At 40.6% G+C, this 129,939-nt stretch overlaps 2 protein-coding genes and 1 long non-coding RNA gene across 9 annotated transcripts; 1 reads left to right on the forward strand and 2 right to left on the reverse strand.

Moving 5' to 3' along the window:
- Nucleotides 1-12,145: 12,145 nt before the first annotated feature.
- On the reverse strand, nt 12,146-14,620 carry LOC101113476 (calcium homeostasis modulator protein 6-like). 2 transcript variants are annotated; one of them, XM_042253290.2, is made up of 2 exons: nt 14,469-14,620; nt 12,146-12,710 (listed from the first exon to the last, which is right to left on the reverse strand). In XM_042253290.2, the coding sequence occupies exons 1-2, from the start codon at nt 14,532-14,534 to the stop codon at nt 12,288-12,290; spliced, it is 489 nt and encodes a 162-aa protein (XP_042109224.1). In that variant the 5' UTR covers nt 14,535-14,620; the 3' UTR covers nt 12,146-12,287. The 2 variants fall into 2 exon arrangements, with proteins under 2 accessions (XP_042109224.1, XP_027828506.1); XM_027972705.3 differs by having other exon boundaries at nt 14,019-14,620.
- On the forward strand, nt 13,377-32,761 carry LOC121820158 (uncharacterized). Of its 2 annotated transcripts, none has more exons than XR_009601518.1 (4): nt 13,377-13,487; nt 15,463-15,543; nt 17,384-17,437; nt 20,964-21,618. It is a non-coding gene; the product is annotated as an uncharacterized LOC121820158 (long non-coding RNA). The 2 variants fall into 2 exon arrangements; XR_006060591.2 differs by lacking the exon at nt 20,964-21,618 and adding an exon at nt 31,771-32,761 and having other exon boundaries at nt 13,380-13,487.
- A 7,473-nt stretch (nt 32,762-40,234) lies between these two features.
- DSE (dermatan sulfate epimerase) lies at nt 40,235-114,656 on the reverse strand. 5 transcript variants are annotated; one of them, XM_027972351.3, is made up of 6 exons: nt 114,449-114,656; nt 86,221-86,689; nt 52,787-53,040; nt 48,475-48,714; nt 45,717-45,924; nt 40,235-42,915 (listed from the first exon to the last, which is right to left on the reverse strand). In XM_027972351.3, the coding sequence occupies exons 2-6, from the start codon at nt 86,634-86,636 to the stop codon at nt 41,154-41,156; spliced, it is 2,880 nt and encodes a 959-aa protein (XP_027828152.1). In that variant the 5' UTR covers nt 86,637-86,689; nt 114,449-114,656; the 3' UTR covers nt 40,235-41,153. The 5 variants fall into 5 exon arrangements, with proteins under 5 accessions (XP_027828152.1, XP_012037932.1, XP_027828153.1 ...); XM_012182542.5 differs by lacking the exon at nt 114,449-114,656 and adding an exon at nt 114,059-114,187; XM_027972352.3 differs by lacking the exon at nt 86,221-86,689.
- Between the last annotated feature and the right edge of the window lie 15,283 nt (nt 114,657-129,939).

Consider the following 129,939-nt stretch of genomic DNA (forward strand, 5'->3'; position numbering starts at 1 on the left):
CTGAGGACCTAGGTGTAGCCAGTCTTTGTTGTCACCATCATCACCATCATCTGATACCATAAAAAGCTATTAAAGTCCTGGTTTTCCTTCCAAGGTTCTTAAGACCTTCAACTATTAGGAATCCTGGTAAACATACATTCAACTGTGTTTCCTCATAGACTCAGATAGCTATTTTAGAGGTGATTTTAACCTGGGATAAAGTTCACTGGCAATGATCATTGATACTTTGCTTTACCACAAGCTCAGTTCCCCTAACTCAAATTTGGCTTGCTAGTTTATGAAATATGACCAAAGATTTGGATTTTCAAAGATAATAATAATAATGAGTAACAAGATTAAAGGATTAGGATAAAGAAAATGAAAGTAACTTAATAGGGGGAAATTTGTGCTTCTTCAAAGTAGAAATGTCATATTGCAAAATCTCAAAAATCTCAAAAAATTATTTAACAACTCATTGGAGAACTTAAACTGTTGTGAAAGATCTTCCCTAAAAGGATAAACCATGTGAAATACGCTGCATATTTAAAACATTCACAGTCAAGGTGAGCTTCAGTTGTAGACTATTTATGTAAATTACGGGCATCTATATAATAGAATACGGAGAAGATTCATATGCTTGAGACGGATCTGTATGTGCTGATATGGTTGAAAAGACAGAGTAGGCATGGTAATTGAAAAAGGCAAGCAAAAACACTGCTTGTCATACAATCAATCCATTTGTGTAAAAATACAGAAAAAAGTGAAAGATATATATAGTATCGCATTTCTTAACATGCATATGTTATTTCAACAATTAAAAAATACTAATATAAAATGTCTTAATGAAATGAGAAGGTCTAAGGAACAAGTCTGGGAAGAGGCTTTTTCACTCTTTCTCTCTTTGCACACAAGGCTCATATTAAGGGCTGATCCCTGAACCTGGAATCCTAATAACTCACCTCTTATTGCCCAAAGTAATAAATCCTAGTGAGAAACTGACTGTGATGCAAGAATATGGAAGATGAAGAACTGAGTATTTGAGAATTGAAAAATGTCAGAAATCAGTAGGAGGATAAAAGGAAAAGACCTGGTGAAGACGGGATTGGGTGGCGTCTGTCCCGCCCTGGGGGATACAGAAGGGAAAGAGCCATCTGCCTCATTCAGACAAGGCTCCAACTGTGCTCTGTAGAGTATTCTTCCCACTGTTGGGACAGAGACAAGGCAGGCGGGAAAGGTGGGTGGAGAGGAAAGGAGGTGGGTGGGTGGCTGAAACTCACTAACCTTCTTCCCCATCCCCACCCCCAAAAATCTGAAAGTCCAAACCAGTCATGACATGGAGCTCACAATCCAGAATCTCTGGGTAGTGTGTGACAATCTCTACATCAGGTCTTCATGTGACCCCTTTGGTCCTCAGACTGTGAACTAAATAGATTAACCTGTTTCCCATAGTCAATGCCTAGTGAAGGAACAAGATCAGGACAACAGCAGGAAACGCGCCATTCTGAAAGGGCAAAATGGAAGTGAGCAGCAGCCACCAACTTACCTATTTTTTTAATTCTTAATTACCTCTGGGCAAAAACTAGGGCTTCCCGGGTAGCCCAGTCGGTGAAGAATCCACCTGGAATGCAGGAGACTCGGCTTCGATCCCTGGGTCAGGAAGATCCCCTGGAGAAGGAAATGGCAACCCACCCCAGTGTTCTTGCCTGGAGAATCCCATAGACAAAGGAGCCTGGCAGGCTACAGTCCATGAGGAAGCGAGAGTCGGACACCATCTGGAGACTTGATGACTAAACCATCACCGAACCCCATAAAGGTCCCTACCCTGGGAACTGCAAAATGCTATTTCATTCTCAAGACTTGACTCTCTGAAAGGTGGTCTGTTACCGTCTTCAGCTAAATACTTAGTGGGCATTTGCCCATGATGGCTGAGAAGTTTTCTTAGTTCATGTGCTGCTTGTACAATGTTGGAAGACCACAGGTCCAGTTGGGATTGTGTTCCTCTGGCTCAAAGGTCTCTCAAATTTTCATAAGCTTCTTCTTTTTTTTTTTTTTAAATTCAGTAAACTATATTTGTCAATACCTATACTCATAGTTGTTTTCAAAACATGTTTTTCACATCTACTATAGTTTTTTGCTTTCTTGTTCCGTTCTCTCTCTAGATATAGACAAAGGTATAGACTATAGATATAGAGACAAGCTGTCTCTTTCTTGCCATTATAGGTACCCTGAATAAACATGGTTTTTAGAGAAAAATTGTACTTTGATGTTTGTCCCGGCTCTTTATCCTGTTGAATATCTTAGTTTTATCTTTGCCTTGGAGTTGCTTAATTTACTGAGAGGTGTTATCAATAGACGTGGAGACCATTCAGTTTGGCCTTTCCCCAGATCTATTTTAATGGACTTTGTCTTTTGAGGTTTCCTCATTTTTTCTCTTAGTACATGGAGACTGTTACCAATCAGGTTTTCCAATTTTTCAAAGTTCAATTTTGTGAAATATCTCTATTCCTATTAATTTCTGCTTACAAATCAGCCAGGTTCTTTTGTGAGGTTATAAAGCCTTGCCAAAACATATCCAGTAGCAACCAACACACCTGAAAGATTGTTTTCCAGTCTTTCCCCCCAGAGTCACATTTTATAAGCTACATAATCTTCTTTCCAAGTTAATACAGGAGTCAGTTTTATCAACAGCCGTATAAGACGCATCGCCATCTCTCGAGCCTTCATTATCAGTTTCCATTCTGTCTGTCCACTACTAGACTGCTGTTATTGCCACGTATTTTAGGAAAGGAACTGAAACTTCTTTCAGTTCAGTTCAGTCGCTTAGTCGTGTCCGACTCTTTGCGACGCCATGAACCACAGCACACCAGGCCTCCCTGTCCACCACCAACTCCCAGAGTTTATCCAGACTCATGTCCATTGAGTCAGTGATGCCATCCAACCATCTCATCCTGTCGTCCCCTTCTCCTCCTGCTCTCAATCTTTCCCAGCATCAGGGTCTTTTCAAATGAGTCAGCTCTTCGCATCAAGTGGCCAAAGTATTGGAGTTTCAGCTTCAACATCAGTCCTTCCAATGAACACCCAGGGCTGATCTCCTTTAGGATGGATCTCCTTGCAGTCCAAGGGACTCTCAAGAGTCTTCTCCAACACCACAGTGCAAAAGCAGCAATTCCTTGGCACTTGGCTTTCTTTATAGTCCAACTCTCGCATCCATACATGTCTACTGAAACTTCTTTAAAGAATCTAATTATAAAATAAAGAAAAATAGTTCTTTCCCTTTAGATGCTGCCCCCAGCTAAGCTACAAAGAGAATCCCTCCCTTAAGTAATTCACTTATGTGTGAATATGAGAGGAAGGTGGAGAAATGGGACAAATAGTGAGGATGAGAAAAGATGATTTTTATTATGGAAATGCCCTGTTCTGGTAGCAACATCTGATCAGAACCAGACACAAAGCTTTACCTAACTGCAAGGGAAAGAATATGTATCGTCTTCCCCCAGGCCTTAGAGGCAAAGAGAACTGAACATGGGACACGTCTACCAGATCTTCCATGACTAGACTCTCAGTTCCCTCACCCATCCCTTGACTATTTTTAGCCTCATATTCGTTTCCTTGTTACACATGACAGTTTTGTAACCTCCTATTTGTTATGTCTTTGGCTATGGACAGGGAGGCCTGGTGTGCTGCAATTCATGGGGTTGCAAAGAGTCAAACACGACTGAGCGACTGAACTGAACTGAACTGAACTGATGTCTTTCAAATCCCCCATTAGAGTATCCATTTCATGAGGGCAAGGACCATGCTTGATTTAATCCCTATCTGTTTACAAGGGTCTTAGCGTAGTACCCAGAACATTATCAGTGTTCACTAAATATTTGTGGTACTAATGGGTGAATCAGTGAGTGACTGAATGAGAAGCAGACTTTGATGTCTCTGCTCTCACTGCAAAGTCAGCACCATGCCTGCTTTATTCAGTTCAGAACTTGATTCCTTCTGTGCATGTCATTCAGCTCAGAATAACATAAAGATTCATGAATTGCCAACGTTCTGACAGACAGTACATAGTCTATGACACAGTAACAGGTTAACTATTAACTTGTAAGTGGGATAGAATCAAATCCCAGTCAAGACATCGGGACAATGACTGAAAAGAGAACCAGCTGAGTGAAGGGGAAAGGCTGAGTCTTTCACTTTCGCACTGTTTAATGTGTGTGGTACGATGTCAGAAGACTGATGAAATCTGAGACTATATATTGGAGAATATAGTAGCAGTAGGCAGGTGGGATGGAGTGGAGGGCAGGTAGATTTTAAATGCTTTGAATGATGATGCTACGGACTGCTATCTGCGACCCTTCAAAATTCAGGTGATAAATTGGTGTGTCTTGACCCACAATGAATGTCAAAATAAAACATTTGTGACACATCAGTAAAGAATCCACCTGCCAATGCAGGAGACACAAGAGACGCAGGTTTGATCCCTAGGTTGGGAAGATCCCCTAGAGAAGGAAATGGCAACCCACTCTAGTATTCTTGCCTAGACAATTCCATGGACAGAGGAGCCTGGTGGGTTATGTCCGTGGGGTCGCAGAGTCAGACACGACAGCATGCATGAGTATTGGGTTCTTTGTGACAGTCCTGTTTAATACATGAGAAAAGGTGACCGGACACTGTGAACATGCTGGGGAGAATTCTGAGCTAGTCTCCCTAACAGCATTGGTTTAAATTAGATAGATTCTTTTTTTTCTTTTTCAGGTTTAGTTTTTTATTTTTTAAATTTTAAAATCTTTAATTCTTACATGCATTCCCAAACATGAACCCCCTCCCACCTCCCTCCCACAACATCTCTCTGGGTCATCCCCATGCACCAGCCCCAAGCATGTTGCACCCTGCGTCAGACATGGACTGGCGATTCAATTCTTCCATGATAGTATACATGTTAGAATTCCCATTCTCCCAAATCATCCCACCCTCTCCCTCTCCCTCTGAGTCCAAAAAGTCCATTATACACATCTGTGTCTTTTTTCCTGTCTTGCATACAGGGTCGTCATTGCCATCTTCCTAAATTCCATATATATGTGTTAGTATACTGTATTGGTGTTTTTCTTTCTGGCTTACTTCACTCTGTATAATTGGCTCCAGTTTCATCCATCTCATCAGAACTGATTCAAATGAATTCTTTTTAAAGGCTGGGTAATACTCCATTGTGTATATGTACCACAGCTTTCTTATCCATTCATCTGCTGATGGACATCTGGGTTGTTTCCACGTCCTGGCTATTATAAACAGTGCTGCGATGAACATTGGGGTACATGTGTCTCTTTCAATTCTGGTTTCCTCGGTGTGTATGCCCAGCAGTGGGATTGCTGGTCATAAGGTAGTTCTATTTGCAATTTTTTAAGGAATCTCCACACTGTTCTCCATAGTGGCTGTACTAGTTTGCATTCCCACCAACAGTGTAGGAGGGTTCCCTTTTCTCCACACCCTCTCCAGCATTTATTGCTTGCAGATTTTTGGATCGCAGCCATTCTGACTGGTGTGAAGTGGTACCTCAGTGTGGTTTTGATTTGCATTTCTCTAATAATGAGTGATGTTGAGCATCTTTTCATGTGTTTGTTAGCCATCTGTATGTCTTCTTTGGAGAAATGTCTATTTAGTTCTTTGGCCCATTTTTTGATTGGGTCGTTTATTTTTCTGGAATTGAGCTGCATAAGTTGCTTATATATTTTTGAGATTAGTTGTTTGTCAGTTGCTTCATTTGCTATTATTTTCTCCCATTCAGAAGGCTGTCTTTTCACCTTGCTTTTATTTTCCTTTGTTGTGCAGAAGCTTTTAATTTTAATTAGATCCCATTTGTTTATTTTTGCTTTTATTTCCAGAATTCTGGGAGGTGGATCATAGAGGATCCTGCTGTGATTTATGTCTGAGAGTGTTTTGCCTATGTTCTCCTCTAGGAGTTTTATAGTTTCTGATCTTACATTTAGATCTTTAATCCATTTTGAGTTTATTTTTGTGTATGGTGTTAGAAAGTGATCTAGTTTCATTCTTTTACAAGTGGTTGACCAGTTTTCCCAGCACCACTTGTTAAAGAGATTGTCTTTACTCCATTGTATATTCTTGCCTTCTTTGTCAAAGATAAGGTGTCCATATGTGTGTGGATTTATCTCTGGGATTTCCATTTTGTTCCATTGATCTATATGTCTGTCTTTGTGCCAGTACCATACTGTCTTGATGACTGTGGCTTTGTAGTAGAGCCTGAAGTCAGGCAAGTTGATTCCTCCAGTTCCATTCTTCTTTCTCAAGATTGCTTTGGCTATTCGAGGTTTTTTGTATTTCCATACAAATCTTGAAATTATTTGTTCTAGTTCTGTGAAAAATGTGGCTGGTAGCTTGATAGGGATTGCATTGAATTTGTAAATTGCTTTGGGTAGTATACTCATTTTCACTATATTGATTCTTCCGATCCATGAACATGGCATATTTCTTAAGCGGCCACTGTTTAAAAAATAAATAAAATTCTACACACACAGAATGAAACATTACATTGAAAAACACAATCACCACCCCTCAAAAGAGGTTGAGTTCAAGAAAAGAATGCTGCAGACGAGCAAGCTGTGATGGAGAAACCGTGAACTATCACTTCGAGGGGTAGGGGTAGGGTAGGGTGAGAATGCCTTAGGACTCAATGCTGATTGCCATGTTCTTAAGCGGCACTCCTCAGTAGGAATGTAATGCACGGAAGCTTCACTGGGAGGCTCCGGGTGACCTGGGAGATTATTACACTTTTGGTAGGCTTGACTTTTCAGTCCCTTCCCGATGAATGGAATCCAACTCACTATGAAACCTTAAACTATCGTTTTTCACGACAATTTCTTTAAATATTTCTAGGCAGAATTCATTTTCTTTTTTCTCAAAACACTTTGCTTATGTTTCTATTATCATATATCTTATTCCTACTCCTGTTATGGGTAGGATGGAGGAGGATGTTAGTTGCTCAGTTGTCTCCAACTCTTTGCAAACCCATGAACTGTAACCCACCAGGCTGTTTTGTCCATGGGATTCTCCAGGCAAGAATGCTGGAGTGGGTTGCCATTTCCTTTTCCAGGGGATCATCCTCGTCCAGGGATCCAAACTGGGTCTCCTGCATTGCAGGCAGATTCTTTACTGTCTAAGCCACTAGGGAAGCTTATTATGGTTAACTGTTTACTTATTTGCTTACCAATTCCTTGAGACTAAATGTTGTCTTATTTCTCTCCTTTTCTCCAAGCCAGTTAGCCAATTGCCTTATAATAATAAAAATAAGTTATGTTTATCGAACATCGTCTAGGCATGATCTCAGTTAACCCTCACAAAAACCATTTAGGTAAATACTTATGATTATTCTGCATTTTTTAAAAATGCTGAAACTGAGATTTGGAGAGATGTTTAAGGTCATTTCCTTAGCGGAGGCTGAGCTAGAACATCAACACAGTATCATAGACTGAATGTTTGTGTCCCTCTAAAATTCATATGTTGAAACCTAACCCCCAATGTGATGGTGTTTGGAGGCTGAGGCTTTGGGAGGTGACAGCAGAGCCCTCGTGAATGGGATTAAGTGCCCTTATGAAAGAGACCCCAGCTCTCTTGCCTCTTCTACCGTGAAGGACACAGCAAGGAAATAAGCCATCTGTGAACCTGGAAGTGAGCTCTCTCCAGACACTGAATTGATGGTATCTTAATCCTGGACTCCCCAGACTCCAGAGCTGTGACAAATAAGGTTTATTATTTATACACCACCCAGTCTGCTGTATTTCGCCTCCAGTGACTGAGCTCTTAATCATGGCATCATAAAGACTCCCACATACAGTAGTCATTCTCAGTATATGTTTTGATATTTCTTGAATGAAAACCAACCTATTAAAATGTTGATGATGAACATGAAGGCACTGGTTGTGTGGAGCCCAAAACTTGACAAGGAGAATCACTGAAATGTGAGCTGCAGAGTTTTAGAAGCAATCTGTGACTTCTGAATATACAGCTCCATTTCTCACCAGTATCAGTTATTTTACCAAACCAAGTTTTCTCAAGTTAATATCCTCCTAGCTAAACAAACTATCAAAAATGTGCTTGATAAGAGAATACATACTCACATACACACATACTCACATACACACACACACATACACTCACATCCTTCCTATCTGACTTTAATTCCATAGTATCATTAGGTCTTATTCATCATTTCCTTAGTTCCAGGGTTATGGTCACCTATAGTCAAAAAGAAAGCATCGCTTCTTTTTTAGAGTCAGCATGCTCTTGCCTTCTGTTGATTATCCCCAAGGATTCAATGGTCTGAAAGAGTCATCAGATGATTTATTTGTTGTAGGGAATGTGTAAGGTAGTTACTCAGTTCTCTCAGAGTAAACACCTAAGTCCTTACACGGGCCCCAAAGTCTTCCATGATCTGCCCCTGCTTCCTACCACTCTGACCTCATGGTCTAATTTTATAGGGCTTTGTGCAAGATCTGAGTTCCCTGACCAGGATCAAACCTGTGCCCCCTGCAGTGTTAGCACAGAGTCCCAACCACCGGACCACCAGGGACGTCCCCGTATCCCTTTTGCAATATATGTATCTTTCCTTAGATAAGCGTCTATACTCAACTCCACAGTACTTACACTGAAATTCATAAGAGTTCATAATTAGGTAATGAAAAGGATGAAACAAGACAACTGAAGCTTAAATTTCAGGGCAGGCCAGCACTGGACACACATAGGCACTCAGCGGGAGTTAATTGGCGGTGGTGACTGCTGCTGGGCTGACTCAGATGGGAGCATTTCTCCATCTTCTATCCTGGTGGCGTTATTCATAACAGGTCACCTGGTAGATAAGAGGCTTCAAAATTAGATCTTCCCAGATGGTTTTCAACCAGAGACTAATTCCGAGGCTAATCCTACTCTCAGAAGCTTTCCTGGAGACTTGCCTCTTTAAACAGTTCACTGAGTATTGATGTTACTGTCCATGGCTTTGGCTGGAACAGAAAGAACATGCCTCATCTTATGCTCTGTAAGCTGTATCGTCTTACCAGTACTCAATATATTGTGGAATCATTTCTCAGAACAACATGGTTGTTTTTCAGCAAATATTAATAGCAGCCGTGTCTGCATCTCTTCTGAGGTTAAGGCTTTAGAGCAGCATAAAGCCATCATGATTATGAAGGACCATCTGGTGAGCCAGCAAAAAAATATACATTGAGTATAGAAATGCTTCTTGAGTCCATGACACAGCCTGTTTGGGGTCAGGGTCAGAGGAGTGATGTATCCATTGCAAATAAGGGTGACTGTATTCCCACCATGAAATAACTGCTGTGTCCTGATCACATGATGTTTGTTCAAAGTGGCCTTAGGTATCAAGAGTCGCCAACTTTCTGGATGAGATGAAAACTCCCGGGGGTCACTAAGGACATCTGTATCTTTTCTGCCCACCAGGACTCATGGGTTTAAAATGAGGGTGAGGGTGAGAATCTAACCTAGTTATAAACACAGCCAAGCAGCCACTTTGAAACACATGATCCAGAGAGGATCAGGCCCCTAGCTTCAGTTCTACCATGGGACCTTGGACTAGTAATGTGACCTCTCTAACTTTCAATTTCTTACTTGTAAGTGTGAGTGAGGGGCTTCCCTGGTGGCTCACTGATAAAGAATGCACCAGCTAACGCAGGAGATGCAGGTTTGACCCCTGGTCAGGAAGATCCTCTAGAGAAGGAAAATGCAACCCATTCCATTCTTGCCTGGAGAATCCCACGGACAGATGAGCCTGGTGGGCTATGGTCCATGGGGTCACAAAAGATTCAGGCACAACCTAGCGACTGAACAACCAAGGGTGAGTGATGTGTTTCATGGGTATTCCACAAACTCTTGAAAATCAAATGAAGTGAAAGATGCAAAACTTCTTTATTGACTATAAAGCCCTGCACCAGTAATAAGGGTTCTTTTTAATCTTTTCTAATCATACTGTTAATATTTAATAATTAAAAATCCAAAGATCAAAAGTGCATGAGGTTTAAAAGAATCCTCTGACCCATTATTAGTCCTCAGAATTTACTAATTTTGACAATTTGGTGCTTCTCTTTAAGTATATACATAGGTATTTGTTTTTGGCTGTGCTGGGTCTTTGCCGCTGCACTGACGTTTCTCTCGTTGCAGTGAGTGGGGACTGTTGTCTAATTGTGGTGTGTGGGCTTCTCGTTGTGGTGGCTTTTCCTGTCGTGGAGCTTGGGCTTCAGGGTGCGCGGGCTTCAGGGGTTACGGCTCCCAGGCTCTAGAGCACAGGCTTGGTAGTTGTAGTGCACAAGATTAGTTGCTCTCAGCACACAGCGTCGTCCTGGATCAGGGATCAAACCCGTGTCTCCTGCATTGGCAGTCAGAGTCTCTACCACCCAGCCACCAAGGAAGCCCTGTGCTCAGCTCTGTGTACTGTGTGAACGTGTGCATGAGCGTGCACATTCTTTTTTAACAAAAAAGAAATCATTTCCTACTACTCAGTAGAATGCTACGGAGTAATTTTTCAGGAGGTAAATTGCTATGTATATATACACATGGAACAATGATATTTTATGTGAAAAAGCTGCAGAATCACATTTATAGCAAGAGATAATGCTCATGTACACACAAAATGCACAGCTTTTTCTGGGAAGAACATATGACAGAGGAATGAGGTAATGTCACTTTTTCTTTCACACAGTTCTCTATTATTATCAATTTTATCTTAAGCATATATACTTTCTCAGTAATATTAAAGACCATGCAAGAGAACGTGGAGCATAAGTCAATAAAATGGAAATCATATGATACAACTGAATATAGTATTATACATGTGTATAAATGATAGGCCAGAAAAAATATTGAAGAGAAGAACATGCTAAAGAAATTTTTAAATGAGGCAGAAATGAAAGTAGACATATGATTTTCAAAATTATTCAGTAGGGAATAGAAAAAAAATGGATCATGCAGTTTCTGCTGCCAACTTTCTTGCAATATGTAACTCGCAACAACAGAATATCCCGTTATGCTGACCAGTACTAAATAATGGCCTCTATGCTACAAGAGGCAAATAGAAGCCAAAGCAAGGCTCTGCCAAAAGAGGAAGAAGGGCTAAATATGAGCCATGCTCAATTACTTTTGCTTTTTAAATGCCAGTATTTTAAAGACCCAAACAATGTGTTGTCTGCACGAAAGTGAACTTGAAATTAACATCAGATACCTTAAAGAAAGGTATGATGTTCAATTGTTACTTTGCTGTTTTTGCTACTAAATTGTTTTATTTGAAAGCAGCATTATAGCATATGGGCTAGGGATATAAATATTCTGATTTAGTTCCAGGGCTCTTGATGAAAGTAAAAGAGGAGAGTGAAAAAGTTGGCTTAAAGCTCAACATTCAGAAAACGAAGATCATGGCCTCCAGTCCCATCACTTCATGGCAAATAGATGGGGAAACAGTGGAAACAGTGGCTGACTTTATTTTGGGGGGCTCCAAAATCACTGCAGATGGTGATTGCAGCCATGAAATTAAAAGACGTTTACTCTTTGGAGGAAAAGTTATGACCAACCTAGACAGCATATTCAAAAGCAGAGACATTACTTTGTCAACAAAGGTCCATCTAGTCAAGGCTATGGTTTTTCCAGTGGTCAGATATGGATGTGAGCTGGACTATAAAGAAAGCTGAGCACCAAAGAATTGATGCTTTTGAACTGTTGTGTTGGAGAAGACTCTTAAGAGTCCCTCGGACTGCAAGAAGATCCAACCAGTCCTTTCTAAAGGAGATCAGTCCTGGGTGTTCATTGGAAGGACTGATGTTGAAGCTGAAACTCCAATACTTTGAGTTTGCATCATCCAATACTTTGCATCCAGCTGATGCAAAGAGCTGACTCATTTGAAAAGACCCTGATGCTGGGAAAGACTGAGGGCAAGAGGAGAATGGACGACAGAGGATGTGATGGTTGGATGGCATCACCAACTCAATAGACATGAGTTTAGGTAAACTCCAGGAGTTGGTGATGGACAGGGAGGCCTGGTGTGCTGTGGTTCATGGGGTCGCAAAGAGTTGGACACGACTGAGAGACTGATCTGAACTGAACTGTCACACTAAGTGAACCATTTAACCTTGCTTACTTTTTAAATAAAATAATAAAAAGATAAAGTTCTAAATTTCTATTTTATTTAATATTCTATGTTTCCATAATTGGAAGACCAGAGGAATCATAAACAATACCCATATTTATTTTTTTAAAGGCATCAATAATCCAGAAGAGTTTTCTTTTCCCATTCATTAACAAGGTCATAAGTCTGTAGTGCTGTTCATATCAGATGAATCTACAAAGCCAAGAACAGGAACCGTTGCACCTTCTTCAGAAGATGTGCTACTTTGACTCTTCTGTTTTTTGTTCACATATTTGTGCAAAGTGCTGTAGTACTGCTCCTTTGGATTGAAAGCATATAGTGATGAAATCTTCTGCCAGTCTTTAATGCTTGGAGTGTTGTATTCCTGTGGATGTGAGCACTCAAAGAAACATTTGACATTTTCCTTTGCCAGTTGCGTTGCATGTTCTGTGGCTTGACTTTTAAAAATCTGCTGCTCCTGTTGCAAATAGATTTCCCAAAATTTCAGCTGCATATAACTAACTGGAGATCGGCATCGATTGATTGACGTAAAAATCAGAGGGACGATGATAACAATTGCTATCAGGATCCAGCCTAACACCTTATGTAAACACAACAAAACAGCGATTTAGTCACTTAATTTACATTTTTTTTAATTCAACAGGTAAAATTTGGACTACTCAGAGTTAAGATGATGAACAAGCAACAGTTAGGTCTTTTTCCCTTAAGAGAAAGAAGTGGCAGTAACCCCTCTCCCCACCTCAGTAGAACTGCTTGCTTGACAAGCCAGTCATTTTCCAAGTCATGTCAGGGATCCACGGAGGAGCTTACATGTGGAATCCCTGGAACTCAAAATGTGGAATTTCAGAAAATCCACTGAAACAGGTATTCATTTCCAAGAACTTCTGAGCTTTACAAGCCCAGAAGCAGTGTGGGGTGATGGCTTTAAAGTCAGCCAGACCTGGACTCAGTGTACCCACTGTTAAGACAAAAGAGAATAACAATAGAGATAAAGGACCCAGCAAGGTGTCCGGTGTGGGGCACAGAGCAGATGCCTGACACAACAGAGTGCCCCAGTGCCTTCCTCCTTTCATTAGTTATACTCAGTTTTTTTATAAAAACCTATAATGGGCTTCCCAGGGGTCTCAGATGGTAAAGTGTCTGCCCACAATGCAGGAGACACGGGTTCAACCCCTGGGTTGGGAAGATTTTCCTTGGAGAAGGAAATGGCTACCCACTCCAGTACCCTTGCCTGGAAAATTCCATGGACAGAGGAGCCTGGTAGGCTACAGTCCATTAGGTCCCTAAGAGTCGGACACGACTGAGCTACTTCACTTCCACTTTCATAAGGGAAGAGACTCTGAACACACACACATAGGTAAGACTGAAACTAATACAATATTGTAAGTCAACTATACTCCAATTAAGGGGAAAAAAAAAGAGAAATAGCACCGAGATGAAAGAAACAGAGGGGAAGACAGGGAAGGAAGGAGGGAAGGGGTAGGGAGAGAGAGATAGAAAAAGAAAAAAGAAAGATGATGTGCTCTGGTCAGTCATTTCAGTCGTGTCTGACTCTTTGCGACCTATGGACTGTAACCCGCCAGGTTCCTCTGCCCATGGGACTCTCCAGGTAGGAAGACAAGAGAGGGTTGCCATTTCCTTCTCCAGGAATGGAACCCTCATCTCTTGGGTCTCCTGCATGGGCACTTTACCACCGGCGCCACCTGGGAAGCCCTGGGAAGATAGATGATAGATAGGTTTGCCTGTCGGCTCATTTGAAGCCAACAGCCATTCTAGTTAGCTTGCCTTCGGTGTCAGGAGCAAGGGCACGCGTTTCTACCTCCCCGTCCGCCCCGCAGAAGCCAGTCCCTTCCCGACCCCCAGACCGCATCCTGCGCGGGCGCCCGACCTGCGACTGCGCCGTGAGCTCCTTCTGCAGCTGCTTCACGTCGGGCGCCTGGGCCTGCTGGCAGGGCACCAGCGGCAGCTGGGCGACGCAGCGCGGGTCGCGGCCCACGCACAGGTACCGCGCCAGGACCTCGCTCCCGCTGGCAGCGCACTCGTAGAAGGCGCCCCCGAGCAGCGCCACGGCCATCCAGGTGAGCGGCGCCACCGCGGCCGTGGCGCTGATCTGCGCGCACACCAGGGCCCCGCGCAGCCCCGCGCCGCAGCCCCGCGCGCAGCAGCCGGTCAGCAGGCGCCAGGTGCGCGCGCTCAGCACGTAGCCCAGGAGGAAGAGCGCCAGCGCCGGCACCAGCAGGAAGACCAGGCCGTAGGGCAGGTTCCAGGCGGCGCTGCACGGGCACTGGAAGACCGCGCTGGAGAAGATGCGCTCCCCGCCCGCCGTCAGCAGGCTCACCAGGCAGTAGCCCAGAGCGTTGCGGTGTTTGAGGTGCAAGTTCAACACCTCCCGAAACTTCTCCATGGGTCTCCTACCCCAGGGCGCCGTGGACAAGGCTCGGCTGCTTCTGCCTCTTCGCCTCCCAGCTCCTCAAATGATTTGGGGCATCTGGGGTTTTCCCGAGCCCCGCTAAGTAGCACCTTCCAAAAAAGGGAAGTGGATTTCTCAGGGTGTCCTGAGCTTTCAATTTCTTATTTCAACGCAACTAATTTTGGCAGATCCAAGCACACAGCCGCCGACTTCCCCAGTGCCCACCCCTTTCCAGAAGCAGGCGCATTGGTGACCTTTATCCCTCAACTGAGGAACTCTGAGTGAGGGAAGATAGGGCCTGTTCCACTGTAGCTTTAGTTTCCTCCAAACTGACAAGGAACCAGGGACTTTCCTTTCCCTTAATGATCCCTTAATGATCGGGATCCCCCGATGGAAAGAGTACTTTTTACTTGAGTAAACTGGGAAAAACACTGGCTCTTACTCTATTGCAGCCAACCTGTCTACTAAACCAGCTCCCAATCAGACCCAGCAATTACCAGCAACAACAACAAACCCCCACAAACCTCCATGATTTACAGGAAACATTATTCAAGGGCAAATGTCCAGTTTCTCTTACATAAACTGAATTGCAACAATGCCCTGCTCAAATTCCAGTATATCCATGATATTCTGCCTCCTTCCTGTCCCCCTTCTGAACAGAACTGCCACTTTTCTCTCCTCCCCCTGATCTCCTACAGGACATTACCCTGAATATACTGTATTGACTTCTGCCTCTTTTTCTCCCCACTCAGGTACGTCCTCACACTGGCAGTACATAGAAGTGTATCAAATCCTTACCCAGGGGCCACCAAATTGATCAGCAGAGGAGCGGGGTACTGGCTGTTCAGAAAACACTAGCTGAACCAAAAACACTTCAAACGGCAACTACCTCTATCTAACGTGTCGCTTCCTCCACTTTCAGTTTTCCCGGAGCAGCATTCCTCTGACAAGCTAAAACCACTTCCGTGAAACTGAGCCTTACTCTGCGTGGCTCTAGAGTGAGGTGAGGTGTACTCGATAGTACATGGGTTTTGAAGTCAGGTGCACTTTGTGTGTGTGCTGGTATCTAATACGTTATCTTCTCTAAGATTCGCCATGCTCATTTGTAAAAACAGAATATAGTGCTGACAGTGTGAGATTGTTGAGACAAGTGAGTAGCATCCATAAAGTGCTTTCATACGCAGGGTGTGCCTATTAATGGATGTCCAGTGTGAGAGATTACCTTTCTCATTGCAACTTTAGGAAGAGACGACAAATAGCTGTGTAGTATTTAAGAATCCAAATGAATGCTCCATTTTAGACCAAGGATTGTATTCAGTGACTACCTTCAGAAAATCGCTGTGCCCTCGGTTGTCCATTTCGCCTCAAGGAGGGTGCATGGATATAGAGTCTGGGTGGGCAGGTCAGAGTGAACCTGTTGCTGCTCAAGCCCATCCACTAGGCTTGCCTTATTTTTTCTGGGAAGAATAAGTAGCCTACAGAGCCGAGTGAATTGTTGCAGAGAAGGCAGGAAACACCCTATTCTTAGTCCAACTTGCCTTTTTAGCTATCTCCCACCACCAGTGCCTGGCACAAAACCACTATTCCCCAGCATTGTGATGAAAAATGATTCTCTCTGTGTGAGTGTTAAGAAGCTGTCCCCAGATCAAGGTCCTTTGTGTGATGCTGGGCAGATGGGGCCTCTTCTCTGAGGTTTGACCAGGTACTGTCAGGTTCTGTGTGAACTTGCATTTAAGTTGCGTGTTTGCAGCAAATCACTTCTGCTATGACAGTCATCTCTGTAATCCCGCATCTGCAGAAAAGCTTCCTTTCCCTTATCCTTTGGGCTACTCAACACTCCTCTTACTGGTGGAGTCTTCACCGCTAGCACACTCCTCTGAGATGTTGTCTCCCCTTCCACGATTTTTCACGTACTGTCATGAACAAATACCACTCTGTCAACACTTTTGTGTAGATGGCTTTATCCATATCCCGTTTAATAGTAACCAAACTAAAACACACCCTCCCATTCACTTGAATGAAATATATTTATTCCCCACATTTCTCAAAATAAGAGGAAGGGCTGGCATTCTCCTATTACTGCATCGAACCTGGGTTTTTCCACCATGTCTAATATTTTTATTAGAAGTCTTATTCTCCATCAAGACTTAAGCTATTTAGCATGACCTCTTCCATCACCTCAGTCCTGCTGTCTGTTTTCATTCCCTTCATTTACTAAGACTTCTGCATCTGGAGACAGCCTTCCTCTTCTTACCAGTTCCTGTCAAGGATTTGGTTTCAAATATTTTTAGTTACAGAAACTTTTATCTTGTTAGTCCCCTATTTCAAGTTGAGTAATTCGTTAACCAATGTATTAATTAGTTCATTTGCTGATGCAACCACTCATTTAAATATTTAATAAGCATCCAGTATATGCTAGTACCTGTAAAAGTAGCGGGTATTATTGTTCACAACAAGGAACAAGACGAACACATACCCTGCTTTCGCTGAGCTTGTGTTCTAGTGGAGAGGATATAGATAATTAGGGGGAAAGTCCTCAAGTGATGCAGGTAGTTAAAATGGAATTATGTGCTGCACAGTGTGCTAAGAAAGCTTCTATGTGGGGAGGACATTTAAGCAGAAATGGGAATGCCAAAGGCTCTGTGTGTAAAGGAGCTTAGTATTCTGTGGTTAGAAAGACAGTCAGAGTGATGAGGGCACAGAGGGTGAGAAGGAAGGCAGAGCTTCAGGTGGAAGGCCATTTAGGGGCTTTGTAGACCAGAGTATGCAGTTTACAATCCCGCCCTGAAATGTACAGACTGACCTGCATCCTCACCTGTTATCCTGTCATCTTGTATCTCCAGACACCACCTGCTGGGGTTGCCACCACTGCACGCCCTCAATCACAGATCTCCCAAGTAAGATGATCATTCTGTACTTATTACAAGTTTCCATAACTATTAGCTCAGTTGGTAAAGAATCTGCCTGCCATGTAAGAGACCCGGGTTCGATTCCTAGGGCGGGAAGATCTGCTGGAGAAAGGATAGGCTACCCACTCCAGTATTCTTGGGCTTCCCTTATGGCTCAGCTGGTAAAGAATCTGCCTACAATGCAGGAGACCTGGGTTCGATCCCTGGGTTGGGAAGATCCCCTGGAGGGGGGAAAGGCTACCCACTCCAGTATTCTGGCCTAGAGAATTCCATTGACTGTACAGTCCATAGGGTCGCAACAGTCAGACACGACTGAGCAACTTGCGCTTCCATAACTATTAGAGTCCAGCTACTGCCTGCCAGCCTGACTTTCCTCCCAGCCCCTGCATTTGAGTCTAGTACCCAGACATGCACCCCACCACCCCTGCAACAGTGGGCAGTTCTAGTTCTGGGTCTATTGAAGATTGTCCAGCCCTTCATACCCAGCTCTATTCTGAGAGGACATTGCTTAGTTCAGCCCTTAGAGCACGTAGAGTAAATAGTAATTCAAGAAGATGCAAGAATTTTCTCTAAGACTACCCTGAATAATATCTGAAAGACCTTTGTTGTGGTGGTGTGTGCTCAGTTGTGTCCGACTCTTTGTGACCCTGTAGACTGTAGCCTGACAGGCTCCTCTGTCCATGGGATTTCCCAGGCAAGAATATTGGAGTGAGTTGTCATTTCCTCCTCCAGGGGATCTTCCCAATCCAGGGATCAAACCCACATCTCCTGAGTCTCCTTCATTGGCATGTGGCTTCTTTACCACTGAGCCACTTGGGAAGCCATGAACGACCTTTATAATTTTGAAAATCTATAATTTAGCACCAATTTATTTAACTTTTAAGAATGTGAGTGAGAGATTCTCATGTTAAACACAGTGAAGAGCCAGAGTTTTGCTCTGTTTTGTTAACTGTAGTGCTTTGTTTCTCAGCACTATCATTACGAGTGTCAGACAAGGGTTTCAGAGACCACAGAACATTTCTCAGAAAAGAAAGCAAGAGAAACTCTAGAAAGAAAAGGCACATTCACACTGCGCATGTGAAAGTTCTTTTCAGTCATCCTCAAGTAAACTGGATCTTAAGCATTATTCTCTGGAGCACTCATGAGAACTTAAGCTGATTGTATGGTCCTGCTTGGAATACAACTGCTAGATTCTAGCCAAGTGTCAGTCCTGGCCACAAGACCCGCAGGAGTAAGACCAAATTAAGGTCTGCAATGTGCAAGATACAACTTTAGATGCCAAAATGACAAGTAGGGGCTTCCCTGGTGGCTCAGTGGTAAAGAATCCGCCTGCCAATGCAGGAGACGTGGGTTTGATCCATGTTCCAGGAAGATCCCACTTGCCACAGAGCAACTAAGTCCGTGCACCACAACTGTTGAGCCTGCACCCTAGAGCCTGGGAACCACAGCTACTGAAGCCTGCATACCCTAGAGCCTGTGCTCAGCAACAAGAGAAACCACTGCAGTGAGAACCACAACTAGAGAAAAGCCCACCCACACAGCAAAAGAGACCCAACACAGCCGAAAATACATACATAAATGAAATTACGTTTACAAACCAAATTAACAAGTAAATTTAGAAAGTCTGACATTCTTAGACTATACTTTTCTGCATGTGCAATATATTTTTTATGTTAAGAAATGTATTTGAAACTTTGGGATGTGTTATTATATGATTTTTGAGTGTCTATTAAAGTTCTTCCTCTGGAAGTTATGAAGCAGAAAGAAGGAAAGACCAGACCTCCTCCTTAGTACAGGACTGTCATTTGTTAAGTAGCAATCCCATGACATTTCAAATACCTTTTAATGGATAGTTTCCCCTTTTTTAACATGAATTTCCTAAACCTGTCACAAAAGTTTAAGTATTCTGTGATCCCTGCAATTTTTTTTCTTATGGTAGCTGATTATGTTAATTCTGAGGACCTAGGTGTAGCCAGTCTTTGTTGTCACCATCATCATCATCTGATACCATAAAAAGCTATTAAAGTCCTGGTTTTCCTTCCAAGGTTCTTAAGACCTTCAACTATTAGGAATCCTGGTAAACATACATTCAACTGTGTTTCCTCATAGACTCAGATAGCTATTTTAGAGGTGATTTTAACCTGGGATAAAGTTCACTGGCAATGATCATTGATACTTTGCTTTACCACAAGCTCAGTTCCCCTAACTCAAATTTGGCTTGCTAGTTTATGAAATATGACCAAAGATTTGGATTTTCAAAGATAATAATAACGAGTAACAAATAAGATTAAAGGATTAGGATAAAGAAAATGAAAGTAACAGGGGGAAATTTGTGCTTCTTCAAAGTAGAAATGTCATATTGCAAAATCTCAAAAATCTCAAAAAATTATTTAACAACTCATTGGAGAACTTAAACTGTTGTGAAAGATCTTCCCTAAAAGGATAAACCATGTGAAATACGCTGCATATTTAAAACATTCACAGTCAAGGTGAGCTTCAGTTGTAGACTATTTATGTAAATTACGGGCATCTATATAATAGAATACGGAGAAGATTCATATGCTTGAGACGGATCTGTATGTGCTGATATGGTTGAAAAGACAGAGTAGGCATGGTAATTGAAAAAGGCAAGCAAAAACACTGCTTGTCATACAATCAATCCATTTGTGTAAAAATACAGAAAAAAGTGAAAGATATATATAGTATCGCATTTCTTAACATGCATATGTTATTTCAACAATTAAAAAATACTAATATAAAATGTCTTAATGAAATGAGAAGGTCTAAGGAACAAGTCTGGGAAGAGGCTTTTTCACTCTTTCTCTCTTTGCACACAAGGCTCATATTAAGGGTTGATCCCTGAACCGGGAATCCTAATAACTCACCTCTTATTGCCCAAAGTAATAAATCCTAGTGAGAAACTGACTGTGATGCAAGAATATGGAAGATGAAGAACTGAGTATTTGAGAACTGAAAAATGTCAGAAATCAGTAGGAGGATAAAAGGAAAAGGCCTGATGAAGACAGGATTGGGTGGGGTCTGTCCCGCCCTGGGGGACACAGAAAGGAAAGAGCCATCTGCCTCATTCAGACAAGGCTCCAACTGTGCTCTGTAGAGTCTTCTTTGTGCCCACTGTTGGGACAGAGACAAGGCAGGCAGGAAAGGTGGGTGGAGAGGAAAGGAGGTGGGTGGGTGGCTGAAACTCACTAAACTTCTTCCCCACCCCCACCCCCACACCCCAAAAAACTGAAAGTCCAAACCAGTCATGACATGGAGCTCACAATCCAGAATCTCTGGGTAGTGTGTGACAATCTCTACATCAGGTCTTCATGTGACCCCTTTGGTCCTCAGACTGTGAACTAAATAGATTAATCTGTTTCCCATAGTCAATGCCTAGTGAAGGAACAAGGTCAGGACAACAGCAGGAAACATTCCATTCTGAAAGGGCAAAATGGAAGTGAGCAGCAGCCACCAACTGACCTGTTTTTTTAATTCTTAATTACCTCTGGGCAAGAACTAGGACTTCCCGGGTAGCCCAGTCGGTGAAGAATCCATCTGCAATGCAGGAGACTCGGCTTCGATCCCTGGGTCAGGAAGATCCCCTGGAGAAGGAAATGGTAACCCACCCCAGTGTTCTTGCCTGGAAAATCCCATGGACAAAGGAGCCTGGCAGGCTACAGTCCATGAGGAAGCGAGAGTCAGACAGGACCTGGCGACTTGATGACTAAACCACCACCAAACACCATAAAGGTCCCTACCCTGGGAACTGCAAAATGCTATTTCATTCTCAAGACTTGACTCTCTGAGAGGCTGTCGGTCATCGTCTTCAGCTAAATACTTAGTGGGCATTTGCCCTTGATGGCTGAGTAGTTTTCTCAGTTCATGTGCTGCTTATACAATGTTGGAAGACCACAGGTCCAGTTGGGATTGTGTTCCTCTGGCTCAAATGTCTTTCAAGTTTTCATAAGCTTCTTTTTTTTAATTCAGTAAACTATATATATTTGTCAATACCTATGCTCATAGTTGTTTTCAAAACATGTTTTTCACATCTACTATATATATATTTTTTTGCTTTCTTGTTCCATTCTCTCTCTAGATATAGACAAAGGTATAAACTATAGATATAGAGACAAGCTGTCTCTTTCTTGCCATTATAGGTACCTTGAATAAACATGAGACTATGTTTTTTAGAGAAAAATTGTACTTTGATGTGTGTCCCGGCTCTTTATCCTGTTGAATATCTTAGTTTTATCTTTGCCTTGCAGTTGGCTAATTTACTGAGAGGTGTTATCAATAGATGTGGAGACCATTCAGTTTGGCCTTTCCTCAGATCTGTTTTAATGGACTTTGTCTTTTGAGGTTTCCTCATTTTTTCTCTTAGTACATGGAGACTGTTGCCAATCAGGTTTTCCGATTTTTCAAAGTTCAGTTTTGTGAAATATCTTTATACCTATTAATTTCTGCTTACAAATCAGCCAGGTTCTTTTGTGAGGTTATAAAGCCTTGCCAAAACATATCCAGTAGCAACCAACACACTAGAAACACTGTTTTCCAGTCATTTCCCCCAGAGTCACATTTTATAAGCTACATAATCTTCTTTCCAAGTTAATACAGGAGTCACTTTTATCAACAGCCATATAAGAAGCATTGCCATCTCTCTAGCCTTCATTATCTATCAGCTTCCATTCTGTCTGTCCACCACTAGACTGCTATGTTATTGCCACATATTTTAGGAAAGGAACTGAAACTTCTTTCAGTTCAGTTCAGTCGCTCAGTCGTGTCTGACTCTTTGCAACCCCATGAACCACAGCACACCAGGCCTCCCTGTCCACCACCAACTCCCAGAGTTTATCCAGACTCATGTCCATTGAGTCAGTGATGCCATCCAACCATCTCATCCTGTCGTCCCCTTCTCCTCCTGCCCTCAATCTTTCCCAGCATCAGGGTCTTTTCAAATGAGTCAGCTCTTCGCATCAAGTGGCCAAAGTATTGGAATTTCAGCTTCAACATCAGTCCTTCTAATGAACACCCAGGGCTGATCTCCTTTAGGATGGATCTCCTTGCAGTCCAAGGGACTCTCAAGAGTCTTCTCCAACACCACAGTTCAAAAGCATCAATTCCTTGGCGCTCAGCTTTCTTTATAGTCCAACTCTCACATCCATACATGTCTACTGAAACTTCTTTAAAGAATCTAATTATAGAATAAAGAAAAATAGTTCTTTTCCTTTAGATGCTGCCTCCAGCTAAGCTACAAAGAGAATCCCTCCCTTAAGTAATTCACTTATGTGTGAATATGAGAGGAAGGTGGAGAAATGGGACAAATAGTGAGGATGAAAAAAGATGATTTTTATTATGGAAATGCCCTGTTCTGGTAGCAACATCTGATCAGAATCAGACACAAAGCTTTACCTAACTGCAAGGGAAAGAATATGTATCGTCTTCCCCCAGGCCTTAGAGGCAAAGAGAACTGAACATGGGACACGTCTACCAGATCTTCCATGACTAGACTCTCAATTCCCTCACCCATCCCTTGACTATTTTTAGCCTCATATTCGTTTCCTTGTTACACATGACAGTTTTGTAACCTCCTATTTGCTGCTTGCTATGTCTTTGGCAATGGACAGGGAGGCCTGGCGTGCTGCAATTCATGGGGTCACAAAGAGTCAGACATGACTGAGCAACTGAATTGAACTGAACTGAACTGATGTTTTCCAAATCCCCAACTAGATTATCCATTTCATGAGGGCAAGGACCATGCTTGATTTAATCCCTATCTGTTTACAAGGGTCTTGGTGTAGTACCCAGAACATTATCAGTGTTCACTAAATATTTGTGGTACTAATGGGTGAATCAGTGAGTGACTGGATGAGAAGCAGACTTTGATGTCTCTGCTCTCACTGCAAAGTCAGCACCACGCCTGCTTTATTCAGTTCAGAACTTGATTCCTTCTGTGCATGTCATTCAGCTCAGAATAACATAAAGATCCATGAATTGCCAACCTTCTGACAGACAGTACATAAGTCTATCCAGATAGGAGCAAGGCAACACCAGGAAGAAGACAAGGCCATTCCGGGGCAGGTCCCGATACAGCTGTAGGGCTGCCTGAACTCCCACTCCCACCCTCTTTCCTCAGAGTCTCCAAACCACAGTGAGGGCTGGCAGGGCTGCAGGTCTTGGCGGAGCAGGGACTTTCCCATGACTTCCTGCTGCCCTCCTTCCTGCCCAGCTCAGTTTGTTTACTCAGCAGAGTTCTCTAGGATGTAGTGGTTAACTTTCCCATTATCTGCCCCATTTCTGCACCATTGTCTCATACCTGTGGTCATGCTTATGTTCAGTAGCTGTCGTGTCTGACTCTTTGCAAGCCTGTGGACTGTAGCCTGCCAGTCTCCCTTGTCCATGGAATTCTCCAGGCAAGAATACTGGCGTGGGTTGCCATTTCCTCCTCCAGGGGAACTTCCTGACCCAGGGATCGAACCCGAGTCCTCTGCATCTCCTGCTTTGGTAAGCGGGTTCTTTACCACTGTGCCACCTGGGAGGCCCCTCCCATACACATGCATCAGTGAATTACTTAGAGGAGGGATTTTTCTTTGTAATTTAGCTGTAGACAGCAACCAAAGGCAAATAACTTTTTTTTCCCCCCTATTCTATTGTTAGATTCCTTAAAGGAATCCTTTCTTAGAAGCAATGAACCAAACCTGAGTAGGTTTCCTTGACACCTGGACTCAGAGCTTTACTGTTTCTGACTCTGCTTTGGCACACTACCTTGACCTCTCCCAGCAGTGACAGGCACCTGCAGTACTTCCCTAATTAAGTTAAGTCTGACTATTATACTCTTCTGGCTCTCCTCCTAACTCGATGACTTCATCTGAGTCTCCTTCCCAGGCTCCTCCACCTCCCAACCAGGATATTAGTCCTCACTGAAGTTCACTCCTTTCTACACAAAGTGCCTGTGTAATCCCTTCTTGGTGCCACCACTAACTACATATCTCTCATCTGTAAAATGAAAATAATAACATTACCTGCCTGAGTGGGTTATTGGGTAGATAAAGTGGGTCGTTACAACTAACATTCTTAGAACAGTGCCTAAAGTGAAAGTGAAGTCGCTCAGTCGTGTCCGACTCTTTGAGACCCCATGGACTGTAGCCTGCCAGGCTCCTCCGTCCAAGGGATTCTCTAGGCAAGAGTACTGGAGTGGGTTGCCATTTCCTTCTCCAGGGGATCTTCCAAACCCAGGGATCAAACCCAGGTCTCCCGCATTGCAGGCAGACACTTTACCCTCTGAGCCACCAGGGAAGCCCAGAACAGTGCCTGGCACCTAGCAAATGCTCAAAAAGTGTTGTCCATTATCCTTACTCTCCTTTCACTTGACCGTGACAATCCCAACTGTGTTTTACCCTTTCCAAAATCTTCATCCCTTGCCCCTTCTTTTCCTAAGTTCTGGATAGGCATTTCTGATTGCCTAGTGGATATTTTCACTTAGAGGTCCAGCAGTCGACTCCAATCCAAAACAGAACTCACTTTTCCCTAAGACTTATTTCTCCTCCAGAGTTTTGAGGCTATCAGTCTTTCAAGCTAGAAAACTCAGGGTCAGCTGTGGGTGCCACTCCATCTCCTGTGCAGCTCCATTCTTCCTGAGGACCATTTCTCAAACTGGACCTCTTCATCATCCTTGAAAGTGGACAGGGATACCTCATCCCGTTCTAGTTTCTGCCACACAGTCCTGGTTGAGTTAACTTCCTGAAAAAGGAATCTGAATATTATCTGGAAACTGTTATGCACTTGTGAATAGAGTTTAAGAAAGAATCATAGTACTACTGTTCATATTATGCAAAAACTGGTTAAAAAATCAAAGAACGAATATCAAACAACAGCAGACGAGATAAACTGTGAAATATTCAAACAAGAATACTGTACGGCAATGTAGAAGTTCAGTTCAGTTCAGTCGCTCAGTCGCGTCCGACTCTTTGCATCCCCATGAATTGCAGCACGCCAGGCCTCCCTGTCCATCACTATCTCCTGGAGTTCACTCGAGTCCGTGATGCCATCCAACCATCTCATCCTCGGTTGTCCCCTTCCCCTCCTGCCCCCAATCCCTCCCAGCATCAGAGTCTTTTCCAATGAGTCTACTCTTCGCATGAGGTGGCCAAAGTACTGGAGCTTCAGCTTTAGCATCAGTCCTTCCAAAGAACACCCAGGACTGATCTCCTTCAGAATGGACTGGTTGGATCTCCTTGCAGTCCAAGGGACTCTCAAGAGTCTTCTCCAACACCGCAGTTCAAAAGCATCAATTCTTCAGTGCTCAGCCTTCTTCACAGTCCAACTCTCACATCCATACATGACTACTGGAAAAACCCTAGCCTTGACTAGACGGACCTTAGTCGGCAAAGTAATGTCTCTGCTTTTGAATATGCTATCTAGGTTGGTCATAACTTTTCTTCCAAGGAGTAAGTGTCTTTTAATTTCATGGCTGCAATCACCATCTGCAGTGATTTTGGAGCCCAAAAAAATAAAGTCTGACACTGTTTCTACTGTTTCCCCATCTATTTCCCATGAAGTGATGGGACCAGATGCCATGATCTTCATTTTCTGAATGTTGAGCTTTAAGCCAACTTTTTCGCTCTCCTCTTTCACTTTCATCAAGAGGCTTTGTAGAAAGATACTCCTATAGCAACAATCAACAAGGATGAATCTTAAAAACATAATGTTGAACAACAGAAATCAAACACAAAGAATATATTCAGTATGATTCCATTCATAAAAAGTTCAGAAACAGAAGCTTCACTTTCTGAAGATGTATATACAAGTGACTAAAGAGAAAAAGAGGTGATTAAGAATCACAAGGACAGCTTCCCTGCTGGCATAGTGGTAAAGAATCTGCCTGCCAGTGCAGAAGACAAGGGGGTCGATCCCTGGTCCTGAAAGATCCCACATGCCTTGAAGCAACTAAGGCCTTGTGCCGTAGTGTGTGAACCTATGCTCTAGAGCCTGGTAACCACAACTATGGAGCCCACAGACTGCAACTACTGAAGTCTGAACACTCTAGAGCAAGCTCCACAGTAAGAGAAGCTACTGCAGTGAGAAGACTGCTCATCGCAGCTAGAGAGTAGCCCCTGCTCACAGCAACCAGAGAAAAGCCCCATGCAGCAATGAAGACCCAGCATAGCCAAAAATAAAGTAATAAATAAAATTTAAGATACTGCATTTAAAAGAAAACAAAACAGAAACCCTTCCCTGAAAGCCATCAGGGAAGTAAGGTCTTAAAAAAAAAAAAGAATCACAAGAAAGGTGGTTGTTGTCTTGAGGGCTTGAGAGGGATTATGGCTAGGGTTGGGAGATGGGGTAGGGTGTTTCCAAGGTTATATTTCTGTACCAGGATACAGGTTACAAAAATTTCTGCTTTATGATTATGTTTACAAGGTATGTTTGATTTAGTAGTCTTCTGACCATAGATTATATTTCTCAACTTGTAAGTCAGGGAAAGAAAGAAATCTAATTACGTTATTTTCCAGTTGAAAATGCACAGTGCTCCCAGTTGTCAGGATAAGTTGCATACTCCCCATGTTAGCACAGAGGCTCTTCCAAGTCTTGCTCCAGTCATCTCTGCCCCACTTCACCCCATGTACCTCAGTTTCCGACAGCACTGGCCCCCCAACATTCCTATACTTACATGACATGGTCTTCTTTAATTCTCTGCCTTCTCAGTTGCTGCCTTAAATGGCATTTGCCAGTTCTTCACCTGACAAACTCCTCTTCTTTAATACTCAGCCCGATGTCATCTCTTCATTGAAACTACCTTCAGAACCTCAAGAGTTTAGTGGTAATGTTTCTTTGCTCCCGCTCTATATAAGATAGTTCTGCGATCATTCTTAACTAACGTGGTTATTACAACAGTCCCTTCCAGAGTTCTGTCTCCGCTACTAACCTGAGAGCTCCTAGAATTCCTCCCCTAATCATCACTGCATCCTTCAATAAATCATTCCCTGTCTACAACTCTCCCCTCACACCTGAGCTAGCCCTCACCGCGTTGCATATGTGCTTTATCTCCTTACAGAGCTGTCTCAACCTTTGTCACACAATGCTTGTATTAAAAAATAAAATGGGATAGTGTAAAGAACCCAGCACAGCATTTAGAACATTTTAGTTTCACAAATTACGCTTTGTCAAAGACTTTTTAACAGTGGTGACTCAGACTCGGGCTAGAGGGCGCTAATTCACCACATAATAGGTTTATTGTGCTCTACGGGTATTTACACTTGACTTAACTCATCTAAGTGGAGAAGGAAATGGCAATCCCCTCCAGCACTGTTGCCTGGAACATCCCACGGACAGAGGAGCCTGGTAGGCTACAGTCCATGGGGTCGCAAAGAGTTGGACACGACTGAGCGACTTCATTTTTAACTTATCTAAGGGCTTCCCTTGTGACTCAGCTGGTAAAGAATGCAGGAGACCTGGTTTCGATCCCTGGCTTGGGAAGATCCCCTGGACAAGGGAAAGGCTACCCGCCCCAGTATTCTGGCCTGGAGAATTCCATGGATGTCTATGGGGTCACAAAGTGTCGGACACGACTGAGCAACTTTCACTAACTCTTCTAAACAAGAACCGAAGGAAGAATCAGATATTTAGTAAGCAAGCTATCAGCCGTCTTTATTCAAAGAGATAATATAATTAAAAAATGTAAGTCTATAACTCACTTGAGACTATTTAGGGGAAGAACAATCCAACAGTCATATTGATGGCATCATAAACCTATATCCCTAACCTGGGGATGGTCCAACTAGCAGTAGAAAAATCAAAATAAGCAATGATGACTTAGTGCCTTCACCTGCGCTGGAGTGCAGACATGCCAAGCAAGGTGTTTCCTCAACAACAAAATGGGAGGGCTGGACTAGACCATCTTTGGGGCCCCTTTTAGCTCTAACATGCTATAACACACAATTCTAGCCTTTTAAAGAAACAGTCATGGTCTCCAAAAATACAAGCATTCAATCAAGAAGTGACAAAATTCAATCAACAGTGAAAAACAGAGAATTCTGAGAATCTGTCAAAACAGAAGACAAAAGTTCCATTTTTCTTCTTCTATATAAGGCTGGGGTTTAAAAAAAAATCAGTGTGACAAAGGATTGGAAGTCTAAGAGATGTATTGTTTGTGAAAGAGAGGTTTTTTAGCTTCTTCTATATCTCCACTATTGACAATAGCTATTGTCAATAGTTATTTCAGCCAAATCTTTGTCATCTTTAGGAAAAGGTGGTTTATATTGTAGAGGCCAGCCAACCAAAAGCACTAGTTTTACAATGACTTTATTGATTTCAACCACCTGAAAAACCGCAAGCATCTATGACTAAGGTAAAAATCCAGCAAACAATACTGAATTAAAGATGGAAGTGAAGAAATTGGTAAATAATTTGTTTTATGTTTATGAAACTCTTCTACTTTGGAAGAATCAAAATAACTCACAATTCGAGTGCAGGATGAGACTAGAAATAAAAAATAAAAGTCTGATTTTGAGCTGATTGTATAGCTTATACTCTCTGTAAACCATCCTGAACTATGACAGAGTTGTAGTGATTTCTAAATTATGGGGATGTTCTTCATTATTATTTGAAGATTTGAGTCCCGGTTTTCTCTTTTCTAAAATGAGAGAAGAGTGATGAAGTCATAATGACATTGGATGTGGAAATATTACCAACTTATTTTTTTAAATAAATTATAGGGATGTCCTTTAGTCTGTCTTATTTTTAAAAAATCTACTTTGACAAAAGAAAATTTGCTTACTCTTTTCAGTTTCATAAGATTAAAGGTAAAAAATCTATATCAAAATATGTTTGATATAACTATACTGATAATTAATAGTTTAAACAATTATAATATGGCACTTTGAACATTCCAAATAATTAAAGGCAAATAGTAAAGCATTGTTTTATATTGAACTTCATGCACTAGCCCATGAAAATTGCAAGCTGTATGGCTCTGGTCACATTCCTTAAGCTCTCTGGGCCTAGCTTCCTACTTTATAAGACAGGGCTGTAGCTAGCATCTTCCTTCCGTCCTTACAGAATCAGCGTGCAGATGTGTGCAGAGTTCTTGCCTATTATCATCATTGCCATCCATATGCTTTAATATAATAGCGGTTTAAACATGGACTAGGCAATGTTTTCAAGAATCTTAGCACATTTTATAAAATAAGCCTAGCGTGTGGGCTCTTTGCTGCTAAGTCGCTTCAGTCCTGTCCGACTATGTGTGACCCCATAGACGGCAGCCCACCAGGCTCCCCCGTCCCTGGGATTCTCCAGGCAAGAACACTGGAGTGGGCTGCCAATTTCCTTCTCCAATGCGTGAAAGTGAAAAGTGAAAGTGAAGTCGCTCAGTTGTGTCTGACTCTTAGCAACCCCATGGACTGCAGCCCGCCAGGCTTCTCTGTCCATGAGATGTTCCAGGCAAGAGTACTGGAGTGGGGTGCCATATCCTATTAAAAAAAAACCCACAAGATTTGTTTTACAGAACTATCAAATACTCTTTCATTCCCTATTTCTTCTTCTGGCATCTAAATTATTTTTTTAAATAAGAAATTACCTCTCCTCAGCAGTGAATTCACAAAGGTCCTCTCATCATCTATAAGGTTCTTAAAACATCCACTAGGCAACACAGAAACTCTATTTAGAAATAGAGGAAAACATGTAAAAACTTATACAAGATCCTCCCCTTGCCAGAGTCCTTTTCAGGAAGTCGGGTGTACCCCGAGGTGCCAAGGTGCGACTCTCCATGGTGTAGGTGTGGCTGTAAAACCAGATGAATAACCCACGCTCGCAGCCACACTGCCTGCCCACATACCTGGTGCCCACGCCACATTGTCCTATGTTCTCTAGGAAGTCAGCTGTGTTGGCATAGCCTCGCTCCCTAGATTGCACAATGACATGAACTCAAAAGGCATTCTCATAGATAATAGCTGAAGCTTAGCAAGAGGCTGCTGATTACTGGTGGTTTACAACATCCCACACTAATGGTGTGTTATTTCAAGTTGTGCTTTGACATCTGGGCTTCCAATCCCATGTGGGACCACCATATATGTAATGGCCATACAGCAGCTGCAAGTATATCTTGTTCACATCTGTCTTTCTCATGTACCCTGTCCTGAAGATTGCTTTTTAGGGCCACCACGTAACCCAGAGATGACCGTGTTGAAACAGCTCCAGGATCTAATGTGTGGGAGGTTAATGATATCAGCTCACGGTAACAGCTGGAGCTTTATATGTTAAGGAATGATATCAGCTCACGGTAACAGCTGGAGCTTTATATGTTAAAGTCTTGGGAGGCTGCAGTCTTCTGTGCTCCATTCATGTATTCAGTCAATCAATTCATCAAGTATCTTCTAGGTACCATGTATGTGCCAGGTACTGTGTTAGAACCATGTATATACAATAAGCAAGAGAGTGTAGTCCAGCGAGGAAGACAGATGGAGTAGCAATTTTAATGATCTCTTTATGCCTCTTAAGTGTGACTCAAGGGCAGTATTCAGTAACAGCAATGTTTTAAATTATTATTGGAATTTGTTTTCAACTTTGACAAAAAGTTCTGTGAATTCATCTTTCGAAATAATCATATTTTCCTCCCTTCACATTTTTTTTTTTGTATTAAGAACCGAGCTTTAAATATACACAGGGCTCTAAGACTTCTCCTCAGAACCCTAACAAATATCATGGATCCGTTCTTCTGTCAGTAACATAAATTCCTCAAAGAGTGGGGTGAGGGAGCTGAGAAATCAAGAATATCTCACAGGAAGGCAATACATGGGGATTTCTTTTCTTTCACCTGTTGTCTCTTATCCTGGACAAAATTGTAAAAGTGGTAAATAATAAATGCTGAAAAATGGGGAAAAAATGGAAAGTAGGGGAAATTTACAAGATGTTCCCCTCAGACAGAAAGGTATTTCCAGTATCCTGCTATTACCACTTCTTTGAAAAGAAAAGAAGGTACCTAAACTACTGCCAACTCTTGCTCAGAAACTAATTCATAAATATATACTAAAATCACTTTTCATTGTTTGATGTGGAAAGTGATGGGCTGATTGAAGTGTTTTTGGAAGCTCGTGCCTTGAAGTCTGCCTTCAACCAAAACCTCAAAAGCCCATCCCTGATCATCGATGTTTCCTTTGAGATTCACCGTTGAAATCGTATGATTCTCCTGTAGCAGAGGCTTCCCAGTTAGACACGTAGAAGAAGCAGTACTTCAGCTTTTCTCATTTAGAAGGTACTGCAACTGCCTAGATTATTCAAAATGTTCGTACAATTGGTGTTAATTTTTTTAATTTAAAAAATATTTTTAGGCCATGCAGTGGGCACGTGGGATCCAGCCGAAGATCAAATCCTCACCCCCTGCGTTGAAAGTGTGGAGTCAACCACTGGACCACCACAGAAGTCCAACTGGTGTTATTTTTAAAAATTAAATGGAAAGAGAAGAAAGGAGCATCTCCTCCATAACCCTGCTTTTACCTTCTCAGTCTTGTTTCCCATCACCTTCTATTATTACTCACCCTGCACTCCAGGCACATCAGTCTGGGTGAAGTTCCTTAGACAAGCAGGCTGAAAATAGAAATGGCAGGAAAATTTGGACAATTTTCTGTTTATTAAGGGACAGTCAGGTGATTGGGGCAGAGCCAAGGCAGGCAGCCTGCTCTTCTATAGTAAATGAGACTCAGAGACAAATATCCTCAGTTCAGTTCAGTTCAGTTCAGTCGCTCAGTCGTGTCCGACAAATATCCTCAGGGCCCCTTGATTCATCATGTTTTATCAACATGCTCCCACAGAACAGACACTTCTTTGGTCAGATGTTTTGCCTATGAGCTGGGCCTTAAATATTCCCTCTCTAGACTTAGTCAAGGGAGTTGATTATCTCCTATCTAGACTGTTCGCCACAATACTCAGCACTACTTGACAGCATGTATTTTTGTCGTGATTGTTGCTCTTTGCTCCTCCCACCCACCCACTCATTCAAATCATCAGCTACACGAGGACCATGTTTTATTTTGTTGTTGTTCTCTACCAAACCTCCACTTCCTCAAACAGTACCTGGCATGGCGCAGGTACCCAATAAACACACGTCACTGTCATTCTTGTCAACTCCCCTGAAAGGGGATGTGGGGCTTCTAATTACACATACTGGATATGAACGAATTTATAATCCTTACTGAAACTCTATGCAATCCACTTAAGGGATTTTAAAAATGAAAACAAGACTAGGAATGAGGACGTCAATAAAGACAATTCTGACAACCCATTACACCCTTCCCTTCTCCCATTTCCTTATCCTGTCTTTCCCTTCCCCTCACAGCACCTATTAGCTTTTAATAGATTATAAAATTTACTTATGAATTATGCAAACTTGTCAGACCCATTCCTAGAAAGTAAGCACCAAGAAGACAGGGATGTTTCTTTATTTTACTCACAGATGGAGTATTCTAAGCACTAGAACAGTGCCTCATAATTAGTGGGTACTCAAAAATATTTTCAGAATGAATGAGTGAAGAATAGAACAAGACAGTGGGAGCTGAGGGTAGATGGGTGAATGGTAACTAAACAGGAGGCTGAAAAGGTACCAAGCAAGAAAATGGGATTTGAGTCGACAGAAACAAGCCAATTCACTCAGTAAAACAGCAAGTATGCTCAGGAATTGGTACCTGTGGGTGTGGGAATGCAAGGGAGTGGAAAATGGAACCACAGCAGGCAGAGTTCACCTGGACGCCAGCAGAAGATGAGGCTTCGATTGCTAGAGGGACTGAGAAGAGGATTGTGGTTTAAAGACACAGCACAACTGAGGGGAGGCACGTGCTTATAGAATACTTGTCTACTTACTGAACACTGAGACTCTAGCTCCTTTCTCTGCTTGACTTTGAGAAAACAATAGTTAGGCCTATTAAGTGACTCCCTCCTCCAACACCTCTCCACTGAACTAACCAGAAAGGAGGTGACAGACTTTGTCTCTAGTTAAAACTTATGTCCAAAAGGAAACTCAGTAACCGACTTTGCAATGGCAACAGCAGAAACTGGAAAGTCATGGACCCATGCCTTCACAACTCTAAGTTATTTCCAGAATAAATTGCTGGCAAAGTGATTAATCAAGTGAAGGAGAGAATAAATAATTGTTCAGAAATGGAAGGAGACAAAACTTAATTCCTCACACCTCCTTTCTCAGGAATCTCAAGTAAGATATGATATCTATCCTACCTGAGATAATATTTTGAGATATTACTACCTCAGCAAGATATTAATAGAGAAAAAGGAAACACTGGGCCCAGGAAACAAAAGATATACACAGAAAAGAGGTGCAGAGAATCCTCAGAATCATGGAGAAATGTTTGACGACAACCATCATTCAAGGATGGTCCCAGGAACAAAAAGAACTACCAGATGACTTAGATGTGATTGAACAGAATAAGATGCATGTTTACACTGGAAAGTCTGGAGATAAAATGACATTGCTTGATGACTAAGCAAATGTAAGAAAAAAAAATGAAATAATCATTAACTCTGGGAAAACCAAAGTTGTATATCAAAGGAAGTAAGAACATGGCCAGCCCTTAAGTCATATTTACATAGTTTTGCCTATGCCCCAACCAGCAACACTGAAGAAGCTGAAGTTGAATGGTTCTATGAAGACCTACAAGACCTTTTAGAACTAACACCCAAAAAATATGTCCTTTTCATTATAGGGGACTGGAATGCAAAAGTAGGAAGTCAAGAAACACCTGGAGTAACAGGCAAATTTGGCCTTTGACTACAGAATGAAGCAGGGCAAAGGCTAATAGAGTTTTGCCAAGAGAACACACTGGTCATAGCAAACACCCTCTTCCAACAACATAAGAGATGACTCTACACATGGACATCACCAGATGGTCAACACCGAAATCAGATTGATTATATTTGCAGTCAAAGATGGAGAAGCTCTATACAGTCAGCAAAAACAAGACCGGGAGCTGACTGTGGCTCAGATTATGAACTCCTTATTGCCAAATTCAGACTTAAATTGAAGAAAGTAGGGAAAATCACTAGACCATTCAGGTATGACCTAAATCAAATCCCTTATGATTATACAGTGGAAGTGAGAAATAGATTTAAGGGACTAGATCTGATAGACACAGTGCCTGATGGACTATGGACGGAGGTTCGTGACATTGTACAGAAGACAGGGACCAAGACCATCCCCATGGAAAAGAAATGCAAAAAAGCAAAAGGGCTGTCTGAGGAGGCCTTACAAATAGCTGCGAAAAGAAGAGAAGTGAAAAGCAGAGGAGAAAAGGAAAGATATAAGCATCTGAATGCAGAGTTCCTAAGAATAGCAAGGAGAGATAAGAAAGCCTTCCTCAGCGATCAATGCAAAGAAATAGAGGAAAACAACAGAATGGGGAAGACCAGAGATCTCTTCAAGAAAATTAGAGATACCAAGGGAACATTTCATGCAAAGATGGGCTCAATAAAGGACAGATATGGATCTAACAAAAGCAGTAGATATTAAGAAGAGATGGCAAGAATACACAGGAGAACCGTACAAAAAATATCTTCACGACCCAGATAATCATGTGGTGTGATCACTAATCTAGAGCCAGACATCCTGGAATGTGAAGTCAAGTGGGCCTTAGAAAGCATCACTACGAACAAAGCTGGAGGAGGTGATGGAATTCCAGTGGAGCTATTTCAAATCCTGAAAGATGATGCTGTGAAAGTGCTGCACTCAATATGCCAACAAATTTGGAAAACTCAGCAGTGGTCACAGGACTGGAAAAGGTCAGTTTTCATTCCAATCCCAAAGAAAGGCAATGCCAAAGAATGCTCAAACTACCGCACAATTGCACTCATCTCACATGCTAGTAAAGTAATGCTCAAAATTCTCCAAGCCAGGCTTCGGCAATACGTGAACCATGAACTTCCTGATGTTCAAGCTGGTTTTAGAAAAGGCAGAGGAACCAGAGATCAAATTGCCAACATCCACTGGATCATGGAAAAAGCAGGAGAGTTTCAGAAAAACATCTATTTCTGCTTTATTGACTATGCCAAAGCCTTTGACTGTGTGGATCACAATAAACTGTAGAAAATTCTGAAAGAGATGGGAATACCAGATCACCTGACCTGTCTCTTGAGAAACCTGTATGCAGGTCAGGAAGCAACAGTTAGAACTGGACATGGAACAACAGACTGGTTCCAAATAGGAAAAGGAGTATGTCAAGGCTGTATATTGTCACCCTGCTTATTTAACTTATATGCAGAGTACATCATGAGAAACGCTGGGCTGGAAGAAGCACAAGCTGGAATCAAGATTGCCGGGAGAAATATCAATAACCTCAGATATGCAGATGACACCACCCTTATGGCAGAAAGTGAAGAGGAACTAAAAAGCCTCTTGATGAAAGTGAACAAGTGAAAAATTTGGTTTAAAGCTCAACATTCAGAAAACTAAGATCATGGCATCTGATCCCATCACTTCTTGGGAAATAGATGGGAAACAGTGGAAACAGTGTCAGACTTTATTTCTGGGGGCTCCCAAATCACTGCAGATGGTGATTCCAGCCATGAAATTAAGACACTTACTCTTTGGAAGGAAAGTTATGAGCAACCTAGACAGCATATTCAAAAGCAGAGACATTACTTTGCTATCTACTCATGCTATGGTTTTTCCAGTAGTCATGTATGGATGTGAGAGTTGGACTGTGAGGAAAGCTGAGCGCCGAAGAATTGATGCTTTTGAGCTGTGGTGTTGGAGAATACTCTTGAGAGTCTCTTAGACTGCAAGGAGGTCCAACCAGTTCATCCTAAAGGAAATCAGTCCTGGGTGTTCATTGGAAGGACTGATGCTAAAGCTGAAACTCCAGTACTTTGGCCATCTCATGCGAAGAGTTGACTCATTGGAAAAGACTCTGATGCTGGGAGGGATTGGGGGCAGGAGGAGAAGGGGACGACCGAGGAAGAAATGGCTGGATGGCATCACCAACTCGATGGACATGAGTCTGAGTGAACTCCAGGAGTTGGTGATGGACAGGGAGGCCTGGCGTGCTGCAATTCATGGGGTCACAAAGAGTTAGACACAACTGAGCGACTGAACTGAGCTGAATATGCAAATACTGTCAGTAAAATAAATTCCTGACACAGTGGGCCAAAAGTTATGATAGCTCTGTGAGAAGAAATGTGGTGCATGAAACAAGTGTGAAGAAAGGGGAGATGAGTGAAAAAGCTAAATCCTCTTTTCATTGGTAGGAAATTTTACACTTTAACACAAACAAGGATGTAATGAACCCAACAGCTAAATGGTCTGAAATTGGTTACTTCCAGGAAGCAGGAATCTAGAGTGAAAAGAGAGAGGGCAGGAGGCTTTTAAAAATACAAGCCTTCTAGTGCTATTTTACTTTTCCAATCATGTGTGCTTATAACTTACAGAAAACACAAACAGAAAGGAACCCCCCCCCCCCCGGAAGAAACTGCACTGCCAAGAACAGGAAAGTCATAATGTAACTTCATCAACTTTTATCTTGCATGGCAATTACATCTTGCTTAATAGGGTTTTAACCTGTAAAATAATTGATGACTGAAATTTAAATATTTAGACCATGTATTGGAATGCATGATTTCTCTGTCATTTACTGAAAACTCTTCAGTACTTCACCAATGTCATATAGTGTAAAGCACATATCTAGCTGAAACACTGCTGGAAAAACAAGTTATCTACGCCAATAAGCTAAATAAGCTGCAGAAACTGAATTCTTCTCAACGCGAACATAAAGAGGAAAAATCAAGTGATTTGCCAACCGAAGTGATGTTAAGTACAGGAATAAGTAGATAAAACCTCCTTTTGCTTGAGTTTGTTTCTGCAGCTGGAGGCTCAATCCGATTGGTGACTTTAAGAAAATGTCAAACGTGAGAGTTGTGAGTTAAGTTTTATTGGGGGCAACGTGAGGACCACAGTCAGGGAGACGGCACCTCAGAGAACTCTGAGAAACTGCTCCCAAGAGGCAGGGGGGGAAGATCAGTATATATGTGATTTTTATGAAGGGGGATACTTGCCATCAAGCACATATTTTTCCAGATTTCTGCTACTCTCATGAAGCTTAGCTAGTCATGAGGAACAGTCATCACCACGAAGGATTTTAGTGCTTTTCTAGATGTGGGGAGATGTAGGAATTGGGTTCCTAAAATCAGCTCCTGAAAATATCTAACTATCTGAAGACTTGTCTTGCCAATTTTTCCCAAGTATGGAGTGCCTCTTTTCTCTCTCCATCCTGAACTCCTTTCAGGGGCTGTTGAAAACCAGCAGCTGCAGTAGCACATGATTTAATCCTTGTAGAGGCAGATAAGTAGGTAAGGCAGTGGCAAGTGCCAATTTGTAGTTAACATCTCAAGCTTCTTTTTAAAGCACTGAACTCAGGTCTTCATATACATTCCTTGCCCCTTTTATTTCCTGAATTACTCTAAGACACAGATGACCATATGTCCTAATTTTCCTAGAATAGTCTTGGAATCTTGTCTGCTTCTCTTTTAACTCTCAGAAGTGCCAAGTTGATCTTGATTTATATCTCTAATGAAAAACATGCATTTACTTTTTATTGAGTAACAAAAATACAAGCATTTCATAACTTGTTTGCTCTCAAAAATTTGGAGAAATTTCCAATTCTTTTGTGGTGGTTTGTGAACTGTCAAATTTTTTTTTAAAAGCAGGTTAAGTTGTAATATAATTTTTTCTTCTTAAAAAATTAAACTGTGTATGTTAAAACTATTTTCTAGTAACCTGGGAACAGTTGGTACTTCTTAAAAACTATGACTAAAATCTTTGCGGCAGAATTAAATCAATATTCTAGGTAACATAATAGATTCTATTAAAACAGTTTAAGAATGTCTTCCAGTTGACTTTATTAACAGTTATAACAAGGATCTCAAAAGACTTCTCAGCAAATAGGTCTCATCCATCATTATGGCTATTAAGAACCTAATCAGTTACCACCCAGGAATCATGCTTCTTCCACTACACAGACAAGCTCTGCAGGCTCAAGATGCCCAAATTTTCTTTAGGGTGAGGACACCAAGTCCTGCCAATCCTCTGAAGAAAGTTCCCATGTGATCCAGTAAACCTGAAATACCCCTTTCACAGTGAGCAGTGCTGAAACAGATTTCATAATGAATTACTCAGTTTCAAGAGAGATTTAACATCGCTTGTTTTTCTGGAAGATACACAGAGTTCCTTAGTTTTATTCAAATATGCAGTATCCCTGATATAAAGCATGTCTCGTTATGAAGAGCTGTGATCTGTCTTGGCATTTTTTTTTCTTGCTTTGCCACTTAAGTCACTGACTGTGGAAATTTCTTTTCAATTAAAACAAATACAAGATCCACTAGAAGGAAAACAAATCCTGTAATTTTGTTTTCCAGATATGGAATTACTGCATTTTTAAAAGTTACTTTACATGTGAGCTAATGTATTACACTGGATCATGCTATGGGGACAAATTCACTGCCTGCCCTAAACTAGTGAAAACAAAAGGAAAGCACTTTTCATCTCTATGAGAAAGTATGCCTGAGTTTTCGGGTCTGAGATCAGGTTTGCTTGGTAGCCTCAAAGAGCAATTTACCCTCTTTTTCAAAATTTGCTTTTGATCATTTCAGACAATTCATCCTTTCTGAATGAGAAAGAGGAGAAGAGAGGAATGTCGAGTGAGGTTAAGTAAACGGAGAATCTGTCACATAAAGCAAGTTTAAAACCCTGTAACAGCATCCATGCAGGACGAACGGAAGCATTATTCTTTTGAAAACATTATTCTTTCAAACAGTGTGTAATGACATCCTCCCCAGAGATTTCTTCCATGAAAGAAAAAAAAAATACTTCCTCAGAAGTCATTTTCTAGATTTCCAGTATGAGTGAAGCACAGTGAAAAGTCAGACTTGTGGGTTTTTTTAGTGTAAGAAGATTCAAAATTAAAACTGAGAAAAGGGGCTCATAAGTTTCTCCACGTTCTTGTTTTCTGTTACTTATTAGTATTTCCACGAACCAAAAGGACATGTACAAGGAAAAGGTGGTCATTATTACCTTAGATTTGTATCAGCAAATGTATTCTTATAAACTTGAGCCAAACATACTCTCTGTTTTCGAGGGAGAAATATAGAAGACTCAAATATGCTAAATGTAAGACAATCCACTCAAGTTCCTTTTAAGTATATCATTTTCTTATGCTGAAATAACAATCTGTGGTATACATATCCGGTAGTCAGTACTGCTATTACCTCCTGAGGACTTAATCACAATTCGAAAATTTTATGTTTTAAAAGTTTGGTACTGGGATTCCCTGGTGGTCCACTGGTTAAGAATACATCTTGGAGTGCAGGGGACATTGGTTCGATCCCAGGTCTGGGAAGATTCCATATGTTTCGGGGCAACTAAGCCCGTGCACCACAACGACAGAAGCCTGAGGGCCCCAAAGCCTCTGCTCTGCAACAGGAGAAGCCACCACGATGAGAAGCCCGCACACTGCAACAAGAGAGCAGCCCTTGCTCTTATTTAATCAAACAAAATTTTTAAAATAGTTTTTTAAAGTTTGATATTACCTAAATATCAGAATTTGGCTTTTGTTTAGCCGTTTAAAATATGTTTAAACAACAAAAAAGAAAATAAGCAACTTATTTTGCTTATTCCAACTTATGCTTAATTAACGCAAGTTCAAATAAACAGTTTTCTTCAAAGATTTCAAAACTCTTGAATACATGTTGAATGGAATGGAAATGGAATGGAATGGAAAAAAGAAAGACACTGCAGAAAAGTCACAATTATGATGTTTATTTAGCAAAATAAACTTAGAGAAAGTTTTCTATTAAAAAAACATGAGAATTATATTCAAATTTTAGCTTCCCCATCTTCTTTGGTATTGAAATCAACAGTCAAATATAAAATATTTTATTTTGTAGTTAGTCATTGGGTCTGTAACAGTTTTCCATAGAAGGAAAATAGGAAACTAAGTTACCTGTAATTGTTTTACTTATTGAACAAACAATGGATGTGTAAAAGCAGTCAATTATGTGTATGCATAAATCAACATCATCAAGGAAATGTTCATTCACTAATACATGTTTTCTCCTAGAGATATATCTCAAGTTTTTAACAACCTTTTGCCATCATTTTACCATGTTATCTAAACAGTAACCCAATATGCAGACACTGTTATTCACATGAATTTTTCTCCAAGGAAGTTGACACCATCATAACCAGGACTTACCAACATTTATTTTTAACATGATTACAACATTAAAAAACTTTCTGTATTTTTCAGAATTCTGTGCCTCAGTCTTTCCATAAAATAGTATCTGGAGAGTGCTAATAGCATTAAATTAATATTAATAAAATCCAATTCTATCTAAGTCTCTTTCTCTTAAGAAGAAACAGTACTTAAAACCAGACTTTTTGTTCTTTTAAGAGTAGTATTATACGGATTCCTAATTCAGCCAAGCCAAACATTTCCAGAAACACCATGTGGCAATCAAGCTACCCTTATTTCTAATTCTTTGCCTCTATGCATACTGAGTTCTCCATGTCCCTGATTCCTTGTGTGGAAGTACTTTCCCCTTAATTTGTTAAAAGAATCTGAAAAAAAAAATCCAGTAATAAACTAGGGCAATGAATTTTTCTTTTCTTTTTGCATAGACTTTTGACCACAAAACAATCAAGCCACTTATAGTTTCAATACTAGCACTGTGATTGGGAACAAGAAGAATACAACCATAATAAAATACAGCTATCTATTAGAAGGACTGCATAGAGACATCTTTGGCCATGAAGACTCTGAGCCCTCTGGAAATAAGTCAGTTGCATTGCCAACATGACAAAGAAAATAGCAATGTTGAGAATCAGAAACAGTCTGGTGTATGAGGCGGACAGCGCTGGGGCTCTGCTGTGAGTCGTTGTCACCATCCGAGCCTGGCCAAACCGGCCATTCATCACATCACCGTTTTTGTGTTTCTCGTATGTTATGTCTGCGAAATCTAAAAGGTCTTTCATTTCTTCATCTTCATCTATGGGCAGTTCTTTCTGTGCTAAGATCTGAGCTTTCTGACGAACCTTTCTTTCATTGACTTCAATCTGTGCAAAAATATCAGGGACAGCATCCACGAATTTATAGCGCTTGCCTCCCCTTCGGTTCTTCTTGGACTTGCTCTGCTGCTGCTGCTGCTGCTGTGATATGGCAAAAATCCTGTCAATGGCCTCCTCGGTCTGTCTCTTATCTGAAAATCTCAGCAGGCGCTCAGCAGTCTTCCTAAAGCTGGCTGTGTTCCGGACTCGGGACAGGATCTGCTTCTCCAGCAGCTGGAACACGGGCTTAAAATGCTGCAGGTTCTGTTCCACCAGAGCCGCGTAGTCCTTCACCTCTGGGACAATGCTGCTCCTGATGGCTGAACTCCGGTCAAACAGAATTTTCTGCCGGTCAGCAATGACCTGCGCAAAGGCCGACTGCCCTGCGGTCTCTCCTGTCCACAGGTAAGTGGCGTAGGCATGCTCGCTGGTGGCCACGAACACATCCAGTTGCTGAGCGTCTCCGTGGATGCTGAAGCTCTGAACATCGACGGATGGCCCTATGAAGAGGTAAGCTGCCCTGGTGACGGGACTTCGGAGGTGCGTGGTGACATTCACGTAGTTTGTCCCGTTGTAGGGATAGCCGCGAGGGTATGTCACTGAGGCAAAGGTTCCTTTCTCACTGTAGCCAGTATCATCCATCCAGTACATTTTATAGAGGCCATCTCGCTGCCTAATGAGAGCTCCGTGGACCCCATCTACCACCGTCTCCTCGAAAGGAAAATCCACATTGTGAAAGAAGCTTGCTGCCCTCTCCAAGGGGCTGTCCTCTCCCAGGTGTATCTGATCCACAAGGAGGAGAAGCTGCGGATGCAGGAGGATCAGATTTCTCTGAACGTTCCTCAGGTGAAGCTGGGGGTTATAAGCACCCACACCCTCTCCTCGGATGAAAACCACTCCATTTTTCTCCACTGCGGCAACCACTCTCCCCTGACAGCTAGCTGCTGGGTCGTGCTTATATTTAGACCATTTTGATGAACAGTCTTCTGTGACCTGGCCCTCCCAGGGAGAAAAGCAACTCTTGGAGGCAGCTGGGGAAAACATCAAAACATTGTTGAAGAAGGTGTACTTCGGTCCGTAGAGAGCCTCAGTAATGAAAGGCACACCGTTGGGAGCGAAGGTAAACGAGTTTTGATCAGGATGTTCATGCCCCGCGTTAAAATTCCTCCAGCCTTTGATCCAGTCTTTGTATTTGTTTCTGTGGACAATGTCATATATTGCACGTCCCCCTAGTTTTCCTGACTTGAAGGAAAGGAAAGATCTATTGATTTCTGCAGGCAGCGCACTTCCGTAAGTCACAACGCCCCAATCTTCAAAATAATGCAATGTTGGGGTGCCGAAATCGGGAGGGGGGACAGATTTCAAGCTGGCATCGTACCTGAAAGAATTAATTTTTAAAAAATTACATGATTTTCTGATAGAAGTGAAAGGACATATCAGAACAGTGATGCCACATGGCAACGTGGCTAGAGGAAACAACACACAGATGCTACCCAGAGCGCTGGCGTGTAGATTGCATTATGGACTTTTCTGAAAACACCCATGCGCAATCAGCGTGTAGAGGAATGTCCTTGGCGAATGGGAGACAAGTGTACCTTTACATCTGTGAAGGGTGTGAGCCTGAAATGACCGCTGCTGATCATCTCTACATGGACCTTCCTCACTTAATGATTTCAGAACTGCCACCCAAATGAGACTGGGGCTCATAGAATTAAGCAGCTCACCCAAACCTCTAGTTGAGGGGCTCCTATTCTAGGAAACCACACACTAAGATTTAGACTCTAGGGACCTCCCTGGTGGTCCAGTGGTTAAGACCTCACCTTCCTATACAGGGAGTTCAGGTTCAGTCCCTGGTTGGAGAGCAAAGGTCCCATATGCCTCGTGGACAAGAAAGCAAAACATAAAACAGAAGCCACACTGTAACACATTCAATAAAATTTGTTAAATTTTTAAAACAAACTTTTAATTTTAAACAAACTTTAAAAATGGGCCACATCAAAAAAAAAATCTTTAAAAAAATATTTAGACTCTAGCAATCCTTGAGTGGCCTACTCTGGTAGCTCAGCTGGTAAAAGAGTTCGCCTGCAATGCAGGAGACCCTGGTTCGATTCCTGGGTTGGGACGATCCCCCAGAGAAGGAACAGTCTACCCACTCCGGTGTTCTTGGGCTTCCGTGGTGGCTCAGTTGGTAAAGAATCTGCCTGCAATGTGGGAGACCTGGGTTCAATCCCTGTGTCGGGAAGACCTGCTGGAGGAGGGCATGGCAACCCACTCCAGCACTGCTGCCTGGAGAATCCCCATGGACAGAGGAGCCTGGAGTCCAGGGAGTCACAGCGTCGAACACAGCTGAGTGACTAAGCACAGCACAGCACAATCACTTAGTGATAAGCAAGTACTATTCTGCAAAAAACTGAAATTCAAATTTGGTACTTTCCTCCCCTCTAAAAAAACAAATTTAAATACAGTCAAATTCCATATATTAGATAAAATTTACTGCCAATGCAATATCTAAGAATATAAATGCATGAAATTCAGGAAACAATCTCATAGTGGGGGGGGTGGATTTATGATTGTTCCTCCCATTGTTCAGTCCAGACAAAAATCCAAAGGTTTTGTTTTGTTTTAATCTGCACGCTTTTTCAATAATACATTTCTTAATTTATGACACAGGTTTATTATCAAAGTAAGACAATAATTAACATCACTTAATTAACACAGGTTAAAAACACAGGTCTTGATTCAGAAAGGCTGTAAAAATAATAATGAAGATGACTTTTTGCTTTTGGTGACTTCAGACAACAGCCTTGGCAGGTTCATGTGATCTGCTGCTCAAGGGAGGGAAGGCAGACATGTGCTGGCTCTTAGAGAGGTCTCTAAAGTGAACCGCTCAGCTGTGGTAGGGTTCGGCTTATTGGTACTCGATTTGGGCTGTTTTGGAGTTTGTTTCAGGACATCAAAAATCTCTACTTTGAGTTAGAGGGTTGGCTTAATTATCTCGATTTAACAAATCCAGATATAAACAAACTGGCCATCCTTCTCTCAGGTTTTGGTCATTTTTTCAGGTATTTACCATTTATTTCTCTCCCTCTCTCTCTCTCTTTTTTTTTTTTTTTTTTTTTTGGCCACACGGCATGCGGGATCTTACTTCCTCAACCACTAACACCACCAGGGAAATCCCTGAGTCAGTTTTCATATTCCCATAAAGGCACATTCTGAACCAAGTTAGACTTACCATTAATCTGACTCCTAGAAGCAGCTTTATAGAATTCTCTTGGTTGTTTATTTATGAGTAAGTGAAGATACTATTAAGTAATTACTTCATACCCCTAAATGGAGCCAGGAATGGCTACTTATTAATATATGTAGTTCATCTGTGAAGATTGTTTTTAAAAATGATGGTTAAACTATGACAGTTATCACTCTACTAACATTTTTCTTCCTCTTGGTTTTTTTTTTTTTTTTAATGAAAAGAAGCAATCAAACCTTGCAAGCTTACTTACTTACTTTTGACTTACTTTGTAGTTGAATGCAAATTCCAATAGCTTGAAAAGACATCAGGGATTAACGATTAACCAATTCTCTGTAACTTTTATTTTAACTTTAATTTATTGGATGCCAACAATGTATTTGGCAGTACTTTAAAAAAGGAGACCCTGGCTGCTCTTTCTAGGCTTAAAAGATTAAGGCAAAAAAAATTACATGGTTCTTTTATTATCAAAGTAAAACTGTCAAATACTGTCAAATACTTTTAAATAGTTTTGAAAATTTAGTAACAGCTTTGCTATTAGAAGATTATAATGCTCCATTTACCAAAACAAAACATTTTACTACCTTTTTTTTTCCTTCGGTGTGATTATCAGAAAAACTAGGTCTAAATTTTGCGGTTTTTCTCTTTAGATGATTTCAAAAATGATGTAAATCAAAACATGGATATCTATGAAACAGTGTGAGCCAAGGATATCTCTAATACAAGAAAAGCAAAAATAGCAAAGAGTAATTAGATCTTAAATGGAAGGAAATATTTCTAACAGAGTCTCCAAACTGCAATATGAACTGAACAGAAGCTGTGAGTGCGTCAGTGGCATGAAGAGATGAGTTATTCTTTTTTAATGCAAAAAAATTTAACACACAGTGCCCCTGGGTACAATTTCTCTTTCAAGCCAGTACAATGTAGCATACCAGAGAAATTCCGTGTGAAGAGTACACCAGCGTTGCCCTTTGGACGGCGTCCCTGGACCTTCCACCACACGGTTCCTTCTGATCTGGTCAGCCAACCAGTTGCCACTGCCGTTACGCATGACAAATTTATCCAGGAACACTAATTGGCTTTCCGGACCATAAAACCAGTTGTAATTTGAGTCTGCAATAGCCACAGTTCTTTGAAACCCTGAGGAAAGACGTTTGACAGAATTAAGATAAATTTAAAACTACATACTTCCATAATGCCCCCAAAAATGATTCTGAATCCTTGTTGCAAATTGGAATCAACTGTCTTCTAGTATAAAAATAAGAAACAGAACCATGATCCCTTTCCTCTACCCCAATTAATCAGAATCCTTCCAAAGGTCTTCCACAAACCTTGTGTATCAGCTTGTTATGTGGCAACTTGTCATTGGTAATGGAATGCTTACGTATGTTGCTCAGCTTCCTCATTTTCCAGTGTCCATGCCATATGCAATTATACTTGCATGGATACATGGGCTATCTATCCTCTTGTGCATGGTGAGTCCCTGCACCTGGAATGAGCACTAGCTTTTCCACCAACACATCCCACATCCCAGGCCAAGATAATAACATAAAGTGTTTCAATTTGGCATTCAATACAGCAGAAGTGGAGAAGACTCTTGGGAGTCTCTTGGACTGCAAGTTGATCAAACCAGCTGATAATCCTAAAGGAAATCAACCCTGAATATTCACTGGAAGGACTGCTGTTGAAGTTGAAGCTCCAATACTTTGGCCACCTGATGCCATGAGCCAACTCATTGGAAAAGACCACGATGCTCGGAAAGATTGAGGGCAAAAGGAGAAGACAGTGGCAGAGGATGACATGGTTGGATGGCATCACCGACTCAACGGACATGAACCTGAGCAAACTCCAGGAGATAATGAAGGACAGGGAATCCTGGCTTGCTGCAGTCCATGGAGTTACAAAGAGTCCATGACTTAATGAATGAACAGCAACAACAGTGGAAATTAGAAGGTTTAGGGGAGAAACTGAGTATCTGGAGGAAGAAAACAAAACCATTCCCAGAGAAGATCCTGCCCACATGTACTGTCAGAAGTTGAAGAAAAGAGAAAAAAATGTAAAGATCATACTGGAATAGGTCAGAAAAACAGAAGCAAGTAAGAACAGATAGACTCCAGGCATCCTTGTAAAAGAATAATGGGAGAAAACTCTGGTTCAGACAGGGATAATTGTTACTAGAACAGATAGTGTAGAGGAAAAAAAATGTTGAGAACAGATTGACTTAACACAGAATCCCTTCTAAAAATGCCTGCATGATCGTAGTTACATAATTTATAGCTAATGTTTTTGCTCCTGCCAGTTTAGTAAATGCTTGTCCAAGTAAATCTTATTATAAATTGTGACTTTCTGAATCTTTTGCTAATCTGTGAGTATTTTAAAAGCAGATTGTATGTCTTATTACTCTTTGAATCCCTTGCCTATGACAGTGCCTGGCACATCAATGTTCAATAAAGGTTGTTTCACTAACTGAAACAAACACATGAGTTCTCCACTTAAAGGTGATTATATTGTATTTTCCACCTTAGGAAGTAGCCATATATACAGTTCACAGCAAGTCAAAGCCCCAGTGTGGCAGATTATTAGATCTCAGATCAAATTACAAAGCTTTGAGGCTCCTTAAAGGCCCCCCTTGCTTTAGATGGCCTGTGTTTACCAAGATAAAGAAACAAGAGGCCGCTCCTGAATGTGCAAGGATAAGCAATAAAACAATAGGGTTCTGAATGTGAGTCTAAACCAAATCATAACATGGTTCTTCTGGGGGCTCTGTAGTATTTTTTTGATAACAATGCAATAATGGAGGTTCTATCCAATCCATGAGTATATAGCCAGAGCAAAAAGATTTAAAACCTGGATTGTTTGCTGTAGGTCTAGAATCACTCAACTAAAAACTGCATTTCACTGGGGAAGAATCCAGCCTGATGAAAATTTACTCGTGTTCAGAAGTAAGCAGAGTTATAGTCTGTCCTAGAAATGAATTTAGTGAGAATAAAAGGCTTCTCTCTTAAAATGCTTACTTAAAAGCTTACCACATAACAACAAGAAATTAGAGGTTTCATAGATATTCATTTTTTGGTTAGCTTTCTATATTTTATACCATTTATTTCAATATGGACTATTGCCCACCAGGCTCCTCTGTCCATGGAATTCCCCAGGCAAGAATACTGGCGTGGATAGCCATTCTCTTCTCTAGGGGATCTTCCCGACCCAGGGATCAAACCCAAAAATATTTAAAGAGAATACTAAACCTGCAAGTGTAATCTCTATTTTGAATTATGTCTGTATAGTTTAGAAGAAAAAATTTAAAACTAAAAAAAAAAAAAGGATTAATTAGGGTTTATACATAAAGGAAAAGAACATAAAATCATAAATATTTATATTTTTAGATTCATGAAAAAGAGTTTGTATATGTACCCAAGTTTGTATACACACAAAAATAAAAGCACCATGGGACTACAAATTATATTTGATCTGTTATATTCCACATTTTATAATATTTAAATCAGAAATCCTCACATTAACATCCAGAATATTCTTGGCTATATATAACTCTTAAATTCTTTGATTAAAAAAAAAAATCCCTTTAACCTCAATATGGCTCAAATCCCACATTTCTTCATCTAGCCCATCTTCATAATCAGAAAAAACTATAATAGTTTAAAAGGTTTTTTCACTTCTAAGTTTTTACTGTACCTGGCAGAATGGTTCTATACATAAACGCAAAGTGTTGTTTAAGCCATGGGTGGCCAAAGTGGTTGATGTCAAAGTGCCTTTGAACAAGAAACATATACTGGAACAGTGATCTGGTGGTGTAGCTGCCATATGCAACCCCTTCATAGAGGGAACCATCTGTCACCTCTCGGAGCAAGACCAGAGACTTCTCCATGATGGTCAGAACTTGTTTGGTCCATAAGTAAGCTTCCTGAAGGTACCCTAAAGGATGAAAACACATGGAAACAATGACTAAGGATGTGACAAAGCAGAAACACAAATGTGGCCAAATTAAACCCTCTTGGTTATCTGACTACTTTATGCAAATTGTGCTTTGTAAAACTCTCACTTTTCAATGTTATAAACAGCATCTTGCTAATCCAGGTTTATGATGAGTCCATGATTTAAGTTAAGAAGTTCTTGATACAGGTCATTTATTAATTAAAGGCAAACCTTTCAATAAGTATCAGTAATTTAATAATCGTTAATAAATTGAAATCACACCACATCTGAGGTTACAGATTGACATACTTCATGCCTGCAAGAAAAGATCTTGTATATTGAGACTTTTATTCAATTTCTCTAAAAATCACCAACCGAAAATATTTTTGAAGTTTTCCACTTCACAACTGTTGCCATTATTTTCCAGAATCTGTAATAAGCTGCAAATTCTAGAAATGCTAAATGAACAGTCTCCAACTTATCCTGTTCTTAGCAGACAGTATCTCGTCCTTTATGTGCTTTTAGATGTCACAGCATCCGACAAGGCTGCACAGTGGGGTGGAGAGACCCTTGGAGTAGTCTAAAGGTGACAAACATCCACTGGGAGTCCCGAGGCTGCCAAAAATGAGCTACATGATTTTGTTCAAGTACTTCACCTGCCACCGTTTTCATTTTCCCCAACTGAGAATTAAAGGTCTAAAGTATTTTATAAAATCCTTTTCACTCAGAAATGCTATTTTTCTATCATTTTTGTGAAACCAGCATTTAGGCAACAATAACAATTCCTCACATTCTGTAGCATTTACAAGTTACATAGTACCAAACATAACCTTACTTAATCCTTTTAACAACTCAATTATGCACTATTTCTCTGAAATTACAGAGAGGTTGACTTGTTCTCTGGCATACGACTAAAAGTGAACAGAGCTTTGATCTGAACCTAGGTCTTTAGATTTAAAGTTTGTTTTGTTTGCTTGTATTTAAAATACACAACCCCAAAGGATCAAATTAAGCGCCCAGCCTCCTAATGTGAGTAGACTTGTTATTTCTTTCCCATAGACATGTGCATAGTTTCCATGCTGAACCTTCTACCTTGGCCTACTAGATGTGCCAAGGGGATGCAGGCTTCCAGAGGCCCAGGTACCACCAGATGTGTCCAAGCCTAAAGCCAAAGTCCCAGCCTAAGTGAGTCCCAGAATTCATCTCATGGGGGGAACACCATTCTCAGGCTCTGCTGTGCACTGGCCCCTTCTCCCATCCAGCTCCACACCTGACATACCAGCTTTCTGGATAGGTTTTAATTTCCATTTTCCAATTATTAGGGTTTAAATCCCAATCATCTTCATCTTTTCCTCATCTGTATCCTCCATCTCCAGCCAGACACCAATGTGAGTGATGTTTAAAATCAGGACTGCTATTTCACTGCTCCTCATTACCTGATTTTCTTTATTCTTCCCTTCTAAAACACTTTGTCCAGGAGAGATGAGGTAATGTCTACCTTTGTAAATTTCAAATCTATCCATACAAGGTACAGATATTGTTACTAATGTTCTGCCCTGTATTTTTTCCATCACCCATATATCTTGCCTGGATTTCTCCTTATTTTCACTTATCCATATCCTATGTATCCTTCAAAGTTCTATGAACCATCATCTAAACTTGTTCTGCTGAATGCAAACTTAATACACTCATTTGATATTTAATCATAACTTTGTGATACTTTGTCTCATTCCCTGGTCTTATTACAAGTATGGTGTAAGCATTTAAACATTTCATTTCTGTCTTCTTTCCAGTTGATCTGTAAACTGAATACATGTGATCCTGTGGGCCCTCTGTGCCAAGCCTCAGACTGGGTTAGCAGAACAGAAAGGGAAAGTGTTAGTTCATTTAAGTCGTGTCCGACTCTTTGTCACCAAATGGACTGTAGCCCGCCAGACTCTTCTATCTGTGGAATTCCCCAGACAAGAATACTGGAGTGGGTAGCACTCCCTTCTCCAGGAGATCTCCACCCAGGGATTGGATCCAGGTCTCCTGCACTGTAGGTGGATTCCTTACCAACTGAGCCACGAAATCCTAATTCTCCCACTGCTGAGATGTCATGTGAATTCAGTGGGAGCCACACCTGTCGAAGCTACCACAGTCAGGATCTACAAGGCTGCTCTGAGCACATGGAATCATCAGTGCAGTGTGGCCAATGTAGCTCCTAGAGGAGAGCGAGGCAGCTGAGAAAGCGAGGGCTGTAAGCCTGATGACTAACAGAGATGCGAAGGACCAGGGGTTTCCCTCCTTTCTCTGTTCCCTCTTCTCGTCAGTGTAGGCGCTGCTTGTGGAGAAGCCCTGGAAGACTGCGTCCCAGAGCAAACCATGACTTTATTCAGAAAACAAATGCATGCGAAACCTCCTGCCAAGGCCAAATACAAATTGTGATCCAATGTGAGCCAGTATTTTAGGTGCCTGTTTATCATCTGGAACAATCTTATCTACTGTGGAGAATGAAGAAATAAGCTCTATTCCTGCTGGTAAAGAACTAAAACTTTATCTAAGGGAATTAAACTGTACTAGACTAAAATCCAAGGCCCTGGGCTACCATCCAGCTCACTCTAGGGTTCTTTCCACCAATTCATGATGCTGTCTTTCCACAGGCCTGAGGATTTATAAATGGTCTGATGGTAGGTTCACGTGGCTGGCTTTCTGACTTTTAAAATTTGGTTTGTATTCGTGAGAGTGGGGGGCAAAAATTTACACTCTTAGTTAAGCTTTCCTTAAGTTACTATGAATTGAATTTTTATTTTCAGAAAGGCAACAAAATGTAGTGGAAAGACAATGAAGTTTGAATTTGGCTAGAATTGGGTCCAAAGCCCAGCTACCTTATACAGTTGACGTGAGAATTCAATAAAATATGGGCAAGGATTAGCACATGCCATATGCTCCATTAATTTTAGTTTCCTTTCCTCTAAGACCTAATTTAAAATGATGGTTGATATGACAAGGGAGAAACTTAGGCTTGGGTAAAATCTGATGCTGGATAATCTATAAAATGCTTAGGTCTTATGGGGAAAATAATCAAGAATTAAACTCTTAATTTTTTTAATTAAAAAAATTTTTTTGAGTTAAACTCTTTTAGATTTTCCAGTTATTAGTATGTATTTAATATTCTAATAATTCACTGTGAACCAAGGGTCATTTTTCTTAAACATTACCTTAGTTATTTACAGATGTCTCTCAACAGGAGTTGTGATTAAGTCAGAATTACAAGAACAAAGAAAATGTGATGGCAGAAACCAACACAATTATTATAAAGCAATTATTCTTCAATTAAAAATAAATTTAATTATAAAAAGAAAATGTGATATTAGCAATTATATAATACAATAAGGCAAAGCAGCTATATGGTCCATAAAAGGCAACTGTAAATTTGACCTGAATGATCTAGATTAACTGATTTTATTTATTTTTAAAGATTTTTTTTGATGTGGACCATTTTTAAAGTCTTTATTGAATCTGTTACAATACTGCTTCTGTTTTATATTTGGTTTTGTGGCCCCGAGGTGTGTGGGATCTTACCTCCTCAACTAGGGATCGAACAAGGATGCCCTGCATTGGAAGGAAGGCAAAGTCTGAACCACTGGACCACCAGGGAAGTCCTTAGATAGATTCTTTTAAAGTCTTTAGAGGGGGAAAAAAGAAGCAATATATTGACACACAATCTGTGTGTGAGGAATATTCAGTTCAAATAATAAACCACCTGTTTAGCTTTTATAAACTCTATCCAGGCTGGTTGCCTTCACTGTCAAAAATTGGAAAAAGGAGTATTCACCACTGATCCTGTGTGTACGGATATGACTTGGGACAATAAGACAGCATACTAAAATAATAAGCAGGCTAACGTAACAAGCAGAAATGAGGAAAGAGAGGTCTCTCAACTCTCCAAGCAGTGCCTGAGGTATTATCATCGTCTGGGCTTAGTTAGGAGCCAAGTGTGAACACGTACTTAGACTAGTTATAGAAATGTTTGGTTCACAGTGTGGTAACTGACCGACGTCAGCTCAAGGCATTTCTCGGCTATACACACCTTGATTCATCAGAACCAGGCTTCCTGTGAGCAAGGCCATGCAGTTGGTGGGTTGATGATTGTGCAGGTATTGAAATCCCCATCCTCTCCTGTATGAAGTCTCATACATATACCCCGAGGCATTGGCAATCACTTCAAGAAACTTCTCCTGTTGTGTCTTGCTCAGGTAGTTGTACAAGAAGTCATAGGCAGTGGCAAAACCAACCAGGGAGTGAGCGAGTGGGACTTCATCCCAAGGAGCATCTTTCACCAACCTATAAAGGAAAAGAGACCATGCAAATGAGTGCTACACGGCTCAGAGGTCTCATCACACTTTTCAAGTATCTACTTCCCAGAACAACAAAGGACACAAGTGAAGGTACAGTCCAGAAGGTTGAATGACGTAAAAACCAGATTTCCCTCCACATAAGACACAAGCATAAAAGACTGTCTAATGTGAAAATTACAGACTTAACATTTTCTCTTTCCAGTTTCTGGCAACATTAAAATGTTAATTTTTAGGTTTTTAGCTCTTGATGAGAGATAGAAGAGTATATTTATATTCTTAAGGGATTGAAAGTACATAATATGTAGTAACAGAGCAAAATTCTCTGGACTAACCCATTAACTAGTGCTCACCCTCCCCTTCTACCTGCAGTAGAGTTCTTTCTTGGCTCTGTTCTACGACGGTCATGCTAAAACAGTTAAAAGCGTTTATATATCCCATCTTATTTCCCATAGGCTGATCCAGGTGAAGGTACCATGGTATATCGTCTAGGTCCTCTCAATCTAGGCAGATGCACTTGGTCAACGTCATGATGAGGAGAGTAGCTAAAAAGCTGGTGTAAGTGAGTAAAGTGAGCCGATTCCAACTTACATTTCTGCATCTCATTTTTTCTCAGAGTGAACTGCACTGATTTCAAGAATCTTCAAGTACTTTTTTAGGGAATTCTAAAAGCTAATCCGTGAAGTATTAACACTGTCCTTTTCTAGGAAGCTACATGTCTGCTTGACTTGCTATGTAATTCTGCGATACTGGGTTGGCAAAAAAACACCTGAATAAACTTTTGTGGCCAACCCAATACGTTAATAGTATGTGGCTACAGGAAACAGGAAGCTAAAAAGGATCTTTCACAATCACAGTTCTATGGAATGATCCAGGAAACCTCCCTATCTGTTCAGGATGTATTTGAGTAATCTCTCAAAGAGGGAAACAAATGAAGGGTGTACTGTACTTGTGGGAGGTGGAAGACAGCTCTCAATTAGGGATTAAATGAAAGCTTAACATTTCTATGCCAGAGCCTCTTTTTGGCAAACTAGTAAAGCCTCAGCCTCTTTCTCAATATGTTTTAAAACTCCTAACATATAATACATAGGGGGTACCAGGAAATGTGTTATTTTGAAATATAACGATCAGTACAGATATTTTTTTTAAAACTGTGATATATGTGCTTCTTCATTAAGATATTAAAATTCAAGATTTAATGGCTAGGATAGTAACTATGGTAATTTGTAAGTAGTGATGAATATACGTAATATCTTGAGATGTAGACAGTAACTGCATGATAGGAAAATATCTGTGACAGAGATACAGGTTCTCAGATTGCTATAGTTGGTTATCCAGATACACGACTTAGAAGAGATGATAAAATTTCAGGCACAGTGAAAATTCAGATGTAATACTTCTCTCATACAAACCCCACAGACACAGATGAAGAAAACTCAAGTTCTGAGAGACTACTTCTTCCAGACTGTGCTTCTCCTCTAGGAGTTTATATCAGGTTGGCCAATAGGATCATTTCCATTTCCATAATGGAAAACCCCAAACGAGCCTTTTGGCGAACCCAATACTAAAGACCTGATCATCTTAGTGAGGCCTTCTCTGCCCATTCTGTCAGAATTTCAGTGTTACTCCTCAACCCACGGCATTTCATTCATCTTCTTCGTTTCTTTGTCCTCCTGGCATTTAAGTACATCTGTCTATGTGTGGGCGTCTCAGGTGGCGCAGTGGTAAAGAACGCACCTGTCAATGCAGGAGAAGCCAGAGACGTAGGTTTGATCCCTGGGTTTGGAAGATCCCTTGCAGAAGGAGATGGCAACCCACTCCAGTACTCTTGCCTGGACAATTCTATAGACAGAGGAGCCTGGTGGGTAAGTCCATAGGATCACAAAGAGCTGGACGTGACTGAGCAGGTAACACACAATAGACACGTGTGTGCTCAGTCATGTCCAGCTCTTTGTGACCTTCATGGACTGTAGCCCGCCAGGCTCCTCTGTCCATGGAATTCTTCAGGAAGAATACTGGAGTGGGTTACCACTTTCTTCTTCAGGGGATCTTCCCAACCCAGGGATTGAACCCAGGTCTCCTACGTTGCAAGCAGATTCTTTATTGTCTGAGCCAGCAAGGAAGCCCAGGTTTCTGTGTACATATCCTCTCCCACAACTGAAGTTCTAAAAGGCAAGGTTATCTTTTCTCCTCTGCTGTTTTCACTGCTGGATTCCTAATCCCATAACAGTGACTGGCACACAGCAGACTTTCAATAAATCTTTTGGGGAAGAAAGAAAAAAAAAGAAGGAACAAGCCTGTAGGCCACACTGTTGACAGTGAATATGTGATGATTAAGAAATCAGCAGTTTGGAAGAATCGCTTGGTATTTAACAATAATCTCAGTGTTTGGTTAGCTGTGCTAATGATACAGCCTGATGCTAAAATGACTAAAGTTGATGAGCTTCTTAACCAGTTGGCCACGGACAAAGCCAGCCTGCCAGTCAGCTTGCCAGTGTGTGTACTGGTTGTAAACAGACTGTGAAGAGGGTGAATTAATTCCCTATTTCTAGGAAAGAAAACAACTCACACTGCAAGCTCACTGCCAGGGAGTTAGAAACACAGTCTTCACTGATTCATGGTGACCGTGGAGCCAGAGAGAGAATTCCCCCAGCCCTGTGTCTCTGCAACCATGTCATCTATAAATGACAGCACATGGGCACAGCTGTGATAAAGCTGACATCAATGAGCTGCGACCACCTCCTGCAGGCTGACATGGATGATACACCAATGAACTTACCAGTGAACTTACTTTTATAGATAAAAAACAATTTCCAAGCTTCCACATACAGTTGCTTATTCTAAGCAGTTTCCAATTTAACAAAACACTAGTACACTGACTTTTTAAAGTTCCTCATTGTAAGTCAATGCTTCATAAAAAAAAAAATCTTTAAACTATGTAATTTAAAAATCTTTAAAAAAGTTCCTGGTACCATCAGATGCATCGCTATATCATTATAAAATCTGACCTGTGATAGCTACATTTCTAAGAGATTACTTAAATTCTTTACTAATTCTTATGCAGATACAGAGAGTAATTATGGATGAGAGTATATTTTACTATCATGGAAACCAAAGGAAATTTGCTTCCAGCTCATGAATGGCAGTAAAGGATCTATCTTCCTCAATGTCATTCTGACCATCAGTTAGTAGGTTTATACTAAAGAATCACGTTAAGAGGTGAATCATAAAAAAAGATAGATATTAATTTATGAATTTTATCTCACTTTAAAATATCTATATATACATATCCTCCAATCTTTTGAAGGGGAGCCAAAAACCTTCTCTTTGAATGTGGGTCTATGGATCAGTGTCATTATTTTTCCCTGCAAAGAACACATAACAACACAATTTTCAGCCTTGGTTTCTCTAATATAGGAAGAAATTAAAGATATTTGTGAAGGAATATAGAATCCTTCCAGAATTTTGAGTTTTTCCCTAAACTTTTTCTAATCTCATCCATATTAAATTATGATGGAAGTTTTTTATAGTAAGTCATTCCAAAGCATTTAAGCATTTAGAAACATTCTTTTTTTAAACTTACACTTATTCTATTTGTAGATTATTAAAACTGTGCAATTAAATGTATTAGTGATTATATGTATTAGGAAAGATATACCCATCTGAATGCAGATTTCCAAAGAATAGCAAAGAGAGAAAAGGAAGCCTTCCTCAGTGATCAGTGCAAAGAAGTAGAGGAAAACAATAGAATGGGAAAGTCTAGAGATCTTTTCAAGAATATTAGTGATACCAATGGAACATTTCATGCAACATTTCATGGGCAGAATAAAGGACAGAGCGGTATGGACCTAACTGAAGCAGAAGATATTAATAAGAGGTGGCAAGAATACACGGAAGAACTATGCAAAAAGATCTTCATGACCCAGATAACCACGATGGTGTGATCACTCACCTAGAGCCAGACATCCTAGAATTTGAAGTCAAGTGGGCCTTAGGAAGCATCACTACAAACAAAACTAGTGAAGGGGACAGAATTCCACTTGAGGTATTTCAAATCCTAGAAGATGATGCTGTTAGAAGTGCTGCACTCTATGCCAGCAAATTTGGAAAACTTAGCTGTGGCCACAGGACTGGAAGGGTCAGTTTTCATTCCATTCCCAAAGAAAGGTAAAGCTGAAGAATGTTTACACTACCACACAATTCGCTCATTTCACATACTTGCAAAGTAATGCTCAAAATTCTTCAAGCTAGGCTTCAACAGTATGTGAACCAAGAACTTCCAGATGTTCAAGCTGAGTTTAGAAAAGGCAAAGGAACCAGAGATCAAATTGCCAACATCCCACTGGATCATAGAAAAAGCAAGAGAATTCCAGAAAAACATCTACTTCTGCTTCACTGACTACACTAAAGCCTTTGACTGTGTGGATCACAACAAACGGTGGAAAATTCTTATACCAGACCACCTTAACTGCCTCCTGCGAAACCTGAATGCAGGTCAAGAAGCAACAGTTAGAACCGGACATGAACAACGGACTGGTTCCAAATTCGGAAAGGAGTACATCAATGCTGTATATTGTCACCCTGCTTATTTAAGTTATATGCAGAGTACATCATGTGAAATGTCAGGCTGGAGGAAGCACAAGCCGAAATCAAGATTGCTGTGAGAAATATCAATAAGCCATATGCAGATGACACCACCCTTATGGCAGAGAAAGGAAAAAGGAAAGCGAAGTTGCTCAGTCGTGTCTCTTTGTGACCCCATGGACTGTAGCCTACCAAGATCCTCCGTCCATGGGATTTTCTAGGCAAGAGTACTGGAGTGGGTTGCAATTTCCTTCTCCAGGGGATCTTCCCAACCCAGGGATCAAACTAGGTCTCCTTCACTGTAGGCAGATGCTTTACTGTCTGAGCCACCGGACAGCCAAGTATGGCAAAGAGTGAAGAGGAATTAAAGAGCTTCTTGGTGAAGGTGAAAGAGGAGAGTGAAAAAGTTGGCTTAAAATTCAACATTCAAAAAACTAAGATCTTGGCATCTGGTCCCATAACTTCATGACAAATAGATGGGGAAACAATGGAAACAGTGAGAGGCTTTATTTTCTCGGGCTCCAAAATCACTGCAGATGGTAACTACAGCCATGAAATTAAAAGACACTTGCTCCTTGGAAGAAAAGCTATGACCAACCTAGACAGCATATTGAAAAGCAGAGACATTACGTTGCCAACAAAGGTCTGTCTAGTCAAAGCTATGGTTTTTCCAGTAGTCATGTATGGACATGAGAGTTGGACCATAAAGAAAGCTGAGTGTCAAAGAACTGATGCTTTAGACTGTGATGCTGAAGAAGACTCTTGAAAGTCCCCTGGACTACAAGATCAAGCCAGTCCATTCTAAAGGAAATCAGTCCTGAATATTCATTGGAAGCATTGATGCTGAAGCTGAAGTTCTAATACTTTGGCCACCTGATGGGAAGAACTGACTCATTAGAAAATAACCTGATGCTGGGAAAGACTGAAGGCAGGAGGAGAAGGGGGCAACAGAGGATGAGATGGTTGGATGGCATCACCAATGGACATGAGTTTGAGCAAGCTCTGGGAGATGGTGAAGGACAGGGTAGCCTGGCGTGCTGCAGTCCTGGGGTCGCAAAGAGTCAGACATGACTGAATGACTGAACAACAACGATGTATTAGTGAAAGTGGCATAAACGGATTTGAGAACAAATACAACTGATACTTGCTAAGCACATAATCCTACTGGTGGCAACAGAAATTAACAGACACAATAGAAGGTGGCCCGGCAGCCTTGACATTCAGCAATCTCTGAGGGCTGCTGCCTGTTACACAAGGGATGGAGGTTAATTTCATTGGCAATTCAGTTAAGAGGTGGTTAGTTAAGAAAATTAAAGAAGTTAAGAGGTTAGTTAGGAAAATTTTTACTCTATTCCTCTTTTTGTAAGCTGTACTTTGACCTGTTTAGAGAGCTGTTCTTGAAGTAACAGTAGCCCATGAACCCCTGGGGTCCCTGGAGACTCTTTCAGGAGATTCATGAATAAAAATTACTCACATAATAGTATAAAGATGTTATATATTGATATTCACACTGATGGTGCGGAAGCACTAGTGGGTTAAAAATGTTGGCATCTCAGCAAGAATCCAGGTAGGTGCACTGAACTGCTCTAGTAATCCTTGTAAGATTCTGCACACTGCCATGCACTCTAAGTTCTGAAGAAAAACAATTACACTTAATAATATCGTTAATAAACCCAGTTTCATTTAAGAATATCCTTAATAAAGCAGTAAAAATGATTGACTTTATAAAATATCAATCTTTTTAGTACATATCTTTCTAATATCCTGAGTGATGAAATGGAAAGTTATGTATAAAGCACTGTGGGTAGCAAAGTAAATAACTGTCATGAGGAGAAGAAATTGTGTATTGAGTTGAGAGAGGAACCAGCTCTTTGTTTTTTTATGAAATACCATTTTTACATGAGAGAATGACTAACTGACAAATTTCAGTTTTTTAGACTTGGGTATTTAAGTGGAAGTTCTCTTGAAACAAGGAAGCCTTCCTGTTCAAGGAAAAGGTTTTTGTTGACAGTGACAAAATTTGAGATTTCAATCAAAAAAAAAAAAAAAAAGAATTTTGGAAAACTTGTTACCATGAACTTAAAAGTTTAACAATATTTTAATAAGACTTTTCTTGATGAGGTCAGTGATAACAAATGTGCAGGAGATATAAAAGATGCAGGTTCAATCCCTGGGTTGGGAAGATCTGCTGGAGAAAGAAATGGCAATCCACTCCAGTATTCTTGCCTGGAGAACCCCATGGACAGAGGAGCCTGGCAGGATATGGTCCACAGGTTTGCAGAGTCGGACACGACTGAAGCGGCTTAGCATGCATATACAAATGTGTCAGCATTTCAGAGATGGGAATAACTCAGAGAATAAACATTCAAATAAACAAGCATGAGATTACAAAACCATGCAAAGATAAAAGATTCATTTTAAGTGCAAAACATAGCAATGGACTTTTTACCAGTTAAAATATATAAGGAGCTTATTAACTAACATAATTTCAGAATCCACATTGAAACTAACTTTTAAAATCCAGATTCCACATAAAACTAACTTATACAAAACTATCATATGTCAAGTTCTAGTATGGTATCAAAGCAGCTATCCATAATTATCTGAAAAGACTCCTCAAATACCCCTCCGTTTTTAGTCACATGTCTGTATGAAGCTGGATTTTCTTCATGTATTTCAACTTAAATACTACATTGCAACCAACTGAATACATAAGCAGATATGATTTGCAACAGTGTAAAACAATGACTTCTTTCACACTGAATATTTTGTTTCCAAAAATCTAGCTATTTTTTCCTAAAAATATGTTACCTATGTTTTATGAAATGGACATCTTTTTTTCAAATGAATGAATAAATATTTTTTAAAATTTCCTAGATTCAGTTTCTAGTACAGTAACTTTTAATAGGCATAGCCCATATAAACAAAGCTCTTTGATGTTCAGTGTCATTAATTTTTAACAGTGTAAAAGAATTCTGAGTCCAACATTTTTAAAATCTGCTGCCTAGAATATTTCCAAAGGTGAATTTAAGTGAATTTATGTGAAAAAGAATGATGTGAACATAGAAACTATGAACTGCCCAGGTTGGAACGCACAGTACTGATAGGGAAAGGCATAGGATTTATCACGATGTGCTGTTGCCATAAATCAAGTTATGACTGTAAAAGGAAGAGTCATAGTAACCTTTCCAAAATTAGTAGCTTCATTAATCAGAATTTTTATGATAATTTTATGAAGACAGATTGCTTCTATTATCAAAAATGCTTTTGAACTACTATGTAAAGAGTACAAAAATAGGCACTCTAAGGAGCCTATTACTTAAAAGCTTGACAGCCTACTTGATGAAATAATAAAATAGTCAACATAGTAACAATCTTGGCATCTACTTTCATTTGCATAGATTTGAGTTTTAAGTGATCAAATAATTATATTAAAAACTTTTTCATATAGTCTTAGTAGAAACATAGTCTGTAGAAAATTATTATCTGTGAAAAGATTAATACTTACATATCTAAGATTAACCTTAGGCACTATAATGTTTGCAGAATACTCTGTATAATATCATTTAAAATTTTATACTATTTCATTGACAAATACTGTTAAAGTGAATATTTGGAGTAATAGAGGTTCTATATTTAAAAATCTAAGAGCTGTCAAGAAATCACTGATATTTATTTAAATGCATCAATAATTTATTTTTAAAAATACTAGGAACAATGAGATAATGTAACTCCCTTTATAATATTTTGATTATTAGTTCTATTTTCGGGCACTTTTTACAGCTTGACAATTTTATACCAGGTTTTTCATATATAACTACATTTTGAAGGTCATGATTTGATTGATTCATGATATAGTAAGTTTATGTGTTTTCACAGGTACGTCTGAATGAGGTTCCACTGTTTATTAAACCTTTCCAAAAAGCGGAACTCAATCCTTCTTTTTTTTTCATTTTGAGATAACACATAGTTTTATAATCTATAAAATATTTATACAGTAAATTCACAAAGTAGAAGACTCATATTTGAAAATCTGGTTTATTTTAGACAGTAGATGTTTATGTGAATACAAATTTAAGACAAAATGAAGTAAGCTTTAAAGGAATTAAGAATTTGAATGTAGAACATAGCAATGAACTCTTCAGAAATTCCCAAATAGAACTTTACAGAGCAGAGCAGCACCAACTTCACATTTGCCAGCTTCACTAAAGCTATGTCTATTGCATATAAGCCACATCTTTGCCTACAGCATGTACTTGGTCACACCAACAAAACACGCTAATATAAGGCCAGTTCTATTTTTAAATGTAAATCAATTCATTCATTCCAAAAGTGTCCTAAAGACAGTCACCAGATAGACAGTCATTCCATTTTTCAACCAAATGCCTCTGTATGCTTGGAAACAAACTCCTGTAAGTTAGGAGAGTTCCGTGTTACCAACGCTTTTAAAAATATGACTAATGGCAGTTGTGATTCATCTTTTTTTCCGCTAAGTTAAACATAAAAACTAGCCATAAATGTTAAATGTCAGTAATATGTTACATTTTGTAAGTAATTCCTACAACATTTAGCCAAAGGAAGTGGATTTCTAACCTGGCCGTGTCTGTGAAGCACAGTGAGACCCTAAGAATTGTGAATTGTGAACTGCCAACAAGAGCCAAGTAAGCCTGGAATACAGAGAAACTTGATCTGGGTGCCTCTGAGCAGGCAGCGAGCTACCTAAGGGGCATGTTCAACTCAACTCTGGCCTGGCGTGTAGTCCATATTCCAAGTGTTTGATCAGGAGGCTAAGAAGTGGTATTTGCATCTTGAAGCAAAATTAAGTATAGTTGGGAGGAAAGAGAAATTTATGCTTCATGTTAATTAAGCACATAGTGTGTGCCACACCCCTTACACTTATTTCACTTAATCTTCAAAACTCACATTAAATGTAATATCCCCATTTCATGGACTGTAAAATTGGTATTTGGACAGGAAAAGTATTCATTGAAGATCACATAGTTAAGTTAAATGATGAGTCATGAACGGAATCCAGGACTATCTGAATCTAGAATTTTTACTTCTTCTTGGAGGGAAGTACTGTGCTTTTAAAGAAAGTCACCAATTTTGTATAAGAACCCAGCCAGAAGAAAGAGCTAGTCAGCAAACCTATCAAGAGCTAACTAGGCAGAAGGGCACTTACACTGAAATACAACACAGGGTTCCAAAGTCCCACCATGTTCAGGAGAGAAGTAAGGTACAAGATGTGGGGAAAGGGGCAGACATGAGAAATGACAGTGTGATCACGCGGTTCTTCAGGGTCCACCCAAGGAACATTTGATTCCAACCACAAAACATTCCTGAAACAATTCTTCTCCCTGCAGACCTCTGGTGAGTCTGAGGCTCCTAATGTACTGTTCCAGGGACGGCTGGTCCAGGAACAGTTTTAAGTTGGGCTTAAACCTGCATGCTGAGAATCTTCAACTCCTTAAGCTAGCCAAGACTAGAGACACAGAAATAGACAATGAGTTTTCCTTTTTGAACTTCTACTTTGCACCCTGTGTGCGTACTTAGTCTTTCAGTCATGTCCAACTCTGTAACTCTATGTACTGCCACCTGCCAGGCTCCTCTGTCCATGGGATTTCCCAGGCAAGAATACTGGCGAAGGTTTCCATTTCCTTCTCCAGGGGATCTTCCTGACCCAGGGACTGAAACTGCGTCTCCTGTGTCTCCTGCATTGGCAGGCGGATTCTTTATCTGCTGACCCACCTGGGAAGCCCACTTGAAAACAGCCGCTAGGATAGCAGAAGGACAGAACTAGAATTGACTGTATATAAAGACATCTTTATGGACTTCCCTTGTGGCTTAGACGGTAAAGCGTCTGCCTACAATGTGGGAGACCTGGGTTCGATCCTTGGGTCGGGAAGATCCTCTGGAGAAGGAAATGGCAACGCACTCCAGTACTCTTGCCTGGAAAATCCCATGGATGGAGGAGCCTGGTAGGCTACAGTCCATGGGGTCGAAAGAGCTGGACACGACTGAGCGACTCCACTTCACTTCAAAGACATCTTTGGGGAAAATGATGTATCAACTCAGAACTAAAAAAGACCATTTTCTTCCACAGTCTTCATTTCTATATTCATGAAATCACTAGATTCAATATAGAGCACTACCTCTTAACTTCATTTTAAAGCTCCACATTTAATATTGCAAATATTACATTCTAAAATACAATAGTTTAGGTCAGTCTGGCCCTACTCAAGAATATTGAGGAGTCAATTATGCAAAAGCAGAAACTAAAAAGAATATACTTTTTTACTTAAAAAGTATTCTATATGGTTTACAGAGAAAATGAATTAGTTTGAATGTCAAAACATACCAAGTTAATATAAATAAAACATAGAAGAGTGTTGTTAAAGGGAAATGGCACTGCCATGTCATTATTCCAATGTTTAATTTACTGACACAAAGTCTTTTTACCCAAATACTCAATTTATGCTATCCAAGTATAATCTACATAAATGGAACCAAACAGCACTCATAATTGTAATCCATTTTTGCTGGCCAAGTGTGCTTTGGGCTATTGCCTAGCCTAAAAAGGTAAGTAGGAGAAACACTGTAAGATGATTCAAATTTGATAACAAGACCTCTGTTCTGTAAGAATGGCAGAGCTCAAAGGACTACAGTTTAAAACAGGCTTACCTATCAAATTCTAATAATGAATTATGAAAGAATCAGTTATAACAGAGAAATTTCTGAAACTTGAAAAGGTGTAGGAGAGAATAACACAGATTTTCCTGTACTGTTCAGAAAAGCTTAATAAAATGACTTTTGGCCATTTAAAAAGTAGCTTGGTATTTTATATCTTTAGCATGCTTTATATTTATATATGTAAAACATTTCTAAACATTTCAGTTCAACAATTCATAGATGTCATCACTTTAGTCAATGACTATGCAAGCATCCAGTGATTATGTGAGAAAAAATGCCTAGAAGTAGACAATTTCATTTTAAGAAAAAATTAAACATGCAAGAAGAGCCTGGGAAGTCATCGAGAATAATAGTGATGGAGGGTGACTAGCTCTGCCAGAGAAGAAAACACACTTCAAAACTTCCCTCATCGGAACAGAGTGGTACTAACATATGAACAGACATACATACCAATGGAACCAAACAGGAAATTCAGAAATAGATGCAAAAACATATGGAAACTTGGTATATGATAAAGGTATGTGATCAAAAATCAACAGTGAAATGAAGTACCTTTTAACAGGTTACATTGGAACAATTAGATAGTCATTTGAAGAAAAAAGAAAACTGAATTCAAACCTCACAGAACATAAGATAAATTCTAAATCAATCAGGCATCTAAATGTAAAGTAAGAAATATAAATCTTTTTTTTTTTTTTTTTTAGAAATATAAATCTTAAAGCAAAACATAGATGAATTCCCTTGTGACCAGAAGGGAAAGCCTTTCCAACTAAGATTCAAAAACAAGGAGCAATAGAAGAAAAAGAGTGACAATTTTGGCCATATATAAATGAAATGAATCAAAAATAACTCAAAAAACTTTTGCATAGAAAAAAAAGAAAGAACACAAATAAACACGAATAAACTGGGGAAAATATTTTAATCATGTATCTTAAATACAGTTAGACTTATCCTATATACCAAAAGGCTCCTAAAAGCAAGAAAAAAAAATCTCATTGGAAAAATGAGCAAATGACAAGCAAGACAGGTAACAACAACAACAAAAAGGCAAACATCTCTCATTCAAAATTTTCATCTCCACTTATTATAAAATAAATTTAAATTAAAGCTGCAACAACTAATCTAATCAGTGAAAAAAAATCAAGTATGATAAACACTCCAGTAAAAGCTGTGGAGAAAGAGAAACACTCTTAAAAATGCTGTCAGGGATGCAGAATAGTATAAATCCTATGGGGTAGAGTTTGGCAACAAACTTTATATGGATTTTGTATTTTGACCCAGTAATATCAAAAACAGAAAACCATATATGCATAAAGTTATTTATCATGGCATTATTTGTAATATGATCCTAACATGGTAAATTGTGAACCATGTAAATATTTCAGATGTTTAAAATTAAACATAAGTCAGAAATAAACACTGAAATGAAATGATACACTTGGGATTTGATTCAATATAAAAAGAACAAATATGAGAATATGTTCCAAACAAAACAACAAGATAAATCTCTAGAAATCAAATATGTTGCAAACAAATGAATAAGATAAATCTCTAAAAATCAATCTTAACAAAATGGAGATGAGTGATTATCTGATAGAGTCAAAACAACAGTCATAAAAGTGCTCAAAGTTAGGAGAGCAATGCATGAACAAAGAGAGCGCTTCAACAGAGAGAGAAAATATTAAAAAGCACCAAGCATTGTAGTGTCATAGCACTGAACTAAATTCAGAAGGATTCAACTGCAGACTACATTAACTGGGAAAAAAAAGGATCCGTGAACTTAAAGAGAGGTCAGTGGAATTTATCCAGTCAGAGGAGAAAAAAGGGAAAAGAACAACAAAAAACCCCAGGGAAGATGGCATAAGAGACTTATCAGTTCAGTTGAGTTGTGTCCGACTCTTTGAGACCCCATGGACTGCAGCACGCCAGGCCTCCCTGTCCATCACCAACTCCCAGAGTTTACTCAAACTCATGTCCACCGAGTTGGTGATGCCATCCAACCATCTCATCCCCTGTCGTCCCATTCTCCTCCCGCCTTCAATCTTTCCCCAGCATCAGGGTCTTTTCAAATGAGTCAGCTCTTTGCATCAGGTGGCCAAAGTACTGGAGTTTCAGCTTCAGCATCAGTCCTTCCAATGAATATTCAGGACTGATTTCCTTTAGGATGGACTGGTTGGATCTCTTTGCAGTCCAAGGGAAGGGACTTTTGGGACACCATTAAGACCACTATACACATTATAGGGGTAAGAAGAAGAGGGAAGAAGAAAGAGAAGTTTATGCAAAGATATAATGATTGAAAACTTCCCTAGCCTGAGGGGAAAGAAACAGACACTCAGATAGAGGTAGCCCAGAGTATCAAAAAAGATGCCTCTAAAGAGGCCCACAGCAAGACACATAATTAAATTTAAAAAACAGAAAGACAAGAGCAACTTATTATATACAAGGGAAACAAAGTGAGATGATATATTCACAGTGTTGAAAGAAAAAAACAACAACTGTGGATCAAAAATAACCAAGTAAAACTGTCTCTCAGAATTGAAGGAAAGATAAAAAGTTTTCCAGATAAACATATGCTGAAGAAGTTTATCACTACTAACTGGCCTTACAAGAAATGTTAAAGGGAGTTCTTCCAACTGAAATCAAAGGACACCAATTAGTAACATGAAAACACATGAAAGTATAAAATTCAATGGTAAAAGTAAATATACACTTAAATGCAGAGTAATAGTGTAACAGTGGTGGGTAAATCACTTATAACTCTAGTATAAAAGTTAAAAGGAGACTGCATTAAAAAAGTAACTATATAATAATAATTATTAGGGACTTCCCTGGTGGTCTAGTGGCTAAGACTCTGCACTCCCAATGCAGGGGGCCGGGTTTATCCCCAGTCAGGGAACTAGATCCCACATGCCACAACTAAGAGTTTGTAACCTGCAACTAAGGGATTCCGTGTGCGGCAACTAAGACCTGGTACAGTCATAGAGTAAATATTTTTTAATAATAATTTAAAATAGATACACAATGTAAAAAGACAACCAAGGTTTCAAAATTTACCTCTCATGAATACTTCCTCTGGAAACCAGTGGAGAATTTAATTTCTCCACCCAAATTAGGATATATACCAAGGAGAAGACAACACAAGATTCTTGGCACAGGGGATTCACCACACAAGAGGAAAGAGGAGTAAGTCAACTGCTACACAGCAGATCTAGATTATAACCAGTTAAACACTGTGGCAGTTTCCTCTTCAAGAAGACGAACTGTTAAGAACGCCTTAGTAAAAATATCTTGTTGGAATGGGTTAAGAGATTTACATAACCGCGTGAGAGTCTGGTTGGCAACTGGTGATAAATGCATAGGAAACTAAGCAAATAAAGCAAAAAGGCTATAAGTAATCCTAGAGAAAACAAAAAGTTGTACACAAATTGAAAGTAATCACAGTATAAGATATGGCTCAGCTGTCAATAGCTTTTGCTTCATTAAAATATGCAAACACAATATTCATTCTATTAAAATCACAACACATCTACATTGGAAAGCTGGAGGGACAAGAAGTGTGTATGTGTTTATGGGAGATGGTATGTGTGAGACATGATGAGTAACTCAGCTACAAGCCAAAGGATGCCAAGGCTTGCCTACAACCCCCTGAAGCTAGGACAGTGGCGTAAGACAGTTCTTCCTGGCACTGAAACATGTATAATATCACACGTGAAACGAATCACCAGTCCAGGTTCGATGCAGGATACAGGATGCTCAGGGCTGGTGCACTGGGATGACCCAGAGGGATGGTACGGGGAGGGAGGTGGGAGGGGGGTTCAGGATGAGGAACACGTGTACATCCGTGGCAGATTCATGTTGATGTATGACAAAACCAATACAATATTGTAAAGTAAAAAAAAAAAAGACAGTTCTTCCTCAGCGCCTCCCGAAGGAACCAACCTGCTGACACCTTGACTGCAGATGTCTAGTATACAGAACCGTGAGAAAATCAACTTCTGTTTGTTTTCAGCCACCTAGCCTGTGGTACTTTGTTGCAGCTACCCTAAGAATAAGGCACCGACCTTACAGAATCTGACTTGTCATCACTGCCATCTGCATGCACCATCTTCCACCTTCCCACTGCTGTCTGAACACGTGGTGACTCCTACTTATTTTAAAGCAATCCTCTTATATTCTGACATCACCACATGCAAAGGGCAAATAGTTACCTGTGACATTGAGTTTAAAAACTGAGAGAGATACTTTAAGGGGGAAGGGGAGGGTGGGATGAATTGAGAGATTGGGATTGGCATTTATACACTATTGATATTATGTGTAAAATAGGTAACTAATGATAACCTACTGTTTAGCACAGGGAACTCTGTTCAAAGCTCTGTGGGGACGTAAATGGGAAAGAAATCCAAAAGAGAGGGGATATATGTATACACATAGCCGATTCACTTTGCTATACATCAGAAACTAACACAACACTGCAAAGCAATTACACTCCAATAAAAATCAACTAGAAAAACACATTAGAAGAAGTGAGGGACACTTTAACAATGGCAAAAATGGTACTCAAATTGCTAAGTCTCGCCACCCCGGTGGCAGCAAAATATCAAACTCAAAATGAGGCCGACCCTAAGGTGCTAGGATACGTGAAACAATATTTTACTTTCTATTATGGTTTCCTCAATAAGGTTAATATTTACCCAAGATTACTACTTTTTTGTGCTTTATCAGAATTTTCCTCTTTTACAATACGCTTTTTCAAGGTTTTGCTGAAGTTGCCTTTTTAAAACAGTGAATGAACTGTGGTTGATTTTATGCTAGGTGCCAATTGGAAGTAATGTGCTGCAGAATTTATTCCACTCAGCCCTGGAAACCTGAAATGTAATCATTAATCACAGACTTGCACTGTTTCCTAATGAAAAAAAGATGCTTAATAATATATCTTAGGAACAAATATTCTGAACACTAGAATTATGGAATAAAGAAGCCACCTCAAAGAGTGAAGCAGTGCCCTCACTGGAGATCTTCAAGAAGAGGGATACTAAGAAGGGATTCTCTGAAAGGGAATGTGTCTATCAGAATGTTAGAAGGAGAGTTCAAAATATAAATCACAAGCTATTAATAGACTGTGGAATGAATATAAGGGGCTGTGACCAGCATATTTTTAGTGGAATTTAATGGCATGGAATAGAAAATAGAGTAGAGCATAACTTAAATGCAAAGCCTGGTTCTACTTACACATTTACATATGAAGAGTTATGTGTATACTGGGTTATGATGTCAATTTTCCTTCTTACTGCAGGTCAGAGTCAAAAAAGGTTTGAAAGTCACTGTCTTAGAGGATAAATGTGCCACGTCAGATGCATCCTGTAGGCAGAGAGGACCCAGGTTCAGGGCTGGCTTCTGTGCTCGGATCCAGGTCCAGGGCAGGTTGCCAAGGGCAGGTTGCCCCGAGCACTTTCCAGCAGAGGATCTGGAGCTAGCCAAATGGGAAAACCCACTGAGAGTTCACTGGGAAGGAACCCAGACCGCCAGAGAAGCTCAGAATGTTCAAAGAGGGCCGAAGATGGTACAATGGAGGCAGGTGTAAAACAGCAAATGGGTCCACACAGTCAATTCAAGAACGAAAAATAATTTGTGACCACGTAGAAAAACAACAACAACAAAAAACATTTCTCATCCCCTCAAACAATCTGTTTGGATTTGAAGTCATTTATTTTTAAGAGAGATAATGAAATAATACTTATGAACAGCACCCTGTCGAATAATGTTTATCTTATTCTTGTCCCGGGGACACAATTTTAAACAGTCCTTCTTAAAAAGTCATCTGGCAACAAAGTGGAAAAAGCCAGTTTAGGATTTTTCTTTGTGAATCATAAAAAATTTGGAAGATGTGCTATCTGCCATAAAACAGAATTAATGGGTAAAGTAAATTTATTAAATAAATGAGCCCAACTTGTAAGCCATTTCAACATGCCATGGGCACTAAACACATCCCCAAGTTTAGATCCAGGGTTATCCAGAGTTATCTGTTATACTGAAAATAAAAGTGAAATGGCAACCCACTCCAGTATTCTTGCTTGTAAAATCCCATAGACCGAGTGGCCTGGTGAGCTCCAGCCCATGGGGCCACACGGTCAGAAGCAACTGGGCACATTAACCCATTAGCCTCCCCAAAGGCTGAATGTAACCACATCTGCTTTAACCAAGCAATAGGCTATGACAGAAAAGCAAAGAGTGGAAGATTCAAACTGGCTTTAATAATAGCGTCAAATCTTTCCCATGTCAACAGGTTCTCCAAAGAAAGTAAAATAGTAAACTTCATATGGTTTTTCAAAATAATGGCTCAAAGTCTAGGGTGGGAAGATATTAAAGTTGATATAAAATTTAAGCAATATGTGTGGATTTATTCTCATCTCTCCCTTTCCCGAGATTTTTTTCTAAGAAGAGTGAATTCCCTGAAGCAAACTAAAAGCTGCACATTAAATTGTTAGAAGCCCAAATTGCCATCCATACCTCATCAAGAATCTTTTTTTCTTTTTTTCCCCTCAACGTCAGAAAAATAGCATGATTCACTCAAGTGGACACTTTCCTCCTGGAGCGCCGCCTGCATGATGTCTCATCTCGGCTTCACATCCAGAAAGTGATTTGAGGACACCCAAGTGGCTGTAATGTTCTTTTAGCACGTTATCTTGACTTCTCATTCTTCTTGTTGTTATTCATTTATTTATTGTGGTAAGCCTACTTTAATTAAATCTGACCTGCTCTGAACTTTCCTATCATCAACAGAAACTAAGTCCATTGTATTTAGAAACAAATTTTTTATTGGATAAAATCATTTTTCTTTCCCTAATGATATTTTTTAAAGTCACAGTATACTTCCAGCAAACAGGAGGCAGCTAAAAATAATGCTGGAGAGACATGAACTCAACATCTCCCCTTGGGCCCATAGGCTCTTCAAACTTTGCTAATCCCAAACCAAACCCTCTATTAGTATTCTCCAAGAGTTCCAAGTGTTACTATCTCACTGAAAGGTCCCACCATCCTCTCAGCATCCCACAAACAACGTTTCTTGTCCTTCTTGTCCTCAAATATAATTGTCAAGTCTCATACATGATAAGGGGCTTCCCAGGTGGCACTAGTGGTAAAGAACCTGCCTGCCAATGCAGGAGACGCAAGAGATACAGGTTTGATCCCTGGGTCGGGAAGATCCCCTGGAGGAGGGCACAGCAACCCACTCCAGTATTCTTGCCTGGAGAATACCCTGGACAGAGGAGCCTGGTGTGCTACCATCCATAGGGTCACAAAGAGTCAGACATGACTGAAGCAACTTAGCACACACAGCACATACATGCGAAGCCTTAGACCTTTCTGGAACCCATCATTTCTTTCCCTTCTCAGAACCCCTAATTCAGGCTGTCATCTGGATCAACACTAAAGGCCTAACCGGTCTTCCTGGTTTGACCTCTGCAATCTACTCTTCCCATGTGATCAGAGATTCTTCCTACCACATACGTCCTTTACATGGAGAAACTGGCAGCCTGTTTGTGTCTCCTGATGAGAGAACAGCCACCACCTACACTTGCGTTAAAGTGATAGCTGTCAGTTTCTAGGAAACACCAAGGGTGGAGGAACTCACTACACTGCACCTTGAGGCTGCAATCAACATCCAGACTGCAGGACGCTGAACAGGTCAAAGGGTCCAAGTTCTTCCACAGATAAATTGTAACAAAAATAAAGGGATGGAGGGGAAACTGCAGATAAAGACTTAAAAAACATTTTTTAAAATGAGCAAGACTAAACTTATGCCTAGGGATGCACACTTGAATGAACTATAAAGAAACATAGGACGTGATTGATGACCCTGGAAGTCGCGGGCGTCTCTGTAGGAGGCAGAGGGAGCTGTGACTAGGGGGCCAACCAGGGGCTTCCAAGGGTGGCTGGCAAAGTTCTATTTCTGGAGCTGGGCTGTGGTTACCAGGGCGTAGGCTTTAAAATACTTTACTAAGCCACACATTTGTTCCTATGCTGTTCTACTTTTATTTTACAATGAAAAAGTCACACACACCCACACACACACACACACACACAGATCTGACCACGTAGTTACCCTGTCAAAACCCTTCAGTGGCCTCACAGTTCTTATAAGAAAAAGTCCAAACTTCTTCACAGGATGGACAAGGTGTTGCAGCATCTGGCTGTCCACTTAAGCCTCAATGCTTGTTTATCTCCAAGCTACGTTAAATTTTCAGTTCCTCAAAAGCACTCTGCTTCCTTATGTCATGGTCTCTGAACATCAGTTACTTCTGCTTAGAACTTTGAAACATGCTCTTTCCCTTTCACTTCAGTTCAGTTCAGTTCAGTTGAGTCGCTCAGTCGGGTCCGACTCTTTGCGACCCCATGAATCGCAGCACGCTAGGCCCCCCTGTCCATCACCAACTCCCAGAGTTCACTCAAACCCACGTCCATTGAGTCGGTGATGCTATCCAGCCTCCTCTGTTGTCCCTTTCTCCTCCTGCCCCCAATCCCTCCCAGCATCAGAGTCTTTTCCAATGAGTCAACTCTTTGCATGAGGTGGCCACAGTACTGGAGTTTCAGTTTCAGCATCAGTCGTTCCAATGAATATTCAGGACTGATCTTTAGAATGGACTGGTTGGATCTCCTTGCAGTCCAAGGGACTCTCAAGAGTCTTCTCCAACACCACAGTTCAAAAGCATCAATTCTTCAGTGCTCAGCTTTCTTTATAGTCCAACTCTCACATCCATATATGACCACAGGAAAAACCATAGCCTTGACTAGATGGACCTTTCTTGGCAATGTCTCTGCTTTTGAATATGCTGTCTAGGTTGGTCATAACTTTCCTTCCAAGGAATAACTATCTTTTAATTTCATGGCTGCAATCACCATCTGCAGTGATTTTGGAGCCCCAAAAAATAAAGTCTGCCACTGTTTCCACTGTTTCCCCATCTATTTCCCATGAAGTGATGGTACCAGATGCCATGATCTTTGTTTTCTGAATGTTGAGCTTTAAGCCAACTTTTTCACTCTCCTCTTTCACTTTCACTAAGAGGCTCTTTAGTTCCTCTTCAGTTTCTGCCATAAGGGTGGCTGGCTGATTCCTATTTGTCCTTCAGGCTCCTGGAGGAAAGCCTTCCCAATGCTCCAATGCTGGGCATGCTGAAGTGTTAATTACCTCTCTGTCTTCCACTGCACACTGTACTTTCTCAATCACAGCCTTATCATCTGTATTAATATTGTCTATTAGTTCATATTTTCCTTAGTTCAACAATTCTAGGCAAGATGTATAACGTGTTAAATTTTTATATCCCAATACCTAGGTACAACATCTAGAACAGAGTAAGTAACAATAACCTTCCATAAAATGAATTATATGCATATATTTGTTTATAAATGAAAACTACCTTTACTGACATCAAAGTATAAGAACACAAAAGCAAAGCAATAAAGATAAAAATAATAACTAATACCTCATGCCAGTTACTGTTTCATTAATTCATTTAACCCTCTAAACACTACGAGGTAAGTATTATATAATGTTTATCACCAATTTACAGATGAGAAAACTGAGTCATTAAGAAATCAAGTAACATGTTCCATGTCATATGGTTCACAAATGGGATTAGAACATGGAAGTCTGACTCCACAGTTCTTGATCTTAATCCTAATAAAGTATCACTCCCACCACCTAATACCACTGCCATTCATTCCAAATACTGAAGCAGGTGGCTTTAAAATAAAAACAAAATTCGATTGGGGTTACCTGACCAGGAGTACCCATGAATATTATGTGGAAGTTAAGATGATGGACACCAAAGTTCAAGAGATTAGGCAGGAGAGAATACCAGGTGCAGGAGAAGTGCTTCAAAGAGCAGGGAATCTGAGACTCCCTGGGGAACTAGACACAGAGATGTCACATCCTGACATACCCACTACCAGCCTCTGAGTGGGCCAAAGGTGCAACACCTCTGATTACAGATGAACAGCAGGCAGGTCCTCAGAGTGAGAGTGAGGCCAAGTAAGTATGACCATCCACAGTGCACAAGGCACCAAATCAGATTCGAAACTGAAAACAATCTTGGACTCCTGCTCATGGCAAGCACAGACTACTCACCAAAATATGATCATTCATTCATTCCATTTATTATTAGTGTGCCTGTGGCCCCTACAGCATGTTCAACTCTTGGGACAGAAGTAAAACACGATGATGGTGCTCCTCTCAATAAGCTTACGTGCCAGAGGCAAACAAACGGTAGAATCCATACAATGACAGTGTAGGCGAAACAGCCTGTAAGAGTTCTGCAGGGGTTCCTTCGCACACCTGAATCACACTGGCCAGGGCAGGGTAGAAACTGGAGTTTAAAAGGTTTTTATGAAGAAGTTTCTTTAAGCTGCATCTTGAAGACACACACTCCTCATCAGAGAACGAGGTTAGAAACCCTGTTACTACTGTAAAACCAACAAGTCACATGAAAAATAATACCTATGAGAATTGAGATGGATAAGGAGCTAGAGAAAATGTTACGGAAGAAGGAGAAGTTAAATAGGATCCTGACATCTACATCGAGTTGGGATAAATGAGGAAGGAAAGGGGTGGATGAGTCTGGATCCCTGCAGGCAGAAAGCTCAGCTCAGGGCTGGTCTGTAAACTTGTTACCACCCAGACTGAGGCAGAGTTGAAACTGTCGGTACACATGGCCCAGTGAATCCCTGAGGATGCACATCAATGCCTGCCGGTGAAAAGCTTAAAACACTAAAATCACAGCCGTCTAGGAAATAAAAAGATTTCAAGAATCCGAAAGCTCTGGATGGGGGCATGTTTTACAGGAATGATGACAGGCTGATCTTTTTTAACCGCCTAAAGATAATTCTTCCTGAAGAGCTCACCCATATCCAACAGTGACAGCACCACCACCAACAGCAAGATGTATTCAGAGCAGTGAGAGTGAAGCACTGAATAAAGGGGAGGAAGGAGAAAAACAGCTAGAGGTAAGGAGTGTGGCAGCCACAGAACAGAGAAAGCGGTAGGGGATGAATGTGTAAAAATGAACGGATATGGCCAGGAAGTCCTTAAAATTATACTAATAAATAGATACCAAAGTATTTGCCAAGACAATCTATGCGCACTTGTAATGATTCCAGGGACAGAGGGCTTTGAAATCCATCTCTCCACATAGTTGGTGATACCAACAAAGTGAGACCATTAAAGTGGAGAGAAAAGTCATGCAAAAAAGTGAACTAGGGACTTCCCTGGTAGTTCAGTGGTTGGGAATCTGGCTGCCAATGCAGGGGACACGGGTTTGATCCTTGGTCTGGGAAGATCCCACGTGCCAAGGAGCAACTGAGTCTAAGCACCACAGCTACTAAGCCCATGCACCACAACTACTGAGTCCGGCGCCCCTTAGGACCTGTGCTTCACAAGAGAAGCCAGTGCAGTGAGCAGCCCAGCACCGCATCTGGAGAGCAGCCCCCACTCGCCACAACCAGAGAAAAGCATGCACGTGGCAATGAGGACCCGGTGCAGCCAAAAAATTAATAAATATATATTTTTAAAAGCAAACTATCTTTTCTCTCCCACACACCCACTCTACATTCCATCTCCTGTCTGCATCACTGTGCACCCATTTGCCCAAGACAAAAACCAAGTCCCAAGCTTTCTACCTCCCTTCCCTTCACTATTTAATTTTTAGGTGCCTTAGTACCATAGGGGCAACTTGTTAAAAGGAAAAGTTTTTTGGCCTACTCCAAATAATTGTGTTTCCCTGAGTCTGGGCCAGTTCTGGGAAGCTCTGTTTTTAAGAACACCTGTATGATTCTGATGAAGGAACCATAGTTTGAGAAACAGTGTCCCATATCCAATCAATCTCTTTGTAGATTCTCTGTCTTAAATGTCCCTTAAATTCATTCCTTCTTGTTCCTATTCTCTCTGGCTTAGCTGTGATCTTCACTTCCTCCCTAAGCTTCCATCTAGTTCCCTTCCGCCTGATTCCTCTCCTCAAAGCCATCCACACACAAAGCTTCTAAACTGCAGGCTTACGTGAGAAGCGTAATGATCTGTCTCCTGATTATGGTTTCTCCTGCTATCCAAAACCAGCATGTTGACATTGCAATGAAAAAGGAAGGATGGAGGGAAGAGATTGTGTTAAACACAGCTAAAACATGCTCTCTTGACAGATACAGCAGAAGATGAAGAAGGAAAGAGCCATTCTGAAGATAACTATGGTAAAAGAACCAGCCAGCTTTATGAAAGACTGCACAGACATACGCATGTTACTGCTATTCTCCAGTAGTTATAAATATCTCTTCACACACTATTAGTGAGAGCTTAATGTCAGCAAGGCCCTACATCTTAAGTGGTACTAGTACTAACTATTTCACTTAATAAAGGCAACTTTATAAAAAGATTATAAAGCTATACTGAAATAGAATAAATATACATATACATATACATGTATATATGTAGCACTTGCTAACTCAAATCTCTCAAGATACAGGGCAAGGAATGCATAAAATTTAAGCAACATACTTGGCAAGTTTTAATATTAGATAAATGTGAGAGCCAGATTGTAAAGATGTAAAATTACCACATTTGCATCTTTGTTGTATATATGGGGTGAGCAGCACAGCTTTAGAACCCCTTCAGAAGAAGGATGAGGATTCCTCTGGCCTTAAGCACAGCTCCCTAGGACAACTCTAAAAGCCCACGGTGAATTTTTTTTATTAAAAAAGCAACAAGTGACACTAAAAGAGCAGGAGGTAGGAGAGAGCGTGACTCATCATGGAGACAGTTGAGGGTTGCACCAATACTGAAGGTTACACTCAAACAACAAACAGATCCCACAGGAAAACTAACTCAGGATTTCTTTCCAACTGGCTATGTGTAGAGGTGTATGCGAGACACAAAGGGCACCCCCCCAGTGGCTCAGTGGTAAAGAATCTGCCTGCAATGCAGGACACCTGGGTTTGATCCCTGGGTCAGAAAGATCCTGTGGAGCAGGGCATGGCAACCCACTTCAGTATTCTTGCCTGGAATATCCCATGGACAGAGGAGCTGAGTAGGCTGCAGCCCATGGGGTTGCAAAGATTTGGACACAACTAAAGCGACTTAGCACGCACGCATGCAGGACAGGAAGCAAAAGTTAGAACGGGACATGGAACAACGGACTGGTTCAAGATTGGGAAAGACGTACGTCAAGGCTGTATATTGTCACCCTGCTTATTTAAATTACGTGCAGAGCACATCATGTGAAATGCCGGGCTGCATGAATCACAAGCTGAAATCAAGATTGCCAGGAGAAATAACAACCTCAGATATGCAGATGATACCACTCTTAACAGCAGAAAGCAAAGAGGAACTAAAGAGCCTCTTAATGAAGATGAAAAGAAGAGAGTAAAAAAGCTGGCTTAAAACTCAACATTCAAAAAACTAAGATCATGGCATCTGATCCCATCACCTCATGGAAAATAGATGGGGAAAAAGTGGAAACAGTGACAGATTTTCTTTTCTCAGGCTCCAAGATCACTGTAGACTATGACTGCAGCCATGAAATTAAAAGATGCTTGCTCCTTGCAAGAAAAGCTATGACCAACCTAGACAGCATATTAAAAAGCAGAGACATCACTTTACTGACAAAGGTCCATATAGTAAAAAATATGGTTTTTTCAGTAGTCATGTACAGATGTGAGAGCTGGACCATAAGAAGGCTGAGTGCCAAAGAATTGATGCTTTCAAACTGTGGTGCTTGGAGAAGACTCTTGAGAGTCCCTTCAACAGCAAGGAGATCAAACCAGTCAATCCTAAAGGAAATCAATCCTGAATATTCATTGGAAGGACTGATACTGAAGCTGAAGCTCCAATACTTTGGCTGCCTGATGCTAAGAGCTGGCTCAATGGAAAAGACCCTGATGCTGGGAAAGATTGAGGGCAAGAGGAGAAGAGAGACACAAAGGATAAGATGGTTGAATGGCATCATCGACTCAGTGGACATGAGTCTGAGCAAACTCCAGGAGATAGTGAAGGACAGGGAAGCCTGGCATGCTGCCGTTCATGGGGCCCAAGAGTCAGACACGACTTAGCAGTTGAACAACAACAACAGAGATGATATAAAATGTCTCACACTTGTTGTTAGAAAGAAGCATTATTAAACTATTTTAACCTCACTTCATCTGAATGGAGAAGAGTCTCCTTGTTGCGTATGAAAACCAGCAGAGATGCTCAGCTAACCTTAACACCTGATTTGGCCTCTCCCTGAGCAATTCCTCACCTGCTTCCTCCTGCCACCGGTCTCAAAACACCAGTCCTTGCCCACTGCCCTCACCTGGAATGATGCTGGCAAAAACCTGTTTACTAAATGGTATACCAGAAGGGAATTCCCAATGGCCAGGTTCCTAAAACGTGTTTCTGTAAATATTAAAGAATCTGATCATCATAAAAAGCCTTGTTGTCATCAGTTTTAGACTTCTGTTTGCAAGGATTTATAGCAGGGTAAAAGCAGTGTCTTTCTTTAGATCACTGAATGAATGGAACAGAGAGAAAAAGAGAGGCAGAAGGGGAAAGAGGAGGAAGGGCAGAAGGGAGGGAAAGCATGAAGGAGAAAGAGCCAGGGGACCTGGTTGCTGCTGCTGCTGCTAAGTTGCTTTAGTTGTGTCCGACTCTGTGCAACCCGAGACGGCAGCCCACCAGGCTCCCCCGTCCCTGGGATTCTCCAGGCAAGAACACTGGAGTGGGTTGCCATTTCCTTCTCCAATGCATGAAAGTGAAAGTGAAGTCGCTCAGTCGTGTCCGACTCCTAGTGACCCCATGGACTGCAGCCCACCAGGCTCCTCCATCCATGGGATTTTCCAGGCAAGGATACCGGAGTGGGTTGCCACTGCCTTCTCTGAGGGGACTTGGGGGCTGGGTTAATAGAGACCCTGCAGTTGAGTCCACTGGATTTGTTTCCTTGAATGGATTCCAGGTGCACTATGGGCTACGCCTCCAGGTCTTCACCACTGTAAGGTCATGAGAGGAAAACCCGATCTTTTTACTTAGGGTGCTGTGGCTCTACATCCTCCCCTACTTTGAGCCCCAGCTTTACTGTGCAACTTAGAGAAGTAAAAAGCCTGAGAGACAGCTGTAGGGAACTGCATTTGAAGCCCAGCACACCATGCTGATTGACGTGCTCACCCTTCATTGTGGAACATACAGGAATAAAACTGATTGGTTCACTATGATATGCCAAGGGCATTTTTTTACTTTATTATTTTTTTGTATTTTATTTTGCAAACGGGCCCTCAGATGTCATTCTCCAGAAGTTTGCATTGCACAAGCAAGGAATTTAATACACTGTCTGTTGCAAATAAAATGATAATTACTCCTCTGTCCAAAAGTTCAACTTCCTTTGTTTCCCTCACCAGTTCTGAATTCTTGTAGCTAACTGGCACCCGTGCAAGACTGAAGTAATTTCTTTCCTCTGTGATTTATTTTCTGATGATAAGTAAGCAAAAATACTATAAAAAAGGGAAGAAAATGATGCCAAATGAGTACTTCTCAAAAATACAACTCCAGAGTGAGCAGGTAAAATGAAGTCCTGTGTGTCAAGAATAAAGCTACATGATCATATCTATTTCTATACAGTAAAAATAAACTTTTTAGTAAAATATGTATCAGGCACATAATGCTAAGAGCTTTACATGCATTATCTCATTTAACCCTTGGAACAACATTGCTTGCATGGGAAGAATCAATCCACATTTTAAAGACAAAGACACTGGGGTTTTATAGACGTTAAAAAAAAAAAAAACCTGCTAAAGGCTAATAAAATAGAGTCAAGACACAAGCGCAGCTCTGCATCTGAGGACTGCTATGCTTGGCCCCTTCCCCAGGCTTTACAATGTTTAGACAAAAGCCTTGAAAAGCCCGTTGCTCAGAAATGCACATGGGATAACTATATGCTGTCAGTAGAGCTTGAACAACAAATCTTTCATTACAATTCTATTTTAAATCTCTATGCAGTGCATTCATTTCTTCATAATAGGTGCGATATGGTCAACTTATCTATATCTTTCTTAAGTTGCTCAGGTGTGGCATGATTTCCAATGATCATTTAAGTGAGTTTTTTGTTTGTTTTTAGGTATAGAAGATTACTATAACAACAGGCAGAGTAGTGAAATGCCAAGCTCAGAGAACGCATCTATCATAAGCTCAGGTGAGACACACAATGTATAGAGAGGCCACCTGACAGGTATACATCATCTCACTTTCTGCAGGAGCAAAATTCTACTGAAGGACTAAGCTAGACTAGGAAAGAAAAGTAGAGTAGCCTGGGACTAAACCATACGTCCATTCCCTCCACCTCCAGTCTAGTTTTAGTCAATTTCACTTTGAAGAACCTTCATCCAACGATACTAGAGCATTCATTCATTGGGCAAAAACATACCCGATACTCTGTTAGGAGATGACAGAGGTATGTATGATCAAAACAGAGCCAGTCCTGCCCTCAGTCTAGTCTCAGTTCGGTTCAGTCGCTTAGTCGTGTCCGACTCTTTGCGACCCCATGAATCACAGCACGCCAGGCCTCCCTGTCATCACCAACTCCCGGAGTTCACTCAGACTCACGTCCATCGAGTCCGTGATGCCATCCAGCCATCTCATCCTCTGTCGTCCCCTTCTCCTGCCCCCAATCCCTCCCAGCATCAGAGTCTTTTCCAATGAGTCAACTCTTCACATGAGGTGGCCAAAGTATTGGAGCTTCAGCTTTAGCATCATTCCTTCCAAAGAAATCCCAGGGCTGATCTCCTTTAGAATGGATTGGTTGGATCTCCTTGCAGTCCAAGCGACTCTCAAGAGTCTTCTCCAACACCACAGTTCAAAAGCATCAATGCTTTGGCTCTCAGCCTTCTTCACAGTCCAACCCTCACATCCCTACATGACCACTGGAAAAACCATAGCCTTGACTAGATAGACCTTAGTTGGCAAAGTAATGTCTCTGCTTTTGAATATACTATCTAGGTTAGTCATAACTTGTCTTCCAAGGAGTAAGCGTCTTTTAATTTCATGGCTGCAATCACCATCTGCAGTGATTTTGGAGCCCCCCCAAAAATAAAGTCTGCCACTGTTTCCACTGTTTCCCCATCTATTTCCCATGAAGTGATGGGACCAGATGCCATGATCTTCGTTTTCTGAATGTTGAGCTTTAAGCCAACTTTTTCACTCTCCTCTTTCACTTTCATCAAGAGGCTTTTAGTTCCTCTTCACTTTCTGCCATAAGGGTGGTGTCTAGTCTAGTATAGTATAAAAAAGACAGCACTGTGCTATTCATCACACATGCACTGGACAGATGTTCATGAAACTACCATGAGAGTTTTTCATGAAAATTCCAGGAGAACTTTCTCTCTGATCCTTGAGTCAAGAGTAGTAGTTGGAGTACATGATCTATTTTTAATCCCATGGACACTATACTTCAAAACTAACTGAACCTACCTTCTTTACTTTTAAAAGAATTTAGGGCCCACCTGTGGCCCATTCACCCATCGGACATAAGATGCATTTCAGCAACTGCTTCCTTGCTACTCCAGCTGATACTCTTAATCTTTTCCTTTCCTCTTTTGTTTCTCAGCTAGCTCTTATTTCAGTATTATATTTTGTTTCCTTAATCTTTGGGAAGAAAGGTACAGTAGAAAAAAGTAAAGATAAGTAAATAAAAATATACATACATATGAAAATGTTAGGAAAACTGAGCAATATGTGCTTATTCCAAAACTTCAAAAGCTGACTCTTTAGAAATACCTTAAATCTTGACTAAGATCTGTTTTTATTATTTTCTCACCTTTAAGTTCTTGAGGGAAAAAAACTGATGGAAAATTTTTCATTTTTTGGCATCCAACAGTGTTCCCTTTTTAATTAAGTTAAGGATTGAATGCAGAAATCAACCATTTATAAAAGAGAATTTCCCCATGTGCCAACTGACATATATAGACCTTGCTCTGGTGATTAGATGATATATAAAAAAGAAAGAAATGACTTTAACTGTAATAGAACACATTTTCTATTGTTACCAGGTCTAGATTTATGATCTCAGTGCATTATTCTTAAAGCAGTTGTATAATGAAGTTCTAATCACTCTTTTATATAACACAGGGACAACTGTAACCCAAATCCTAGCTCTCATTTGGAAGAGGAGATCTATAGAGGAAAAAAGGCTTAATTTAAAGGTCAAAGACATTATTGGTGATGCTGAAAATGATGTGCCATTTTATATATAGGTTAAAGTAACATCTTTAAAAATTTGATTTTTACAACCAAGTTAAGAACGATTCAATTACCTTGTTACTTTTACTGTTACGGAGAATGTTATGAAGAATGCATGACCTTAACAAAAGGTAGAAGAACAAAGCAGAGAGAGCTTCTGAAAGAGAATATGGACATCTCCACAAAAGCAGATACAGGACATAGACACGTCTCATCTTTGCGTACTCACTGACACACAAAATTATAATGTTAAAAGATGACAGTACTGCATGTGGTTATTTTTTAATCACCAACATCATTATCAATCTATGAGATCCCTTTCTACTTTTATCAGATGAACACATAATAAGATCAGTATATGGCTAGATAATATTTTCCATTTCAATGGCCTTAGACTGTTAAATAAGTAAATCTACAGCTGTGACTTTACTTAAAAAATATTCAAATTAAATGAACAACATTAATAAATCTGTATGCATATATATGTCAGATGTACTTCTTTTTAATACCAGACAAAAGACACATCATTGTTCCTTTCCCCTAAGCCGTCACAATTGGTGCTACCATCAGATTCTTATCTGCTAACAAAAAGGGCCCAAGGGAGCAACACTGAAAGTTTTAATGGAATAATGCCAAAAGGAACATATTATACGTTAAACAGATGTTCTAGTTTTGAGAGCAATTTGAACAAAGATAAGCAAAGTCTCCAAATAAATCCCAAACAAATACTATTTCCTTACAGCCTACATACACCAAATTATAAACTAAACAAGATCTAAATACTAAGTAAATACCAGTAACAATAATTATCATGTCACTCTTATTTATAGAAGGCTTACTATGTGACAGGAACTGTGCTAATAAGTATTTTACATTATCACTTTATTCCTCAAATCTTTAAGTAATTCATGAATAAAAACTAGTGACCACTGCCCCCCCACCCCCACCCCATTAAGTGATCGTTACACTTAATTCTGAGCAGAGAATATAGTCCTAGCTTAGGTTTCAGATACCCAGTGTTTGCAGCCCTTATGCTCGGTGCAAATTTTAAATATACAGAGCTATTTTTTTTCATCATTGAATCCCCAGCATCTATATGGTACATGACATGCAACAGATGCTCAATAAATGTTTGTTAATGTTTATTAATTGAACAAGTGAATGGACACAATTTACTCATTGGTTTTTATAGAGTAGGAAGGATCTTCATGGAATATGGCAAATGTATTAAGCTCAACGAAGCCATTGTAGGAAGATTTTTAAAAATTAAATAGTTTAAATATTGATCTCTTTTATACATAAAAGTCTTTTATTTTCCCCTGAAACCAAATATAGGTGAACTATATCCTAAGACAGTGACAATACCTACAATACTTTCTCTGGGCATAATAGGAGCGTACGATTTAGTTGATTTAAATATGGATAGTTGAACTACGAAAACATTCAGCAGTATTTTAAGTTTCAAAAAGGGACTGATTATATTCAACTACAATTTATTAAAAATTTAAGAGTCTAGGGATTGGGTGCGATTGTTCTTAAAACTAGTAATTTCCATAAAATCATTTAAAAGTAACCACCTAGTAACAGTTCTTCCCAAGATAAAAATATTCTAGTAGCTTGACTTTTTATGCTAGGATAACTTAGGAAATACACAGCAGATATAAAGGTAAATTCTCAATTTCAATTTCTGACCTTCATCTACCAGGAGGTCAAGAGAAAGAACTCAACTGTTCAGCTCTATTAAATCACAGGCTGGCTTTTGGGTTACTGGATAATGGCATAGAGTTATACCTGTTTTATATCAATACTGCCTCAAAAAAAGTACCAGTCCTCTACTATATTTCTACACATCTCCATCAACCAGTAATTCTGAACCTGCAGAAACTATGAAAATGATCATTTTAAAGTTTTATTTTCCTCCTTTTAATCCTTTCTAATGACAGCATTTAAGGTGGTGTTTATATGCCTGAATGGTTTTTATTATAATAAAATTGCACAGGTCTTGTGCAAGCCTCTTAATGTGATTGTATTTATCCTGATAAAGTCTCCATTTTAAATTGGTACTTCCCAGTTACCTACTCTTTCATGAGGTGAAATTAATGTTCCAGAATGGCTCTTTGGAACATTTTTATCAGTATCTTAATCTGTCAGATTTCACTTATCTATCTAAAACAAAAAGGACTTTACCTTTATAGACAACAAAGATTTTTTTCCTCAAATACTATAAATATGGCTGCCGTTTTTAACTAACTGTACAATGTCAAGTAACTGTGATATCTGCTAACAGAACTTTATAGGTCAAATATCCAATTTGCATACATCATTTTTTTATTATTTAAAAATTTTTTCCAAGCTTTACTGTATGGTTGGCAAATAAAAACTGAAGTCATACATCTTTTATGTTCTTTCTTGGAGTCAGGAATAGAATGAGTTAATCAAGAACAGAAACTATGGCATATATGGCTCAGCTTTGAAACAATCCAAATAAAAAGTTTCTTTTCAATCTAAAATATTGTAGGCTTCAAAATGATTATACATACCTAACAATAAGCGTTAAAAATAAGCTCTGATATGAATGTAATACCAATGCTTCTATAATCTTTTTCAATAAGAAATTTCAGGAAATCCTTCAAACTCTATAAGCAAACAACATTCTTTATAATATTGCAGAAATTTAGGAAGAATTACATTTATTTATTGTATTGGCGGAATTCAGGAAGCTTGCAAGCTACCATTCTTCACCCCTATGATATGTGAGATGTAACTCACCACAACATTAAATGCATTCACTGATTTTTCTAATCATTTAAAAATGAGCTCTTTCTAACCTTAGGACAATTAACAGCCTATATAATTTTAAAAGGATATTTCATATAGTTTGCAATTGTTTTAATATAATTGGTCCATGACTATGTATTAAAACACAGTTTAAATAAGAATACACATAGAATCTCTAATTAATTCATCCCATACCTTCTGGAATCAGGGAGGCACATTAATTATAAACAAATAAATTTAAGCTAATCAAGAAGTGACAGGAAGTTTGTACTCAAATTTTGAACTTCTAAAAGTAAATTATTACATAATTAGAATTCCTCACATAATTATACTACAACTTTGGTTTTCATACAGGTTTGGGCAATTTGCTGGTTATTGGATAAGATCTTGTTTATAAATTTCCAGTTAATCCTATCACATTTACTTTTAGCTCTTCAAGCTCCTAATTGTCCTAAAATGGAAAGAAATCTTAATTGGAGGAAATCTCTTGCTGGCAAAAGGTTTTAACTACTTGGGGGTCAGTCAGAACCTAAGACCTGATGATAGTAATACAAGTGTGTTAAACAAGGGGGAAAGAAATCTCAACAATCAAGATGATACTATTTACTCAAGGCAGCAAATTATTTTTTCTTTGGTTAGACTGTATCTATAAATATTTTTCTTCTAACTTTAAACATGGAAGTTACTAGATCTTTGCAACTAGAGACCATTCATAAGCCACTGACAACACAAATAACAAGCAATCTTTCTCCTTCAATCACACACACACATACACACACAGAGTATATGAAAATCTGGCCTCTGAGATTTCACCTCCCTATGAATTCATTACTTAAATCACAGAGTTAATACAGTAAGAAGAAAAAGACAAAAATCTACCAACTAGGCTGAGCTGCCATCCTCTCCATGTAGTCTTTGGCCATATCTCGGGCTTCCATGTTCTCAGGATACAGCACACAGAACATTGCTAAGGCCCCCAAGTTGTTGCCATAAATCTCATTCCAGCGGGCGCTGTACTCTTTGGGATCCCAAGGAGGGAGGTACTCCAAGGGGCTGGACAGCATGGTGTTCACAGCCTCAGTGAGCCGGGCAGCAATGTGCTCGTGGGAGCTGGCGGCCCTCAGCTGGAGCTCGGCCACCTCCGCCCTGGAGAAGTACAGCATTGGGTGGCTGTCGTAGTTGGCATTGGTGAAGGGGATCATGACTTCTGGATTCTCGTCTGTGACGCAGGCTGACACAAAGCAAAACAAACATATGAAAAACACACTGGGAGCCCCCCGTGTGTGAGTCCTCATCGTGGCATCAGATCTCCAAATCTCCAAGGCAGCCAAACCATCTTCGAAAGATCCTACAGGAGAATAAAAAGGAGAGGAGGTTATGTCAGCCAGAGGACCACTGAAGCAGGAAATATATGGTAGGCAGCCACCTTGCATACTATGAAAATTAAGCTTAAGAATTTTCAGATATTTCAAAAATGCAACAAACATTTGAACTAGGAAGAAACTAAAACCTAATAATTTAATTAATTACACATGATACATCAGATATATTCATTGTGGAAAACAGAACTTTGGACTTGGGAAAATGGTGTAATATTTGCTCGAGTAGAGAAGAAAAACCCTAGCTGGCATTCTTCTCACATTTTATTGCACAAAAGCGTTTCAATTTTATGGTATTTTTGGACATTATTATGAAGGCTACAATAACCAAAAGCTGGTGGTGAAATGTCTGGGAATCTGAATGGACGTTAGGAAAAAAATCAGAAAATCCTGTCTTAATACAGCCTCCTGCACTCTTAAGTTTTCCCCTCCTTCTAACATTCTCCATTCTGAATGAGGGATTAGGATCAATACATCTATATGAATGTGAGCAGACAAAATATTATGAGTAAGGCTGAATATCCTCTTTGTGTCAGCAGAAGGTGGGGACAAGGACTAACAGAAGTAGGGTAAACATCTGCTAAGCCCATGCGTTCCTTGGGATGACATCAGCAGGCATGCAAGGCAAGATCAGACATGGGGCTGCTGGGACTGGAGACTGACATGCCTTCATTCAGAAAATAAAATGCCAGACTTAAAAGGCTGAAAGAACACGTGTGCATTTTCCCATTATTATTTGAAACTACTGTCTGCTTTTTTCATTTCGCACTCGGGATTTTGGTGTCATTCAGTTAAGTCAGACATTTAAACCAAGCTCACATATTTTCTTAAACTGCTTAACTTTCTTGAAAATCCTTTTCTTCAGTGGCAGCTTTGCTCACTAGTTAAAGAATGTCTTTCAAAGTAGGAACATTAAAAAAAGAAACCCCTCAGCCTGGTCTATGTCCCACATCTGGGATAAAGCAGGCATAAAATCCCCCAGAGGCAAGTCAGGGAATTCTTAAAATTCTTCAGAGGGGAAAGGTTATGGAAAGCAGACCAGAAAAAGACAGTTTTATGTAAATAATGAACAGTAGTTTTCAATTATTAAAGGGAGAAACTGATGGAGAAAAAATCAATCTCCCGAGCTGAACGCAAACCATTTTTCCAAGGAAAATCTGCCTCATCACATTCAGAAGAAAGAAAACCAAGGGTTTAACACACGTTGGAGAACAACCCATACTCTTAACTTGGTCTGTGTCCAAGTGATGCAACACAGCATCATTTGTGGATGCTGCCATAAACTCTAGTATTCTTTATATTTCTGAATGTGCGTTAGCCTATATATAAAAAAGTCAGTGGCAGTGTGTGTGTTAAGTATTTTAGACTTATTTCAAGAACAGAACTTTTAACGAATAAAAAGTGAATATAGCCAAGCTACATAAAATATATAAAATAGAAATAACTCTTGGACTCTACCCGTATTATGTCTAGCACCCAAATCTTCAAGGCGGCTGGCTGGACCCTTCAAGGTCAGAGAGCTAGCCAACAGAAACAGTCTTCGGTGGTTATGACTGAGGAGGGCTGTGGTCTCTGGTAACACAAGAGACGTGGCTCGCTCTGAAAGCTCCCTCCCCACCACCCTCACCCTGGCGTTTATTTTCTGCTCTTAAGAGAACAAGTGTGCTAATTAAAAAAAAAAAAAAAAAAGCCTGCATATATTAAATCCCCACTGGATGGGGCCATCAATGCAATTAGCACTGTGAGGGTCTTAGGCATCCAGGGTGAGGATAGCTTGGAGGTTTCTCCTTTAACCGACCTCTACATAGATAGAACTGAGAATCTTCTCCGAACTACTGGTTTTTATTTTTATTTATTTATTTATTTTTTTTTTAAATTTTTTTATTTTTTATTTTTTTTATTTTTTATTTTTTAAATTTAAAAATCTTTAATTCTTACATGCGTTCCCAAACATGAACCCCCTCCCACCTCCCTCCCCATAACATCTCTCTGAACTACTGGTTTTTAAATGTGCAGCTCACGTTCTAGGTGGGTAAGCAGGTGGCATGGGGTATGGAGGGATGGGTTGGAAGCTATGTGAAGACTAGAATCTGTATCTCAGATTTTGTACATGCTAAGTTGCTTCAGTCATGTCTGACTCTTTGCGACCCCATGGACTGTAGCCCACCAGGCTCCTCTGTCCATGGGACTCTACAGGCAAAAATATTGAAGCGGGTTGCTGTGCCCTCCTCCAGGGGATATTCTTGATCCAGGGATTGACCTGGTCTCTCATGTCTCCTGCACTTGCAGGAGGGTTCTTCTATACATACATTCCCTAAAAGGGGCTAAGGCTGATATGTTTTATTCTCTTACTTTCTCTTTTTCTAAGGAAAAAAAAAGTTTTATTTTTAAATTTTTGGCTGCACCCTGCAGCATGTAGGATCTTAGTTCCCCAACCAGGGATCAAACCCACACTTCTGCATTGGAAGGCAGAGTCTTCATCACTGAGAAGTCCCTGCTTTGTTATATTCTCTTTTTCCTGCTTTATGTACAGCACCCTCCTACCCAGGTCTGGAGTCGCTGAGCTTAGAGAAGCTGCTCCAGTAAGACCCTCCCAATGCAGGACTGAACCACGCTGTGATCGCAGCCACTTCTGCCACATGGCTTGCAGTTACATAGGACATGCCCGAGTATATTTAAACTAGAAGCGTTGCTCCTGAAGCACAGACCTCATTAAGATGTTGTTTTGGGAATGATGCCATCTCAATATGCCAACTGTTACTGAAGGTTCCCTAGTTATTGCTTCAAATTCATGTGGAGGTGTCAGGGCAGCAAGGCTTGAGTTACCACACACTGAAAACATTCCTGTTGGAATACATGTGGGCCAGGGTACAACCCACAGAAATTCTGCTAAACGATCATCTATGAAGACAGAGGAGAAGAGACTATGACACTCACACGGGCACAAATTGTGCTGCTCTCCTTACGGCATACATGCAAGCAGCTATGAAGGCCTTTGCTGATCTACCCAAGGAGTTAACATCTCCTGCATCTGGCTGATGGCTGTATTACATGGGACTGTTTCAGCTGTTTATGCCAGACCTCTCCAAAGAGGGGACCACAGCTTCCTTTTTTGCATCGCAGGGGTTAGCAGTGTGTGCCTGGCATGTACAAGGCAGTTCACAGACACTGAACTTCTGGGCTTAGGAAGTGATAGAGGGGATCTTATCACTAAAATGAGCAAGAAGAAATCTTACTCCTCCTTACTTGAAGCTAAAGCAAGTTCAGAATTTTCGAGATACAGTTTCTGTGAGGAAACAAATAGAAAAAGTTACTCATGAGGCCTAGTCACTACTGTAGCCTAAAAAACATTCAGTAGTTAACCAAAAAACAGAAGGAAGAAAATAAATGAAACTTAACTAAAGTCTTTAGGCTGGTAACCCAAGGGAGACCTAGTTCTCATCTACCATCTTAAATCTGTCTAGGTTTTTATTGAAAAGCCCCTATATCCAGGTTTGGGGTGTCCCTTTAACCATCTACCTTCAGCATTCTATGTACCCTCTCTGCCAAGGGAAGAGTTAGAATTAGATGAAAGGAGCATTTCTCAAGGCAATTTTAGGTGGACACTGGTGGCTAGGCTTTATGTTAACTTCATGTACTTATTTCAGTGCACATTAGGAAAAGCTATAACTATCATATCAAACCAGATTTCAACAGATACATAAAGTTCCTGTTTAAAATACGTTTAAGTTTAAAAGTAAATTTAAGGCAAAAGCTGTTGAAGGTGGTGCCTGAATGACCAAAATTTGGAAGATGCTGAAGGCTAAAGAGTTTACCAAAATGACCAACCGTGACCCTCCCCCCTCTCTAACACAAAACACAACCAGTTTCCTTAAATCTTTAAGCTGCCCTTGGCCCAGTTCAGGAGCAAGGCACCCTCAAAATGGCAAAATCGTGAGCTCCGCTCAGAAGCTGCCTATGAGTAGTGCACAGTGTACTCATAATTCAGTTCTCAGAATGGTTCTGAACGACCCTTTTTAGCCTCATTTCCTCCAACAGCCTTTCTTTCCTCTTCTCTTCCACCAGTTCTCTTTCCTAATTCAGTTTTCCTTCCCATTCTTTTATCTCACTCGAACAGCTCAGAGAGCAAAACATTCCTAACTTTAGACCTAATCAATGAATACAGTACAGTTGAGATCATTCAGACAGAAATATAATCATTTCTCTGCTTGTATGCACCACATACATCTGCAGCAGTTCAACCGGCATTATGCTAAGGCCAAGTCAAATAACGTAAAAAGGATTTAACGAACTGCCCGAATTCCAATTATCTTAAGTAGGTCCACACAGAGCAACAATAAGCCTAAAGTTATTTTGCTTTAATTCTGGTTCCAACAATCCATTGCAGATACTATGACTGCTGACACACAGCGATTTTGTGTGAAATGCTCTTCACATATTTAATAACTTAACATGGCAAAACAGTACTAAGAGTTACTCTCACAAATCTCAGCATAAATATCTAGAGACAGAAATAAACCTGAATCTCCTAAGGCGTAAACCAAAGTTCTCTCCTTTAGCCAAATGTTTAACATTCAATAACATTAAAAGTTTCCATTTTTGTCGTCCTTACACAAAGAAAGCACAGAAAGCGTATGCCGAGAAGGAAAAGAATTGAAAACTATACCAGCACGTTGGTTTTCAAAAATGAAGTGGGCTTCCAAACAGTCTGAGGTGATTTATAAATGAAACACCCAGTAGTACAAAAGTTCTTTCAGTTCCTCTGGTTTCAGAAATATAGAAAGTATAAAGATGGAAGTAAGAAATCACCCTATAGAAAGTAAACCATGTCCCAAATTAAGATGGATTTAAAAACCCCTTAAAATATGTGCCAAGTCTAAGGAACACAGCACTAATTAACATTATGGGCATGGAGTTGGGCAGACATGTGTATAAGTTGGCTACTAGTTTTGATCAACTGACTTCGGCTCTCAGAACCCCCATTCTCTCATTCATAAAATGGTCCCAACTTCCTGAGGCAAATAAATATTATATAATGCACTTAGCATAGAACCTGACATGAAATAAGAGCTCCATAAATATTTGTTATTTTTAACAAAAAGGAAGACATTTCAGACATGCAGGATAATATTAACCTACCCATAAAATATTTCATTTGAAAAAAATTAAGTATCATAAGTAAAAGAAGGAGAACTAGAGATACCAATTGACTAGGGCAACGTCACGCCACACATTAAGAGATTTAGCTGAAACTAGAACTCAAGGCTCCCGATTCTTTCAGGCAGCATTCGTAGTGAGCTCAACGCTCATTGGAAAGGAAAGCATATGATCCTCGACATTCTTCAAAAATTTGTTGGGGGTTCTGCCCCCAAAGAAAAGTATAAACATTAAAGGAACTATTAACCGACTTTGATTGCTTTCCAAGGCCAGTTAATTATTCTTGGTGTACAAAAAGTGACTGCTTATTATTGTATTCTTTGGAAAGAAAGGCACAATGATACAGTAAGTGCTGGGAAAAACAATCTCTGGCTGGGGAGCTATTTCCAGTAACAGGTTTATATCGAGGAAAGAGTACAAGAGTACTTGGAGGATATCTACTGCCATTGCCAGAGATGATGATTTCACCTCAGTCCAGGGTCTGGTCTTGGCTCAGACTATCATCTCAGCTGATCATCCTAGGCGATGGAAGCTGATGTTATGATAATAAAACTAAATCCCTCCTCCCTCAGCATATATAAAGCCAGAATGTCAGTGCATTCATTTTTCAGAAATACAACGATCAAGAAGACTGGGAAATATTTTCTGGCTTCATCAGAAAAATACACAGGAAGCAGAAGTATTAGATAATTGCCTGGTATATAAGGAGTCAGAACAAAGGCAGTGGGAAGGGCCCTGGGCTTGGAGCAATTCAAACGGTCAAGAATACCACCATATTGTACTTGAATGGAGTCTGCATTGTCAGCCCCTGTCACAAATGCCCCTGGGATACCACTAAAAATTAACGCTAAAAAATGAATTGTAATAGGGTGATTGCAGCCGTGAAATTAAAAGACACTTACTCCTTGGAAGGAAAGTTATGACCAACCTGCTGCTGCTGCTGCTAAGTCACTCCAGTCGTGTCTGACTCTGTGTGACCCCATAGACGGCAGCCCACCAGGCTCCCCCGTCCCTGGGATTCTCCAGGCAAGAACACTAGATAGCATATTAAAAAGCAGAGACATTACTTTGCCAACAAAGGTCCATCTAGTCAAGGCTATGGTTTTTCCAGTGGTCATGTATGGATGTGAGAGTTGGACTGTGAAGAAAGCTGAGCACCGAAGAATTGATGCTTTTGAACTGTGGTGTTGGAGAGGACTCTTGAGACTCCCTTGGACTGCAAGGAGATCCTACCAGTCCATTCTAGAGGAGATCAGTCCTGGGTGTTCTTTGGAAGGAATGATGCTAAAGCTGAAACTCCAGTACTTTGGCCACCTCATGTGAAGAGTTGACTCATTGGAAAAAAACCCTGATACTGGGAGGGATTGGGGGCAGGAGGAGAAGGGGACGACAGAGGAAGAGATGGCTGGATGGCATCACGGACTCGATGGACGTGAGTCTGAGTGAACTCCGGGAGTTGATGATGGACAGGGAGGCCTGGCATGCCACGGTTCATGGGGTTGCAAAGAGTCGGACACGACTGAGCGACTGAACTGAACTGAATGCTACTTAGGAAAGAACAGTAAAACGTGCACCACCAACCCCTCCCCAGAGCTCCTGCACCACCTCCACTAAGCTCAGCTCAACAGTAACCATTCTAATTTGCCCAACCCAATGGACAGGCCCAATAGTTAATACTGTGTTGGCCAAAAAGTTTGTTTGGGTTGTCCTGTAAGCCGAACAAACTTTTTGGCTTACCAAATCTATGTCTAGGACAGCTGACCCTCCCACACTAGAACTGGAGGTGCCCTTATTGATGAAGGGCTAAAACAGTCTAGTAAACAGACAACTGAATGCCCCTGACATTGTACCCTATGCCCTGGTAAACGCGTAGACTTTGCAGAAGTTTGCAGCTTCAGCTCCTTCTTCATGCTTCCACTGAACCCAAGTTCCCTTCCTGCTTAGGCCTCCAGTCAGGTTTTAGGCAAACCAATGGTCTGAGAGCACTAATATCTCTCAGCAGAGCTATATATTTCCTTCTCTGATCTATTTTAGGATTTGACTCTCAAAGAAACCTATTTCCAAGTATTTGAGAAACATCTTGCGGTGGTCTCACACATACTACTGCACCATTTCCATATGTTTTAAGTAGAATATACATATATATTTAAAGTTCTCCTCGCTTTTCTATTTCAATTTTATTAAATGCATCATTAGGGTAATTTTAAAAATTATTTTTCCTCAGTATAAAAATAAAACCTTATAGGTCCTTCGTAGACTTTTGTAGTGAAATAAATCTAACATTATTCTTAAATATATCAAATGCTAAGAAAACATATGGTTTTGGTACCATACAATCATTCCCTAAAATTATACTCCCTGATGTGTAAAGCCTATGGACTCAGCCAAAAAAGAAAAATTTAAAAACCAAGCACTCTTAATCAAAATGAAAGTTATTTTTTTACTGACGGCTTACTGTTTCCTTATTTAAGGGTGAAATGAAATATATCTCCCCAAAAAGTCATTTCCAAACAAAAGTCCACAATATGAAATTATAACATACGGAACCCCAAGAATTTACACAAACTACTGAGGGAGTAATCATAACCCTGAACCCACAGAGCAAAACCACACTCTGTAGAATAATGGTGTTCACCCCCTTCATACTCAATGCTGGAGAAAATTTAGGTTAGGTCTGTAAGTTAAGTGCCGCCCTGCACAGTGAAAGAAAATTTCCACGTGTCTCTAGGAAAGTTGTTTAGAAGATTCCACATTTTCTCATTCTACATTTTCTCTGAAGTTCACGTCTTTGCAACATCAACAACAGTAACTGTATAACTTCTTTATATAAGAAGGAGAATTAAGCTGGATTATATTTTTAAATGGTCATACATATTTTCTGGCGTCAAATCTGAAATCTCCATCTCGCATGCACCGCAGACTTTTGTTTGAGTAATTTAGTGGCTATCAAACTGAAGGTATATTCAGGCAGAGAGTTTTGCCTGCTTCGCATTCCTACAAAACTAAAAACCATTAAGATTCTGTTTTTGAGAGAGTGGCTGTCCTACAGAAAGCAGAGAGGAAGTAAAATTTTCATGGAGGCAAAGAGAGAACAGGATGGAGAGTAGGGGGAGAGAAGTATCTACAAAGCCACTGAAGAGACTACTAGAGTACTGAATTTTACCTGCAAAAATGCTCAAAGAGAAAATGAAATGGTTTTAGACTCTCTAAGACAAGCTGTAAGTAAATTCTAGTTTATCTAGCAGTGTAACAGTTGGATATCTTCTGATCAGTACTTGTTACAGTTTTCATGGATTTTCTTAATGACGACATGGGACGACAATATCCTATTTTCAGAATTTTTTATTCTTACATTATTTTCAGAGTAATCTAATGCTGAGTATGAAAGTGAAAGTCGCTCAGTCATGTCCAACTCTTTGTGACACCATGGACTATATAGTCCATGGAATTCTCCAGGCCAGAATACTGGAGTGGGTAGCCTTTCCCTTCTCCAGGGGATCTTCCCAACTCAGGAATCGAACCCAGGTCTCCTGCATTGCAGGTGGATTCTTTACCACATGAGTCACCAGGGAAGCCCAAGAATACCGAAGTGGGTGGCCTATCCCTTCTTCAGCAGATCTTAGTATAATTAAGTGTATTTCTTTTTTGGCATTCTGAATCTTTTAAAAAGCGGTAGCTTATGTATTTTAAGTTTTCCACTGTATTGTTTTCCAGAATTGGAATACCAATTCCCTACCTATACTGGGAGTAAGACTTTCTTGTATTTATTCATTAATTCAGCTATGTATTGAGCAGCCATAAACCTAGAAACTATATTAGGCATGAGGCTACAAGGTAAAATTTCTCCCTTAGTCCAAAGCAATTTATTTAACTTATTGTACCTGGCCCCAGAGAAAATCAGCAATCCTTTTTGTGTTCAAAATTTTTTGGAATCAAAGATTTTTCTACAAGAGTCTCAAAAACTAGCTTTGACTTTCTCAGCAATAGCTTTAAACATGAAAACACTATTTTCTGGCATAACTGACTAAAAGCATAAAGCATGTAAAGAAGATGAATAAAGATAATGAAGCCAAGAGCTAAATATAACCTCATACAGTTTCAAATAACAGTTAACTTAAACCAGGAGATGTCCATGAAAACTAAAGGAAAAATTTTCTTCCTGCCACAGATTCATAAGGGCAGACTGGTGAGGCTGGCCCAGGGGTCAGAGTGGCTTTTTTCACCACTGTGTGACTGTGGGCAAGCTAAACCAATTCCCTTACTTAAAATGAAGAGGACAATGGTACTTGCCTCACAGGCTGGTTGGGAGATTAAATGATATAACACCTAGAAAGTAATTAACACTTTCTGGTAAGGGTTCCCCCAAAATGCTAGTTCTCATCATTCACCTCAGAATCCAATTAGTGATTGAGGGCACAAGCAGGAGCCAGACTTAAGAGTTTGAATCCCCGCACCACCACATCCTTTGCGATGTTCCTGTTTCCTCCTCTGTAAAATGGATAAAATAATACATTCCTCACAGGGTTTCTATGATCTTAAATTAGCTTCAAGCATTAAAAGGGCCACTGCAATTTAGAAAGTGTTCAACAAATGCTAGCAGTTGTCATCATCTTGTCAATAAGAACACCAAGGTTAGTCCACAGGAGAGAAAGCGCGCCATGACACCAGGAGGAAGTGCTCACAAACCATCACTCACAGAGGGTTATTTTTAAAATAGGTACAATGCACCATGTATTCATAACCTTGTAGAGTCTTCAAAAGCCTACAAATACCAAATATTTTGACAAATATAAAGTATCTGATGCCAAGAAGTTGGTCTTTCTTCCTGCTCAATGGCTCATTTATAACTTTGAGGCTACACATTCCAAGTAACTGAACACATGTGAGGAGAAAATAAGTTTCTACATTTAATACTATTTCTTTGGCAACCAAATTTTATACAGAGAGATAAAGGTTATTGATAAACCATTCTGATTGTATATGTGCTCACCCAGTCAGAGAAATATCCTAAACATAGAAACAACAGTCTTGATGTTTAAAGATGAAAAACTTACTTCTGAACTTAAAATTTTTAAATCTTACATTTGATTGAAATACATTTTCTACTTCACATGAAAGTGAAGAAAGTGAAGTCGCTCAGTCGTGTCCGACTCTTTGAGACCCCATGGACTGTAGCCTACCAGGCTCCTCCGTCCATGGGATTTTCCAGCAATAGTACTGGAGTGAGTTGCCATTTCCTTCTCCAGGAGATCTTCCCAACCCAGGGATTGAACCCAGGTCTCCCACATTGAAGGCAGATGCTTTTACTATCTGAGCCACCAGGGAAGTCATAAATGGTATTATATATTAATTTTCAGTTAAGAATGTAATTCTTTGAATTTGTAGACATAAGTATCTCTAATTCTGTAACCAAATCTCCTTTGATTTTTGAGACATATGACTTCTTTTCTTGGCACCTGTGATGGTTACTTTTATCTGTCAATCTGACTGCAGCCATACAGTGCTCAGATATTTGATGAAACGTTATTTCTGGCTGTGTCTGTGAAAGGTTTCCTGAAGAGATTAGCATTAGAAGTGGCAGACTGAATAAAGCAGATTGCTGTTTCAGATGTAGGTGAGTCTTGTTCAATTCACTAAGGATCTGAATAGAACAAAAAGGCAGAGGAAGGGAGAAATCCCCTCTTCCCTCCCTTTCTCTCTGCCTTACTGATGAGCGTAGACATTATCTCCTCCCGCCCTTAGACTGGAACTTATACCGTCAACCTTTCCTGGGTTCTAGCTTACAGACAATCGCTTCCATAGCTGCATGAGTTGCATGAGTCAATTCTTCTGCCTCAACATCAACTTCCAGGCTACCCTCCCTCCTTTCTACCTCTTTCCTGACTCCAGTCAATACCACATACTTGGAGGTCAGTGCCTGTATTTTTCTAGCCCAGTATCTGCAAACTTCTGTGGGATAAGTCATGACAACAATTATATATTTTTCAGGCAAAGTACCACAAAATACATTTAACTTCTCATACATAATCTACTCTGGTTCATTCATTTACGTATTTACCTAAAACTATGCATATTTAGAATATGTTCTTATATCATCTCCTTCAGCATTAGGTCCTATAAATTTACCCTCTAATGATAATGATTCTAGGAAGCACTAATACCATGTTCAAAGCCCTACCTAGCTATGCAGGAAAGGGTTAACTCAAATCCTACACATTTCTAAGAAAGGACTGGCCCATGTCTGGTTCATGCGAGATGAGTTCTGAGCTCTCATTATATTCTATGTGATAAGAGGATTTTTGGGTGCCTGAGGCCTTGGGCCATGTGGTACTATTAATATCAGACAGTTTATACTAACAATGGGATTCACAATGAACTGTCTTTGCTCTGGGGGACCAGAATCTGAATAGCTAAAGTCAGTCATGCAGGCATTACAAGCTTCCACGACTGAACCCCAGTAAAATCCCTGAACGCCAAGGCTCAAGTGAGCTCCCCTGGCTGGCAACTCTTTGTGAGTGTTGTCACATATTCTTGCCAGGAGTGGAACTTCATTAGCAGAGGACGACGGAAGCCTGTGCCCGGTTCCTCCCAGACTTCACCCCGCACACCTTTTCTCTTCACTGATTTCAGTCTCTCTCCTTCGGCTGTTAAACTATAACCACAATTCTAACAGCTTTTTGAGTCCTTCTAGTGAATCACTGAGCCCAACCATGGTCTTGGGGAACTCCCTGACCTCCTTTTTAGTTCAATGATCTAAATTTCTGTTAGAATTCTGAAAGTCTTGCTATAGCACTTTGTCCCATTACATAAGAAAACGTCATGATACTTTCACCAACTCTTTCTCCTTACTCAACTTCTGATATTGTTCCATTTTAAACCCCCCAAAATGATTGTGTCCAAGGATGTTGCTGTTGAAGCAAAGGACACAGCAGAATACTGGACTTAGTATTAAACGGCTTAAAAGCTTTAGATATTGTCTAAAAATGAAATACATAATGTTAGCTGGAAAAGCTTAGAAGACTTTCACTAGGAAGTAATTTGCTGGCACTAAACATACCATTCCAGTTCATTTGTTTAAAATTAAAATGTCACTTATTGGATGGTACGTATGGAGTGATGCTTTTAACACTATACACAGTTCTTTTTCGTCTCTTACTTATATTTAAGCATTCTTCCATTTTTTAATCTTCTTTTTTTTTTTTTTTTGTCTTCACATTCTCAAACTTTTTTTATGTGTAGTTTTGTTCTCATCCTCCTTTTTGTCTCACGGATCATAGTTCCTTGGCATTAAAATCCCTGAGTACTTTCCAAATGTCCTCCTATGAATCATAATCAAAACTCAGAATACCACAGACTTGGTTTGCAGAACAAAGATACAGAGATGTAATTAACCCAAAGACGCAGGCACTGCCGTCTCAGACTTCCCCATCTCAGTCTCAATTACTGGCAATCAATCCTGCCAGAAATTCAGGCCCAAACTCCCTTCCTTCCCTTCCCCGCTTTGTCTCCATATTCAAACCATCAGCAAATTCTGTTGGCTCCATTCTCAAAATAATCCAGAATCCAGCCACTTTCGCCACCACCGTAACAGCCTAAGCCACATCATGTCTTGCCCAAATTACTGCAATAGCTTCCAAACTAGTCTCCCTGTCTTTGCCCTCACCTCCAGTGGTCATTCTCAACACAGGAGCCAGAGCTGACCTGTTCAACCATAACTCAGATTATGTCACCACTCTGGTTAAAACCCTCCAAAGGTTTCCCATCTCATGTACCAACATGTGTGCTTGCTCAGTCGCGCAGGTCATGTCTGACTCTTCAAGAACCCGTGGATTGTAGTCTGCCAGGCTCCTGTGGCTGTGGGATTTGCCAGGCAAGAATACTGGAGTGGGCTGTCATTTCCTCCTACAGGGGATCTGCCTGACCCAGGGATTGAACTTGCATCTCCTGGGTCTCCTCCAGTGGCAGGAGGATTCCCTACCACTGCCTCACCTGGGAAGTCCCAAAGTACCACCAATAGCTCTCAAGTCATTATGTGGACCGGTTGTGGAGTCTCCACATCCTACAACTCTCCTCCCTCCCAGTCACACAGTCTCTCTATCCTTATACACATGTGGGCACTCCCTTCCCAGCGCCTATGAGCTTGTTCCTGCCCCAGACATCTGCACGGCTTGCTCCCTCACTTCAAGTATTTGCTCAAATGTCACTTTCTCAGTGAGGCCAGATGTGACCATCTCATCTAAGCTACATCCTTACCACGTTTAACCACCATCACTCCCTAAACTCCCTTCTGGGTTTTATTTTCCTTCATGGCACTTATAACTCTCTAATTACTGTACAACCTACTTATTTTTTGTGTGCCTGGCTTCCCCCTCTAGAATGTAAGCTCCATGAGGGCACTTTGCTTTTTGCTATATCCCCACCACCTAAGCATGCCCAGCACTTAAGAAACAGAGAATATTTATGGAATTGATGAATTTAATGAACGTGTTTAAGATGCAAAGCTTTAAATACTCAGAGATAACTAAACATATGGTTAGATAACTATATAAATACAACTACATAAAAAGAAAAAATAAAGATCTTTTGAGTATAACTTTTGGAGGTAAAATGTATTACAATGCCTGAACTTTAAAATTAGACTGCTGAGTGTGATTATTAATGACAGAGTTGACTGAGAGCTGCCCTCTGCCCAGCACCCTTCCAACCCTCACTCAGGCAAAGCCCCAGGTATACCCTTGACTGTGGTTGGCTCCTGTACCCCCAAGCCCACCATGTCCTGGTCAACATGCCTGGCCTGCTTCTGACCACAGTCCACTCCCTGAGGATTCCCTGCTGTTTCCCAACATTCTACGAGTGGTTTTCATGGGTTTCCTGACAGTTTTCTCCTAAATGTCACCTCAAAATTTTCAGCCCCTTTTGCATGGGATTAGACATACTGCTCCTCCCCTTTCTCCAAGCTCAGACCAGCCAGGCCTCCTTCATGCAGGATGACTGCATATGCTGAGACTTTCACTGAGGATCTTCTGTTCTGAAATTTAAGTTTCAAATTTAAATTTCCTTCATGTCCCTTGTTTTAACCACATTCCCAAAGATTATCATCATAATGTAATGGTTTGTTATAAAGGTTTTATTATTGCTATTATTTGGATATTTTATTTTAAATTGGAGGATAATTGCTCTGTAATGTATGTTGGTTTCTGCCCTACAACAATGTGAATGAACATTAAGTATATATTCTTTTCCTCTTGAGTCTCCCTTCCACCCCACCCCTCTAGGCCATCATAGAGCACCAGGTTCAGCTCCCTGTGCCATACAGCAGCTTCCCACTGGCTATCTATTTCACACATGATAGTGCATATATGTTGATGCTCCTGGAAATTAAAAAAAAAAAAAAATCCTCTGTACTGCCAACATTTCTTTTATGCAGAGATGTCAAAAGAATAAGGGTGCTTTCTAATTAATTATTCTTCCTTTCACACCTACATTATTCCGATTATTTTGTGCTATAAACTCCTTGTGACAGTTTTTATAGTTCGGTCTATAAAACATTACTAGTCAAGAAACAATTTTTGAGGAGATATGTTACTAGACAGTGGAGACCATGCATGCTATGAAGAATAAGACAATAATTTATGAATTGATGGTGACAGATTCACAGGCCAAAACACATTTTCCTGCCAGAAATAGCCCAACTCAGAGCCTGAAACTGCCAGATATTTAATGTTTGTGTCTGTATGTTCTAGGTCATGAACATTTAACTTGGTGTCTATATCCTCATATCAGTGAATTTGCTGCATTTTTTTCTGACTTTGGCATTCTATTCTGGTAGTGGTAGCCCCATTCTTTGTATCTAAAACTAGGAATAACACCTCTCATATCCACCCTACTCATTTCACCCCATCTCTGCTCATGGCCAGATTCTACCTAGCTATTTCTTTTGGTCAAACCTGAAGGAATTCTCTTCATCCATGCTGGAGAAAACTCCTCTTGTACTGATTTTATTTCTTAGACCTTCTTCTTATGTTCTGTCCTACATGAATGTGGAGACTAGATGACCATTTGCCAAGTCAATTCCTGAGTTAAATGGGCAGAGATGACACTTAAGATGCTCCAAATGAAAGATTCTGTGAAGTAATTTTGACTCTTTCAGCGATACATCCTTTATTGTGCTCTCCATGGAGGCTGAAAGCCATTCCCCCCAACCCACAAGCAAGATGGGAACCAGCCTCTTCCGTTCCTGGGGCCACCTTAGTTTTCTCAGTGACTCGTCAGGGGTGACTCTCCTGGCACGTTCATCTCTTGCAATCATTATTTGTCTCTGTACTCTTTTTACTCTTCCTGGGTCATTTCTATTGTTTTGGAATATTTCTCAACCTCTCAGTGATTTGGGAAACTCAGCGCTAAAAACCTGTGTGCACACAAGTAGTCGTGTCCAACTCTTTGCAACCCAATGGACTGTAGTCCCCCAGGCTCCTCCGTCCATGGGACTGTCCAGGCAAGAATACTGGAGTGGGTTGCCATTCCCTTCTCCAAGGGATCGTCCCAACCCAGGGATCAAACCCACATCTCTTACATCTCCTGCATTGGCAGGCAGATTCTTTACCATTAGCACCACCTGGGAAGCCCAGAGGCATCAATTTCTACCTTACCTCACAGCTGCATATCTACTCACTTACTCATTTTCAATTAACTCCTCAGCAAAATCCTTATTCTGCAACATTAGATTTTTGCCTCTTTTCAAAAGTATTCAATTCTTCCTTTATCACCTATACTTGGGGACAGTAACATATCATCCAAATTTACAGAGAAAATTGAAATTATCCAGGTGGCTCAGAGGTTAAAGCGTTTGCCTGCATCTGCCTGCAGTGTAGGAGACCTGGGTTCGATTCCTGGGTCAGGAAGATCCCCTGGAGAAGGAAATGGCAACCCACTCCAGTATTCTTGCCTGGAGAATCCCATGGACACAGGAGCCTGGTGGGCTGCAGTCTACCGGGTTGCAAAGAGTCAGACACGACTGAGTGACTTCACTTTCAAACTTACCTTAATATATTTATCTCTAATTCTAAATGGAAAGAAGTCATGGAGAGTGCCATCCTGCAAAGATAGAAGAAAGGCAAAAAGATCTTTTCAGGACTTAGGGAGCACACAAATATCCAAGGCCAACCATGCACAATGTGTCCACTGATGTTCAGGAAACAGTGCAAGTCCAGACAAAGAGGAGGCAGAAGAGCCATGGATAGCTCATTACTTATTTCCCATAAAACCACAGAGGCCTCCTCTTTTCTACAGTCCTTTAGGCATGTCATGGCATAGTGTAGTAGACTCAAAAGGTCTAACTTGAAATCAGTAATGGGTGGAATTGGGTCCTACAAAAATTCCTGTGTTGGAGTTTTAATACCCAAGGCCTCAAAATATGACCTTATTTGGAAACAGGGTCCAAATAAACCACAGATATAATTAAGATATAACAATTATAATTAAGTTAAGATGAGCTTACTGGAGTAGGATGGGCTCCTAATCCAATACAATGGTTATCTTTATAAAAAGGGGCAGTCTGATGACAGAAATGCATAACCACGGAGAATGCCAGGATGAGACGCAGCACAAGATCAGGGTGAAGTGTCCACAAGCCAAGGACACTGAAGACGGACAGAAATCACCAGAAGCTGGGAGAAAGGAATGGGGCTGGCTCTCTCGGCCGTGGAAGGAGCCAATCCTGCTGATGCTTGCATTTTGGACTTCTAGCCTCACAGAACTGTGAGACAGTAGATTTCTGTTGTGTGAGCCACTCAAGTGGAGGTACTTTGTTACAGCAGCCCTAATAAACTATACACAGTCCTAGTCTTACAATGTTCTCATTCCTAAAATTGTTGTTGTTCGCTAAGTCATGTCCAACTCTTTGCAACCCCATGGACTGCAGCACTCCAGGCCTCATTCCATTCCTAAAGTAGGGATCGTAATTTTTATTATATCTACACCAAAGGCTGCTATAAACAATAAACATATATAGTGCTTACCAAATACTAGGAACTATGCTAGGTAGTTCACATGGGTTAACTCATTTAATCTTCACCACAATGCCGTAACACAGATACTAATATCGTCCCCTTTTCATAGCTGAGGAAACCGAGGCACAGCAGAAAAAAAGTGAAAGTGGAAGTCGCTCGAAGTGTTGGACTCTTTGCAACCCCATGGACTGTATAGTCCATGGAATTCTCCAGGCCAGAATACTGGAGTGGGTAGCCTTTCCCTTCTCCAGGGGATCTTCTCAACCCAAAGATTGAACCCAGGTCTCCCACATTGCGGGCAGATTCTTTACCAGTCAAGGTCACACAGGAAGTGAAGGGGCCAAGATATAAACCCATGCAGTCCGACAGTATTACCCATGAAATAACTATCTTTGTAAACTATCAAGGTCCTTCCAAATTAAATAAATCGCCATCATCATAACCACTTTCCTACTCAAGAGCCTCTATTTCCCACAGCAGAAATAACAATTTTCTCCTCCAAGAGCTTCCACAGTCTAGTTCTGGCCCGTCTCTTCAACATTAGCATTCACTTCCTTCCCACACAAACTCTCCCTTCACGCTTAACTGCTCATCCTTGCTTGAGCACGACTCATATTTTATCCTTGATTCCTACTGTTACTCTCTCTGAGGGTTCCCTCTGCCTGCTCCACATCAACCTCGTACCTTTCTCAAAGAGCACAGTGCTATCTACGAAGCATTCCCTAGCAACTCTATCCACAAGTGCCCTCCCCTAGGGCCCCATACACACATTGCTCAATACTCTTTGAGAATTCAGGGAAGATGCCAACCCAAGAAAGTGCACCTGCCCTTTTATAAAATGGTAAAACAAAGAAAATATCTACACAAACCACTAAAGAAAAAGGAAGTAAGAAAACTCCCTGACAGCGCAGTAGTTAGGCCTCTGAGCTGCCATTGCAGGGGCATGGGTCTGATCTCTGGTTGGGGAGCTAAGATCCTTGAGGCCAAAAGAAAAAGAATTGTATGAGAATTACAAAGTACTATTGAAATTTTTAGAAATCAATACTTCCAACTGAGTTGAAGAAGGATGGCTGCACTGAGGGGCATCTGAACTGGGTCTTAAAAAGGGATCAGGAAGAATGTCTATAGCTAGCTATCTATAACTATCTTTATCTCCACTAATTAACACACTCAGTACTAATAACATGCACACTGAGTTACTTGAAGATACTTGTTTTCTCCTTTTCTCACATTTATTGTTTCAGTCCTCTCTGAATCCAAAAGGGCTCTGAGACAGATCTCACCTGCTCAGGTATAAGCTGCTGGGAGGTGGGGATCTTAGATCCCCTTAGATCTTCTTTGTCTTCCCTATGGTGTCATGCACGAATGATTATGTGCAACACAGGCCTTCAAAAAGATTTGTGGAAAACAAGGAAAGAATTCATGAAGAAGGTACAGAAGATAGGAGAGAGACTGTCATGAAAGAAGATAAGGGAATTTACATGATTTTTCTAAGAAGTTCTCCTTGACCTGGCGGCTACCCCACTCCTTAGCTCACTCCTCTTCCTGCGCCTTTGCTTAGCTGGTGGCTGTGCTTGCAAGGCTTTCTCTCCTCCCCCTTTTGGCATAAAATCCTCTGAGGTGCAGTTCATTTTCCCCTCCTTGCTGAGTGTTCTTCGCCCACGTAACCCTCACAGACATCTTTCTTCCTGCAATCCTGTTGCAAGGATTTGTCTGTTTAACACTTAATTGTTCTCATAAAGTTTCATACTCGGTTATCCTTCTCCAACCAGACTTTATAGCTCCCGAAGGCTGGAATCCATGTCTTTTTTTTTTTTTTTGCACGCTGCCCCGCTTCGGCTCCAACCAGACGTCCCCTCAAACATGAAGTACCTGGCAAGTACTTGCTGAATGACTAAATCCTTTCAGTATTTCTATCGCTAAAGTAGAACGTTCTTTCATCTGACTCTCAGGTTCAAAAGTACACTGGAAAAAGTTATATATCAAAGCATTCATTCCTGGTAACACAGATTTATCTTTTCTAAAACTTGCAATCACTGAACCAAACTTCAGTGGCTTCACCAACAAGAAAAAACGGTGTAAGCACACAAAGAAGGGTCTGTTACATAACCACCCGAATACTGTTAACTCCATTCAACTTCTTTAGGCACAGGATTTATCATTTTATGGCAATTTAGTAGTATAAATACTGCCAACACATTTCTTCCCCAAGAAAGAGATATTGAAAGTGGCCCAACTTACCCTAAAACTTGCCAGATTACATTTAACAAGTTGAGGTGAAACTGAATTTTTCAAGTTCCTACAGCAGACACTCAAATACCATTTGTTAATTTGAATTTTATTTAGAATAACTCTATGCAAGTCACAGTAAATCTAAAAACTATTGATGCTGAAGAGCTTGGAACCCTAACAGAGCACGTGATTAACAGGATGAATCCAATCTGAATAATACTGGTTTCCTTAAGAGAAAAAAAGTGGATCTTAAATTTTTGCACTAAAGTTTAAGAAATGATAAACTGAACTATTGGATAAAAGTAATAGGTCAATTATTATTCTGCTCTCTGTTTCACCTGGGTTCTCATTAGAACCAACATGCTCTAACTTGTGAAAGACTTACCTTCAAAATAGAGGAAAAGAGAAGAAATCAACCTCATACCTAAGGGAGACAGCCAAAGACACTTTAACTGGTTAACTCTACAGGCTTTTCAGTGATTCCAAGAAATCAGTTTCCTCTGAGAAAGGTTAACTGTGAAAAACATTTCAAAATTGCTTTAAAACTATGGGCTGTAAAACTAAGTGGAAACATTCCATTTCAGCTGCCTAAGACACTGACATTGTTGGGCTCCTGTTCTTGGCACCCCCCAAACCCACTGACCCAATATTGGCTGAGTCTGTTTTCTAACACCTTTAGCAGCATCAGTATGAACATGCTTTTAAGATGATTACATCTTAAGTCCTGCCTAATTTTATTACTGTGAAAAAACACGACCACTGGCCTGAAACCACAAATTAATTCTACTAGAGTCTATTTTCCTGAACAAAAATGAAACAAAGCTCACGTTCTGTTTCTATACATGCCATTCTTTTTAACCAAAAATACTGCTGTTAAGAAGTCTGGAATACAAGCGAAGTTTCCAAGCTCTTTCTGACATGGGCAACCTCTATGTTTTGACCACATGGCTAATGAATGCCCCATACATTCATGTGACCACTGTTGCAGTCTAGTTCTACTATAAAAATGGGGTAGAGAAATGTAAAAGATATTACTGAAAGTCCAAATGGAACACCACAATCTGCTGCCAAGCCCTTTTTAAAAAAAGATTTTCTAAAATAAAAAAGAAATGCAGCGGAAAGTGATCCGTTTGAGGAGAAAATAGATTGAGCATAGGGGAGAAGGGCTTTCAGACGCAATCTTATGCATGATCAATATTTAACCAGTTAGCAAATATTAATACTTTGCTCTAATAAATAAAAATGCTAAGTAGAAACTATAGACAACTTTATTTCAAACACTAAAACTCACCATATCTTTTACATTCACATAATTAAGTCACTTTTAATTTCCAAGATTTTCAAATCCAGATGAGCAGCAGGATTAAAATTAGAATCCCAGAAGACAAATGCTAACATCCCTCCTGGACAACCTCACTTAAACCTTTCTAAACAGAGAAGAACTCAAAGGCCTCCTTCATAAATCCATTCTAAAGGTTAAAACATTCAGAAAAACTTCCCTGTATTTAGCATAAATCCCTCTTGATGCCTGCTGTAAGTCGATTTCCTCTTCTTTTTCTTCAGGGAAGATGGAAAACAGCTGTTCAACATTCCCTTTCAGGCCCCTTTTTCCTTCCTGCCAGGCCCATTTCCCCCTTGGGAGAAGTGTAAACACTGCAGGTGATTCCTAAATCCAGCAGGCCCCTACCTGATTATCCAAGGGGCTGGTGAGGCCGGCCCCATGCGAGCCTCCTAGGATGCTGTCATCCAACTGCCAAGGCCCCAAGAAGAGGCCTTCTTTACCAGAATTTGCGGAATTCCAGAAATCCTTTACTTAGAGTCTGTCTTCAGATATAGTCAAGACAACAAAAATAGCGCTGTGTCAAGAAGAAAAGCTGACAGTCAGAACTGTAAAGAAGGTAAGCAGTGTTCTCCCGCAGCCTGACAGTCTTCACTACCACTCTACCCGGTGTCAGGGTGTTGAGTGCACCCTGGCATGAAACATTTTTAAACTACTTGGTGATTTTTATCATGCAATTCTTGAGTTCCTTTGTCACTGACGCAAAGTTTCTGGATGTAAGCTTACTTTAGAAATGCAATAACCCTTTCAATACTCCAAGGTACAGAACTACTCTAAATGAAGGTGTCAATCTGTAGCCTTTTATTTCTTTTTCTTCACTTTTTAAAATATGTTTATTCGAAATAAATGAGCATTATTCACAGCGCTTCTCTGCTCCTTTTTTCCTGCTACCTCTGTTTCCTTTGCATACTGTCCTGTTTTTTTTTCATAATGGGTATTTTAGAGGGATGACAATTCCCCCCGCCCAGTCTGCCAAAGATCCCTACATCCATTTCATACGAATGCAGATGATCAAATTCTAATGAAAGTGACTTCAGCATGGATTTCCAATCCCTAAGAAGTAGAGGGACTGTGCTGTCACAGTCTGAAGAAGAGGATTTGACAGTAAAATGTATGCAAAGATAAGGAAGGGCGCTTTTGGTTTCCGGAACAGAACAGACTTGTTCAAGAGGCCCATGGCCCTCAGCCAATTACCATGCTCCATTTGATCTTTCTGCTGGGGAGGACTGTCGCTTCATCGAGGACATCACTGGCATCCCCTGGTTCACCAACCGTGCTCCCAGTCTATTTTTTAAAATCAGTAATCTCTACTAGGTTCACACCGCAATCTGCTGATCACTACATTTTACACTAATGCTGTTAACTCCCACTTCAAGAATTGCTAACAAATATCCCCATTTTTCTCACAATAGTCATTAGACTCCAACAGTAAAGCCAGTACATTGCCTGTGTACTTTTATCAATAAAAATATTATAGACCCACAGCTTGGTGAGCCCATTTCCTTTACAAATTCTTTTTAAGAGTTATGAAATGCTGACTCAGCTTTGTTGTGGTATAACATCTGCACACATTAAATCCCTTTTGCTTAGTAGCTAAGTTTGTTACACATGAGAAAAAATGCAAAAACCTTAATTTAATCAACAAATTTACAACCCTATGGCATCTGTATATGAAATGAATATTTCAAATGGAAAGATTTAAATGACAGCTTTTTAAATGACTGTGGACCTACTCAATTTCTACTGAATGATCATGTACAATAAACACACAGGGAATTTTACTATGATAATCCTAATATTTTCCACTAATTAAGTAGAGAGGCCCTGTTAATTCCATAAATAATACCAAAGATATTTTTCGCATGTGGACACATACATACACTGAGTTGCAAATTCTCTCTGTCTAGAGCAAAGCAGATGGGTGCAGTCTACAATGGATACATGACATGCCCATAACTGAGAGTTAACTACACACATGTGTTTTGTTATATTTTTAAAAACAGGACTACACTTACCTAATGGTTATAACTATTCTCAAATATAAAGTGCCCAAACAAATCATGCTATTACCAGGACGTTTACAGCTTCTACATATTACTAAAGAGGCAAATTCTGTTCTTTCAGAAATTGTTTACTAACATTTGATGACAACACTTACCAAGATCATGTTTATGGACTACCCCAAGGGAGTTGGAACAAATAGAAGGAAATCCAGTGGTAATGTTAAAGCACATTAAAATTCATAGTGTTATCTGGAATTAAGGACAGAACTCCATTCAAGAAATAAACAGATGGAACTTGCCTGGTGGTCCAGTGGTTACGACACCACGCTTCCAAAGCCAAGGGGTGCAGGTTCCATCCCTGGTCTGGGAACTAAGATCCCACATGCTGTGTAGCATGACGGGGTGGGGTGGGGTGGGGTAGAGGTGGGAAAGCAATCATTCTCCAATAAAAATTACTTTTAAAAAAAGCAATTGTACTCCAAACAAATTAATTTTTAAAAATTTAAAAAAAAACAAACAACACAGATGGTCTCAACCATCATTTCTTCTTTTCCCAAAGTAAAATCATTCCCTTTTCTTTTCTGTGGTATTTAACAGGCTCTCTAAACACTCTGCCTCCTGCAGGTTTATACTCTTCTGGGCATCTGACAGAGGATCTGAAATCCATACCCTTGATAGGCTGGAGCTTGCTGAGACACGCAGACGGCAGCAACACAACTGGTAAAACACCCAAAAACTTGAAGCCAGCAAATGAGAGCTGAGCAATGAGCACAGGGCTCTGTGGGAATCAGAAGAGGCCCCAGGATGGAACTCTTATGAGGATGGTAAGAGATAAGCAGAGTGAGGAGGGTGCTGTGGGAAGAGGGCCCCAAAACAGCCAGTTTACAGAAGCCTGGAAAACACATAAGCGAGCATTCCAGGGAGCTGACATTTCATGGACAGTAATGAGTAGTAAATGGGATAATAAATTAGATCTGTAAGAAAATGAAATGTAAGAGTCTTTAATAACATGGATATGGAATCATAAAGGAGAAAAGTAGAATAAAATACGCCATTTAGGTTAATCTCATATGTAAAATAGGCCACTAATTACTTGTAAATGACAGACAAGTCTCTTCTTTTCATGGTATTTCCATTTCTACAGCCCTAAACTAAGGATAAGACATCTACTCTATTTCACTCTTCATTTCCACAAGGCTAAAAAATGAAAATATTAGAATTCTTTGAAAAAATATTGAATTACTTTCTCATGCTCACGCTCAGTCACTTCTGACTCTGCCCCGCCATGGACTGTAGCCTACCAGGCTCCTCTGTCCATGGGATTCTCCAGGCAAGAATACTGGATGGGTAGCCATTTCTCCCTCCAAGGGATCTTCCCCACCCAGGGATCAAACCCACCCTTCCTGTGTCTCTTGCATTGCAGGAAGGTTTTTTACTGCTGAGCCATGGGGAAGCCCTAGGCAGTTTTAAATAGAAGCATTCACATAGCTGTATGATCTACCAGGGACTCTTATTTTCCTTCCATTGTCTAATGCACAGGAATTCATAAGCAAGAATTTATTAACCCTAATGTCTCCTTTTTATCCTGTCCACAACACTACCTTTTTTTCTAGTATGATTCTTACCTGTAATATCTCTCCACCACCCCCTAATCAAACCACTCTTCTACGTCCAAGTAGGAGCTGTGAAACACTAAAGTTAGACGGGTAAGAACCTGGGACTACATTGATTTACTAAAATATATAGAAAGATTTTCTTTAAAGAAAAATTACTTCAATTAAAAATATTATCCACTTAATGCAAGGTTTCACTTTTAAAATATATAATTTCCTGCAAGAGTTGGGCATTAGGATCAGTCAGACTTTTTGAAATTCATCCATTTCTAATTACTGCCATCATCAAATAGAAGCATGGTTCAGTGCCACTGAAATCTAGGACTTTAAACTCTACTTCCAATCTGCCCTTAATTCATCAGATGAATTTCACTGGGAAGTAATTTCATTTTGGTACTCTGAACTTGTACACTTGCCTAATTCCCATGTCAGGCACTGACTCTTGGTTTAGATTACACTGTGTCATCCAAATATCCAGTGCTAATTTGGTGACCCCCAACAAGTTTTTTTTCTACAAATCAACAAGCATACGTGCTAAGTCACTTCAGTCACATCTGACTCTGTGATCCCATGGACTGTAGCCCACCAGGCTCCTCTGTCCATGGGATTCTCCAGGCAAGAACACTGGAGTAGACTGACAGGCCCTCGTCCAGGGAATCTTCCCTACCTAGGGACTGAACGCGTGTCTCTCACGTCTCCTGCAATGGCAGGCAGGTTCTTTACCACTAGGGCCACCTGATTACCATGCGTGAAGATAATGTAATTCCAAGATGAGAAAATCCTAAGGCGTTTTATAATATAGTCAAAAGAACTGTCCTGTCCTCTACTTGGAGCCATTCTTTCAGAAGGATTGCTGGACATGGCATCTCCACCTTACCCACTCCTTCATAATAGTAAAGATCCAGCGCTTCTCAGCAAACGGAATAAAAGTATCCACTACAATGATGACCTTCCCTCTACAAGAGGGTCTTGATCTCCTCAAAGGCCTACCACAAACATATTCTAGCATAAAAAAAGTTATTTCTTTTTTTTTAATTTATGGGGGAAGAAGGTGAAAAAAGGATAAGAACATGTACTATATTTAGGACTCAAACATGCTAATGATATTGGGCCTTTTCACATGGCGCTAATGGTAAAGAACCCCCACCAATGCAGAAATCATGAGAGACACGGGTTCAGTCCCTGGGTGGGGAAGATCCCTGGAGGAGGGCATGGCCATCTACTCCAGTATTCTTGCCTAGAGAACTCCATGGACAGAGGAGCCTGGAGGAATACAGTCCATGTGGTTGCAAAGAGTTGGGTATGACTGAAGCGATTTAGCATGCATGCAAGTAATATTTAATACACACTGCAACTACAAAATGCTAATCTTTTACTAGTTTCTTTACCCCTTCAGGAAACAAACATTATTGATACAGTAAAACCCCAATCTAAATGCTGTATCTTCCTTTATTCCTTTCCAATCATTTGTTGAAACTGTAATATTGAGTGGAAATCATGTAATTTCTTTCATGGGACAGAGTGTCATCCAAGGCAAGTAGAAATAAATATCAAAATATTCAACTACAAATGTTAAGAAATGTATAAACAAATATCTTACTGCTTAATTGCAGAATGTATTTTCATCTATGATCTTAAAATACTTTTTCAGAGATTAAAAGAAACCTTTATAATGAGGTCTTGGGAAGGGCAGTACAACCTCAGTGAAGAACCTTTCCTTCTGGATGACCATCAGATCCCCTCAAGGGAGCACTGTGGGATATTGGACAGATCAACAAAGCTCACTGAAAACATGTTATTAGCTAATTTGTGGACTAACTTTATAAATCCTAAAGTAGACAGACACACAAATGTTAGGTATTATGATGGTCCTGACTTCATGTGGCAAACCTAGCTAACTTCTTACACAGTCTTTCCCATAACCAGGCCCCAAACCTCAGAGAGAGGAACTTTAAAATCATTCCACCCAGCAGGCCCAGGAAGGTGCTGATAATTCCTTCAGTGACAAGGGGTCTATACTGTTTTCTGTTGCAAATTTCCCTTCTGTCCACATTTTCTTTTCTCTATTTTTATAGAACACATCTTACCTGAACACTTTACAAAAGGACACATATCTGTATGGTAACCTTGTAGTACATGATACACAAATACTCAGATAATCCTATATTTTATTTCTTCCATGAATCCTGCAAACAATTTGGGGATCTCATTTTAGAAGTAGTCAGAAAATTTGATAAAATATTGCATATCCTATTTCATTTCATACAGATTATCATTTATTGCAAAATTTAAAAAAAAAAAAAAACCTGAAGAAAAGGAAATTCCTGAAAGGTTAAGGTCTATTATGTGAAAAATAAAATACTGGGGGGAAAACTGTTTTGAAACTATTTCTCAGTGAGAACGTCCGTTCTCAAATTTAATGTCAACTAAACCATGACTCTCTAAAGCATGACTAATGAAAAAATGTTTAAAAGAACCTTATAACATGGAGATCCCTAGAAACTAAAAGTGTCATTTCCTGATCTAAGGAATTCCAAGTAAGTGAGGTTCACCTCCTACTTCTAAGCAATGGATTCGGTTTCAGCCTTCAGTGCCCGCCAGCCTGAGCAGAGGTTGATGCCTCAGACAAGCGATGAAAATGAGAAAATTCTGAGGTCACAAACTTAGCTTAGATTCCATCCGCGACAGATCCAGAGCCCATGTGGCGTTGCTCACAGAGCTTCCCAGCCTGTGAGTCAAGCACGCCCCACCCCCCTCCCCACCACCAGGGACTGCCTGGGAGTGAGGTTTACCAACAATTTCCCCAAGTGTCGGTGGAGCCGGGCGGCTTCGGAATCCGGCGTCTAGGGAGGCTCGGGACGTGCTTGCCTGGCTCCCACAGTCGCAGAGGCGGGCTGCCAGCACCAGGACCGGCACACCCGACCACCACCCCCCCAATTAACAGGGAGACGGAGGGAAAGGAGGGCGCGAAACTGTGCCAACCTACCAGGCAGAGGGAAGCCGGAGCCTCCGGCAGTCCGGGAAATCGCAGCTGGGCCGGCCGAACCCGACGCACCGAAAAGTGATCTCCGAGTTCTTACCGTGCGCCCAGCTCTGCGCTGGGTGCCCAAGGGTTGGAAAGGGACTCAAAGCTGCCCCGCCGCCGGGGAAACTCATGGCTCCAGCTTCACGCCTCGCGCGCCCCCCAGCAGAGCTGGGCTCGGGCGCGCAGGTCGCGGCGCTCGGCGCCCGGCGGGGGACGTGGCTCTCCGCTTGCCTCCCGCCGGCTCCCGGCCAACGACCCGCCCGAGACTCCGGAAGAAAGCTGCGCGGCGCGGGGTCCAGAGCGACGTCCGCCGCGCGCCGCTGCCCACCACTCGCGCGCCCCTCCGCTTACCGCTCCCCGCCGCGGTTTCGTCCTCTCGGGCGTCGCCTCTCCAGCTTGGGCCCAGGCTCCGGAACCCCTTCCCGGCCCCCTTCTCTGCAAGGCGCCCGGGCCCCCGGCGCCCTCGGAGCCGAACCCTCAGCGCGCCAGCCGCGCCATGGGTGCGGGTGGGCGCCGCGCCACAGGATGCGCCGCTGCAGCCTCGGGCGGCGCTACTGCTAGCCGGGCCGGCGCGGGCGGGTGGGTGTGGGCGAAAGGGGAGGAGGGCGGGACGCGGCGGGCGCTGAGGCTCGCTGGAGGGAGGAGGAAACCGCAACGTCACCAGAGCCCCGGGCGGCGAGGATGGGAGGGGGGAACGGGGACCCCTTCCCGCTGCGGGACCCCGACCTCCAGCCCGCCCCGCTTTCTCGCCCTCCTCCTCTCCGAGGACTCGCGGCTGTCGGCCTTCGCCTCCACTCGGGCCCGAATCCACGCACCCCTACCCTGCCAGGCCTCTTTGGCTTCAACTTGCTCTAGTTTCTAATGACCCCACACGCTTTGGGTTCGACTCCAGAATCGCCCCAACCGCAGGGTACTTTAGGAGGCCTGAGGGGAGGAGCTGATGGATGCTTCCAAACAGCTCCGGGAGAGGAAAACGTGGAGAGAACTTTACCACCGGAGACTCTTCCCCCCTCCCCGCGCCTTTTCCAAAATTGTTACTCCTCCGTTTCTCCCGGATTCGGTTTTTACTCTCTTCAGAGAGAAGGGAGGAAATCATCTATTTAGAAGCAGTTCTCGCTTTAACCGTTCGAACAAAATACAGTAAATCAAAAGCACTGGACTCTACAAACGGAGCAGATTGTAATCAAAGGTCAAGGGTCAGGAACAGAACATTCGAAATATACAGCTGACAGGAAGAAATTTAATTTACCCTATCTCCTAGCCTGGGTGGACGAGAAAGAGAGAGAGAGACTGTCATCCGAGTTTTTCAGGTGGACGATCTGCAACCTTAGTAGTCACAGTCTTTAGAGAAGTTTCCTGCATTTTCTTGAAGCAGCCATTGCACACAGTCTGGTTCAACCTGACCTCAGAAAGGTGTCAGATAAGACCAGAGCCATCACCCCAGGACTAATAACTTCGCCTCCCTCAGTATTGAGTGAAGTGAAGTGAAGCCGCTCAGTCGTGTCCGACTCTCTGCGATCCCATGGACTGTAGCCTACCAGGCTTCTCCGTCCATGGGATCCTCCAGGCAAGATTACTGGAGTGGGTTACCATTTCCTTCTCCAGGGGATCTTCCCGACCCAGGGATCGAACCCGGGTCTCCGGCATTGGAGGCAGACGCTTTACCCTCTGTAATTAAACTACCGAAGCTATAAGGTACAGAAGTGACAGGTCTTCATCCATTCGTTAGCCCTAGACAGGTTTTACCTGAGAGGAGTGCTTTACTCCCTTGCCTCTCCGCTGTTATGACTTCTAAAGGACCGCTTCTATCCATTTTCCCGGTCCTTAGAGGCTCTCAAGACCTACAGTTTTCCTCAGGCCACATTAGAAAAAAAAGAAAGAAAGAAAAATGTGGATGTCGACTTTTCTGCTGTTTTTTTTTTTTCCCAGAAATTGCATTTGAAGAGAGATTCCTTACAAAATGGTCAAGAGGGAGTGGTTTTGGTAAATATATTAAATGTTCACTCAAGTACACCACTGATTTGCATAAACTTCCAGATGTTTTAGGGGCGGATGGTGGAGGAGATAAGGGGCTCTAGAACTTAAAACTAGTTTAATCTGGTTTAAATCCTCATTTGAGCGGCTTCCCTGGTGGTCTAGTCGTTAAGAGTATGCCTGCCAATGCAGGGGACACAGGTTCTATCCCTGGTCCAGGAAGATCCTTGATGCCCCATGGCAACTAAACTCCACAACTACCGAGTGCAACTGACTATTGAGCCGGTGCTCTAAAGCCCATGCTGCGCAACAAGAGAAACCAACCCAGTGAGAAGCCTGCACACTGCAAAGAAGAGTAGCCTCCTGTTCACAGCAACTAGAGAAAGCCCAGGTGCAGCAGCAAAGACTCAGCGAAGCAAAAAATAAATAATAATGATAATCCTCATTTGCAATTTACTACAAGGGTCCTTGGAAAGCTAACCCCGGAGCCTTGGTTTTCTTAACTGTAACATAGAGGCATAATACTTCCATTGAAGAATATCAAATATTTGAGAGTTGCTACTTGTCAGATGCTGTGCTAAGCGAATTACATGTATTGATTCAGCTATTAGAAAAGATTAATTGTGAAAGTGTCTAGCTGTAGTATGTAACCCATAAGTGTTGTTTCTACTTACCTTCCCAAATTTGGAAGAGACCTTAGAAAAAGCATGTGGTTTGATTTATTTAACCTCCCCATAAGTAGTCATCTAACTCAGTGATTCTCCAACCCAAAATGTTAAATCAGCGGGGGAGATGTGATAAAATAATTTTTAATGGGGACCCCACACCAGACCAATAAGTCAGAATCTCTAAGGCTAACTATGTAAGTATCAGCATTTTAAAATCTCTTCCCTAGTGATCAGAATGTGCAACCAGGATTAAGAAATCTTCAAAGGAGACAGTACCCACTGTCATTTATTCCCCTTTGCTCCCCAAACTGGGGGCTGTAAATTTACAGTTTGGCTGTAAATTGACCTGGAAATCTGCTTCTGAGTAACATCTACCTCTTGCAAACGCTCCCCCCCCCCCAATATAGTAGGACTCAAAAGATCTGTAATCCTGCCCTCTGGAGTCTTCCAGGATGCTTGTAGCCTTAATTCCATGGGAGAGTGCTTCAGTTTGCTTGGATATCTACCAGCTCCATCAGCTTTTCCTTCTCTTTTCTGAAAGCCCTTGGAAGGTGGTTTACTTTGCCATTGCTCATTTCAAAATCTGGCCCCCAAAAATGAAATTCAAGGTTTCATTCAAATAACACAAATGTTTAATGGCTTTGTTCTAATTACCGTATTTTCCCAAGTAAATCCTAGGAACTATTATGGGAGCAATGTCACCCTATTGACTCCTATGCTGTAACCTACTAAAACTCTGAAGCAGAAGATTTTTCATGTCTTCTCCAAAGCACTTCTTCCCAGCCTATTCCCATTATAGTTTTTTCAGCACTTTGCACAAGAAAATTTAATAGAATCACATGTTAAGTTAGGCCCCTTTAGCTTGACATGTTAGGTATCATCGAGGTAATTGAATAATTCTACCTCCCACCTTCCTGCGTTCTGCAGATTTAGTCTGTATGCCATGTCAACATTCAAGTTCTCATTCTCAGATGCCTGCCACTGCTGACTCTGCATTAGCATGCTGTTGAACATGGCTTTTGAGAATGTAAAGCAATGTGGGTATCACTGAGAAGATTAGAAAATAAATATTTACTGAGACGTTTTAATTTGGGCGATTCAGGTGCTCAGGTGGTACTTAATTCTCCTCTTTTTACCAAACTCTGGCTTTTTCTAGAGAAGTACAATTAGTTAAGAAAGTTCTGAGGACAGGTTCATGGCCCAGGAATTTGATTGCCCAATGTCCGTGTATTGTTACGGTCTGTTGGTTCAAGAAATAGCCTTACTTCTTTCTTCATGCACCCACCCCCTCACAGCCCTGCTGAAAGTAGTTGAGTTTATGCCAGGTTTCCACTAATGTGGAAGACAAACCTTATGGGACTTCATGCTCACATATTTGGGAGGCCATGAGGAATACTCAGGCAGTGTTCTGTAGTAGTAACTCACCCTAAGGCTGAATATTAACATCACCTACTATTTGTTTTAGAGGAGGACCTAAAACACACCAATGCTCAGACTTACTCTCAGAATTCTGATTTAATTCTTTCTAGGATGAAGTCCAGGCATCCCATATTCTTTCTAAGATGCCAGATGGTTCCAGTATGCTGCCAAAGTTAGAACCAATACTCTGCAACAATGGTTCCCCACCTCGGCTGTACTTTAGAACTACCTGGTGGGGAGCGCTTTTAGAAGTTGTGATGCCCAGACTGTAGCCTGTACCAATCAAAGGATAATAACTCAGTGTTTAAGGCCCTATGACTCCAGTGTAGAGAAAGCTTGAGAACCATTGTTCTACAGGGGTAATGGGCAGTTGAATCAAATGAAGCATTAGATTTAAAATATAAGTTTGTTTGTCATGCTTCTCCTGGTTTAATAATTATATAAAATATTGTAAAGATCAGTTTCATTTATATCAGTTCACTAATATGTTTATTTCTAAACACATTTGTCGGATATGCAGTTTAGGGAAGTGATACTTGATTTCAATACTGGTTGAACTAGTGAAGTTGCTTTCAGATTGCAATGTTCATTTCACATTTCTGCTGCCCAAGTATTATAAATACTGAATTCCAATAGCCAGGCTATTCAGGCTTTTTCTTCTGCTGGTGAGATTAACTGTATGAAGCAATGAAATTCTTGTCTGCTTTTCATGTATCGCATCTTTTAGATGAGGAATAATTAACAGTTTACTGATATTAAAGCTAAGTATGCGATCCATTCTAAAGGAGACCAGCCCTGGGATTTCTTTTGGAAGGAATGATGCTGAGGCTGAAACTCCAGTACTTTGGCCACCTCATGCAAAGAGTTGACTCATTGGAAAAGACTCTGATGCTGGGAGGGATTGGGGGCAGGAGGAGAAGGGGGCGACAGAGGATGAGATGGCTGGATGGCATTACCGACTTGATGGACGTGAGTTTGAGTGAACTCCAGGAGTTGGTGATGGACAGGGAGGCCTGGCGTGCCACAGTTCATGGGGTTGCAAACAGTTGGATACGAATGAGCGACTGAACTGAACTGATGTGATCCAATGGTATTTTTCAACATCTTTTTCTAACCTGACTCCAAAGAATACGGATTGTTTCTTCTTCTGTGTTAGTTTTTATTTTAAAATGGTGCAAATTTTGAGTGGCCATTTTTACTCTTTGTGGACAAATGGAAACAAAATTAAAAAACCGAAGTAAAGTTTGACAGAAAAGCAGCATTCCTTAGAGGTGCTTATGATCTATACAATGAAAGTAAAATAAACTTGGAATAATACCCACCCTTTCATCTTACAAAGAAACAGAGGTTAACATAAGGGGTCATTGTTACAGTTCCTGGTGCTAATTACTGATAGGGATGGGAAGAGACTTCAGTCCTCCTGGTTTCTAGCCAAGCATCATTTCTCCCACTTCTCCATGCTGCGTCATTGACCAAAAAGCACACTTAACTTCTTTCTTTCGAGGTCCTCATATTTCCAATGAACTATGGCCCTGCTTATTCAACTTATTTGCAGAGTACATCATGAAAAACGCTGGGCTGGAAGAAGCATAAGCTGAAATCAAGATTGCCAGGAGAAATATCAATAACCTCAGATATGCAGATGACACCACCCTTATGGCAGAAAGTGAAGAGGAACTAAAAAGACTCTTGATGAAAGTGAAAGAGGAGAGTGAAAAAGTTGGCTTAAAGCTCAACATTCAGAAAACAAAGATCATGGCCTCTGGTCCCATCACTTCATGGGAAATAGATGGGGAAACAGTGGAAACAGTGTCAGACTTAATTTTGGAGGGCTCCAAAATCACTGCAGATGGTGATTGCAGCCATGAAATTAAAAGACGCTTACTCCTTGGAAGGAAAGTTAGGACCAACCTAGATAGCATATTCAAAAGCAGAGACATTACTTTGCCAACAAAGGTCCATCTAGTCAAGGCTATGGTTTTCCAGTGGTCATGTATAGATGTGAGAGTTGGACTGTGAAGAAGGCTTAGTGCCGAAGAATTGATGCTTTTGAACTGTGGTGTTGGAAAAGACTCTTGAGAGTCCCTTGGACTGCAAGGCAAGGAGATCCAACCAGTCCATTTTAAAGGAGATCAGTCCTGGGTGTTCTTTGGAAGGAATGATGCTAAAGCTGAAACTCCAGTACTTTGACCACCTCGTGCGAAGAGCTGACTCATTGGAGAAGACTCTGATGCTAGGAGGGATTAGGGGAAGGAGGAGAAGGGGACGACAGAGGATGAGATGGCTGGATGGCATCACTGACTCGATGGACGTGAGTTTGAGTGAACTCCAGGACTTGGTGATGGACAGGGAGGCCTGGCATGCTGTGATTCATGGGGTCGCAAAAAGTCGGACACGACTGAGCAACTGAACTGAACTGAACTGAAATGAACTAATGGCAATTTATTTTAAAATATCAAGATTCATTTTTTCCACTAACAGAATGTCAATGTATAAGGAGAAATAAGCTTTATTTTAGGGAAAAATCAAATGCCTACTCAAAATAGCACATTTATCATCATTAAATTTGATGCCATAGGTTACTGATGATATAATTTTCCACTGAGATTTAGGCAAAGTAAGCTCAGTACCACATACTTGCAATTGCTACCAAACCACACTTTTGTCCTTGGGGTGAAATCTTCAGTAAACTTTTACCCATGTTGGTAATTTATTCATATTATACCTGGGGGTTTTAGGGCATTCAGAAAAATTTTCATCTTTCTATTGCACAAGTCAATTTTCTGTTTCTTGCTATTATACAAGAAGGACAGTACCAGTGTTTCTGTTCACAGTGAGCAAATTAATATTATTGTGTGAAGGTCAACCATATATATATTCATATACATGTATGCATGCTTGCTAAGTCACTTTAGTCATGTCTGATTCTTCTGCAACCCCATGGACTGTACCCACCAGGATCCTCTGTCCATGGTATTCTCTAGGGAAGAATACTGGGGTGGGATGTCATTTCTTCCTCCAGGGTATCTTCCTGACCCAGGGATCGAAGCTTCAACTCCTGTGGCACCTGCATTACTAGCAGATTCTCTACTGCTTGATCCACTAGGGAAGCTCATATACACATGTGTGCGTGTGCGTGCATGTGTGTGTATGTGTGTGTGTGTGTGATCTCACTTTCTATTCAGTCTTTAAGCATGTGGCAACAAACAGCAACTGTTACTAAGCAGACTCAGACTACAACATTCTTGGATTGTACTATCATGGAAAAGGAAAGTGGATCTGCCTGAATTAAACAAATGTTAATGTTGTTTGGGGGAAAATGAATGGGTTAATACTAGAAACTTAGAGTACTGGGCTCTAGGACTAAGTCTTTCAGATGCCAGCAGTGTGACACCAGAATAAATTTTCTTTTTTTTTTTTCCTATAAATTTGGAAAAATTCAGCGATTTAAAATTCAGCATTTAAAACTTGGGCAAAATCACTCAACCTTTTTGAGTCTCCGTGTCCTTAGCTATAAGTTGAAGAAACTGGGCTTGATCTGTGGTTTTCAATTCTATCTATACACTAGAATCACCCAGGAAACGTTAAAAAATAATGACACCCTGCAATACCCTCAGGCAAATTAAAACAAGTTCTGTGGAATCCAGCCTAAGCTAGCAGTGCTCAAAATGTGGCTCACGGACTGCTGGCATCAGCATTACGTGGTATATTAGTCAGCTTGGGCTGCCACAGCAAAATGCCAGAGACTGGGTGGCTTACATGACAGAAATTTGTGTCCCACAGTTCTGAAGACTGGCGAGTCCAAGATCAAGGTGCCAGCTGATTCAGTTTCTGGTGAGAGCTCTCTTCCTGTCTTCTAGCTATAACCTCACACTGCCTTTAACAGAACTTTCTCTCTCTTCCTCTTCTTTTACAACAAGTCCTACTGGATTATCACCCCACACTTATGACTTCATAGAACTGTACTTCTTCAAAGTCCTATCTCCAAATATAGTCATATAGGATCAGGGCTTCAATACATAAGGTGGGGGTACGTTCAGTACATGGAATTGGGACTTTAAAAAAATTTTTTTAATTATTGAGGTATAGTTGATTTACAATGTTGTGTTAGTTTTGGTGTATAGCAAAGTGAATCTCTTATACATATGTATATCCACTCTTATTTAGCATATTTTCCTGTATAGGCCAATATAGAGCATTGAGGAGAGTTCCCTGTGCTATACAGTAAGTCTTTATTACTTATCTATTTTATATGTACAGTGTATATATGTCAATTCCAATCTTCCAATTTATCTCTCCTCCCTACTTATCCCCTCTCCTCTGGGAACCAAGGGACTTTTTAAAAGGTCAGCTCCAAGCCCAGATTCTGGGAGTAAGGACCAGAAGTCCATGTTTTAACAAACTCTACAGGTGGTTCTTAGGCACAGTGTGTTTGAGAATTACTGGCTTCGACCACTTATTCTTACACTAGGCTGCACATTGAATCATTTGGGGAATGTTTAAACCTTTGATGCCTGGGGCCCTATCCCAGAAATGTTGATTCATTACAAGATGCCTACTCTAAGCAAGTTTTAAAGCTCTGCAGGTGACTCCAGTCTGAGAAGTTCTGGTGCAGAAGATCTCTAAGGATCTTTTTGGTTCGAAAATAGTGTGGATTTTAATACAATGACATACATATAATATATGTAAAATAATATTAATAATCTAGATAATATACATCAAAAGGAGGGTGATCAGATAGCTCTTTCTATTTTGTAGTTTCACATACAAACACATTTGTTAGTTTCTTTTCATTTCTTCACTATATGATACATGAAACTGAAATTATTTTGAGAATTTCTATTTTGATAGTACTGTTTTCCTAGATACATGGTCCTCATAGGGACCATATATCTTCATAGGGGAGTCCCTGGTGGCTCACACAGTAAAGAATCCACCTGCAATGTGGGAGACCCAAATTCGATCCCTGGGGTGGGAAGATCCCTTGGAGAAGGAAATGGCAACCCACTCCAGTATTCTTGCCCGGAAAACCCTGTGGATGAAGGAGCCTGGCAGGCTACTGTCCGTGGGGTCACAAAGAGTCAGATACAACTGAGCGACTTCACTTTCACTTTATGCTTCATAAAAATAGAAGATCTATTTGATGGTCAAATGTCTTTCCACAGTAAAAAACTAAAGGAGGGTTTGGGTAGTAGCCAGATGATTATGAGACATTTTAAAAGAATCTTACAAATTTGGAGACCAGGAGTAATTCTAAAAAACAAGCAAATGTGATTATTTTATAAATCTCAGAGAAGTTTATTCAACTGCACAAATAAAGGAAATAAGGGTATTTCTTAGTATTAAAACTTATATTCATTTATATAATTTTAAAATCTCTTTTGATACCAGGATATAAATGGCTCTAGGCTAAAAATGGCAGATGCCATTTCCCCTCAAAATTTATAACAATAGTTGTAGAAAGCTGACATTTTAAAATATCTGAGACTACCAGAGCTCTAACCAATGAATTTAACTGTACTTCTGTCAGCACAAAAGTTAGCACATAAAAGTAGAAAAACACTACTGATGTTTTGTCATTTCTGTTCAGGCACATGAACTATTTAAAAACTTCAAATTCATCAGAGAGGAACAAGTAACTAATGAATCAAAACTAACAATTTTCCTAATAATACTGAGTCTAACTGCAGAGGTATTCAGTTCAGTTCAGTTCAGTCGCTCAGTCGTGTCCGACTCTTTGCGACCCCATGAACCACAGCACGCCAGGCCTCCCTGCCCATCACCAACTCCCAAAGTCCACCCAAACCCACGTCCATCGAGTTGATGATGTCATCCAACCATCTCATCCTCTGTCGTCCCCTTCTCCTCCTGCCTTCAATCTTTCCCAGCATCAAGGTCTTTTCAAATGAGTCAGCTCTTCGCATCAGGTAGCCAAAGTATTGGAGTTTCAGCTTCAACATCAGTCCTTCCAATGAACGCCCAGGACTGATTTCCTTTAGGATGGACTAGTTGGATCTCCTTGCAGTCCAAGAGACTCTCAAGAGTCTTCTCCACATCACAGTTCAAAAGCATCAATTCTTTGGCGCTCAGCATTCTTTATAGTCCAACTCTCACATCCATACATGACCACTGGAAAAATCATATCCTTGACTAGATGGACCTTTGTTGGCAAAGTAATGTCTCTGCTTTTTAATATGCTGTCTAGGTTAGTCATAACTTTCCTTCCAAGGAGTAAGCGTCTTTTAATTTCATGGCTGCAATCACCATCTGCAGTGATTTTGGAACCCCCAAAAATAAAGTCTGACACTGTTTCCCCATCTATCTGCCATGAAGTGATGGGACCAGAGGCCATGATCTTCGCTTTCTGAATGTTGAGCTTTAAGCCAACTTTTTCACTCTCCTCTTTCACTTTCATCAAGAGGCTCTTTAGCCTCTTTAGTTCTTCTTCACTTTCTGCCATAAGGGTGGTGTCATCCGAATATCTGAGGTTATTGATATTTCTCCCGGCAATCTTAATTCCAGCTTGTGCTTCCTCTAGCCTGCATTTCTCATAATGTACTCTGCATATAAGTTAAATAAGCAGGGTGACAATATATAGCCTTGACGTACTCCTTTTCCTGTTTGGAACCAGTCTGTTGTTCCATGTCTAGTTCTAACTGTAGCTTCCTGACCTGCATACAGGTTTCTCAAGAGGCAGGTCAGGTGGTCTGGTATGCTCATCTCTTTCAGAATTTTCCACAGTATATTTTGATCCACACAGTCAAAGGATTTGGCATAGTCAATAAAGCAGAAATAGATGTTTTTCTGGAACTCTCTTGCTTTTTCGATGATCCAGCGGATGTTGGCAATTTGATCTCTGGTTCCTCTGCCTTTCCTAAAACCAGCTTGAACATCTGGAAGTTCATGGTTCATGTATTGCTGAAGCCTGGCTTGGAGAATTTTGAGCATTACTTTACTAGCGTTTGAGGTGAGTGCAATTGTGCGGTAGTTTGAGCATTCTTTGGCATTGCCTTTCTTTATTAAGAACAGTATTTGAGCACTTGACTTAATTATAATTCTGTTTTGATGACGCCAAGGGGGCAACATTTTCAAACATATGGATGCATTCAATATCCATACTAATACTCACAAAGTAACCTGAGAATTACCAGTGAATTGTTACATCCACTCAGAAATTCATGCTCTAATCAAAGTGGGATAATGGTGTTATCTTTGTTTACAACTCCTTCAAAAACCATCTTTCAAATATTTTCTGCATCTTTCAACAAGTAAAAACATTAAAGAGAAATTACAAATAAAATATTAGAAAACATGTCAAGATGTAACTTTCTTTCCATACGCAGATACATGGCAATATTCTTTCTCTGTAAGCAAGTTTATAAGCAAAACATAATTTGGCGGAGAAGTGTTTGAAAGCAATGCTGCCATATTGCTTTTGCTTTTATTGGATACCAGTAAGAATGACCATGACCTAGCAACCAGAGAGAATGCTAACCTAAGAGATCTTGCCTCACAAATCAACAGATACAATTTTATGAAACAAAGCAAACTATACCAACACTTAAAACTACAAATGAGCTGAGATTAACAAATGCTTGCAGTGAAAAGGAAGCATTAGACGATTCTGATTTGTAATAATATTGCAAAACATCCAGCTGTTTCCACTTAACCACATCACCTGTTGTATATGCTGTATTGAAATAAAAGATCTCTATTATAGAGTTTCTACTTATGAGTGTGAAAGAACAGTAGTAACTTTTGTATGTTCTTGATCTTCAGATGTCATTCTCTGAAAGCCAAAAACCTTCCTAATGTCACAATTGAGTATTAAACTGCATTTGCTAAGTATTAAAACAGTGTTTACCATATATAGTTGTTGTTCAGTTGCTCAGTCGAATCCAACTCTTTGCAGTCCCATGGACTGCAGCACACCAGGCTTCACTGTCCTTCACTGTCTTCTGGAGTTTGCTCGAATTAGTCGGTGATGCCATCCAACCACCTCATCCTCTGTCATTCCCTTCTCCTCCTGCCTTCAATCTTTCCCAACATCAGAGTCTTTTCTAACGAGTCAGCTCTTCACATCAGGTGGCCAAAGTCTTGGAGCTTCAGCTTCAGCATCAGTCCTTCCAGTGAATATTCAGGGTTGATTTCCTTTAGGATTGACTGGTTTGATCTCCCTGCAGTGCAAGGGACTCTCAAGAGTCTTCTACAACACCACAGTTCAAAAGCACCAATTCTTTGGTGCTTAGCCTTCTTTATGATCTTAATATATATAGGAGACAAAATATATGAATATAGTAGCTAAACCAAAGTTATAAATAGGAAAAAAAGACGTATTTAAATTTGATCATGTATGGCTGACAATGACTACTGAAAATTATAAGATTCTGACAATAATGGTCATTATTAAATTACTAAGAAACTAGGTCATTACTAAGAAACTGGGTAAAATACACTGTTTATTTTCAGGGAGAAAATTGCTAAAATATCACATTAAATATAATCTTTGTTTTTATTAAAAGAAGCATTGTCAGTTAGAACTATTATGCTCTTTTCTCAGTTCAGAAATATATTAAAAAGTTTTATTTGCCAGTTTTACGAGGAACTGACACCAGTGTCTGTATCTTCCTTTCCCCAATAAAAAGAATAGTTTTAATAAAGCATCTGACCTGCCTCTTGAGAAATCTGTATGCAGGTTAGGAAGCAACAGTTAGAACTGAACATGGAACAAGAGACTGGTTCCAAATCAGGAAAGGAGTATGTCAAGACTGTATATTGTCACCCTGCTTATTTAACTTATACGCAAAGTACATCACGATAAACATTGGACTGGATGAAACACAAGCTGGAATTAAGATTGCCGGGAGAAATATCAATAACCTCAGATATGTAGATGACTTCACACTTATGGCAGAAAGCGAAGAAGAACTGAAGAGCCTCTTGATGAAAGTGAAAGAGGAGAGTGAAAAAGTTGGCTTAAAACTCAACATTTAGAAAACTAAGATCATGGCATCTGGTCCCATCACTTCATGGAAAATAGATGGGGAAACAATGGAAACAGTAACAGACTTTATTTTGAGGGGCTCCGAAATCGCTGCAGATCGTGACTACGGCCATGAAATTAAAAGACTCTTTCTCCTTGGAAGAAAAGCTATGGCCAACCTAGACAGCATATTAAAAAGCAGAGACATTACTTTGCCAGCAAAGGTCTGTCTTGTTAAAGCTATAGTTTTTCCAATAGTGATGTATGGATGTGAGAGTTGGACTGTGAAGAAAGCTAAGTGCCAGAGAATTGATGCTTTTGAACTGTGGTATTGGAGAAGACTCTTGAGAGTCCCTTGGACTGCAAGGAGATCCAACAAGTCCATCCTAAAGGAAATCAGTCTTGAATATTCATTGGAAGGACTGATGCTGAAGCTGAAACTTCAATACTTTGGCTACCTGATGCAAAGAGTTGACTCATTGGAAAAGACCTTGATGCTGGGAAAGATTGAGGGCAGGAGGAGAAGGGGACGACAGAGGATGAGATGGTTAGATGGAATCACCAACTCAAAGGACATGAGTTTAAGTAAACTCCAGCAACTTCACTTTCATTTTTCATTTTCATGCATTGGAGAAGGAAATGGCAACCCACTCCAGTGTCCTTGCCTGGAGAATCCCAGGGACAGGGAAGCCTGGTGGGTTGCCGTCTATGGGGTCGCACAGAGTCGGACACGACTGAAGCGACTTAGCAGCAGCAGCAGGAGTTGATGATGGACAGGGAGGCCTGGAGTGCTGCAGTCCATGGGGTCGCAAAGAGTCATGACTGAGCAACTGAACTGAACTGAATTGAAATGAAGAAAATATAAATTATTGTTGGTTTCTATCTCTGTAGGTAACTTCTATTGCCTAGACTTTGAGATGACAAATCACAGCTCGATTATTCTGGATGGACAATAAAAGAAGTGTCAGATTCTACAGTCTGAGTGGAAGACTTCAGTATCAGAATGTATAGGGAAGCAATAATTCTCGTCAACTCCTTTAGAAATTATGCTCTGCTTTTCATATCACTATAAAGTTTTCACTTTAAATTTCTGTTTCTGTTTGGTGTCAGTATTGCTCAGAAGTTTAAACAAGGTTCACTGGCTACTGACCTCCAAGCATTGATACATGGATGAAGTATGAACATGAAGGACAGTATTTGAGTAGGTCCCTGATCTTCCATAACCTCCTTCATCTGATGCACCATTAACAGGCAGTGCCCACCAAGGCAAGGACTGTGAGCAGCTGACATTCCACCTGTTTCTTCCTTTAGATGGCATCAGTAAGGAGGAATATGAGCTGAATCTGGCCCAGAGAGCTTTGAGCCAAGATCCAAAGGCCTCTAATAATTGATCTAGGTGTCTTTAAAACTCAACATTAAGCATTTTTCATCTTTCTACACACAGTTTGTAAAAGCAAAAAAAAAAAAACACGCAAATCTCCAAACTCCCCCAAAATATCCAACATGGAGTTCTGGGAGGAAGATGTTATAAAAAGAGAATGTCATTATATATGCAGACTTACAAGAAGTGTTCCCTATTTAGTCTACTCGAAAATCATAAGAATTGTTACAAAATCTAATAATATTTCTAACAGTTCCTTTAAAGCAGATTTTCCTCAACCCTTTTTTTTTTAAACTAAAAACTAATATGGATAGAGGAGATGATAAAAAATAGATATCAATAATAGCTAGGTAAATAATATATGATAAAGATACTGAAATAGGTATGTATAAAACAAAGTTTCAGAAACTAGTTTATTTTAGTCTGTTTCACTAAAAAAGAAAGATTTTCATTGACTAAATAGATTTCAAAACTCACTAAGAGATTACGACTTGTAGCTTAAAAACTTTGCACTGGTGGTTTCTGTGTACATGGAGAGAGATCTCGTTTATGTTTACTTTCAAAGTTTAAAGATATAGACCTCTCAGAAGTATAAAACTGAAACAGTGGCATCCGCATTCTTTCTAATCTACATAAATCTGTTGAATATGTAAGAAGATGCCTTGATGCTTTAGAAAGAGAAGTAGAGGCAAGTCTGCTTAAAAACAGATACCGTGTGATATTGAGAAGTCTGTCCAGAGTAGCAGGAGAAGAAGGAAAGAGCAGTAACACAGATAAGGTTTAAATCAATTTGCTGTTGTTGTTCGGTCGCTTGGTTATATCTAACTCTCTGACCCCATGGACTACAGCATGCCAGGCTTCCCTTTCCTCCACTAGCTCCTGGAGTTTGCTCAAGTTCATGTTCATTGAGTCCGTGATGCTAGCTCATCCTCTGACACCATCTTCTCCTTTTGCCTTCAGTCTTTCCCAGCATCAGGGTCTTTTCCAATGAGTCTGCTCTTTGCATCAAGTGGCCAAAGGATTGGAGCTTCAGCTTTAACTTCAGTCTTGCCAATGAATATTCAAGGTTGATTTTAGGATTGACTGGTTTGATCTCCTTGCAGTCCAAGAAACTCTCAAGAGTCCTCTCTTTAAAGCAATACACTACATTTAAGATTTTTCCAAGGGTCACATAGATCTTTTAACATGCATTTTTGAAATACACCAAGAAAATTAGCAATTGTTAGAGCTGTTAGGCACCAGAGTTTTCCCACAGCTTAGAAGTAATCAGTTCATCAAAGAGAAGGTCCACCTGAATGATCATGAGTCATCAATTCCTGCCACTGGGAAGAAGGCTTCCAAGGACTGCACATCCCAGTCTTGCCCTATTTCTTCATTATGTCATCTCAGGCTTTTTATCAGCAAAGAATATCTCTTT

This window comes from Ovis aries, chromosome 8, assembly GCF_016772045.2.
Source record: "Ovis aries strain OAR_USU_Benz2616 breed Rambouillet chromosome 8, ARS-UI_Ramb_v3.0, whole genome shotgun sequence".
In the NCBI taxonomy this organism is placed as follows: domain Eukaryota; kingdom Metazoa; phylum Chordata; class Mammalia; order Artiodactyla; family Bovidae; genus Ovis; species Ovis aries.

Excerpts from the sequence above, each read along its gene's own strand:
- LOC101113476 (XM_027972705.3), bottom strand. The coding sequence starts at position 14,534 with ATGGAGAAGTTTCGGGAGGTGTTGAACTTGCACCTCAAACACCGCAAC. Across the intron at positions 12,711-14,018 it reads AGCTCACGGCGCAGTCGCAG|GTGTTAGGCTGGATCCTGAT; the intron begins GTCGGGCGCCCG and ends TGTTTACATAAG.
- DSE (XM_027972351.3), bottom strand. The coding sequence starts at position 86,636 with ATGAGGACTCACACACGGGGGGCTCCCAGTGTGTTTTTCATATGTTTG. Across the intron at positions 45,925-48,474 it reads GTATAGAACCATTCTGCCAG|GGTTTCAAAGAACTGTGGCT; the intron begins GTACAGTAAAAA and ends GTCTTTCCTCAG. Across the intron at positions 42,916-45,716 it reads CTTCACACGGAATTTCTCTG|GTACGATGCCAGCTTGAAAT; the intron begins GTATGCTACATT and ends TAATTCTTTCAG.